At 45.9% G+C, this 126780-nt stretch overlaps 47 protein-coding genes across 47 annotated transcripts in view; 22 read left to right on the top strand and 25 right to left on the bottom strand.

Annotated features, from left to right (window-relative positions):
* Positions 1 to 1305, top strand: part of F4813DRAFT_377381 (uncharacterized protein) — a 1785-nt gene extending 480 nt beyond the window's left edge. Inside the window, exons 1-3 of the mRNA XM_049245229.1 lie at positions 1 to 577; positions 632 to 756; positions 814 to 1305. The exon at positions 1 to 577 is cut by the window's left edge and continues 480 nt beyond it. Coding sequence (XP_049094648.1) covers positions 1 to 577; positions 632 to 756; positions 814 to 1149 — 1038 coding nt within the window. The 3' untranslated portion in view covers positions 1150 to 1305. The remainder of the gene's footprint in view (positions 578 to 631; positions 757 to 813) is intronic.
* A 16-nt stretch (positions 1306 to 1321) lies between these two features.
* On the bottom strand, positions 1322 to 1967 carry F4813DRAFT_304155 (uncharacterized protein). The gene is made up of 2 exons (XM_049240802.1): positions 1753 to 1967; positions 1322 to 1663 (listed from the first exon to the last, which is right to left on the bottom strand). Exons 1-2 carry the CDS (start codon positions 1850 to 1852, stop codon positions 1494 to 1496), a joined length of 270 nt encoding a protein of 89 aa, XP_049094647.1. The 5' UTR covers positions 1853 to 1967; the 3' UTR covers positions 1322 to 1493.
* A 1239-nt stretch (positions 1968 to 3206) lies between these two features.
* Positions 3207 to 5014, top strand: F4813DRAFT_383859 (FabD/lysophospholipase-like protein; the record flags this gene model as incomplete). Its single annotated transcript, XM_049245989.1, has 5 exons — positions 3207 to 3342; positions 3415 to 3640; positions 3690 to 3959; positions 4043 to 4849; positions 4999 to 5014. 5 exons carry the CDS (start codon positions 3207 to 3209, stop codon positions 5012 to 5014), a joined length of 1455 nt encoding a protein of 484 aa, XP_049094646.1.
* Positions 5015 to 5469: 455 nt separating this feature from the next.
* On the bottom strand, positions 5470 to 6621 carry F4813DRAFT_377349 (uncharacterized protein). The gene is made up of 2 exons (XM_049245228.1): positions 5893 to 6621; positions 5470 to 5825 (listed from the first exon to the last, which is right to left on the bottom strand). Exons 1-2 carry the CDS (start codon positions 6034 to 6036, stop codon positions 5583 to 5585), a joined length of 387 nt encoding a protein of 128 aa, XP_049094645.1. The 5' UTR covers positions 6037 to 6621; the 3' UTR covers positions 5470 to 5582.
* A 737-nt stretch (positions 6622 to 7358) lies between these two features.
* On the top strand, positions 7359 to 8632 carry F4813DRAFT_377348 (putative integral membrane protein). The gene has a single exon (XM_049245227.1). It carries the CDS (start codon positions 8047 to 8049, stop codon positions 8545 to 8547), a length of 501 nt encoding a protein of 166 aa, XP_049094644.1. The 5' UTR covers positions 7359 to 8046; the 3' UTR covers positions 8548 to 8632.
* Positions 8633 to 9287: 655 nt separating this feature from the next.
* Positions 9288 to 11228, top strand: F4813DRAFT_377342 (putative lipase/esterase). The gene is made up of 4 exons (XM_049245226.1): positions 9288 to 9634; positions 9696 to 10054; positions 10179 to 10239; positions 10330 to 11228. The coding sequence occupies exons 1-4, from the start codon at positions 9572 to 9574 to the stop codon at positions 10924 to 10926; spliced, it is 1080 nt and encodes a 359-aa protein (XP_049094643.1). The 5' UTR covers positions 9288 to 9571; the 3' UTR covers positions 10927 to 11228.
* A 138-nt stretch (positions 11229 to 11366) lies between these two features.
* On the top strand, positions 11367 to 12609 carry F4813DRAFT_304071 (haloacid dehalogenase). The gene is made up of 2 exons (XM_049240801.1): positions 11367 to 11586; positions 11653 to 12609. The coding sequence occupies exons 1-2, from the start codon at positions 11537 to 11539 to the stop codon at positions 12404 to 12406; spliced, it is 804 nt and encodes a 267-aa protein (XP_049094642.1). The 5' UTR covers positions 11367 to 11536; the 3' UTR covers positions 12407 to 12609.
* F4813DRAFT_394485 (uncharacterized protein) lies at positions 12568 to 14845 on the bottom strand (the record flags this gene model as incomplete). The annotated part of the gene is made up of 2 exons (XM_049247573.1): positions 12568 to 14532; positions 14594 to 14845. 2 exons carry the CDS (start codon positions 14843 to 14845, stop codon positions 12568 to 12570), a joined length of 2217 nt encoding a protein of 738 aa, XP_049094641.1.
* A 135-nt stretch (positions 14846 to 14980) lies between these two features.
* F4813DRAFT_377337 (Pescadillo N-terminus-domain-containing protein) lies at positions 14981 to 17378 on the bottom strand. Its single transcript, XM_049245225.1, has 2 exons — positions 17164 to 17378; positions 14981 to 17092 (listed from the first exon to the last, which is right to left on the bottom strand). Exons 1-2 carry the CDS (start codon positions 17283 to 17285, stop codon positions 15178 to 15180), a joined length of 2037 nt encoding a protein of 678 aa, XP_049094640.1. The 5' UTR covers positions 17286 to 17378; the 3' UTR covers positions 14981 to 15177.
* Positions 17379 to 17620: 242 nt separating this feature from the next.
* Positions 17621 to 19572, top strand: F4813DRAFT_304062 (PIG-U-domain-containing protein). Its single transcript, XM_049240800.1, has 4 exons — positions 17621 to 17922; positions 17997 to 18264; positions 18336 to 19331; positions 19403 to 19572. Exons 1-3 carry the CDS (start codon positions 17769 to 17771, stop codon positions 19189 to 19191), a joined length of 1278 nt encoding a protein of 425 aa, XP_049094639.1. The 5' UTR covers positions 17621 to 17768; the 3' UTR covers positions 19192 to 19331; positions 19403 to 19572.
* Positions 19573 to 20427: 855 nt separating this feature from the next.
* F4813DRAFT_377335 (Tom37 C-terminal domain-containing protein) lies at positions 20428 to 22700 on the bottom strand. Its single transcript, XM_049245224.1, has 2 exons — positions 22011 to 22700; positions 20428 to 21901 (listed from the first exon to the last, which is right to left on the bottom strand). The coding sequence occupies exons 1-2, from the start codon at positions 22252 to 22254 to the stop codon at positions 20871 to 20873; spliced, it is 1275 nt and encodes a 424-aa protein (XP_049094638.1). The 5' UTR covers positions 22255 to 22700; the 3' UTR covers positions 20428 to 20870.
* A 2922-nt stretch (positions 22701 to 25622) lies between these two features.
* On the top strand, positions 25623 to 25921 carry F4813DRAFT_394481 (uncharacterized protein; the record flags this gene model as incomplete). Its single annotated transcript, XM_049247572.1, has 2 exons — positions 25623 to 25757; positions 25802 to 25921. 2 exons carry the CDS (start codon positions 25623 to 25625, stop codon positions 25919 to 25921), a joined length of 255 nt encoding a protein of 84 aa, XP_049094637.1.
* Positions 25922 to 35250: 9329 nt separating this feature from the next.
* Positions 35251 to 37325, bottom strand: F4813DRAFT_377320 (uncharacterized protein). Its single transcript, XM_049245223.1, has 2 exons — positions 36920 to 37325; positions 35251 to 36760 (listed from the first exon to the last, which is right to left on the bottom strand). The coding sequence occupies exons 1-2, from the start codon at positions 37152 to 37154 to the stop codon at positions 35997 to 35999; spliced, it is 999 nt and encodes a 332-aa protein (XP_049094636.1). The 5' UTR covers positions 37155 to 37325; the 3' UTR covers positions 35251 to 35996.
* Positions 37326 to 37477: 152 nt separating this feature from the next.
* On the top strand, positions 37478 to 40822 carry F4813DRAFT_377315 (isoleucyl-tRNA synthetase). Its single transcript, XM_049245222.1, has 4 exons — positions 37478 to 37650; positions 37709 to 37911; positions 37984 to 40144; positions 40199 to 40822. Exons 1-4 carry the CDS (start codon positions 37601 to 37603, stop codon positions 40656 to 40658), a joined length of 2874 nt encoding a protein of 957 aa, XP_049094635.1. The 5' UTR covers positions 37478 to 37600; the 3' UTR covers positions 40659 to 40822.
* Positions 40823 to 40901: 79 nt separating this feature from the next.
* Positions 40902 to 42500, bottom strand: F4813DRAFT_400872 (uncharacterized protein; the record flags this gene model as incomplete). Its single annotated transcript, XM_049248324.1, has 3 exons — positions 40902 to 41960; positions 42115 to 42182; positions 42470 to 42500. 3 exons carry the CDS (start codon positions 42498 to 42500, stop codon positions 40902 to 40904), a joined length of 1158 nt encoding a protein of 385 aa, XP_049094634.1.
* A 357-nt stretch (positions 42501 to 42857) lies between these two features.
* Positions 42858 to 47323, bottom strand: F4813DRAFT_377312 (kinesin-domain-containing protein). The gene is made up of 3 exons (XM_049245221.1): positions 46401 to 47323; positions 44194 to 46347; positions 42858 to 44140 (listed from the first exon to the last, which is right to left on the bottom strand). The coding sequence occupies exons 1-3, from the start codon at positions 46926 to 46928 to the stop codon at positions 43199 to 43201; spliced, it is 3624 nt and encodes a 1207-aa protein (XP_049094633.1). The 5' UTR covers positions 46929 to 47323; the 3' UTR covers positions 42858 to 43198.
* Positions 47324 to 47704: 381 nt separating this feature from the next.
* Positions 47705 to 49868, top strand: F4813DRAFT_303678 (uncharacterized protein). The gene is made up of 2 exons (XM_049240799.1): positions 47705 to 47921; positions 48001 to 49868. Exons 1-2 carry the CDS (start codon positions 47867 to 47869, stop codon positions 49521 to 49523), a joined length of 1578 nt encoding a protein of 525 aa, XP_049094632.1. The 5' UTR covers positions 47705 to 47866; the 3' UTR covers positions 49524 to 49868.
* Positions 49869 to 50023: 155 nt separating this feature from the next.
* On the bottom strand, positions 50024 to 51536 carry F4813DRAFT_400870 (thiolase-like protein; the record flags this gene model as incomplete). Its single annotated transcript, XM_049248323.1, has 4 exons — positions 50961 to 51536; positions 50736 to 50870; positions 50599 to 50615; positions 50024 to 50527 (listed from the first exon to the last, which is right to left on the bottom strand). Exons 1-4 carry the CDS (start codon positions 51181 to 51183, stop codon positions 50024 to 50026), a joined length of 879 nt encoding a protein of 292 aa, XP_049094631.1. The 5' UTR covers positions 51184 to 51536.
* A 143-nt stretch (positions 51537 to 51679) lies between these two features.
* F4813DRAFT_377306 (uncharacterized protein) lies at positions 51680 to 52590 on the top strand. The gene is made up of 2 exons (XM_049245220.1): positions 51680 to 52043; positions 52100 to 52590. The coding sequence occupies exon 2, from the start codon at positions 52366 to 52368 to the stop codon at positions 52540 to 52542; it is 177 nt and encodes a 58-aa protein (XP_049094630.1). The 5' UTR covers positions 51680 to 52043; positions 52100 to 52365; the 3' UTR covers positions 52543 to 52590.
* On the bottom strand, positions 52591 to 54841 carry F4813DRAFT_377302 (putative multidrug resistance protein fnx1). The gene is made up of 7 exons (XM_049245219.1): positions 54513 to 54841; positions 54331 to 54464; positions 54153 to 54276; positions 53871 to 54077; positions 53471 to 53818; positions 53045 to 53412; positions 52591 to 52986 (listed from the first exon to the last, which is right to left on the bottom strand). Exons 1-7 carry the CDS (start codon positions 54668 to 54670, stop codon positions 52679 to 52681), a joined length of 1647 nt encoding a protein of 548 aa, XP_049094629.1. The 5' UTR covers positions 54671 to 54841; the 3' UTR covers positions 52591 to 52678.
* Positions 54842 to 57624: 2783 nt separating this feature from the next.
* On the bottom strand, positions 57625 to 59312 carry F4813DRAFT_303643 (uncharacterized protein). The gene is made up of 5 exons (XM_049240798.1): positions 58887 to 59312; positions 58816 to 58835; positions 58653 to 58763; positions 58211 to 58596; positions 57625 to 58149 (listed from the first exon to the last, which is right to left on the bottom strand). Exons 1-5 carry the CDS (start codon positions 59113 to 59115, stop codon positions 57666 to 57668), a joined length of 1230 nt encoding a protein of 409 aa, XP_049094628.1. The 5' UTR covers positions 59116 to 59312; the 3' UTR covers positions 57625 to 57665.
* Positions 59313 to 63472: 4160 nt separating this feature from the next.
* F4813DRAFT_303622 (calcium-dependent phosphotriesterase) lies at positions 63473 to 65411 on the top strand. Its single transcript, XM_049240797.1, has 4 exons — positions 63473 to 63818; positions 63874 to 63986; positions 64041 to 64271; positions 64358 to 65411. The coding sequence occupies exons 2-4, from the start codon at positions 63966 to 63968 to the stop codon at positions 65318 to 65320; spliced, it is 1215 nt and encodes a 404-aa protein (XP_049094627.1). The 5' UTR covers positions 63473 to 63818; positions 63874 to 63965; the 3' UTR covers positions 65321 to 65411.
* Positions 65412 to 67899: 2488 nt separating this feature from the next.
* F4813DRAFT_377287 (uncharacterized protein) lies at positions 67900 to 70099 on the bottom strand. Its single transcript, XM_049245218.1, has 3 exons — positions 69846 to 70099; positions 69471 to 69778; positions 67900 to 69415 (listed from the first exon to the last, which is right to left on the bottom strand). The coding sequence occupies exons 1-3, from the start codon at positions 70011 to 70013 to the stop codon at positions 67972 to 67974; spliced, it is 1920 nt and encodes a 639-aa protein (XP_049094626.1). The 5' UTR covers positions 70014 to 70099; the 3' UTR covers positions 67900 to 67971.
* A 49-nt stretch (positions 70100 to 70148) lies between these two features.
* F4813DRAFT_377286 (NAD(P)-binding protein) lies at positions 70149 to 72001 on the bottom strand. Its single transcript, XM_049245217.1, has one exon. It carries the CDS (start codon positions 71312 to 71314, stop codon positions 70403 to 70405), a length of 912 nt encoding a protein of 303 aa, XP_049094625.1. The 5' UTR covers positions 71315 to 72001; the 3' UTR covers positions 70149 to 70402.
* Positions 72002 to 73732: 1731 nt separating this feature from the next.
* F4813DRAFT_303566 (uncharacterized protein) lies at positions 73733 to 75314 on the top strand. The gene is made up of 3 exons (XM_049240795.1): positions 73733 to 73867; positions 73917 to 74436; positions 74493 to 75314. Exons 2-3 carry the CDS (start codon positions 74040 to 74042, stop codon positions 75191 to 75193), a joined length of 1098 nt encoding a protein of 365 aa, XP_049094624.1. The 5' UTR covers positions 73733 to 73867; positions 73917 to 74039; the 3' UTR covers positions 75194 to 75314.
* Positions 75315 to 75328: 14 nt separating this feature from the next.
* F4813DRAFT_303570 (putative 1-aminocyclopropane-1-carboxylate deaminase) lies at positions 75329 to 76836 on the bottom strand. Its single transcript, XM_049240796.1, has 2 exons — positions 76479 to 76836; positions 75329 to 76346 (listed from the first exon to the last, which is right to left on the bottom strand). Exons 1-2 carry the CDS (start codon positions 76670 to 76672, stop codon positions 75464 to 75466), a joined length of 1077 nt encoding a protein of 358 aa, XP_049094623.1. The 5' UTR covers positions 76673 to 76836; the 3' UTR covers positions 75329 to 75463.
* A 1191-nt stretch (positions 76837 to 78027) lies between these two features.
* Positions 78028 to 80182, top strand: F4813DRAFT_394467 (uncharacterized protein; the record flags this gene model as incomplete). Its single annotated transcript, XM_049247571.1, has 5 exons — positions 78028 to 78039; positions 78109 to 78167; positions 78249 to 78942; positions 79021 to 79255; positions 79323 to 80182. 5 exons carry the CDS (start codon positions 78028 to 78030, stop codon positions 80180 to 80182), a joined length of 1860 nt encoding a protein of 619 aa, XP_049094622.1.
* A 1046-nt stretch (positions 80183 to 81228) lies between these two features.
* Positions 81229 to 82072, bottom strand: F4813DRAFT_377277 (uncharacterized protein). Its single transcript, XM_049245216.1, has 3 exons — positions 81913 to 82072; positions 81754 to 81824; positions 81229 to 81634 (listed from the first exon to the last, which is right to left on the bottom strand). Exons 1-3 carry the CDS (start codon positions 81958 to 81960, stop codon positions 81490 to 81492), a joined length of 264 nt encoding a protein of 87 aa, XP_049094621.1. The 5' UTR covers positions 81961 to 82072; the 3' UTR covers positions 81229 to 81489.
* Positions 82073 to 82582: 510 nt separating this feature from the next.
* Positions 82583 to 84440, bottom strand: F4813DRAFT_377273 (thioredoxin reductase). The gene is made up of 3 exons (XM_049245215.1): positions 83686 to 84440; positions 82907 to 83603; positions 82583 to 82840 (listed from the first exon to the last, which is right to left on the bottom strand). Exons 1-3 carry the CDS (start codon positions 83884 to 83886, stop codon positions 82746 to 82748), a joined length of 993 nt encoding a protein of 330 aa, XP_049094620.1. The 5' UTR covers positions 83887 to 84440; the 3' UTR covers positions 82583 to 82745.
* A 464-nt stretch (positions 84441 to 84904) lies between these two features.
* F4813DRAFT_400862 (PQ loop repeat-domain-containing protein) lies at positions 84905 to 86594 on the top strand (the record flags this gene model as incomplete). Its single annotated transcript, XM_049248322.1, has 8 exons — positions 84905 to 84949; positions 85012 to 85056; positions 85112 to 85178; positions 85238 to 85449; positions 85507 to 85654; positions 85749 to 85787; positions 85840 to 85888; positions 85971 to 86594. The coding sequence occupies 8 exons, from the start codon at positions 84905 to 84907 to the stop codon at positions 86296 to 86298; spliced, it is 933 nt and encodes a 310-aa protein (XP_049094619.1). The 3' UTR covers positions 86299 to 86594.
* Positions 86330 to 87692, bottom strand: F4813DRAFT_303163 (CRAL/TRIO domain-containing protein). The gene is made up of 2 exons (XM_049240794.1): positions 87023 to 87692; positions 86330 to 86937 (listed from the first exon to the last, which is right to left on the bottom strand). The coding sequence occupies exons 1-2, from the start codon at positions 87445 to 87447 to the stop codon at positions 86490 to 86492; spliced, it is 873 nt and encodes a 290-aa protein (XP_049094618.1). The 5' UTR covers positions 87448 to 87692; the 3' UTR covers positions 86330 to 86489.
* Positions 87693 to 87707: 15 nt separating this feature from the next.
* Positions 87708 to 90097, top strand: F4813DRAFT_377258 (nitrogen permease regulator 2). Its single transcript, XM_049245214.1, has 2 exons — positions 87708 to 88004; positions 88206 to 90097. The coding sequence occupies exons 1-2, from the start codon at positions 87962 to 87964 to the stop codon at positions 89516 to 89518; spliced, it is 1356 nt and encodes a 451-aa protein (XP_049094617.1). The 5' UTR covers positions 87708 to 87961; the 3' UTR covers positions 89519 to 90097.
* Positions 90098 to 90133: 36 nt separating this feature from the next.
* F4813DRAFT_377256 (uncharacterized protein) lies at positions 90134 to 92563 on the bottom strand. Its single transcript, XM_049245213.1, has one exon. The coding sequence runs from the start codon at positions 92357 to 92359 to the stop codon at positions 90269 to 90271; it is 2091 nt and encodes a 696-aa protein (XP_049094616.1). The 5' UTR covers positions 92360 to 92563; the 3' UTR covers positions 90134 to 90268.
* A 61-nt stretch (positions 92564 to 92624) lies between these two features.
* F4813DRAFT_303127 (CybS-domain-containing protein) lies at positions 92625 to 94084 on the top strand. The gene is made up of 3 exons (XM_049240793.1): positions 92625 to 93174; positions 93246 to 93263; positions 93399 to 94084. Exons 1-3 carry the CDS (start codon positions 92994 to 92996, stop codon positions 93755 to 93757), a joined length of 558 nt encoding a protein of 185 aa, XP_049094615.1. The 5' UTR covers positions 92625 to 92993; the 3' UTR covers positions 93758 to 94084.
* A 177-nt stretch (positions 94085 to 94261) lies between these two features.
* F4813DRAFT_394459 (Vps53-like protein) lies at positions 94262 to 96950 on the bottom strand (the record flags this gene model as incomplete). Its single annotated transcript, XM_049247570.1, has 2 exons — positions 94262 to 96816; positions 96911 to 96950. 2 exons carry the CDS (start codon positions 96948 to 96950, stop codon positions 94262 to 94264), a joined length of 2595 nt encoding a protein of 864 aa, XP_049094614.1.
* A 912-nt stretch (positions 96951 to 97862) lies between these two features.
* On the bottom strand, positions 97863 to 99526 carry F4813DRAFT_303048 (glycoside hydrolase family 18 protein). Its single transcript, XM_049240792.1, has 4 exons — positions 99074 to 99526; positions 98760 to 98991; positions 98104 to 98672; positions 97863 to 98022 (listed from the first exon to the last, which is right to left on the bottom strand). The coding sequence occupies exons 1-4, from the start codon at positions 99254 to 99256 to the stop codon at positions 97933 to 97935; spliced, it is 1074 nt and encodes a 357-aa protein (XP_049094613.1). The 5' UTR covers positions 99257 to 99526; the 3' UTR covers positions 97863 to 97932.
* A 6059-nt stretch (positions 99527 to 105585) lies between these two features.
* On the bottom strand, positions 105586 to 107814 carry F4813DRAFT_303007 (uncharacterized protein). The gene is made up of 2 exons (XM_049240791.1): positions 107060 to 107814; positions 105586 to 106995 (listed from the first exon to the last, which is right to left on the bottom strand). Exons 1-2 carry the CDS (start codon positions 107501 to 107503, stop codon positions 106048 to 106050), a joined length of 1392 nt encoding a protein of 463 aa, XP_049094612.1. The 5' UTR covers positions 107504 to 107814; the 3' UTR covers positions 105586 to 106047.
* Positions 107815 to 108420: 606 nt separating this feature from the next.
* Positions 108421 to 109488, top strand: F4813DRAFT_302990 (uncharacterized protein). Its single transcript, XM_049240790.1, has one exon. It carries the CDS (start codon positions 108586 to 108588, stop codon positions 109321 to 109323), a length of 738 nt encoding a protein of 245 aa, XP_049094611.1. The 5' UTR covers positions 108421 to 108585; the 3' UTR covers positions 109324 to 109488.
* Positions 109489 to 109627: 139 nt separating this feature from the next.
* On the top strand, positions 109628 to 111149 carry F4813DRAFT_302956 (NAD(P)-binding protein). The gene is made up of 3 exons (XM_049240789.1): positions 109628 to 109905; positions 109977 to 110112; positions 110178 to 111149. Exons 1-3 carry the CDS (start codon positions 109873 to 109875, stop codon positions 111017 to 111019), a joined length of 1011 nt encoding a protein of 336 aa, XP_049094610.1. The 5' UTR covers positions 109628 to 109872; the 3' UTR covers positions 111020 to 111149.
* Positions 111137 to 112541, bottom strand: F4813DRAFT_377241 (beta-lactamase-like protein). The gene has a single exon (XM_049245212.1). The coding sequence runs from the start codon at positions 112227 to 112229 to the stop codon at positions 111279 to 111281; it is 951 nt and encodes a 316-aa protein (XP_049094609.1). The 5' UTR covers positions 112230 to 112541; the 3' UTR covers positions 111137 to 111278.
* Positions 112542 to 112999: 458 nt separating this feature from the next.
* F4813DRAFT_394454 (amidase signature enzyme) lies at positions 113000 to 114842 on the top strand (the record flags this gene model as incomplete). The annotated part of the gene is made up of 3 exons (XM_049247569.1): positions 113000 to 113040; positions 113147 to 114530; positions 114582 to 114842. 3 exons carry the CDS (start codon positions 113000 to 113002, stop codon positions 114840 to 114842), a joined length of 1686 nt encoding a protein of 561 aa, XP_049094608.1.
* Positions 114843 to 115252: 410 nt separating this feature from the next.
* On the top strand, positions 115253 to 116322 carry F4813DRAFT_394453 (S-adenosyl-L-methionine-dependent methyltransferase; the record flags this gene model as incomplete). The annotated part of the gene is made up of 4 exons (XM_049247568.1): positions 115253 to 115285; positions 115361 to 115463; positions 115553 to 115693; positions 115754 to 116322. The coding sequence occupies 4 exons, from the start codon at positions 115253 to 115255 to the stop codon at positions 116320 to 116322; spliced, it is 846 nt and encodes a 281-aa protein (XP_049094607.1).
* Positions 116323 to 116938: 616 nt separating this feature from the next.
* Positions 116939 to 117430, top strand: F4813DRAFT_394452 (uncharacterized protein; the record flags this gene model as incomplete). The annotated part of the gene is made up of 1 exon (XM_049247567.1): positions 116939 to 117430. The coding sequence occupies one exon, from the start codon at positions 116939 to 116941 to the stop codon at positions 117428 to 117430; it is 492 nt and encodes a 163-aa protein (XP_049094606.1).
* An 89-nt stretch (positions 117431 to 117519) lies between these two features.
* F4813DRAFT_302902 (glycoside hydrolase family 31 protein) lies at positions 117520 to 121311 on the bottom strand. Its single transcript, XM_049240788.1, has 6 exons — positions 120165 to 121311; positions 119665 to 120114; positions 119328 to 119591; positions 118726 to 119278; positions 117924 to 118668; positions 117520 to 117862 (listed from the first exon to the last, which is right to left on the bottom strand). The coding sequence occupies exons 1-6, from the start codon at positions 121063 to 121065 to the stop codon at positions 117617 to 117619; spliced, it is 3159 nt and encodes a 1052-aa protein (XP_049094605.1). The 5' UTR covers positions 121066 to 121311; the 3' UTR covers positions 117520 to 117616.
* A 274-nt stretch (positions 121312 to 121585) lies between these two features.
* F4813DRAFT_377236 (uncharacterized protein) lies at positions 121586 to 122986 on the top strand. The gene has a single exon (XM_049245211.1). It carries the CDS (start codon positions 121762 to 121764, stop codon positions 122536 to 122538), a length of 777 nt encoding a protein of 258 aa, XP_049094604.1. The 5' UTR covers positions 121586 to 121761; the 3' UTR covers positions 122539 to 122986.
* On the bottom strand, positions 122884 to 124978 carry F4813DRAFT_302882 (DUF1776-domain-containing protein). The gene is made up of 3 exons (XM_049240787.1): positions 124854 to 124978; positions 124247 to 124759; positions 122884 to 124186 (listed from the first exon to the last, which is right to left on the bottom strand). The coding sequence occupies exons 1-3, from the start codon at positions 124884 to 124886 to the stop codon at positions 123230 to 123232; spliced, it is 1503 nt and encodes a 500-aa protein (XP_049094603.1). The 5' UTR covers positions 124887 to 124978; the 3' UTR covers positions 122884 to 123229.
* Positions 124979 to 125742: 764 nt separating this feature from the next.
* F4813DRAFT_377234 (uncharacterized protein) lies at positions 125743 to 126691 on the bottom strand. Its single transcript, XM_049245210.1, has one exon. It carries the CDS (start codon positions 126674 to 126676, stop codon positions 126194 to 126196), a length of 483 nt encoding a protein of 160 aa, XP_049094602.1. The 5' UTR covers positions 126677 to 126691; the 3' UTR covers positions 125743 to 126193.
* Positions 126692 to 126780: the final 89 nt, after the last annotated feature.

The following is a 126780-nucleotide window of genomic DNA, read 5'->3' as shown; positions in this document are numbered from 1 at the left end:
AGCCCATCCCCTGGGCACGAGATCCCAACTGATCTCTTCAGCCGCATCGACATCAATAATAACAAGGTTGGGATCAGCCGGCTAGGATGGGATAATGCTGTTTCGCGTCTTAAAGAATTGCGTAATTGCACCGCCGCTCTCGAGGACGTTAGATACTTAAATGTATACATTTTCGTACATACCGGCAAATTCTCTGATCCACTCGTTGACTCGGAAATGCCATCCGAACTACCGGGCTTGTTCGCAGAAGTTTTGACATCCATGCCGCATTTAGAGAGATTGAATTGGGGGCTTGACGCAGAACACACGGTAGCTTTCAGAGACGAGTTTTTACGGCGGAATTTAACGCTTCCTAGCGTTCGGCACCTAGTTCCTGGCGCACAGAGCCATTACCTTCTACCCATGTGTCCCGGCCTAGAGACGCTAGAAGCCGGTAGTTTCTTTCATCATGCGAGCTGGAATGAACCGTATCGCGAGGGCTGCGATTCGAGATTTGATCTAGTGCGCGCCGCCTCTTCCGTGAATGGTCTTAGAGAGTTCTTGATGCTAGATGAATGGACACCTGAGAGACTTGAAGGTAGTTAAACTCTCCTGGGGCATTTATATACGTATTTGGCTAATATAAACACAGAAGTCCTGGAGGCTATGCCTAACCTAGTTAAATTGACGATGGAGGGCCGGTTGAAATCCAGGAGACATTGGAGCGAGGATACAGGTGAAGAAGAAGAAACTAAGGAGAAAGGAAAACTTCTCAAGGTAAGGTTTAACGTTCCGCCGTTAACAAAAACGAACTATATTCTAACCATGTCACAGAAATGCTTATCCATAATCTCTAGATTTCCCAAGCTCGAGGAGTTACATCTACCCCATTCATCAGGTTTACATCTAGGCTTTGAAGGTGGGAATTGGTGTGGAAACGCCTATGACGGAAAACATGGAAGGCGTTACGGACGCTCCGTGGTGAAGCAGGTCGTCGATACTACTGAACTGGCTGGTGACATAGCCATGAAAGCCGTCCCACACCTCAAAACTCTAAGCATTGGTAGAACCCAAGCGAACTTCACCCGAAATGAGAATGGTGACTTCGAAATAGTGTGGCCCTGGACTGGAAGGAAGGAAGAGTATGCGTATGAGATCTACCCCCTGTGAATCATGATAATTAAATCATGAGGTACTTGGTATACTATTTCTTATGCGTTAACCTCGCGTTTCCCACTGTAATTCGTCAACTAAAAAGGGCATCTAAGTAACTAAGGTATAGGGGGAAGTATAGCCGCAGTGATGGCTCCGGCTTGGTGGAAGGCTCTGAGATATCGAAGATAATAACATTATCATTAGATTTGAAAGAATATAGGTATCTATATCTAATAACTCTACAGGGAGCCGCTACGGGAGGCAGTGAGCCATTTTCGGCTGTATTTTCAATTGTCTAGCTGAAAATTAAATCAACCAAACCATGTGCCCGCATGTTCTTCAAAAATCCCAGGATTTAATCAATCCCTTAGAACATATAACTGCTTGTTATTCCCGAGTAGCCTATCCATGTTATATTTTAGTCCAAGCCGCCAGAGGTGGACTGTCGCGATAGTCTCGTTTTGGGCTGGCCCTGACACAGGGACGTCGACGACGGGGTTTAACCGCGGAAGGTCAACACATTGCTCGGCTAGGAGAGTAAATGTTAGCCAATATACATCTTGCCGTTCTTAAGTCAGAGAGTAGGAAACCCCGTTTTGACACAGCGCTCAAGCTCACCTCCTGACGGACCTTTGTCTATAGCCGCAAATTTTTGACGATCCAGCGTCACAAGTCTATGTCGCTTCGGATCGAGAACAGCAACGTTACTCCTAACCATTATGTAATAGCAAGAATCTCAAGGTTGATTATAATATAGTTGGTGAATGTAAATATTGGAATATCAAGGATATCGTGTGGCCGCCGATGTGGGAGTCAGGGTAGTACTGAATAATTTGATGGTTGAGATGTTGGCATCCAAGTATTTGTAAGATTGTAATCATTTTGTAGGCTGAATAAGTGCTAGTCTTTGCTAGTCTTCGTGTTACCCACCTACTCTATTCGCGTCATATGAGCATTCAAATACCCGGAATCATAATGGCGTCCGAACAACGCCACGATAGCATCGATGGACACATACCTCCAATTTGTACTACTCGAAACCTCTTCGCTGACCATGTTCCAGTCCAATCATTCCTTCACACGTGTGCATCGAAATTTTCGATTTGCAGAGCACTCATCATTTGGGTTTCTACCGAATTAATGGTTCTTTCGAGTGCAAAAGAAAATAATAACTGACCGTGGTGATAATATATTACCATTAATAGGAGAACTATAACAAGCAAAAATCTTTCTTTCTGCTCCTATCCAGGCTCATCTTTCTATCAGGATTTATCTTGCTATCACCATTCATGTGCTGTACGTCTATTATCAGTACGCAGTCGTTATCTTCAGCTGAGCCTCCTTGACTTGTAAGGGAAGCACAAGCACACCAAGGCGCAGATCATTGTATAAAATGCCTATTGCGCTATGTCATCCCCCTAACCCAATCAAATCTCGCTAGGAGCACCTCAAATATTGGTGTGTTATACAGCCATTTTCTAGTGTCGATCTGCCTACCGCCATTTTACGAGGCTGAGCGAGCTTAGCGGACGTTAGTTCTCATAAGTCCTACCCGCCTATGTATGCAATATGCGGCTTACCTTGACGAAAATAAATCAGTGGTGATTCTAATCTATTTCCTTCGGGACCCATCAGGAAAATCAGTATACACCAAACCCCTACGAGTGATCCATGGGTTAATGTCGAGTCTACTTGTCAACCCAGTATTCTATATACCGACCCTAGGTACCTTTTATGGCGGGATTCCGTAGCGCTCCTATCAACGGACGACGAAAATAAACGAATAAAATGAGGATTTTTAACCGTATTCATCAACGTAAAATGTGCAGAGAGTAATATGTAGCAATTAAGATGGTGAGCGAGCCTCATGTAGTACTACCAGGCCAGGGGTAGTGTCAGGGGCTTCGTGGTTGGAGTTATCGGGGATATACCGAACAGAATCTTCAATACCCCGACGCAATGCACTGTTCTAATATAAGGCTGTAGGTGTTAGAAATCTTATTAGCCATTGTAGTTCTTGTTGTTTCATTTCCTGTAGTTTCTTTGCCCCTCCCTGTGCCATCTGGTGGCTGATGTCTGTCGAGATTGAGCCGGTGGGCCATACCCCCTCAGCCACAAACGAACCCATCAGGCCACTGCGAAGGTATCAGGATATTTCCGATGAAGTTCTGGATAGCCCGTGGGCTAAGAAGACGGTTTTGACATTTGGTAAGAGATCAAATTGAGAAATTATTTACAGTACTTAGTCGTCCCCGTATTGATACCTCTATTGTATTATAGACGGAGGAGGCGTGCGTGGTTACTCTAGCCTCCTGATCCTGAAGGCATTGATGTTAAAGATTAAGGAGCTTGAAATAGAGAGCCTTAATAGCAGAATATGCTCAAGTAGGGACTACCCATGGATGGAAGCCCATGCTTCTAGTACATCTACCTCTAACGAAAGCACTCTTGACGACTTCTTACCTTGCCATTATTTTGATTATATAGCAGGCACATCCACAGGAGGGTAAGTGGGGTTACTACAGGGCATCCCTATACTGATATAGTTCTTCTAGTTTATCAGCTATCATGCTCGGTAGGCTCCGTATGACCGTGGATGATGCTCTTCAGCAGTACAAGATGTTTGGGAACAACGTGTTTGGAAAAGCGAGGTGGTGGCACGCAAGGTCCGGTCTTTGGTTTCCCAGAGCCAAGTATCCATCGAAGAAGGCTAGAAATGCGTTCAAGCGGATTATTCATAACAAGATAACGGAGCATGACAAAACCATACCATACCATCAAGCAGAGATGGAATTATTCAAGTATCGCAAAGACCGGACCAGAACGTATGTACCCAATCTCTATCCAACCTTCTTACGAGCTGAATATAAATACGCCTATAAATCATACTAACTAACAAATCGTGTAGTATAGTATTTTCTTTTTCGGTCGATAAGAAAGCAGGCGTAGACATGGGATACCTATGGAGGACTTATAGTCATGAGTCCAGTACAAATTCGTCCGATGACACTTACCGGCCCCTAAATCCTTCAGTTGCTCACACGATACCAATATGGCAGGTTGCGCGCGCAACATCTGCTGCCCCATCGTACTTCGAACCTATCAAGATAGGTGATAAAGAGCATTTTGACGGTGGTGTTTTCGCCAACAATCCCTCTATCCGCGTTCTTGAAGAGGTCCGGGCTCTGCATGGCTATTCCCCTAGGATATTTATCAGTATAGGCTGTGGCTTAAAGACCAACGCAAGTGAGAGCCAAGAAACAGGAAATCCTCACCGCCAAAGCTTCAATGACGGGATTGTGGACTCTGGCAGGCGAAAAAGAGAAGCTTTGAAGAAATGGCTTGAACTCTTGCATGGAGTCCGGCGTTTTATGACTGACACAGAAGGCCCAAACGGTGTCCAAGGATGGAACAACGAATGTGTTACTCTACAGATTAAGTATCGATGGAGGCTCAACGTTGGGGGAGCACTTGCGAAAGTTGCTTTGGATGACTGGGTTCCGCCCAAGTCAGGTGAATCAACACTTGATAAAATTGAGAGAGAAACAGACGATTATCTATCCCAGCCCAGAACTAAAGAGAAAATCCTCGAAATGGCAAGGGAACTTGTTAACATCCGGCACGAACGAGCAGAAACTGAACGTTGGGAGCGATTTGCCTTGGACGTGGTGTATCGTTGTCCCGAATCTAGCTGTCAGGGACGACATTCCCGAGGGTATACAACTCGACATGAGTTCCGGGAGCACGTTATGTTCTGTGGCAGACACAATGATATGACTGATACTGAACTCGAGGAATATTTGAATAAATGCCGAGAACTACCTACTTTTAGCAGTAAATAGGGGCTAAAATATAGAAGAATAGAAAAAGACATTACTAATAACTAACGAATGATTCTACTGAGACTTGACAAATTTTCTAACGCCAAAATCCGACGCCTTCGTACACCTGAACACAAGTTACATAGTAATTAATGTTGCATAATCATCACAGAAGAGTCAGCCAGAACCGACTATATGCACTAATAGTATAATTCCATGTATAACACCCAATATTACTATAATACACGACTTATATACGTCCTCGATTACATAGTAGAACAAGACTTGTGATCAACCAAAACAGGCCCTAGAGTAATGTATACTTATTTCAGTCCTTATCTTACTAGAACTATATACCTCACACACACATATATATATATAAGGTATTCATTATAGGACGTCGTCAAGATCAGCGATGAATATAAATAATATCATTCAAATCGAAAAACACAAGATCTTTTTTACACTACTAAGATCCCATCACTCATAATAGTTCACATTGAGAACATAAGTAGCGGCAATCAATCTCTATATTTCTAGACATCATCCAAAGCAGCGCAGTGACATCTCATATACATCGTGACTAGATATCTGACATTTCTAAGCCCGATTCCATTCAACTCCGACTTAGTTCTCCAAGAAGACGGTCTCGTAGCCGATGTGGATGGTGGACCTGGACAGGTCGACGAAGTTGGCCTGGTCCTTGGCGGCCTTGCTTTCCCACTCGGGGTCGGCGAGGAGGTTCTGGATCAAGTAGATGTCGGGAAGGTAGTACTCGATAGTGATATCGGCGTCGCTGACCTCCCACTCAGGGCGGACCTTGTCCAGCTCAGCTCGGAATGCGGTGCTCAGCTGAGCGTCGCGGAAGTGCTATTACGTGCTTGTCAGTAAACTAGGAGGCGTGATTGGGTGGTAGGCGTATGCCGGGAAGACTTACAATGGCGTACTTGACGATGCCGTGCTTCTTGATCAAGGGAAGGCCGTTGGCAACTTGGACCTCCTTGAACCAGTTGACGAAGTCGGCGTCTGAGACACCAGCCTTCTTGTAGTGCTCGACGGTGTACTTGATGAGTCCGGACATCTTGAAGATTGTGTTTGTTGTAAATGGTTATGAGTGATGAGTGTTGAGTATTGAGTGTTAGGAGTAGATGAGGATGCTGTTCTGTAAAATATTACTGCTCCGAAGCAGCAGATATCTCTATCTTTATACTCGACGGCGACGTGATTGTTGTATACATAATCGCTAACATTATCCTTGGATATATCTCGTTTGTTACATCGTAGTTGCTCCTGTCGTCATCTTCATGCGCAATATCTGACAGTTCTCTCGAGCTTTCAGCCGACGACCGAACTCGGTCGAGATGCTTTGATTCATGCAATTTCTATGTTTGTGCTTACTTACATGGAAGTTGTAAGGGGAAAGAGAAAAGGGGATCTCAAAGCTTGTGAGACAAGACGAAGTTGATAGGTTGGACCACTGCGGCTATGAGAAATCCTCGTTCCACATTATCTAATGGGAGTCCTATAAGACGAATATATGTACCAGGTATCTACCTATTCATACGAAGACGCAGCAGCCCAAGTCTCCGTTCATTCCTTAGGCAATCTATAACGCAACTAGCGTATACTCTTTTCCAAGTCGGAAGGATTTGAACGTATCCATGCCGGTCTACCTACTCACCTGAGAACATGGCACCAATAGGCATGTCAAGATGTCGAAGCAGCCTAATTATACAACGAGATGTCACTTAATAGGCATAATTACCTAGGTGGTTTCTGACGTAAGACAGCCTTTGAGGGCTTCTTTTGGGGTATAACGTTAACTAACTATTAGTAAGATATACTATGTACATAACTTCATGCGTTCGTACTCGGGGCTAGTAGATATTACTATGTTATACTATAGATGGTTTCGAGGGAATGCTAGATTGAAACACAAATATTCACGAGTTTTGTATATCTAACTAGGTTACCTAAATGGATATTTTGAGCACCTAGGGTAGTGATGATCGTTAATTGATGATGTTGTCTATGGAGGTTTTCTACCCCGCGGGGCTAAAGCAACCCCTGAATCTGGTAAGTTGAACAGCCCTAACCTAGGGAACTTTCAGGCACCCCACGATGAGTGATCTGCAGCAGCCTGTAAGCATATCGTCTTATTGCCAGGCACAGTTGCATCCAACTACCGACGAGTTCCAAAAAGCTTAAAATGGAACTACATATCCTCCAACTTAGTAACACTTATTATGCATGTAATATGACAGTAGTCAAGTCTCAATGGGGGCTGATGACAGTTATGAGGTTCTGGGTTGTGGGGGCTTAAGGACGTGCACTGGCTACCATTAATGGCCTATCAAATAAGTGCCTCTTAACTTATAATGTGTCGTAAACACACTAGGTTACTATCATTGCCTCAATCCTAATTATATGCCGGTATTGCAGAGGATTCCATATTCACCCGTAACTTTAGCTTTCAGTTCAATTCTAGAGCTCGAGCCTCGTCATCGCAGGATCAGTGTTCATGCAACAGCTCAGCTCCGCCCATAAGACTCGAGTCAATACTACTGGACACAGGAGGCACTTCTACGGGAAATTAGACAATGAGAATATTTAGATGGATTGTTCGGTATCGTTTAAACATCTACACAAGTTGTACCAATCAAATCTTGTAAGCAAGTGCTTTACCGACCAAGTCGTGCCCAAGTCTCGCAATATCGCGATACGATCCTGTAGGATTGTTAGTTTGTTCAGCTTCTCTGAAATAGAACGACTACCTATTGGATGTAACTTGGGATGTGCTTAACGATCCCGAGCTTCATTCGAAGCGTAACTACCGTATCGAAAACACAGATTTTCCAAAGTTATAGCATAAAAGTATCGATGCAGCCCATCTAGTCCTCATCATTAAATTATATCGTAAGCTTATTTACTCTCCAAATCGGTAGCGTCTATAATAAACGAGACGTGCTGTGTTGGATTTCCGAATACCACACATACACCGCCTAAACTATACCCTTTTCACAAGACCGAAGCATCGGGCGGCTAAACACATTTCGAATATCACCAGCTAGAACGGAACGGGCTCACGAAAATGGCATCAGGCTTATTCTTCGATCCTATTGCGCTACTCCGCATCACCCCCGCCATTTCGGCTACCTGCTCGCTGTGGTTTGGCTGGGACCAGTACGAGTTTCTACAGCTATTTCTCGACCCAAGCAAACAGGACTTGGTTAATCAACTTTTACCGTCTTACTTCAGCACCTTCTTCAACCGGGCCGCGCCTCGGGTAGTCAGCCTAGTTTTCATCACCATCGTGTCATCGGCGGCCAACTTGTGGTACGCGCCGGGCAACCTCCTACAAGAACGCGGCTCGTTCATTTGGTACTCCGGTGGCATCGTGTTCGCAATTGGCCACCAAGTATACTTCCCTTTCGTTCTTCCTAAAATCCGAGCCATCGTCGGCGACGCCAAGGAGAAGAATGTGACTGAGCTTAGGAAGTGGCTCTATGTTCATAACTGGAGGACATTGACGGTGGATTTGGCTGGTTGGGTTTGCTGCGTTGCTGCCGCCGTCAAGACTTTCTCCGCATAAACACTATGCTAAACACTATCCCCTTAAGGTAGATGTGTCAATGTATTCTGTATTCACAATTAGTTACCATCTCGGAGAATATATGAATCATTCTCACACCGCTGTTACACGAATGAAATGGAGGGTTACAATCGAGTAGATATATACCGTTTAGAAACCTGGCCTTCCGACCTAGAGCTCAAGCCTTGGCTCTGCGGGAGAACGAGAACCTGGATGCCGCTCGCCGATCAAAAGGATGATACGGAGAATTAGTCTCGCGCCTGACTAAAAAGGTATTTGATGTAGTCGTCCGGGCTGAATAAGTTGTTCAACGACGACCAGGATATCGCTTTAGGAGACTCTTCCACACCGCATGAGCTACCACGCCGCTCATCAAGTACGAAGCTACCAACCATAGGTCCTGGACCCTTGGTTATATGTGTAAGGCCTATTCAGGAAGTTCCAATTCCTTTTTCATGCTACTTACTACCTGCTCCTTGATCCTCAGATGAAGCTCGTCAGCTTACCTGAAAGTCATCATGCGTAAAGCCTCAGTCCCGATCGATTGCGGGGGATTCGGCCGAAAAGTGTCGGTCGATACGGTCCAACCGCCAATGGCTCCGTGGACTGGCCTTTAATTGGTATTTTAAAAGTTATTTATGTAGTCTCACTGCCACTGTCACGTCGAAGTCTGTCGGTTGACATTAAAACAGACTTGTTGCCTATAGAATGAAGCATCTGTGAATCACGCCATATGATGATATATCAGTTTCGTAGATGTATCCGATAGAATGATAAATATCGATATCATAATATCGTCGTCTCCAAAATGATTCACCACCTATATCGCTATATGAGAGTAAAGCTCGGGAGAAGAGTGAAATGATGTCACTGTACGTTCGGCTGGGGTTTACTCCTCATTGCCTTGCATTCTACTCTCACCAGTTCTAACAGGTAGCATCGTAAGCGTAACTATTCTCGAGTCAGCCTTATTTCAGCCGTTACTTGTGTTTCTTCGCTTTAGCATATCCAGACGACATTAGCAATGGCACCTCGTACTAAAGAAGAGCTCCTCTCTTATGGGGTAATGGACCCAGCCATGGTAGACGTCAGTTTCTATCTGAGACCAGTATTTCATATTTTAAGAGGACTTGCCAACATGACAACAGGCACTAGCCCATAGTCCGGTCCGGGACCCGCTGCCTTCCGATCCGTATTACGGAGATGAGTCCCATTCGGCGCAGCGCACACACCGGGCCACCACTCTGCGTGAAAAACACCACCTCCGCTATGTTCCGGGGCCAATACCGGAGCAGGTTAGCGAGGAGGACCGCAAGATACCCGTGCGCGATGGCAGCGAGATCACGGTGCGCATTTATCGTCCTGTTGTGAAGCCGACGCAAGGAAGCCCCTTAGTCGTGATGTATCATGAGGGCGGGTGGAGCATGGGTGATTTGAGCGACGAAGAGACCAACTGTCGGCTTTTCAGTCGCGATCTAGGGGCGGTCTGCGTCAATGTTGACTATCGGTAAGTGAGTTAAGTGAGATGTTTTGGTAACAATGCGGATACTTCTTCATGTACAGGTAGAAGCTACAGAGTGTCTCAAGCACGAAAATAGTATTGGAAGTTAATAGAACATACACGATGATAGTCTAGGGCCGGAACACCTTTTCCCTACTTGGATTGATGATAGCTGGGATGCATTGAAATGGGTAGGCATTTCTTTCTATTTTTCTACTCTACCTTAGGTACTCATCGTTCATTTACGAGACCCTCCATATGCTTACCACTACCTTAAACAGGCAGCGCAAAACGCAACATCCCTCGGCGCAGACCCTTCTCTTGGCTTCATCATCGGCGGCGGCTCAGCCGGAGGAAACATCACGGCTGTTCTCGCGCACATCGCACGGGACGAGAAGCTCAACCCACCCTTAACAGGACAATACCTCTGCGTGCCAGCGATAATGTGTCTCACTCCTCCAGCATTGATCCCGCCACAATATCGATCAGAGTACCTTTCGCACCCAGACGTCACGCCTAACATAGATCCTGTGCTCAAGATCAAAGCCCCCGCCGAGTTCGCCGAGCAATTGGCCCAGACCCTCAAAGTATCATGGACCGACCCGCGCATGGTACCATTCCTATACGGTGGTCTTGAGGGCGGACACCGTGGGTTGCCACCTGCATACTTTCAGGTCTGCGGGTTAGATCCCCTGCGAGACGAGACTTTGATTTACGAGAGGATTTTGAGAGAGGAGGCAAACGTTAAGACACGGCTAGACTTATACAAGGGATTCGGCCATTACTTTTGGACTAATTGGCCGCAACTGGATAGAAGCCGCGAGTTCGTGGAAGACACCGTCAAGGGTGTGAAGTGGCTACTTGAGCAGAGGCAATAAACCCGCTTCGGATATCGCTCAGGGGTTAAAGCACCTCGAGCTGGCCTATTGCACAGATATAGGACATAGTAAATGTAGTATCTGTTCTACAGGTCTGCCAATTCATGATCACCCAAATCATGTGAATATCGTTAAATTGCTACGGTCTCATTTAGAATCATCGAATCTCAATCTTACCCTGATCTCCGCTTTCCGGCGATCATTCGCGCCCTTGTCATCATTTACCTCCCTAGAAACTTGGAGAACGTAACCTTAGTTGTACTCAATACGGCAATCAGCTATTGCACGTCGAGAGCTAGTGCGATGATTTGCTACTCCTCCGCACTTTAGAGAGCATCGTGCATATAGAGCTGGGAATTTTTGGAGACGGCCGTGAGGGGCCTGTACTATCAGGATATGTGATGTAATGATTTGTGCATAAAGGCGTGAGTGACGCCAGCAAAGCTTTCGAAGGGAAGAGGAACATATGAATGGATTTAAGACTTTTAAAAAGAAGTCATAACTAGGTACCTTACAAATAGATGTTTATTTAGCCATCTTCATAACATATGAAAACATCTAAAATACTTAGTTTTAATCGATCTCCTGATATACTTGGCAAGGAGAAAGAATGGCATCTGAAAGTAAATATCCCGATCTAACAGGCTTCAAAGCTCTAAGGTGAACATGCTCCTCCTTCGACCAATGTCTACATGTCGATAATATACTAAATCCTCCACCCCCCAGCTTCGACTGCTACGGCACACTCATCGACTGGGAGACCGGTTTCTCAAGTACCGTCCGAATACTCACATCGCAGCTCCCGCCCACACATCCCCTCAACACCGACCCGCCGATAGAAGCCATGCGGCGCCTCAACGCCATCACCAACGTCTACGAGCACAAGCAGCCCACATTCCCGTACAACGAGATCCTCGCCGAGTCCATCACCGCCTTCGCGCGCGACGAGCTCAAGCTCCCCGGGCTGCCGGACAGCATCGCCGAGCCCTTCGGCAACTCGCCCGGGTCTTGGGCACCATTCGCCGACACCATCCCCGCACTGCTAAAGCTACAAAAGCGCTACAAGCTCGCGATCCTGTCCAACGTCGACAACAACAACATCGCGGCAACGGTGGACCAGCGGTTGGCCCCCGCGCGCTTCGACGCGGTCTACACGGCGCAGGACATCGGGTCGTACAAGCCGTCGCACAGGAACTTCGAGTATCTGTTCGGGCGTCTGCGCGCGGATCTCGGCATCGACAGGGACCAGGGCGAGCTGCTGCATGTTGCGCGCAGCTTGACGGCCGATCATGTGCCGGCGAAGGAGCTGGGGCTGCCGAGCGTGTGGATATCGAGGGGTGGGGAGCGCGAGGACGCGCAGGGGGTCGGGGGCAGCTATACGGAGTTGAAGGATAAGGTGGCGTTTGGATGGCGGTTTGATACTTTGGGTGACTTCGCGGATGAAGTTGAGAGGCAGTTTGCTGCTAAAGAGAAGTCGTGATGAGATAGGGGAACATGGGGGTAACGGAGTAGGTTGTAGATGAAGAGAAAGAAATAAAGACCCTCGTGTAAGAACTACGGTGATAGTGACGCCGAAGTGTATAACTTATTTCTTACGACCGAATAAGATATCATCTCCCTTGATACCATACCTAGATATACTCAATCACTCCTCCCACCCATCCTCATATCCCCATCTCCGTCCTCACCACCACCCATTCCCCCTTCTCTATCTCTCCCCCGACTCCTCCCCCGTGACCCGTACCCGCTCCTCCTAGTCCTAGTCCTAGTCCTAGACCCCCCACTGACATCGTTCGTCCGCCACCCCCGACGAATCTTAACCGGGCGCAGGAACCAATCGACATGCACAGCGCCATGCATCTCATCCTCACTATCCACCTCCTCCCGCATGCCCGCCCCCATCGCCGTCGCCGTAGCTTCGTCTCCGCTCCCCGCTTCCGACGGCGCGTACCCGTGCACCAGCTTCATGTGTCTTAGCATGTTATACCGGCGTACGAACCCTTCCCCCTCCGCAGCCCGCGGACAGTCCGCGAACAAACACGTAAAGTGCCCCGGCGCCGCGGACGCAGACCGCGACCGCGATTGGGATCGCGAGCGGCTGCGCGCGCGGCGCCCAGACGGGCCGGCTTCGTCTCCGGATATTGCGCTAGGAGCCATGCTCGTAGAACGAGTATGCCGTTGCTCCTCCTCCTCCTCCTCCTCCTTCTCTTCCTCTTCTTCTAGCAAGGGCGGTCGCGGCATTCCGGGAACATATGTAGTTACCCTGCCCACGGGAGCTTTCCGGCCTGATGGTAAGATGGCTGGGCCCTCGGCGAGGGTGTGCAGCGTCATGCTCTGTCCGAAGAGGTCGGCGCAGCGTCTTGCTGCGCGGTCGACTGCGTCTGCTGGGAACCCGGCTAGTGCCGCAGCGCCGAGAACATCCCTCCAGTCTCGGAGGCCGAGACGAGTCCTCGAATGTCCGGGCCTCTGATTATTGTGGTGTTTTCCTCCGGAAGCAGATGAGGCCTGAGAAGGAGACCGGCTGTCCTTGTTTATCTTTCTCTTCCGCCGTGCTAATCTCCCGCGGCCCGTCTCGGTGGTGGTCTCTTCCCCATCACCGGAGTTACCGCTGTCTCCCGCCGGGTCTTCTGCACCAGAATCGGCCTTTGGGTCAGAGTCATCAGAAAATACGGGGATCGGTTTTTTCTGTAATCTTGCGATGCGGATGGCATACTCTCGGTCGGTCTCGCCCTCGAGACGAAGATATGCTTTCTTCGGTCTGCCCGGCTTCCTAGTAGGGTTTCCTTCTTCCTTATTCTGAGGTAGGTCTTCTGTCGGCGGTACTGTCACCTCCCTCACCTTTGACCGTCTGCGAGATCGACTTCGAGATAAAGATCCAAGTGGCCTGCCTTGGCGCTTTCTTCCATCAATTGGGATTTGCGAGCCCTGTCTAGATCGTGGCTTTCGGCTACTAGGATGCGAGGCGTCTGATGCTTCTGAGTCCGCTGAGTCGGACTGGTAATTTAGAGCCGATTCTTGTGTATTATGTAGAATAGTGAGTGTTGCATCCAGCTTGGTGAGGATATGCCGGACGGATGGGCGCAAGAGACTGTAGGATAGATCGTCATCTGTCGAGACTATTGGCCTCAGTCTGGGTTTCTTATCCGACTTGCTGAGAGGATCGATTTCAGGTTTGCTCTCGTCAACGTCCATCTTTTCATCACTCACGGCCTCGAGTTTAGCAGACTTAGACCTGGATCTAGATTTCTTACGTCTAGACGATGTAGAAGCCTCCGTCTCTCTACCCGAATCCTCATCGTCAATATCTTCTTGCAAGTCCGAATCTACTTCTTCGTCAGACACATCCGGCTTAACCCAGGGTCTGGCATTAAATTTGTCTTTGGCAGTTTTTAAGATCTCGCCGCCGATGATCTCTTCCAGGGCCGTGCTTGGCATATCACGAACGGCCTTTCTCAACGTAAATATCTCATCCCGACCATTCATGAGACTCCTGGCGTTGTCCTGCGGTGGTGGGACTTTATCTGCGCGCATAGGCCAAGCCGTCCATGCCCGTTGCGGCAGCCAGTCGTCGGGTTGAACTGGCTGTCCGGTCGCCTCATTGATATCCTTGTTTTTTTTTTAAGTCAGCACGCGTTCAGTCATTCGTTTGATGGTTAAGTGAACACACCTTATTAGGCACCGGTCCAGCTTGCGCCTTCTTATGCCCTTGCTTAAGCGCAAATGCATTATATAAATGAACTGATAAGTCCCTATCACGAATCTCCTTGAGCGCTGTTAACGTATCTATTTCCTCGTGGTTGAATCGCTGCCATGTGGACTTGGGACCGTGCCACCTATTAGCACGCACATCCTCGTCCGAAAAATCTTCAGAGTCGTCGCCTTGTAAATATTCATCCGACTCGTCTGCAGCTGATGCCATGTTGCTTGTGTTAGGCTTCTTAGAATAGAGTTAATTAAGCTGTGGTGAGAAGCAGTATCGACGTGTTAATCGACTGCGAGACTGAATTATAAGTTATAGTTGAATATGTTGATTTTGGATAGTTTTAGCCAAGATGGCATCCATCAATTAAAAACATAAAATTTTCTAACCAACTAGAACTACAAAACCCAAAAGAGAACCATGATACCATTCCCGCTCAAAGATTTATTTCAATGGTCACTTTTAATATAAGCGTGATTATAGTCATTCCGCAAGAAACACTTACGGTGGTATTATCAAAACAGCTACCCGATGTACCTTTATATAAAAATCTATGCCTTTTCCTTTGCCTTCTGCTTTTCCAGTTTTCTCCTCTTCTCCCTAAGCTTTTGGTCCTCTGCACTCTTCTTATTGTTAGTGTATTGCATCTGCTCAAACAGCTTTCTCTTCTTCTTGCTAAGCATTCCCTTCGCCCTCTCGAGCTCTTCGGCCTCTTCCTTGGCTTGCTTCGCGAGTCGCTTTCTCGCTTCCACCTTAGCCTTAGATTGGGGATTTGAAGGTGTCTGTTTAATCGGTTTGCCCGTTAATTCAGCTTCGAGCTCCCGCTGGTATTGCAATTCGGCAGCCTGCTCGTCGTCCTCCGACTCATTCGCTGCTCTCTCCTCATCTGAGAACCCACCAAAGGAATCCTTATCACCATCTTCCTCCTCATCACCATCATCTGATTGAGCAATATCCATGCTGTCAGCCGCGCTTTGTATTTTCTTAACCGCAAGACTGTCATCATTCTCATCGGCGTCTACTTCCTCATCTTCATCTATCTCTTCCTCGCTATCCTCCAATGCCTCGCCTTCGGTCTGTTGCTCTTCTAGCGGTATTGTCGGATCATAAGCTCCTTGAGTATTCTGCACAAATGGGCTCAAATGGGGTGGCAATTGAGCCCCAGGAGCGTAGAGGTCTGGTCGTTTTAATTCCCCGTCGTTGATACTATCCCAAACCCATTGTGGCTGGACGTAAATTCGGCCAGGCATCCTTTGGTTTGATGCAAGCTTCTGTGCTGTCTGGTTGTCCTCGCCATCGCCATCCTCTTCCGTAACAGCCTGTACGACTGGACGGTCGACTATTTGATGTGTAATAGATGGGTCCCGTTCGTTGGTTGTGTATGCACCCTCGCCTAGGACGGCATCCCAGCCAATACGCTTGCAGCCAAACGCACGAAGTATGAATTCTAGGGACTGTCTTGGTGTTTCTCGAGATAAATAGAACGTGCAGTTCTCAAAAAGCGACTCGGGTTCACTTCCCGAGTAGCTCGGCTGGGGCAGAATATCACCTCCGGGTGCGGCTGGCTCGAATTTGTCAATCGCGTTTGCCATAGCCTCATCTTTGTCTGCGTCAATCTCAACTCGATCCCCATCAACGTCTACTTCTCGCATTTCTTTAATAAGCTTGTTCACTTCGGCCTGAGTCTTAGGGTCCGGTCCCGCTTCCGCGTCGCCGTTCGTCAGCTGCGCCGGGATTTCGGTTGATACGGCTGTGGCAAGATTGCCTTCGAGCTGGAAAGCACCAAGTTCACCAGCTGCATCGTCTTTAGTCTGGTCAAACTTGGGCGGATATTTCAAGCCAACTGAAGTGTATAACCGGAAGTTGACAAAACCTAAGAGGGTCATGTAGAACTCGATAAAAGTGCCCATGATCCTGAAGTCGACATCTCCTACAACTCTCTGGTTGAACTTGTACGGCACAAGCCATAGGACGTCCTCGCCTTGGATGTTTGCCTGGTAGTAAATACCCTTGATCGATAAGAACGACTTGCGCAAGCTCTGCGATACGATCAAGTAATGCTCAAATTCGAGGCAAAGTCGTTCACAACGCGCGATCATCTTAGCCGGGACTGTGGACGTAGATGGGAGGTTCGCGAAAAGGAAGAGCATAGAGAGACAGTCGTCAAGGTCGCGTACCGCATCGACGAAAGTCGGGTATCGTTCTCGAATGACATGGTCGAGAGTATATCGTGGTTTGCCTGTCTTCTCAGGCCTTGAAGCATTGCGCTCGAGCCGGCCTGCGTCGCTAACATCGCCACGGCCAAGTGCCCTTGAGATCTTCTTCTCGAGAACTTTCTGCTCTCTAAACTTCTGTAGTAAAGGCTCGTGCAAGAGGTATTGGATGTCCTTGGCATAGTAGAAGGTAGTGGATGCTGTCGAACTTTTAGAAGCCTTCTTTCTGTTTCTCGGTTCTCGAGGGAATATTCTGAAGCCCAAGTTAGCATATATTCGACCATGTGAATTATTATTGCTCAATTGGTGCAAGAATTGCCTTACCCTTTCCAAATACATAGCTTTCGAAAATCCGGAAGACTGATCTGAAGCTTCTTCACAGCTTGTGTTCTCGTGATATAGTTTTTAGCATTTCCTGCCTCGCCCTTCTTCTTTATCCTTCCCATTTTGACGACTTGGATTTGATTAGTTGTCTTGTTCTGTGTCCTTTTTTCAGAGTAATTGAGCAGTCGACAAGCCAGACATGTATCGACTTATAGGCGAATTGGATTAGAAAAAAGTTCGGCGGGGCGCAACTTTTTTTCTTTTGCTAGCTCTGAAGATTAGATTTGCCGTTCCTGACCGCTTTCCGGGGTCCGGGGCTAATCCCAAGTTGCTCTAGTACGTATTATCGATAAGGATAGCTGCCACCAATGCAGTCCCGCAAAAGCAAACAGATCCCTGTCCTTGCCCTGAAATACGTCCAGCTGGAAAGAGCCAAGAAAGACACGGGATAGGTTGAGAAGTCGTGACTTCAAATTCCGAGAAACACGAACATCAACTTAGTAATCCCGGGTTCTCGAGTCCAACTTTGAGTCCAACTTTGAGTCCAACTCTAAGTGCGGATCCTTAATCACAACTAAACCCGTCGCCGACGATGGCATTGCATTATGAAACGCGATAAAATGAATTTCCAAGAGACAGCCGGTCTATATGCCGCCGCTGCTCTGCTACGATTAACACTATTCGCTTTCTTTCCTGGACTTCCCGATTTGCTGACGGCTCGCGTCGAGATCTCGACTCCCGTAACAAGCTTCAAGCGACGTAAGATCTATTCAATATTATCTAATGTTATTTCTCCCCAAAGATCATGGTTTATAAGCTTACCATTTTTACAGTACAAGAGGGCCTATTCCTGTATAATCACAATGTCTCTCCGTACGATGGCGGCGTCTACCACCAGGCGCCATTGCTCCTCCCGCTCTTCTCTCTCCTCCCAGACCCGTCGACATATCCCATATTCGCATATATCCTCTACATTGTAGTCGACCTGCTCAGCGCGGATGCGCTTTACAAGATCGCCGAGTCGGGCGAAGCCAGCGCATCGAGACTCTTTACCTCGGCCCGTAAGGAAAGGAGATGGAGTGGTTATATCGTCGCAGCCATGTATGTCATTATATTGCAACTATTGACTATTGACTATTATATGAATCTTGACTAATACGAATTCCGTACAGCTTCCTCTTTAACCCATTCACGATCGCGACATGCATGGGTCGACCTACCAATGTCTTTACCACATGCGCCATACTACATGCGATTGTAAAGGCAATAGCTGGCAACCCCTTCACCTCTATGCTAGCTCTCTCTTTCGCCACTTATCTCTCCATGTATCCCATCTTACTCCTCCCTCCGTTAATCCTCTTGGCATACGACCGGCAACATGCCTCAAGAAAGACCTCGTCGCTGTTACAATTTGCCGGAATCAATGTAGCGGCTATTAGTCTGTGTCTCTCGGTCCTATTCGTCAGCTCCTACCTCCTGACCGGGTCCTGGGAATTCCTTGCTTCGACCTACGGGATCCAGTTGACTCTAACCGACCTAACACCAAACGTCGGACTATGGTGGTACTTCTTCATCGAGATGTTCGACAGCTTCCGCGCCTTCTTCCTTGGCGTATTCTGGTTGCACCTATCATGTTACGTAGGGGGTCTCTCGATTCGCATCCGGTCACAACCACTCGCCGTGCTAACTATACTCCTCGGAATATTCGCCATCTTCAAGCCATATCCCAACATTGCCGATACGAGTTTATTCCTTGCCATGGTGCCGCTGTTCAGACACGTATTTCCGCTTCTACGATACAGTTTCTTAGCAGCCTCAACCATACTCTATTCCTCGTTCTTAGGCCCTTCCTTCTATTACCTATGGATCTATGCCGGCAGCGGAAACGCAAACTTCTTCTACGCCATTACTCTGGTTTGGAGTCTAGGTCAGAGTCTGCTAGTCAGCGATCTAACATTTGCAGTACTCCGAGATGAGTGGGAGATAGAACGGCCCGAGATGGTTGGGAAAGAAATCCGACAGGTTTAGTAGCCTTGTTGGTGTCGCTATTCTAATATCGGCGTAGTGTTATTGCTAAAAAGATCCTCAATATAGACCATAATCGAGCACCGTAAGGGGGCTAGAGTTTTTAGTATGAATATCATATAAATACAAAAGAAATTTCTCAGGTACTATAGCCATTCACCTTAAACCATACCGATTACTAGATTGCATTTTTACTAACACCAGATGCATAAAGGAAGAAGTGTTGTATTAGTTCAACAAGGTAACTAACTACCTGTTACCTTTCAACTATCCTCCGCCTCGAGTCCTATTTATTTTAGGGACTATACCCAAGGTACTCAACGTCCATAACATGTAATTAAGTATAACTAGGTAGATCTACAAACTTAAACAAATTTCAACCCGAATAGTAGTCAATAGTGTGAAAGGGGCCATTATCAAAGTAATGAGTTCCTGGAGCAACTCGCATTTACATTATTCACCTTATCCGTTGTATTACTATACGTTAGGTGCCTAACCTACCTAATAGGGCGAATAGAAGAGTCTAGTAAGAGAAACAATTATGAATAGTTACAATAGAATTAATAGACACTATCACAAATAAGCAACGACTCTCATTCAAAGGCAAGCAAAACGTGCTAAGGCTAGGTAGGTAGCTAACTGACTCAGCCAAGATTTCTACTTCATCAGTTAATAATTGACCATAACACATAGGCTACTTGAAGTCTATACTAAATTGCTATTCCGTAGTACACTAACTAAATACCCCCTAGCCACGTAACATTTAAATATATACATGCACTAACAACTTGATATGACACCAGATATTAAGTCTATACGCCATGCATCATGGATAAAAGCCAACGTACACGTCTACACATGATGAGAAGGAGCGGTTTAAGCCTTAGCTGCAAGTAGTAACATTTCCGTCCATACCAGAGAAACTCAGGTGATATTGCCCTCAATCCACCCAGCCAGCCAACCAACCACGATAGCTACGCCAACGCTTCTAGAAGCCTAATTAAGGAATCCCGCATCCGCGTCTGACATACTTACCCACACAAAAGTACTTTTGCGCCTCTGTGCATCTATAAAAATAGGAGTCGTGTAAGAGCAGCGCTCTGATTTAGCACTCCTACGGAACTTCGACATATATCTTACTAAGTTCGCAGTGCGTATGGGAAAATTAGACCTACACTACAAGACCCGGCAAGCAGCAGAGCCTCATCCATCAAGGATTACTTGCGCATAAGAACGAGATGTGGTTATAACATGGGATATATGCTTATGCTATTAGATTTAACATGATGCGGGTTGTGTACAGGAGCAAGCGTAATTTCTTTAAACGAGAGGGCACAGTTAACCTGGACGCTCAGGAGCAGCTGTTAGTCGCAAATTCTCTCAACTTAGTGGTATCTGATGCCTAAACGCCGAACAAACCTAGACTAACATCCAGTCGTTGCACACGAGTTCACACCATGAGCGTCTCGCAATTGTGTAATTACGCAAGCATGGTTCACTTTGACTGGTCATTAAACTCAAAGCCAGACTCAGCCACGGAATACATATCCCTTCTTGGGGATGCGCCGGGCTCAGAGTCAACGGCGACAGTTACATTCATATTAGTCCCTCCATATTAGTCCCTCCATATTAGTCCCTCCATATATGGTATCGCTTCTAGACGGAAAACTCCTGGGCTGTTCTCATATAGGTAACCCGTCTAATATCTCGCCTATCTCGCCAAATTGGTGTAGTCCGGCTTTCTCCTCCTTTGCTGCTTCGAAACGATGCGTATTGGCACCGAAGGGTGACAACGCGCGGAAGAGTGTCATAAAGCCTAGCGCGACCACGCTCGTGACAGCTCCCCCAACAGCAATTATCAGCTGAGTAGGATCTCTCACGTCATCGCTGTCCCGGGTGTCGACGCTGCCTTTATGCCACTTTCGCCAGCTGTCCCCGACGCCTGGGATGGCTTCGATTGATCCTTCAGCAAAGCGACCAATCAGACCCAACGCACCCCTCGCCTTGGGCTCCCTCCACGGCAATTCCTGATAGTTTCCATAGGAACGTAGCTCTGTCACGAATACGACTAAGCGATCATAGGATTTTTCTAGCGCGTTGTTAAGAATGGGATGCGGCGTTTGCACGCGCATTAACTGGAGGTATCCATAGGCTAAAAAATCGATGGATGACGGCTTGTCATCCCGCAGGAAGAACCTCTTGTCTCCGCGAAGTTCATCTAAGACGGAATAAAAGTCCTCTGCGAAATGCTGGAATCGGATAGCAACCGTATGCTCAGGTTGCATAGTCCTACGGGGACCAAGACGATCCCGGAGTCGGAGAAATCCAGTTGACGTTGTTTCAGCTGGACCATTAGATGAGGATTCCTCCGTATCTACTTCCGCCGCGAGGTAGCCAATGCCAAGATGTTCAGCCCTGTCAACAGCAGCGGCACGGATAGCTGGAGGGACAGTCCACGTGAGCGGAAATGGCAGCAGGGATGAATAGGCAGGTCGAGTCATCTCAATCCATGCCCTAGGCGAGACATAAAGCGACATAGCAAGCAGACCAGACCCACGAGTCGCTAGAAAAGAGGCACAGGCGAGGGAGTCAGCCCTCTGCGGCGGTGTGAGGTCATTGTCAAAATGTAGAATTCCGTATTTAGTAAGATACGAGACGATATCCGAGTATCCAGAAGTCCAACTACCTTTGTGATTCAAGGCAGGGAGGCGGTCTATCAATTGTTTGATCAGCTGCTAATCGTCGGCGACTAGGCGAAGAAATGTTTGAGGTGGATATCATAAGATTTGTTTAATTAGGGGAGGATCAAGATGGGGCCGTACAATCTGAGCTGACCGCAGCGTCATTGCTGGCGATCAGGGTCCAATCTTGGCGGGGGATGCAGCAGCGGAAGCATGCAACGGCGGCTAGACACTCGGGATCGATAGAATCAAGCCCGAATGCTGGACCCCAGATATGAAGTTCAAGAGCCATTTGGAACTTTTGGAACTTTTGGTACTTTTGGAACGTCGGTCGTATCCAAGGCTGGCAGAGAGGAACCGGGAATGATGCCCAACTCCCAACCATCCAATAGAAAGGGCCGAATGGGTGTGATATGAGCTTCGATACGCAGTCGTAATAACTGAGCGTAGTAACTGAGTGATTAAGTGATAATTACACTTAGTTCGATTTTAAAAGTTACCAAAATCGTAACCGAAGATCCAGTTAACGAGAGCGTCTGGCACGAGAGGCAGCCACCCCAGACCCCGGACTTCGTGTATGTGTGTGTGTGCGCGCACGGACTATCGGGTTACGAACGCAACATGAAGATTTAGTTATCATATCCTATCCTATTAGAGCTGGAGCTGCAGTCGATCGTCCCTTGTTAATTCCTTCTTAGTTGATTCTGAACCTGTAAACCTGTAAACCTGTAAACCTCGTGGTGTTGGGAATATGTTCGAAAATCACCCCCAGATTTAGTTATCGCCCCGTTTCAGGATCTAGTTGCACGTGTTGATAAGCGTGAATAATCCCTACAATATTTCTTTGACGTCATTATTACAATTTAGACGGCCGAAGATGAACTGCTATCGGCCGGTCATTTCCATTTTCTCTAAGTGCCCGTCCCGTGTTGTACATACGACGATACATACGACGATACATGTGCGATGTACCACGCAAGCTTGAGACTAGATGAGGTAAAACACCCGGCTTTTTTTTTTTTTTTTTTTTATTAAACTTGAGCATTTCTAACGCCGTTGTCACTTTAATATTTCAAAGTATCTTTTTCGCCTCCCCCTGATGATCCAGGGGGTGGCAAAAAGAAGTAGAAGTAGAAGAAGAAGAAACGAAGAACGGATGGAAAAAAAGAAACATTAATCTTATAAGCTACACTAACCAGAATCAGACGCGGTGCCGAACGCGCATTGGTGTGAAGGGTTGAAATAAGTGCAAAGCCGAGTTACCGCCCATTTACTTACACTAGGTAAGTCTCACAAAGAGCCGACGGGAAGAGATCGTCGAGTTAGCCTTGTCGCTCGTAGCCCGCCTCTCCGAATTACTAAAAAATGCTGCCTTGATATTAACTTATGTTTAACTTGGAACAGCTGATAGACATAACTATACATAGATTGAAACTGTTCATCGGCTCAAGTCAATCCCGTCTAGGCTAGGCTACCGGTACTCTTGCGTGAGGTATGTTAGGTATGTACAGTACTTTCTTCCCTTATCACGACGATCCGTGGCGGGGGAAAGGAGAAAAGGAAAGAAAGCCAACCACGTCTGTGAGAGACATGGCATCAGACTAACACTAAGGATTGGGTCACGCGGCCTGTTATTGTGTGTCCTAAGCTAATAAAGTCTTGTGTGATTTCTTGGAAAACTTGGGTATAAGAGACCATTTAAGGACGTATGTAACTCCATATGTATAAGAGAACCATGTAAGCCAGATATGGGCGGGCTTACGACGATTCCGCCCCACTCCGCTCACCCGCCGCGGCGCTGTGCTCCGTCTTCGTGACAGATGCGGTGTACTCGATCCTTCGAACGCAGCTTGTACATCATGTAGCTAGCCGCTGGTTCGGTTTTGATATCTGGGTTTTGTATGTAGTAGATTCTGTATGTAGTATACAGAGGCTAAGCTAAAGATTAAATGATTTAGGTAGTTTTCCTATATGGATCTGTAATGGATCTGGACTAATTCTACTAGGTTAATTATATGTATGTAATGGCGCCTGATGCCCAATATTTACTACTGATATAGCGCTTTTGTTCCACCTAAGGAAACGTAGGGTAGTCTACCTAAAGTAAAGTACGTTGTCAGTATGTAAGTCTAACGTGCTGCTGACCGCTTTGGTAATTAGTAACTTAAAGATGTGATATCTTCACGAGTCATACATTCATAGAGCTCAATACTGACCCACGTGAGAAGAACGTGAGAATAATGTAGTTATTTGAAATAGTGTACTGGATGACGAGTTGATCTCAATATACTCAGTCATGTTGCATACCCGCCGTGCTGGTTCACCGAATATGATCGCATTTTCATACTCGTCATCCCGCGGCATCTAGCATCAAGCTTAGGTCCCGGAGATCCAAGGAAATGACTCGAACTCTATTTCCTACTTTGATTATTAGGATCGTCAAGTCATGGTGACTATTTTCGAGACAATCATGTAAGGGATAGATATCCGATGGATTGCGAAAAGCCCCTCTTCTTCTCCCTAGCGGGCCGCGCGCGTGCCGTAGGCGTCTAGACCCGATTGCTGGGTTTGGAACTTTGCATATCGAATCCCAGATGGTGAGTAGATTAGCCTTGATTCACCGACTTTGCGTGGCTCTTACATCCCACCGCGATCAAAAACAATGACTCGCATCGGTTAGGTATGCAGAATAGCGTCAAAAAAGAACCCCATACTAGCCACTACAATATGGGGCATGTTTTTTGACGGCATTATGGTATTGTCAAGCGTGCAAGCTTGATGGCCCACTTATAGAATTATAGAATTACCCAAAGTAGGAAATCAATGCATGAAGTACATGATCAAGATCATAACCGAGAGACCAGGGATCAGACGAGACCAAGCACTTGAGATTAATCAATGGAGAAAATGTAGTTTGTTTGAAAAATAACTGCCGCGAGGACAGCTTTATTATAATTTGACTAGTCAAAATGCATTGCAGATGAGTGAAAATAGTCTTGTTCGTTTCATTCCAATGGGCCCGATTGCTTCAGCGCAGATCCCCCGGTATCATTCATGGTTATTCCGTTCACCAACCCCCCCAAATCCATGCCCGTATCGTGAAAGTCTGCCGTCATCCTCCCGCGAGGGTATCCAACGCACGCGAGGCCGTTCTTTGCAGAAGACACCCCGACGATGCTATCTCTATAGTACAGTGGACGACGTAAAAAAAGTGAAATGCCAAAACACCCCGTGGTCACTAGTATGACCCCGTATTCCCAATCAGAAATAACTGATATAACTTTCCATCCAATGCATGACGGCCGAAAGGCCCGATATTAAAAGTGTTATACCCCATGAAAATAGTACAGATCAACCCCCGGGGCGATGTTGAGAGAATGTATAACGGAGTTGATCCCATTGAGAGTCCAGCTCTAGAGATGCGGAGCAGGTGTTACGAGCGGAATGCAGAATTAGGAAGATCGCGATGCGTATTCGACGATGTGGTACGTTGGCGGCTTCATGATGGCATGGATGATTCTGCATTCAGCCGCTCATTAAATGTCGATGCAGGGTTCGTGCATGTGCCCGGGAGCGAACGATGCCGTAGCTGTGCCAGGGGTGCGGAAAGCAGGAGCGAATTTTTGAGGCGCGCATAAAAAATGCAACGCACCGCTTGCGATCACTTGCATACCCGAATGCACCTTTGTATGAAAGTCGAGAGCTGGAGAAGGGCAGAATGGAAGTGAGCGGAACCCTAAGAATTCCTCCCCGATGGCGCATCATCCGACGATGATTGCCTATGTCGTTCTGGTCGCCTCGATTCTATCCTTAACTGTTGCTTCTATCGAGGCTTTCTGTGTCCTCTTCGTCGATCTATGGTCGTCGACGGCCGGCACTTATCGGCGAGTCTGGAGGACTCGAGTGCAAATATTTCACTAAGAGCCACCCAGCTTAGCCACTCTTCGGCAGAGGAGGCAGAGGTCGGCTGGGCGGCGGTCCCGGGCAAGGCGGGAGCTGAGAAGGTCGCTGCGAGGACATATCGAATTCGGGAGTCATGCCGGCCATTTTGATATATAGGGGTGTTATAAGATAACTTGTGGATGAGTTAAGATAGCTAGGTTATGTAGTAGCTGAGGCGCAAGCGTCAAGAGATGTAAGATGAGCTTTTAGATGTAGTAGTAGAGATATATAGAATAGATATAGCTGCGTCAGTTATGATCTTGTTGGTCTGTTAGATGAATTCGAGATGGGTGAGAGATCTGGGGGAGATGGGAGCAGGCCGCCTTATGTATAATTATCGTCTTCTTACTAGAGATGAAGGAGATACCTAGCCATTCCAAGGCTTATTATAATAATTAATTAGTACCATAGTACAACAAGACATTACGAAGTACACCGCCAGATTTCAGGTACATTAGGTAGGTTAGCAAGTGTCAAATCTGTTAATCTCGCAGTAAGATTACCGTACGGAACCAGGTATGGGAGGTACATTGTCGAGCCATGTTGAGCCGTGCTGGCCGTGTCGCAAAGCTTCACGAGCGAACGACAAAAATAATCCCCCCAATACCCTGGTCCCTAGTAGGGCCACAGTGACGCAGCCCAAAATGGAGACAGGGAATAAGAAGGACTTGGCTAACATGGACGGGGGTGGCCTGTACATAGTATGTACCTTGGTCTGTAGATACATGAATACATAATACATAACTACATAGAATATATGCATGTTATGTATCCCACCCATAGAAGAAAATGAAACAAGCATAAGCCCCTTGACAACCCTGTCAAGTTCAGCATGTGCTACATACATCTGATCCCTGTCAAGACATTTTGTCCAATGTACTGTACATTTACATTTATGGCGCGCATAGTAGATTAATTGCACCTGAAATTGAGCACTACCCAAAATAGCAGGTTGCGCATTGCCAGACTAGGACAAGCCTAGTTAGTACTATCTTTTTTTTTGTCTTGCATTATTTATTTTGAATAGTGCTATTTTATTTGTTATGGAGAGACATGTTTTTTTTTTTCATCTCTCTCTCTCTCTCTTCAAGCGGTCAATATGGTGAAATCGTACTACATATCTAAAACCAGTCAAAGCGTCTTCGGAAGCATTACATCCATAGATCTAAGGACCTCAGACTAATAACTATCCACTTCATGGAAGACTCATAGAACACTTGAGGAGATTCCACTTGATTATCGTGGCTCCACAAACGTCACGAACAATCTTAACAGAATTTTCGCGTGTGGGATATTATGTTGGGATGAGATTTCGATCCGAGTCAAAGCTTTTTTCTTGAGACCAGGGGAAGTGGACCCTCTCATTACGGGCGAACTATGTACGTATGTATCGAACGACGGCGTTGCGGTGAATAGAGACCATAAAATTTTATCCATTAAAGGAAAAAAAAAAAAAAAAAGGCGTTCGGTCGTGTTCGAACATGTATTAACTTATTACGAACGATCCATTGGGAATTGAACCGGGCTAAACAAATAGCAGTTCCAAAGTTAAGAGTTAATTGGCATCGTCTTCATGCAAACTGATGTTGTTCGATAACCCTTCGATCCTACTCGTGTTATGTTATATTACAATACTGGATATACATAGGATGTAACATGTAAGTGTATGTACGTGAGGTACGGTATGTAAGTGATGTAAGTGTTAAGGCCAAGTGCTGCGCTGGAGATCGCTTCTTTCTAATTTGATGAATGCCGAGAGCCTGTAACTTGCGACGTCAAGTTGAATCTCGTTACTTATCAGCATGCAAGGAGTGGTCAGCTGGCCTCGAAACCCTGAACGACATCTGACAAAAGCTGGCCTAAAACCCCTGCATTCCAGCCCTAATCCCTCTGGTTCAACTGGTTCAACTAAATTTCTGTGCTAGACTTGCTCGGCTCGTTATAGCTTCTGTCCTCCATTAGGCAATTAATGGAGAAGAAGCAAAAGTCCAGTTATCATAACAGCAGCCAGCCACTGGCGATCTTCCTTAGGGGCGCCGCAAGGTCTAGATGGGGACAGATCTCGGCGATACAGGCCTGACATTTACAAATGTTACCTTTTTTTCAGTTTTTGTTTTTCCATCTTAGCCATGTGAAGGAATTTCTTCTCCGGGAACAGAAAGAAAAGGATAGTACGAGAGAGTAGCGCAAACGAAAACACCAATAGACCCCTGTCAGAGTCCCTGTCAGAGTTCGTCAAAATCCTTCTGCATCTTGCATATGTATGTATACTGGCTATATGATCGTTTAATATACAGTAAACTTGCGCTTGAAGACGGGGCCGAGATGCTGTCGTGCCCAAGTTGAAGAAGTTTGGGTCAAACCTGAGGAGATGACTCATGATGTGTTGGCCGTGGTTCGTTTTAGACACGGTAATCGGCAGGCTGTTCTTGAGGGGACTCGCTGACCGCCGAGCTACCTCGGGCACTCATCTGTGGATATCCCGTAGACTAAAATGTTAGGGACGATAACTTTAGGATCCATCTGCAGATGGGTTACTGGTATGTATTTCGACGCCACCAACTTTTACCCTTGACATCTCACAGGGCTGATGATGATGGTAATGTACAAGAGGTACCCCATATTCTTTCATTAATACATACACTACATACCTAAGTATACATACGTAATCCCCTGTTAGTATCATCCATGAACATCGAACTTCAGGGCCTTGTGTAGAATCTTCGAGTGTTGCTGACTTCTTAGTAAATTCAACAAATTCAGAACTGGAGGCCTGATGATCACAAGTCGATACACGCAGAGCTGCCGACATTCTATCAACGTGATTCTCATGCGATGAGGGAGTATCACAAGGTGTTACAGTTAACTTAACGCAGTAATACATACGTGATACAACCCACCCGTCAGGTTTTAATATATGCAACTCAGTAGCAATATCGTCGTTATTGATATGTAATTGCTATTATTGTATCTTAAAATAGACATCATTATGTAGAACTAGTAACGCGGGATAAACATACATAAGGCTTGAATAAGAAATATTCGGCATTCATAATACGAGCTAACAAGTCTTTAGTGAACGGGTATGTATGTATTAAGCATGCTGCATGCCGTGGTTATGAACGTTAGAATCCGTGAAGACACCCCTAAAGTGGAAAAGTCGTTGCTGAGGCTGTGATCTACTAGTTGATACATATACTAGAACTAGAAGCCTCGCTTTTTCGGTGAATAATTTCCCATCCCGATAAATTCCACTTTGTGGTCGGACGGACTTACCATTCCAAGGTGAGGCGAGTCCGATCCATAAGAGCCGGGGGTGGTTATCAGGGTTAGGGCCTTGATCTTCGAGGCCAAACTGGCTTTTGTTTGATTAAAGTGGAATCTAATCTACCAATTTCTTCTCACCGTCTTCTAGAAGAATTCCACGATCGTTTTGGCATTCCTCCTTTCTTTCGTGACCGTACTATGTATGTACAGTCCCACGTATCGGCTTTCACCGGTTCCACCATATCACCCTTCTGAATCTCACTCTTCTGAATCTTGGCGTAACTGTTTCACCAATTCCAAACAGAAAATTTGGGCGTATTAGCTGATTAGACAATTGGGCCAAGATGAAAAGTAGGTTAGTTAGTTTTAGGCAGTACGCGTTTTTTGAGGAATCAGAATTAAAATGCGACAAGGATATTACATAGTTGGACAGATGTGTTGTTTCTTCGTTTAGAATAATATCTCACTACTTTGTTAAGTACCTAACCTAATGCAGGATCAGTATACCTAGAAGTGGAAGATAAATCATATGCCTGCTTACGATAATATTGTCATCTGATGTACACTACCTATATACACATAGGTCCACATCTTAGCTTAATATGGTACTCGGCAGAGCAGAGCAGGTAAGGTAAGTTACCAGTGCATTGGGTCTAGAGATATCACTAAGAACCAACAAGCTGGAGTATGCATTCCTATGAACGCCACGATTCGGATCCTTCGCTCGTCGGGGCGTAAGGTACCTACGGAGGAGTCAGTTTGTCGATAACCGGCGACCTCGGGGTAATCCTCGAGAGACAAAGAGACTTCCGCTTAATGATATTCTATAGCATATGTATTCGCTTAAGACACGCTCTGCGTATATTCTCCCTTAAGAGGTATAGCTATGTAGGTACGGGAATCGCGAAAATCGCAGCAGATTTGTAATATAACAATTACATACACAGTTACATACCAGCCAGATCGGCAAGCACTCAGATATATCTCACTCATTAACTTCAATTATATGCATGGGTACATTGGTGTACCGCACACCTAAATCCTTCGAAGAACTCCTCTTATACATTCTCCAATCGAGTAACTAAGCCTATCGAAGCACAAGCCTAGTTACTATAGGTAGGTACAATACCACCACGTGAAATAGGGTATGACAGCCTTACCGAGTGAACAGGATTTGGGATAGTCTCATGTATGCGTATGTAGGACTTTCAACGTGGTGAGCCACGCCGCGCGGTGGTTCTACGCTATAGAAAGTATCACCAAGGTCCAAGGCTGAGATAGAGGTTAGCCGTCTTTCATGCACCGTAGATGTAGGTGTGTTGCAGACATGCATGCCGATTCTAGCTGCAGATGCTTGTTCCTCTTTGGGGTCTGAGCACAAGCTCTCATTATCAACGATTCCAGGCTATCGTATTTCATACTCGCAAATTCTTGGCAACACAGTTGCAAGGCCATTCCAGCGTATACAGAGACAATTAATGGCTAATACATTTCGTCATTCTAAGGCTCAGCTTATTCTCACCGCTACAATCACAAACACCGAAGGTCACCAGATATTAGGCTGGGGGTATTAGCTACTTGGCAGTGACCATCGGTACCTAATTCATAGCCACTGAGAAGGAAAAGAAGAGCGTAACAAGATGGGATTTGCCATTGCGGATGCTGCGGATCTTCAGGCGTAGGATCGATATGTACCTCATAGGTATGTCTACTTACACATAACCAGCTGAACTACTTGAGTTCGGGTTTACTGATCGGCCAATAGAGGAGTGTTGATCCCCCGGCTCTGAAACATCGACAGCTCATCAGATACATACGTGATTTACTTAAACCTGAGAACAGACCACCGTGCAGACATCTTCCCCCGCGATATCACTCATCTCCCACGTGGGAGACAGGGGGCTGTGAGATATCTCCCCTGAACATCTATCATTTCCTTATCCAATAGGTGGTCCGAGCATACGAGCAAGATACGTAAATAGCGACGAACGAGGTGGTCTGATCATCGGTCACGATGGGAATCGTACAAGTGCATGCTAACCACATATCGCACATACGGACAAGCGAGCAAGCCAGCCTTCCTCAACACGGGAAGTCGATACAACCGTGCATTGCCGAACCTGCTCTCACACGAAGCTGGGCATACCACTATAAAGCTGGGCGGCACATGATGGTCTCTTACACTTTAACTGTCGCAAGGAGGCTTAATAATTGTTTGTGCGTGACCCTAATGCATCTGCAACCCCGTCGTCGCCCGCGGTGATACATATTATTGCTTACCTATGTATGTATAATTTACCTATAATTCTACCTATAATTGTATTGATAGGTAGGCAGTTAGTAATTATGGAATTTATCCATGAAACTACTAGTCTCCTTCCAGAAATGCTCCCGCGTAACAGATAGAAAGGCATGCGCGTCCTTAAGCCATCACTCAGGTCTTATGGCTGCCAACTACTACCAGGCTCGAGAAACGAAAGAATAGGCAATCCGAGCACACCCTCTTTTCCCATGTCTCGGAGCTGGGGTACCGCGAAACCATTGATCTGCCCATGATATTACCGTATGGGGCCGGGATTGTGGGGGATATGCGAGGTATCGACTTGTCTTAGTGTTGGCGTCAACTTCGCTGAGGATTTCTATTACGTCTGACAGGTACAAGGACTCGAACCACAATCGTTAGCCCTTGTTAGCACAGACCATAAGATCTCTAGGTACATAACGATATTGGCGATATTGGCATTAAACAAAGCTCTAAACAAAACCCCGTCATACCTTTTTCTCGCACAAAATTACCCATTTCTTGCTTGACTATGCGCCAACCCCTTCTGTTTTGGTCACGCGGCCACTAAAAACTGACCAAGGACGGATAGACGGGAGTTTATAGCCCATCAGCTCCAACAACTCCATCATAAGAGTCGGTCTGACAGGTACGAACTAAATCAACGACGATCGACCCCTCGTCGAACCCCTCCATCACAAATCCAAAGTGGTGGGCAGCACTCTATTATCGCATCAACGGGAACATAACAGTAGCAGTGGGGGTTGTCTAGCCATAGTTACAATACATACGTAGTCACACATGGGTTACGGAGTAATAATGAGTAATAATAGTAGTTTGCGAGATGCTAAGTGGCTGAACAAGCCACCGTCGTATTTACAAGATCAATAACAAATACTATCCGGGTACATGATCGGCGCGGACCCCAAGGCTCGTTATCATACGACACGGAACGCAAGGCCGATGTAGGATCGCACCATGGTCTGTGATGAGGGGAGTAGAAGGGAATAAGGAGCCCGAAAGGCGAAGCCTGCCGAGGGAATCCGACGCTCTGGGTTGCCAAGCGTCTTGATCTGCAATCTCGCGACACACGTGTCCCTGGCGGCACAGTCCCAATGGTATGCGACTTGGGCTGGACAGGCTGGGCAGGCTGGACCTGAAATGCAGCGAGATAAGCTTGATGAGGAGATATCAGCCGTAATGACGGAGAGGGCTCGATATCCTCCCTCGACCAATCCCGTGTCTCGATCTAACCCCCCGATCCTCCAATAGCAAGCTCTCCCAAGGGACATCTCTCCCGCACTACCCACTACCCACACTGATGTGTGTCACACCAGTCAGGGCAGAGGGGCAGAGGGGCAAGATGATGATAATTGTATGTAAGACTGCGTAGAAGAGGGTGGGTAAAAGACGGTACGGCACGGCACCGTTGAGACTGATGTGGTGATACCTCTACTTCTCTCCACTTCCCTCCACGTTCTTCCTCTTTCCCTTACCTCCTCATATCCATACACGCGGAGTATAACCTACTGGGGATCGCGCAACTCAGCTAGTGAAACATAGACGGAGCCGAAGTTCCCTTAGATAAATTTCCCTATCGTCAGCTGATGAACACCACCTCGTAGCATCGGTGTTATTAGACCCTGTCCTGCTAATCCAAACCCCGGCTGCAATATCCGATAGCTGGGCAATAATGAGAATAATATGTCGTCAGAAAAGAAAAGAGAAAAATTCCCGTGGGTCCCGATGAATCCCTAAACTTAACAGACTTAATCCTAGCAACAACTCGGCGAGAAAAAAAAAAGAAAATCATAATGTACTGTACATACAGACATCTTACGTAGCAGTGCAGGCAGGCTGAGTAGAACCCAGGGGTTTGCCGCACACAAACGAAGGAGGCTGACGAATCAGTTGGTCTGTTCTGTTTCGATGTACCTGCCGACATATACACTACATACACTGGTGCTGGCCCAACACAGCTCGGCCCGTACGCATCTAAACGCCACTCCTAGACTAACTGCTTACAACATCATAAGTGCAATGCGCATAAACAATATGGCTTACGCGCGTTTGTCCTCTGGATGGGGATAACGGAGTAGCGGAGAGCCGAGCATATTAACGCGCGCAACCAGGTACAACCTATCTTCACGAGGTTGTTTGCTGACTCCGTTTACACCTACTAACTCAAAGCAGAAGAGCGCTTACGGGGGGTGGGGGGTGACTCAGAAATATCTCCAGTAGCCGCCTTCCGTATGCACTCCGCCGCAACCGGGATACGCGTATCCGATTCACGGGAGCCTAGGACCAGGTCCGTCCGGGATTCTGAGGCTGCGGCGAGGGATTCGTCTGGCGCTGGATACGAACAATACGATGGCACCCCCCTGCCTCCCTCTTCATCTTCATCCCCAACCTGGACTGTAGTCTAATCCCGCAAATACCTACCTACCTACCTAGGTACCCTCTCACGAATAACTCCTAGCCTATGTTTTTCGGACAAACACGGAAACCTGAGGCACGAGACAAACATCGACCGCCGAGACGACCGAACTGCGGGGATATCGTGGAGACCGGATGGGGTTGTAGGCCGTAAAAGCGACCGCCCTGTTTGCTGTCTACCTCCATATATACCTAACCTAACCCTGCTTCATGTAGGTATTTGCTAACCACGTCACGATTTAGGCGTTCATATGCGTACATACCCAGCGCTTGATTGACAAGCTTAAAATAGTCGTTCGTAAATCGATACCTCGCATACATAGTCCTGCATATTGTAGTTTGCACGTTGAGATGTTGAGAAATGAATAGCATTTTGGAAAGGCTTGGTTGTGTGCGTACATTATTGATACTTGCGTATACTATTGTCTAATTATTTGAAACTATGATTCATATTAGCCTAGGTAGGTATCTAACCTAGGTATTCATTACTAGCAAGATTAATTTGTACAATTCTCTCCTCAAGAATGTTCAAACATGAGTTCAGTGTGCTTTCATTTAATGTACGAATCCAATTATTCTTCACCGCATGTGTGTTGGTGCAAGCCTGCAATGCACTGCTTATATTACCACAATAGCCCCCCTTTAAGCCATTGGCGAATAGGATGTAAGTAAGGATAAACGTCTTAGTAAGTTCTAAAAACGAACAAACTTAATTCATGTCTGGTTGATTTTACACTACCCTTATATTCGTGAGTTTAGTTTGGCGTGGTGTTTGAAGTCAAAGTCAAACACCGAATAATGTAATCATTTTAGTTAGTTAACGATCTGGAGTTGCGGAAATAAGGAAATAATGTAAGTGCCAAACAGTTACCCTTTGCCTACGAGTTCAGGTAGATTGTTGACACTTTTACAGGTAGTTTCTTTTCGATGTAGCTATACAAATTAAATGAACATTGATCTGCAAGTAACTTAACTATTGGGTATAGTGTATAGTATCAAGGACTCCTTACGAAGACATGTTCAATGGTCTTTATTCTTACCTTGTAGTTCCAATTAGGGGTATATCCTAATCTACCTAAGGTACCTAAAGAATATTATTCTTCAACTATGGTAACTTGTACAGTGCTTCTCCGCAGGCCCGAGGCTGGAGTTGAACTCCGCCTGTAGGTATGTGGAAAACGGGAGCTTCTCCTATAAGCCATCAACTTCGATTTGAAGTTAAGGGTTTATGGTTCGGCCACTAGGAATCTTATCCTTCTCGAAATTTTGTAGTTAGACTAAATCTATCCCAGACTTCACATTACAAATTTCTTGTTATGTAGAGTACAATAGTCTAAAAATAATCCCCTTTTCAAATTTCAAATGCCGAGAAGTAAAAATTAGATCATGATGACTCTCTTCTCCCTTCTAAGAACAAATCATAGGACTATGGACTTTCGCCACCTTCAAGCGTATAAGGCCTACAGATCCCATATTTTACGTACGATAAAGCCGATCCAATAGAATTCAACGATGTTGTCTCTTAATAAGAGTTCCTAGTCAAAGAAACAGGGAAACCCTCACATTACGGCATATAGGGGTTGGGGGCTAGATAAGCGGTGTAGTTCAGCATTATAAGCTACCTGCAAAGTATTCTGCATCAGAATGCATAGTTCTCAAATCGGCGTCTTGATTGCTTAGTCTAAATCATCAAAAGGGGCTGGTGTAGTCTTGCATATACTACGTGGCAGAGAGAGGTATCTACATAGAGGCAACGTGTGAAGTCTATGAAGCCTTCATGCTTCCAGAGACGTAAGATGATGACGGGAATCCCACCCTTCGAGAGGGCGGATACCATGGTAAAATAAATTGTGCATGCCTTGCTCGCGTTGCACCGCAGAAGGATCTGAGTTTGTTTTTTTCTGAGGACCGGCAATCAATGGATGCTTTCTACAGCCTCTGTTTCAAGCCCACATACACACCGCATCGAGCGATCTGCCATCTCCAAAATGACATTGTATAGGTATCGAATAGATCGCTCTGGAACTACATGCGACCGTATGCATCTAGTAAGCCACTGCGTATATATGCTGGCAGATATTAGATATTCATTTAAATTACAGCGGTCGACTGGATCGTATAACCCACGTGGTCAAGTTTTAGGATTGGGGTGACGTGCATGAATGCTACCGCGACAGCCGCGAATCCGTTGTGGGCACCGTTCACGACATGTCTGCGCCCGCCGGTACTTGAGTAGATATTATGAAGTTCTCCATCATGGCCTGGCCTCCGCCCCCATGTTTCGTCGCATGGCTTCCGCCCGTACCCGACGTCCTGCCGCGTCCCGCAGGTTGGGGGCCGGCGCCGATGTTACCTTCGCGGCGCTTGACGACGAGGCACAGCACGCGTCCGTAAATAGAAAATCCCTCGTACGAGATGTCTATAGCCAGTTTTTTCTTATCATCGTCGTCTTCGGCATTGTCACCCTCCGGCGCTCCTCCTCCCCCTCTGCGTCTCTTGGCTGGTGGCGGCCGCGTGCTAGCGTTGTCATTTGGTTCATCGTTGACGAATAGGCTGTCGTCCTCACCGTCTTGGCTATCAGATACAATCTCCACATCGTTGTTTTGCTGATCGTTTACCTCGCGATCTGCGTCTGCTTTTGTTTCTGTATCTGTATCTATATCTGTATTCCTGCGGCCGCGCTTGGGTCGCCTGCTGCTGTTGGTACCCGTCGCGGTTTTGTCTACCACCGGAATAGCGGCCAAGGTAGCAGCAGCATCTTCATCATCGGTCTCTTCATGTCTAATGAGTGGACCGAATTCTGTTGTAGCATCGACGTCGACAGGTACCTCGTTCGTCTCACCAATCAGACGACCCGAGTTTGATGTAAGTTTTGTTTGCGTGGTGTCATGGAAATGCTTATGTTTTGTGAGGAGCGCGTGGCGGGTAGCTGTCTCGGTGAGGAATATGGATACCTCGAAATCATCTGCAATGTGTTACAAACTGCGGGAACGTGGTATATCTTTAGACGTAGAAGGACTGCGGAATGTCGTAAGGGATAACGTATGGCACTCTACATCTAATTCTACATCTACAAGTTTGTAGTGATGACATAGAATAACAGGTATTCATGTATGCGACTCACCTTCTATCACTACATCCTTAATCCCTTTCTTCTTGGTACTCCGCTTTCGACTTCGTTCTCGCTCCTCACGTAATTTAGGTAATACGAGCGGTCGCACGCTCTCGATTACTCTTGGCAGTACGGGGTTTCTCGGGTTAAGGAGCCAAGTATGGACGAGTGCAGGATTATCAAGGTATATGCGGCATTCAAGGACTGAGTATTTGGTTATGCGGAGATATCGGCGAATGGGCGCCATGGCGGGATAGATCGTGACGCATCTCGCGATATGAATTGGTGTCTTGGGAGGATTATTAGCTAAACATAAAGGTAAATTGTAAGATGCAGTGGTTACCTATGAGATCACTCCTGTTATCGATAATGATCCAGGTACCATAAATCTTGATAGCCTTGCATATGTGGCTGAGGCTCAAATAGGTAATCTAGGTAGGTACCTATGTACATGATGAGGTTCCATGGATTAATTGGATAAATCTGTTCAGCCTTGCTTGTTGAGTTACTATGTAGTGGCTTAAGCTTTATCGATATCGATAAGTGTTTGGTCTTAGCCCACCAATAATTCTTAGGAAAGCTTCCTAAGAAACAATAGTTGAATGCATTAAATTTTATGATACGATATACTCATGTATTGTTAATATACTACACTCTTAGTTTTTAAACTAAGACAATGAACTTGATATTACCATGCAGAAATCATGGTCTACAACCTTGAGATTACCGAACTCCAAGTTCCCGTATGTTAATTGTGTTAATTGTTCTGGAATTCTCATGCTCGAGCTGACCGTGGGCCAGTCCGAGACCTCTCCCTAAATTACGGGAGTTGTATATTCAACGATGCGCTGATGGTCTATATGAATGGCAGAGGCTTAATCGCCCTCCCGATAACACTTTTGTAATTCATGATGGCCCGCCTTATGCTAATGGTGATCTCCATGTTGGCCATGCCTTGAATAAGATCCTTAAAGATATGATTCTAAGGGTCAAAATACAACAAGGTCAGCAAGAGGATGAGCACAACGTATACCATACTTTTAAGTAACGTGGAACTTAACTTAGGATATATATAGGTCGAAGAGTGGAATATACTCCAGGATGGGATTGTCATGGACTCCCTATCGAGCTGAAAGCCCTCGAGAAATCTCAGGGGTCAGAGCTCGGGCCCGTTGAAGTTCGGAAGTCTGCCCGAAACCTAGCATCCAATACAGTTCTAAAGCAAATGAAGAGCTTTAGATCCTACGGGGTTATGGGCGATTGGGATCAACGATGGACTACGATGGATGCGACGTTCGAGATCCGGCAACTCCGCCTATTCCAGCAGATTGTTAAGAAGGGCTTGATTTACCGCAGATTCAAGCCAGTCTACTGGTCGCCCTCTTCAGGGACTGCCCTTGCCGAGGCAGAGTTGGAGTACCGTGACGACCATATTTCACATGCGGCTTGGGTTAGATTCCCTATAACGGAAGATTGGAAGACGCTTTCGCAATTTGAAAGTGTGCGAGACAACGTTGCGGGACAGCTATACGCCGTAATATGGACCACTACTCCATGGACATTACCCGCAAACAGAGCTATCGCTGTAGAGGATAAACTAGAATATTGTATTGTTCGCTATGGAAATGATGCTCTGCTGGTCGCCAAGAGTCGTCTTGATACTCTTGCGTCTAAGATTGGCGCCAAGGACGTCAAGGTACTTGGGACATTCGAAGGCGCGCAATTGACGACCTTAAAGTATATCAATCGACTTCGTGGAAAAGATGCCCCTCTTCAACCTCTTATACACGCAGATTTCGTATCAGCAGATTCGGGATCGGGACTCGTACATCTTGCACCCGGTCACGGGTTCGATGATTACGATGTCTGTCGGAAACTCGATATAGACGTGGCCGCTCCCATTGACGACCAAGGAAGATTTACTTCAGATGCTTTCCCCGACTCTCCTGAACTACTTCAGTCTGCCCCTTCTGTAAACGAGGGCGGGGGCCGAAACGTTCTCGATCTTCTTAAGCCTCATGGGGACGTTTTACGGGTAGAAAGGCACCAACATAAGTATCCATATGACTGGAGGACGAAGAAACCAGTGATTATTCGGGCTACTGAGCAATGGTTTGCTGATGTTGGATCCATTAAACAAGAAGCCCTTGCAGCTCTGGGTAACGTTCGATTTATTCCAGAATCTGGTAGAAAACGTCTTGAGAGCTTTGTTCAAGGTCGAAGTGAGTGGTGTATATCACGACAACGAGCCTGGGGTGTTCCGATCCCGTCTCTGTATGACGAAACGGGTTCGGCTGTGATGAATGAGGAAGTGGTCGAACACGTTATATCGGTTATTCATCAACGAGGAACTCAGGCTTGGTGGTCAGATGCCCCTGACGATGAAATTTGGATTCCTTCCTCTCTAAAGGGGAAAGGGAAATACCGACGTGGGACTGATACCATGGATGTATGGTTTGATAGTGGAAGTAGTTGGACGATGATGCCAGGTCGCGCAGATGTTTACCTCGAAGGGTCTGACCAGCATCGCGGTTGGTTCCAGTCTAGCCTCCTTACACGAATTGCCGCAGGAACCCAGGTAGACACCAACTTTGAGAAAGGCGCCCCTTTTAAACAGTTAATCACTCATGGATTTACGCTCGACCAAGCTGGAAAAAAGATGTCCAAGTCGCTAGGGAATATCATTGAACCTCAACAAGTTATGGACGGTACCCTCTTGCCGCCAATCAAACGGAAAAAGGGAAACACGGCACCTCAAGGGCAACCCGCCTACGACGCTATGGGTCCTGATGCTTTAAGATTGTGGGTTGCGAGTAGTGACTATACGCATGATGTTACTATCGGAACCCCCGTGCTAAGCGCCATCCATACTATGCTGATCAAATACCGCACTATCATAAAGATGCTCCTCGGCTCTGTGCACAAATCTTCTCGAACATCACCTCTAACGGCAATAGACCATATTGCAATCCTGCAACTACAAGATACGATGCAAGATGTGGGCAACGCGTTTGACAATTACGAATTTTATAAGGGATTCGCCGTCTTGAACAAGTGGGTAACAAACGACCTCTCCGCTTTCTATCTCGAATCTCTGAAAGATCGGCTATATTGTGGCGATGGCGGAGGTGTTATTGAGTCTTTACTCACCGGACTTTTGAGGATGCTGACACCAGTGACACCACTGCTCGTTGAAGAAGCGTGGGATCACCGTCCAGACTGGATGAAGGAAGACTCGTAGGTCCGGCCAAGTTCCCCGTAGCTGCACCATGCTAATAGTAAAATATAAAGGTCTTTGACTCATCCGCTCCACCAACTCTACAGCAATCCTGTTATTGAACCTACCCGCCTCACCCGCGACTTAACCACACTGCGAAAAGATATCCCAGTGCTCATGTCGGTCCATACCGCTGTCAAGTCAACCCTCGAAGCTGCCAGGAGCGACAAGGTCTTGGGTTCGTCTCTGCAGAGCAATGTTTTTGTTGAAGTTCCCGATATCCAGACACAGAAGGTACTGGAATCCTACGCGGATGAACTGGAAAGTATGTTCGTTGTTTCATCGGTTGCAGTTAACACCAAACCCCCATCGAAGATAGAGTGGACCTATACCCGGGAGTTCGAGGTTGGTGGGATTAAGGGGGCGGTAGTGGTATTGCCTCCAAAACACGCGAAATGTCCCCGATGCTGGCGGTATTTATCACCAAAAGAGGATAGCCTGTGTGGGCGGTGTGAAGATGTGGTGGCGGGTTAGTGTATTGTAAATTAGTTGTACGCCATCAAGTGTAATCAATATATACAGATCTCAAGTGCAGCTTGTCTTATAAGCTCTCTCTCTAGCTGTATAACCAAAAGAGGAATTCATGTTAAAGAGGGATATATATAATCGATGGTGTGGGTCAAAGTATACTGTAACGCGGTCGCTGATCTCTCATCAATCAATAAAAATAAAGTTGCTCATTGTGATGATGGAATTGATGTATAAGATGAGTCCACGTTAGAAAAGACGTCCTACTGGAAACCCGGATTCAAGGAGCGCATTGTCGAGAAGACACCAGATATGCCAGCGGTTCTCGAGCTCTTTCACCCCGAACAGGATGTCTCCCGGCTCGAACAAGCGTCTCTGGCCCAGCTGGCGGCAAAGCAGCTCCCAGTCCAAGTCATTATTAATATCGAAGTGCTCGCCGGGTCTTTCAGTTCTGAACCTCAGGTCTACTATGAACAGATAACTCTTGTCGATATCGAACAGCCACGGGATTAGTCTGCCGCTTAATAGCTCGTCCATCCACCACTCGGGCAACAACACGCGCGTGCAGGCGAGTTGTCTATGGCTGAGGTTGTGGAATGGCTCTAATTTGTCGAAGATCATCTCTTTAATCTCTCCGGGCAGATGGCTTTCCATCACATGCCGTAAAGTTCGATATTCTGGGCTCGGCATGCCAGAACGCTTGTCGAGGCGTACCAAGCGACTTAGGATGATTAGTGTCGTTCTCATTTTGTTGGCTGAGGGATCAGCTTCTTGAACGGGCGTCCCTAGCCTTCCATGGTCGATGTAAGCGTTATACACTTCCAGACGAGTTGCGAACATGACACCAAGGTAGCTCTTCCGCTCCCTAATGGGGGAGTGGAGGACCCCTTTGCTACCTGGCTCGGTCATCCGAGCACGCTGCATCCAGATTTCGTAGAAATGACCGATGCGAGAGGGGACCCTATATTGGTTGCTTCTCCGGGAGAACTTGATGAAGTTGAAGTCGCAGCTGGTCCGAAACTGACAAAACCTCTCAGCTAGGCCAAAGCAGGCGTAATGAATAGGGATGTACATCTCCACGTCGCTGGTATCGATCTTAACCGATTCTCCTCCTCTGAGATTGAAACCACCCCCCCCGCCGCGGAATTTCAAAACTTCAAAAAGTTTGATCGGGTCCGCCTCTTGACAACGAGAGGAACGCGCGTATTTAGCATCTCTACGCCGTTCTAAATAGCCTGTTTCTGCCTTGACGAGCCACGGGTGCATCCAATCTCGTCCTTGCACATCTCCTGAAAGCGCGCTTGGGACCTAGAGAACCACATTAGAGAAACCTTTCTTTCTTTTTCTTTCGTGAAAGGAAATATATTTAGATTGTTAGCATCTGATATGGCATTGAAGTGGTCTTATGAGAGTGTGCTTGTTGAATGTTTTGACCGGAATTCAAGAATTCAAGTCGACCTACCGTCGGGGTGCATATACCACCGCACACAACACAAACTGCGATATCATTATAGTTAGGATTTTCTATCTCTGGGTTCGGATAGTAAGGAGGAGTGGTTAAAAGGGATTCCAGGGTCTCGTCGGCATGTTAGCCGGCGGTGGGCTATAGGCCATTGCTGCTGGAGGAGTCGCCTAAGATAATCGCGTCGTTTGCGCTGTATTGTGTGGTAGAAAGGTACGGATAAGAAATGAAACGTATATGTTTCCATCAAGTCTGAACTGTAGCCGCAGTCTGATTGTAAATTGTTATGCCACATAAGGAACTGGATCTGAGATTAGTATCAATATGGGTATTTTGTATCAATACCCTTAGGTACCTAAGGCGGGTTGTTGGAGGATACTGTTCATGACTTTTCTGTAGAACGAAAGGGTACGGAGATAGGAGAGACTGTGCTCTCTAAACTCTGAAAATAGTTTGAAGATTGCTTGTGTTTCTGCCTCAAGTAGGAGGTAGTTATGAGTACCTAGGTTTAGGAGACAGTGACAGCAAGAATTAACAAGGGTAGTTAGTGGTCGGGTCTATTAGACTTGATGAATAGTCTGTCATTAATAGGTAGTCTCACGAATCCTATCTATGAGATGGTAAAAATTTAAATGTGCCAAGACGTATTCTTAACCAGAAGCCGTGACGGATCGAGGAGGCCATGGCGAAGAATAGGGTCATGAATAGTCGGGCGAGGCAAAAACTTCAACGTCAATGAAATAGTCGTAGGTAAGACAAGAGTATAGCACCTAAGGTAGTTGAAAAAATATACAATTCTTGTTCCTATTCTGAACAGGGGCAGTCAGGAGTCAGGAGTCAGGGGTATCTAGTATACTAGCCGTGTTGATGAACCAAGACAGGAGAGAAAGCTCCAATGAGAATGTATAAAGCCATGACCCTTTCCGTAACGCAGAAAACAGATGCGCACGCCCGTTTCGCTGCTGCTATCTAACTCCTATAATTCAAACGCCTATGACTTCCAAATTGCCGCCGCAATTTTTGCACTGACCATCCGTCACCCAATGATTAAATCCCAAGAGCACCTACTCATTCATCATGCTCTCTAGTTCAGCCTCGGGCTTTTTCTTCTTGAGATACTCTGCGCGAAGATCTCTCTACCACCTCCAGGCACCACTGATGAGAGGAGAGGTATATTTTCACGCCCTTCGGCAGGCATCGACTGCTTGCTCACTTTTGATGATCGTGTCGTCCTGCTCTTCTTAAATACGGGCATCGTGAAATCTCCGTCTGCGTTCGCGACCGTGTCCATCACCCCTGGGCCAACGTTAGCTCCGAACCTATGGACTGTGGCATTGGCGCGGGCATCAAGACTAATCGCGCCTGTCGCGTTAAGGTTAAGGTTTGGGTGCACCTCGCGTAAACTCATTGATAAAGGGTTTTGATCGCGTTCCGACAGTGGGAACGTGGTATCTGACGAGAAAGGTCTAGATGGAGATCGGTTTTCTGACAAACTCGGGTCTGAGTCGGAAAAGATCTTAGCTTTGCTGGGTGACGGCTCACCATTTAACTCTCTAAGTAGTGCTTCGTGCGGCTTAGTATATGGAAGCTCTGAGGGGTATTCGTAAGTCGTCTTCCGGGGTGTATCTCCAGTCGGTTGGTATTCTTGGAGCACTGTGCTGTTTATGTCTTCCCGAAGATCAGACAGAGGCTGGCAAAGGCTTTCCGAAAGGGGTTCCATGGAGTTTTGCGCATTGATAACATCAATCTCCATCTCCGAGCCAAGGGTTTGGACCCTGGAATAAGTACTCGTGAAATGGTCGGCGATATTTCCGTATGAGCTTTCGACAGTATTGGATAAGTTCTCCACCGAGTCCGCGTGATCATCGTGGTGTAGAGCGTTTTGCGAACGGGCGCGGGAAACGAAGTCGTCCAGGGACGTCATTTGCTCATGAAGATCTGTCATTTGTTCGTCGACAACTCGCACCGTCTCGGCATGCACTGACTTGGTTGTATCCTGTATCGAAGTGCTGTGCATGTTTGCAATCTGTTATACTGTTAGTAATGTTGAAAGTAGAAGAGCTTGAAGAGGTGCCTTACTGTCCAATCGTCCTTGAGCTTAGTTTTCAAGGTTTCCCGAGAATTGGCAACTTCATCAAGAAGTCTGATTTCTTTCTCGTTCCAATTATCCATCCCCTGCGAATATTGCGCCATGCTGCTTTCTAGCGCAGTGCTATTGCCTTGCACACTCTGCTGAATAGAAACAGCCTTGTTTGCTAGACGCGATTCCTGAATCTCAGCTTGGGAATTAATGAGGTTTGTGATCTGCGCTAGGAGATTCTGTCGTTCCTCAGCCGCTTGCCTCCGCTCTTCGTTGACGGCTTCTTGTAGCTGCGCCGAGATAGAAGTGTTCGTCTGGATGATAGTATTGCTCGCCTGGTGAAGTTGCTCCCGGAGACTGTCAGACTCCTTCTTTTGGGAAGTGATGTGTTTTAATAACTCTTCGAATATTGACTTAAAGTCCTTACCAAGCGAAGAATATGATGTGTGCAGCTGATTATGGAAAATACTTAGTTCGCTGAGGACATCCTGAGATATTCGTTCGGCTGCTGTCGCAATAGCCTGAAGGCTCTCGCCCACCTTTTCTTTGATGTGGTCCCGGACTACTTTGATCTCTTCGAGTATTTCATCCATCTCTTCTTTAGACTTTTCCTTCTGTTGAATCAACTCTCTCTTAGATTGGGCGAAGAGCTCTAGGTTCTGATCGAGGAATGATTGGGTAGTGGTCAACTTTTGTAGTTCGCCTTGTACGAATGAATGCATCCGCTCCGAAATACTCGATATATGTTGCTGTTGCTCATTACGAAATTCTTCCACACGGCCTTCTACCAATGAAGTCACGTCTGATACCTCGCCCTGAGCTGTCCTCCAATTCATCCGGTTTAAAGATTGGAGATCCGATTTTCTTTTATTCTTGGCATGTAGACTACTCACGTCTTTGATAGTCTTATGAATCGTAGTGATGAGTTCTCCACCGATCATCTGCATCTGCTCTTCGGTCCTCTGATGCGCCTTACGTAGGTGGGCTTCTTCGGCAAGACTCTTGCGGGCTGCCTTCAGCACCAACTCGGTTTGATCGAGAACACCCTTCGTCTCGTCAAGTTGGGCCTTAGTAGCTTCGTGGTCCTTCTTCAAGCCCATGAAACTGGAAGTCAAGGAGAGGAGTTCCTGGACTTTATTTCGTAGGTTGGATTCGAGGGTTTCAATCTTGGCCGCCTGTTCCTCATTTCGGATTCTACGAGATTCGCTCTCGGCAGTCATTCCTTCGTAATTCTCATTGGATAAATATACGCCGTTACGTTGACGGGTCACGATCAACTCGCTTCGTAGTCGCTCAATCTCATTTGTAAATTCTTTAAGAAGGGTTTCTTTGTTGATTCTCTGATTGGTCTGGGGCTTATTTCGAATGTTCTTTGCTCTAAAGGCATAGTCGAGAGTCGATATGGTCTCTTCAAGGTTGCTCTTCGCTGGTGAGATAGTGGCGATGATGCAGGTTTTCGTACGGCCACCTAGAGAATCTTGTAGTAGTCTGGTCAATTTGGATTCTCGATAGGGGATATGTGAACTGTGGTCAACCAGCGCGTTGATAACGCGCCCGAGAGTAAGCAAACTTTTGTTGATTAAACCAGCCTCCGCAGCTCTCTTATTCTCGGCCCCGGAACGCTGAATATTCTCGCTACCGGCAAGGTCCACGAGATTCAACTTTCCAGCACTGACGTACTCGGCACCATCTTCGGTTTCCTTGACACATGCTGTGATGGTAAACACTGTATGGCTTCGACTACTCAAATCGTTGCACTTAGTGGCCGCCACCTGTCGCTTCAGACTACCATCTTGCAAGAGTTTGATACCTTCTGCGGCATTTTTGATGTGTGTCTCCTGCATGCCCTGGACAACTGTAGTGGCGTGACCTCTTCGAGACGCGTCGTCAAATATTTTCAGTTTGGCAGTTTCTTCGACAGAGATCAAGTCCCGAAGTTCCTCGTTGTATAGCTCGATAAAGGAGCATTTGACAAAGCTATCGGTATTCTCTGCATCTAATTTGTGAAAGAGCGAGTGTAAGACTCGCGGGATGATTCCGGCATCGTCGGACAGAAGGCCCAAGGTAGTATTCATGTCTCCAGACATGGTGTATGTTTTGCCAGTACCAGTTTGGCCATAGGCAAATATAGTGCAATTGTATCCGCCAAGCATCTAGGTGGGAGTTAGTTGGGTGTTTGAACGGATTAGTAGCTCATGCGACATACCTCTTCGAGTATGGGTTTGACGACATCATCGTATAGCACGCTCTGATCAGCGGCTTGGGAGAAGACACGGTCAAAGTTATAGGTCTTATTGCTTAAGGCACTTGGACCCATAGATAATTCGACCAGTTTACCCTTCACGCCCTCGGTAGAGACTACGACGGCACTGTTCTCTCGTACTTCTCGATCATTACGTCCTCGGCATCTAACAACGACATCGATATTGGTCTCTGCGCCTGCCTCTATCTCGTAATCGCGCTCCTTACGTTTAGCGCCCAGGGTGGCAGCAGACGATAGCGAGTCGGCTGGCGAAGGTGCTGCATTCCTGGGAATTCTTCCAGCAATAGCAGCATGATGATGAAGGGCTTGGTTTCGAAGTGACGGAGTTCTATTCGTAGGTGGTCGAATACCGGAGCGGGCAGCAGAAGCAGAAGTGCCAGAACGGGCAGAGGCAGAGGCAGAGGCAGAGGTACTAGGGCGGGTGCTAGAAGCCGTAGGGGGCCTTTCGCTCCTATAAGAGCGGCCCTGCATCGCGGCTGTCTGTGGTAATTTGATTTAGTGGGATATTGGATATAAGCTGGTACTTTAAGCTAACAAATGAGGTTGAGCTGCGTTAACACAGAGCAAGGTGAGGTAGGAGATTTGACAAGGGGAAGAGAGGATAGCTCATGGGGGATATGTATTGAAGAATTGACTAATTTACTAGGTTGGCGAGATAGAACCTGTGTGACGGAATAAGATCATCAGCTTTGCAGGAGGATAAGGTGTACGGTGGGACGTATAGGGTTTGTACATATGTAGAAGTTAGGTTCGGTCAATATGTAATTGTGCAAGGAAGAGAGACGCGACACGATGTTGAGAGACCCGCTTAAAATATCAATACATTAGCCTAGAATGTACACCGTGTTGCTGGGACAACAATCAAGGCTCCACTGATAGAGCTTAGCTGCTTAGATAAGCTAGGTAGTGTTGGGCGGGGTAGGAAGAGAGAACCATGGCAATTTAGAATTTAAATGCCGGATAGAGCAAGCCCACCAACAGGTACCTAAGGTTCCATAACAGCTGAGGTAATGCAAGGCTAATGCTACCTCATACATTAGGTACCTCATAGGCGTACACATGTGCAGCGTGCCTGACCTGTGCATATTCCATGTACCATGTACATACAATTCCTATCAAATGACGTCCCCAGCGCATCTGATCCTTCTTCTACATCTTTTACATCTGGCAATTCTTTCCCCTTTGCGCTTGTAGCCTTTCGAGCCAAGCGGCTTGACTTGAGGCAATCATACATCTATCATACATGTAATCATCATTATATACGTCTTGACCATATCGACTCTGCTCTTTATGGATTTATCTAGAGCCGGGTTGACGTGCTCATTCACTTGACTTGAATCCAGTAGCTGATATCGCATCGGGTTCCCTGACACATTTTATCACCGAGCACCACTAGATTCGACTTCAACATGTCGTCGCTCTTTACCGCCGCTCTTCACCCTAGTGTTGGCCTGGGTTTTCTCGGTAAGTATCTAATTTAATTAATATCGTATATTGTCTGTCATTGATGAAGTAATGAAGGTGCTAATTATCTCTTCTTTAGTACTCGGTGCTTCGCTTCACGATATCCTCACGCGGTTAAAGGCCGAACCGCAGCGCTACCCCAAATTAGATCTTGCCTACTCTGCTACCAATCCTGTTGGCGAACCCGTCACCGTTAGCCTTCCCGCAAACGGTATACGATTGCGATTCGATGGTCCCGAGCAGCGGCTTCGCCTTATCGAGATTATCGACTTTACCAAAAATCGTATCACTTATCAGGACAAGGACATCGCTAAACCCGTAACCTCCCAAGGAGTGGGATCTCCTAGGTTAGGTGGAGATGCCACAGCCGGTCCGGCATTTAAGAACATCTACCACCGCCTATTTGGTCCAACATATGCTGGAGAATATATCCCCCCTGCGGACTCGAGTCACGGCAATGCTGTAGGCACCTATATACTGTCTTATCCTGGAGTAGCATTTAGCTTTCCCTTGCCGAAGTCGGCTTACTCTCCGAATAAAGACGTCGTCTCTTTGCTGTCTTCGCCTGTAAGCCAGACGGCTATTTCTGTTGCGATATTCAGTGGGAAGTCCTGGGCTCATGCTCGTGAGACTCTGTGGGACGAGATTCTCCCAAGCGTCAAGTCGGCGTTTGTGTTTAATAAGAGTAAAGAGGTCGTTCCTGATGAAGTCTCCCTAGTCAAGATACATGGAGGCGGTAGGCTTCAGTTGTTCAGGAAATGGACTAACATGTCAGTATGGATTAATTTGGGAGAGACCACACCTCAGGACTTGGTAGCGGAGCTGGGGCCACCCGATGCTATATATCGGAAGAATGACCAGAGGATGTATATCCATAAGACTCGCACCGCAAGTCATAGCCGGTCTAGATCGAACGGTGGTGAATATAGGCGTCCGGATGATCTTACCGATACTGATCAATCTTCGGCACACACCGGGTCGGATGACTCCGAAGACGAGGCCATCGAAGACGAGATCGTGGGTAACGTATCAGGCGAATGCTTTTACAATTATTTCTATCTAGGGTTTGATATCCTGGTATCGCCACCTCAACCCCCTTCGCGCACACCTCCATCCCAAGTCGCTGCGTTGAAAGGGAAGGAGATGCCCGGAGCGAACTCGTTCAAGAGTGCTACGGCGGATCGGTTAGTGGCTACCAAAATGGTACTCCACGCGAATGTGCCTGGATCGTACCCATTCAATAGACATCGCCGTTGCCGTTGGGAAATCCAATATCTCGCGACGGAGAATGCAGATGACGTTGTAGACTCCGAAACGCCGTTCGATGAGATCGAAGAGCGGCTAAGGAAAGAATGGAAGAGCACATACCCGTCCGAAGAGGATGCTAAGAGGCGTCAACGGGGTATGGTCCTAAATCGAGGATGGGGAGATAGCCCCGGGAGTAGCTGTGAGTTTCTAGGAGGTTGGGAAGATAGTAGTGGAGGAGTGGCAGCGAAGAAGTTCGACGGAAACGAAGATTCTACAACTACGCTGTACGGATTCCCTGGGATGGTCTTTGAGGTTTTGAAGAACGGATTTGTGAGCGCAGTTACGGTTTATTAGATTTATGGGCTTGAGCATTGGAGTTTATGGTTGTCCCTTCATTTTCTTCGGGTAACATTTAGAATATCCCTAAGAGATTGAACAGCGAGTTATCGCGTCTATCATGATATCGGCTAAACTACCTGATGTTTTGTTGTGGTTCTTGACTGACTATACTTATTGATTATGCCATCCGTTCGGATATTTTATGCTATATTGTGCAATAATAAGCCTATGGCGAGCGAGTTTGGGGTCGACTTCGTTCCCGTCGCTCCCACTATCTGTAGAAACCCGTAGAAATCTTCAAACAGGCGATTGCTATTAGAATTAAGCTGGCACTCCCCATGTTAAAATACCATGGCGGACACCTTAGAGTCTAATAGATAGTTTGTCAGATGAATATAGATCCTTGTTAGTAGGTACCTAATAAATACAATCTTTGCCTCTCTGATTTGTTATAGCGAATGAAACGTCGAGAAATAGTAGTTATTTGAACACCCTTCTTATTGCTACCTTACGGCTCAAGTCCATGATCGCATCTTCTCTGCCGCGGCTTGCCCTAACATCATCGCTGTAGCGCCGCCTAATATTTCAAAGACAGCCAGGTCGACTTTGAGCGTTTTGATGAACCAATTCCGTAGCTCTACAGCGATGAGGGAATCTACCCCGTAGTTATGCAGGGGTTGGCTCAGATCAAAGCTCTCCCGTGACATGGAGAAGATTGTTCCAAGTTTCATCGCCAGTCCATTTGCTAAAATATCTGCTGCTTCGTTTAGCGATTTTGAAGCAGCTACTTTCTCAGCTAACTTAGAACCGTTATCGATCATAGCATCGGCACTAGTAGAAATAGGGATAGCAGCGTCAATGGACTTTATGACCAGGACACCAAACCCTTCGCCTCGGCCGTATCCATTTGCTCGAGAATCAAAGCTGTGGCATACGCCATCCGGTGATAGGAAGCCGAGGTTAGAAAGACTTATGAAAAGATCAGTTGTCAATAGAAGGTTGCAGCCAGCTACAATACCCTGGATATTACCTGTTAGCAAGTACGAGGAAATTACCTAATATAAATAAACGATATTAACTGTATACGAACCATTTTTGATCGACCGTCTATTATAGATTGGCAGGCTATTAAATCTCAGGCTACGAGGCTACTTGAGCAGGCAGTATCGACAGTAATGCTGGGGCCTGTCAAGCCGAAAAACGTGCTGATCCTATTGGATAACATACTACCCGCCATTCCAGTAGCAGCATATTTGGGCAAGCTATCTGGGTCCTTTGCACAGTTCAGAGCATAGTCTGTAGTAAAGCAGCCGGTGTGCACAGACGTATCTGAGTCGTTGATCATTGCTATCGGAATCCCAGCTAAGAGGTACTTAATGTTGAAAATAGTATACAAAATGGGCTGGAACAGTTATATACTAGGTTAGAATATTATGTGTAGATGCATCATACCATTCTCGAGAGCACGGTAAGTAGTTTCTAGAAGTATTCTTTGCTGGGGGTCCATTGCTGCTGCTTCCTCGGACGTCATCATAAAGAATCGAGCATCGAATGAACTAATGTCTCTTCGTATAAAAGAGGCTTTCTGGGGCCGTATCTGTACGAGGGTTACTATGCCGAGAGTCCCTTGCATCATGTTATATTGGAGGTGAAATATGTGATCAGCACTGAACATGATAGGGCTGTGAAAATAACGCGCCACTTATGGTTCCTGTCCTATCATTGCCGCCATCGTGATGTCTAAAACTACAAAGACGTTTAGGAGGAAACTCGGAGGCTACACATTTACCAGACATCAAAAGGTCCCAGAACGATTCCGTAGAGTCGGCCTCTGGTAGTAGGAAGGAGAAGCCGATAATAGCAATGTCACCTCGTCCATGGCGGACAAACGAGCTTGGCGAGTGATAACTATGAGCCGTTGTACTATTGGTCCTAGAAGAACTGGATCGTCTGGATGTCGGACTCATTGGAATACCGGGGGTTTGGGATTCGGCTTGGAGTTGGGCAATGCCTACACTGTGCAGCGATTACCGAAGCAAGGGATTGAAGACGGGAAGGTGTTTACCGAAATGCGGACGTCGAGAAGCCGGCAGTGTATGTGATTGGCGTGGTCCGAACGGCGAGAAAAATCACATAATACCATACTATCTCATACACTGCCCACCATCACCATCACCATCACCATCTTCCAATGAATCGACCATGTCATATTACAACCGTAGCATTCCACATGCATGAATGATTGCAACTATATGTAAGATGGGGTCCGGCCCCGGGAGATCCACGATATTCCCACAGTATCCGATACCGTCTTTTCACTGTCCTTCCCGGCTCCAGGATCTAATACCAGACCAACCAAATTAAAACTTGGGCTCAGCTCACTCTTTGCAGCATCCTGGTCCCAACGTACCTAATCTTTCTCTAATAGGTAACGGTATGCCAACTCTTAAATTATTATACGCTGTTCCCATCAAGCTGGTTATTTAGCTAAAAACGCGCTTTCTATGTTTACACGGGTCGGGAACCAATTCGCAGGTGAGCCAGGACTTAATAGTATTATTTCGCGGCATGCTTGCTAAGCAGCTCTTTAGAGTTTTAAGACCCAGACTGGTGAGTCTTTAAGAGGTATACGAAGCTTTGAGATTGGGCTCCATAAAACTAATCTATTTATAAAGCTGCCCTTCGTTATGAATTGGGGAATCACCATACGTACGAGTTCGTGGAGGGCGCCTTACCAAGTATAGGGGCTCTCGAACTCGACGGAATGATTTCCTCGAATGAATAATTCTTTTCGTATATCGATCTAGATAATAAGGGGAGCTTCGTGTCAATACTTACGGATATCGACAATTATATCATGGCTTCTAATGTAAGCGGGATTCGCGTACCAGAGACAAGACAAGTTTATGTTCATTCTGGTAGCCAAGAAATCCCGGGGGCTAGGATGAGTACCACAGTCAAACTTAGTGTAAGGAAAATCCGCAGGGTTGTCTCGCTAGCTATGGAGATTGAGATTGATCACCAAGCAAAGTGATAGCAAAGCGAAATAGTTATACTATCAGTATTCAAAATACTACATAATCAGCACGAACAGAATGAATAGAATAACCAGATTCATGATCCGTGATACCTCAGGAAACTGACACTCGGATAGTTCAAAGAAATTGGGATCATTCAACCCTAATTGGATTCCTTCGCCACATCAATGCTATACTAAGCACGGATGCAACTGCGAATCCAAGCACAACATGCATTTCGAGATTAAATCCCCTGACAAATATACTTCTAATGCTAGGTTGTAACGGTTTTGGAAGTTCGTAGATAGATGCCGTCGATTGAAAGATTCGGTCGATTTGAGAGGATGTCAGCGAGCTGGATAGTTGATCTTTTACCCACCCATTACCCACCGCAGTGGTGATGGGGACTACAAAAGCGCTGCCGAGGAAGCGAAATTGAGTTCCAGCTGCAGATGCGACCGCTATTTTAATCGTTAGCTATATTATCGTGGTGAATAATCTAGGTTAGGAGATACTTACCTAAATCCCTTTTTTCTACCATATAAGGTGTTAGCAATGTTACTATCCCTATACCCATGCCCATCCCTAAACCAACTAGAACTTCGAGTCCATACAGAGGTGTCCAGTCTGGATTATCAACAGGGCCTTGGGAGATGAAAATAAGCCCCAACATCTGTAAGATTGAGGCGACGAGAGCTAAGTGTTGTGGGGGGACGCGTCGGTTCTTAGAGATAGACGCAGTAAGAATAGCACCGAGAGGTCCACATAATACAAATGGCAGTAACTTTATGCCAGCTTGGAGTGGATCAGCTCCTACTGTTGTCTGATACCGGATAGGAAGTTGGATAGTGCACGTTATACTGACCGATCCGGTCGTGAAAGAATTCCTTCCATAGCATTGTTAATGTTGTTATAGTAGTTGGAAGTGGGGATGCAATAGCTTACACCAGAAGGCCAATTATCCCTCGACTTTGACAGAACCTCCAAGGGAAGATGGGTTCTACCGGACTCGCGGGGCGGGTAAAGTACCACTGGCTGGCGAAGAATGCCATCCATATGACAACCGAAACACAAATCGGAATAATGACGGTAGCAGATGCCCAGAATAACAGCGAAGCAGCTTGTTCAAGCCCACTGATAAGCAGTATTAATGCTGTAAGCATGAGAAACGCCCCAGTGAAGTCAAGAGTCTTGAATTTGAGCTGTGGCTTCCTTCGCGGGAGACCCTGATATGGGTAATCTCTCGGCACTACGAAGAAAACCATGGCTGCTACGAGAATTCCTGACGGAACACTTCGTTGACGTTAATACCCTACGGGTTTCAGGTAGGACTGCATTAACTTACTTGAGGAGAAATACCCATCGCCATGTTGACCCCTGAGATATCAAGCCGCCAAAGATAGGCCCCAGGGCATTTCCAAGCGCGGCTGCACCAGCTGACACAGACGTTATTTGGGCGAGCTTATGAGGTGGCTTCAACTCGTAGAGCATAACTATGGCTACTGCATAGACACCTCCAGCTCCGAGGCCTTGGAACACGCGACAGACTATTCTATATGAGTGTTACATAAATAAGGCCACAAGGAGAGGAAGAAACCGGTAGGTGAATAATAAAAAGAATACAAACAGTTGAACCATAGTCTGAGCTGCACCACATCCTCCCGCAAACGCGCTGAAGATAATCAGAGAAGCAATGTAGGCCGGTTTGCGTCCTGTGTGGTCGCTGACTTTTGCCCATAGCACTAAGCCTGCTGATTGTTCAATTTAGCAACAGGAGACCAGAAAATTAGAATTGGAATTATTACATGTATATCTTATCAAATATGCGGTAACCACCCAGCTAGCCCTTGAGAAATCTTTGAGATCGTTGGTAATAGAAACGAGAGCAGTGCTGATAATGGTGAGTTCAAGATTGACGAGGAAGAGTGCAAAACCTAGCCTTTATCTGAGTTAGCGAATAGTTCCCTCAATGTTTTTAAGGACATACGCTGTCATTATAACGTGAGACTTCCATCCCGTTATATAATTAAATACATTCTCGCCCTGGCCCTGTATAGAGGCTTCGTTTCCGCTGTGTGGCTCGTCGGTCAATTCTTCCATTGCAAATTTATAACCAGGCTCAATAAAAATAGTACCAGAAGTCATTGTAAAATCTATGAAAGGGTATAGTAAGCTAAACGAAGTTGGTTATCTCACGCCCGGATTGAAACGTCTATATAAACATAAAGGTACTTTCAAGTCAGAGCAATAGAAAAGGTGATAAGGGAAGGCAGATATTGTCCTTTAAAAGGTCATCCATGGTCAGCTATATGAGTGATATAAATAGGTACATAACTGACAGTAGGTGGAAGATCCCCTTGTGTTGGTCAGTTGGCAGTGAACTAGTAACTAACAAGCAAGGGATCCAAAGCCCCGGTTACGATCCCACACCATCATGACGCTTCTACTATATGATATATAATATGTAATATAAGGTGTAGACTTTTAGTTCTAATATCATTTAAAAGCAACCATTGGATCAATATAAGGTGCATTCACATGTTAACCACCCATCTAAGATTTTGATGTACCTACTTGAGGCGCCAGACTATCTAGTGGCCCGAATAAAGCACTCTTAATATCACTTTCGTATCTAGGTGTAGTTTATCTTACCATTAGGTTCACTTACTTAGGCCTAGATACGGATCATGGTTTTAACAGGATGTCAAAAGTATGGAAGATCCCCATTAAGTCAAACCACCCTTACTCGGGCCACCCTAGTGAGGGCCACCCATTTCCCATACAAAATCAACGATTTCGCATATCTATATTTAATTCAAGAAAATGGATAAAAATATATGGTCTTTGATTTTGAATAGGGTATTATGTTCTTATTATATATAAAAATTAAAAGAATGTCAGGGCTAATATCTGTAGTAAAATAAATATAAGAATATATATTAACAGTTATTGTCACGGTTGGTAGTCACGGTTTTCATCCTTTGTATATATATACAGACCTTGCAGCAAAGCTGCAAGGGTCTGATGTTCTGGGTTCCCCAGAACATCATCGTCAATCAATGATACCTTTTGGTTTTAGCCTCGTGATAGTTATACATATAAACTTATATATAAAACTATTAAAGGCTATTAATGCTTATAAATATAAAATTAATATTATTAAATAAAGACCGTATTAATACAATTTTTAAATTAAATATAAAATATATAATTTATTTATTTAAAAAGTTTAATATTTAATTTTATATAAAATTTTATTAAATTATTATAAAACCTTATAAACATTTATAACTTTTTAAATAAATAGATTATATATTTAGTTTAAGATTTAAAAGTTATATCAAAATATTCCTTATTTAACGATATAAATTTGTATGTGTAATTGTTAGTGTATACTCTTGTACTCATTTCACCACAAATATTAAGCCTGCCATTTTTTCAAAATTTTATACCTGGTTAAAATCTAATGCCATACTCAAAATTAAAGACCGTATATTTTCATCTATTCTCTTGAATTAAATATAAATATGTGAAATCGTTGATTTTGTATGGAAAATGGGTGGCCCCCACTAGGGTGGCCCCAGTAAAGGTGTTTTGACTTACCTTTAAGTAATATCAGATTTTTTCTGGTGCACTAACGAGACTATGCTTTATATTTTTAAGTTAAAGACTCATCGTCCCGCATAATACGAAAAATTTGTTAGTTGCAGTAACAACGAGCTATTTTAATAAATAAGGTTGATATAAAAAGTTACGTTAGGTATATGTATCTAGTGAACTGGTGCTGGTGTATCAGGTGACCTTGATCCTGATCATGTGATTATATTCTTAGTATAAGTACCATTTATGGTCGCACACACCCATTTTACATAGTATCATCCACTTTTAATACAAGTCATTCCTTTTCATCATCAGTTTCATCATCTAAAAGTCCTTGATATCAGGTCTAATAGGGCTTGATCCAAGGCCAAGACGTCTAAGTCTTGTTCACTAGGTTACGTACCTAAGGCAGTTAACACCTCCACATATACGTCTTCTACGTTATTAGGTTTTAGTAAAGTAATTAGCTAAGGTGATTAATACATATTGAATTATTTAAATATTAACCTATTTTTATTTGTATTATGATCTCTCGTTTACTAGTAAAACAGATTGCTGTCAATGATTACTGCCTGGCATTTTTGAAAAGTGTTTAGGAGCATTTACATCAGGGAAAGCCTTTGCTGGGAGGCTATGACACATTAGTAATGAAATTTACTCCTTTCAGAATGTTACTTTAAAATACGCGCCTAAATTATACGTTTATCCCATGATCTATTATATTCAACAGCCATCGTGACGAGTTTTGCTGGGGAGGCTAATGGCACCATGAAACACATAATCGATAATTTACTATGGTTACAGGACTATTAAATCTACGATAGAGACTTCTGATGCACACAACTTTCAAATCTAAACTCAGTAAGATATGATATTAAGTTGCGGAGATACGATATGAATGCGATGAATATATCCTAAAAAGCTACTCAGTACAACTATAAAGGCTCCACTATCTGTAACGGAGATGCCCTAGAAACCACCAGACTTCAATATCTGGCAGAACCTATATCAACAAGAGGCCAGAACAGCAATCGACTATGCAGCAGAAGATGCAAAGATCAGATACGACCAAAAGCGAAATCCTAAATCTTTTGAAATAGGGGAAGAGGTACTCCTGTGCCTGCACAAAGGCTATCATCTTCCTGGGAAGCCAGAAAGAAAGTGGTCTCAGCAGAGAGCCGGACCTTTCACTGTATTGAGAAAGATTGGTGACCTAGCATACGAATTGAACTTCCCAAGGCACTGGAAAATACACCGAGTGGTATCGGTAGCTCACTTGATGCTAGCTCCTAAAGGTATAGACTTATTTGGCCGAAGAAAGCCAAAACCAGGCAGGGGATTCGTAGACGGAGACACTGACGATCTGCTCTCCTTCGAGATAGAATCATTGTTAAAACGAAGAATAAATAAAGCGGGTGGAAAGCCAGTTCTGGAGTATCTCGTCAGATGGGAAAGATAAGGTACATAAAGCCTATTAAATGTCAAAACCCTCCCTTTTCCCTTTGGAGTAACATGGATAATAGGATGCATTTTCTTATTATTATACTCGATTTTCTTGAATACTGGGAAGCCATGGATTCTGTTTATCCTGCTGGCTTGTTACAAAATCGTCACCACGACTTTCCGTTACCAGAATATCGGTGGTGCAGACGATTCCGTATTGCTGATCCGTAGGCCTGGCAGTCTCAAATCTGCCTAAAACCGTAGAGTTTGACTCGTCAATGTGACGGTATTGGCGGGGATCTGATCCGAGCCCTGCAGGCGTCCATATGTCGTCACGCCTTTTTGCAGAGCGCCTAACCCAGTAGGAGACAGGTGAGCTCACCCAAGAGTTAACTGTAGAAGCCCACTTGAGTTTAAGGCCCTTGAACAGCTTTGGTATCACGGGCGCGCAAAATATCATTGTACCGCATGTCGATTCGGCTATGGCCCAGAGCGCCACTGCGGAGTAATGATACGTTAAGTCATTTGACTTGACCCAATTAACCATGGACGTGAAAAGGCCTATAGCAGCAATACAGGCACTGTGTTGTTTTACTCTATTAGCATGCCTGACTTCGTGGGGCTCGAGTGCACCAAACCCACAAGATACCGACGGCGAAAACTGCAGATATGCCGATCTTTTTAGCATTCGACATCTTCAGTTTCCAGATAATCCTCTGCGGTAGTATCAAGATGGCGATGTCGAGTACGACGTTAGTGGCGGTGGCAGCAATATTGATGGCTTTTAGGTCGATGCAGGTTCCCGCCACAGTTTTATCCCAGATCCTTTCATAAGGGGTGCAAGATAAATTTAGTGCAATTATAAGGGAGGCGTAAAATAAAGGGGTAAATATGAGCAAGATTTTGCAACTCCGATGGAAAATGGTCCGTGTATTCGTGGGAGAGAATATGTGAATCCATTCAAGAAGGATAGCCGACTTCATCAGCGCGGTACTGGCAGCCCAGAAGCACATACCCATGAAGATGACCTAAGAGCTTTTAGTATGCCAGGGGATAGTTGCAAAATGCATCTGTCGAACCGTACCTTGATATATGCAGCTATATCCCTCCCGCGAAAATCCCACTCATGTATAAAGATTCCCGTAGCTCCAAAGATCCGTCGCAGGGACCCCACGGCTGTAATCACCCAGCATGGCTACAATCTAGTCAATTTCGCTCAGAAAATGGGGGGTTTGTTCTAGTCTCACGTATGCTAAAATCATTAAATCTATCGGTTCTTAATTAGCGTCGCCTAGCCCTACAAGTTAACGGGACTCACAGTCTGCAATATGTTGCTGTCTCATCTTGAAGAATATCATGTATATTCTAATCCCTAGAAAGGTTGATCCTACCACAAAGCAGAGAAATATTGAAACCAGCGATATCGTGTTCTTGTTCAATGGGTGTTCAAAGTTCGGCTTAACACCGTCTGGTGGCTTCAGGGCGGGACTATTCAGGGCAATCTCAAGATTGGCAGATGATAAACTAGAAAAGTCAAGGTCTGTCATCTTGAGCTTGTAAATAGGATGTACAATAAAATAGTATCTTCAAGCAAAGGTGAAAAGGAGAACATGCAAGAGATGAGTCTTGCTGAAGAGTGGCGTTTGATGATCGGGTACGGCCCGAAAATATAGACCCCGGGGCGTTGTACTGTGATTGGAGTGCTTAGTATATGTTAGATATTGGTTACCAACACATTCGTGCCATTAATGATGAGGGTGGCGGGACTTTTTTGATGTAGGGCTGCCTACCTGTAGGCTGAGTTGATCGGCAGCTGGTAATGCGTATTGGCGGTGCATATTGGTTAGTACAGATATAAACCTTGGGTTACATCCAAGTATTTGACACTGACTACCAAATTTACTAACCACCTACCTCAGTATGCTGACGCTCGATAAATCGTATCTTCCGCATACATATTATGTAGTACTTGAACGAGAACGGAATTAAAAAAATTTTAGATCGTTCGGCATTAATAACCTTATTTGATTCCATATCTTTGTTCTTTATGCATAGTTACGCTAAGTACCTAACCAAGTAAATTCAAAGAAGTATACCTACCTCTTAGGTAACATACATTCTGGCCAGTCAAATCAGCAATCTTTTGCCAAACAGTAAGTCCAAACATAGTAAACTGTTTAACAAGTTGGCTCTTTGCTCCAACATCTTAAATATACTGACTTTGGAAGTGGAGTTCGGAGTTTCTAATGGATACTACGTAGTTAGACGGTTGGTTAGTCCTGTTTACCGCCCAAATTCATTTAATGACCAATGTTGGTTACAGTACTGCTCACTATGCATAGACTCACATCTACCAACCAACCATTCAGAGAGCGTCTTTGATGCACTCTCTCCAAGGCATTGAGAATAAAAATTTCGCAGTGTTTCATTGCCTAGATTAACCGCGGGCCTGATCAAGTTTATTCGATATCCCTTTTAGATTTTATGAGACTTAGTGCACATACCATTTCTGATCTTTTCCTCATTAGTAAGAGGCTCAACTTACATCACGAAGAGGAAGCGCTAATGCTCCTCCTGTGACGCGTACGATATTCACAAATAACCACTCAAACGGCAAGATTAAACCTGGATTGAAAACTCTGGACCTGTAAATAGTTATATAGCTTCGCTTAGTTACCTATATTATGGTTTTGCGTAAGTTCTTAAGCTATGGTGCGCAGCCTGTAGGACTATGGGGTACCCCTCATATTGGCGGTTTGATAAGCCCTTGTTAGGATTAAGCACTTAAGTACCTACACTTGATCTTCTAAACTCTTTAACATAGGCACCTTAGGTATGTAGGTACTTCCTATGAATGTTTACCCTTTTCCCGAACTATTTTGTATAGTAACTAACTAATGTTCAAGATAAGTTTTAATATTCTGTTGTTTCAAATAGAAATACCCACAGCATATTTATTTACCTTATAAATTAAGTACTTAACGTTTATAAAAGATAAATACCTAATACAAGTGGATTAGTTGATTAGGGTTAATAAAGTACATTAATATCTTAACTCAGCTAAATTATGACTCTTGGAATTGATAGATATTTTTATGAGCAAAACTATTGGGGAGACTATATGTTGTATTTAAGAAAAGGTAGTATTTCATAGCAAGTGAAGGGGAACAATCTCTTGAACGACGCAGACGGGGATGTTTTATATTTAGTGATTTGAGATGGTACTTCGTACGCGGGCGTTACCTATAATGTGATAACTAAGATGTTAACCTTGCAACGCTATTTACAACACACCATTTGATAATATATCCTCGGAGGTGGCATTGTAAAGATACGGGCGTATGAATACTTAATTCGCCTTTTGAAACATGATAACCAAATACGGCAGGACTTTTACAATCCTTCCGGGCTTGGCCCCCACTTTCGGCCCCAACTCGACCCCGCCCCCGTGCTGCAGGCCCCGCATTCATCTTCTGTGCATTGAAGGCAGCAAGGATATACTGTTTAGTAAGCTTGGATATAGCCTTTACGCCGTGTTACCTTAATAACCCTTTATTTAGAAATTTTTCGTACACCGTGCCCTTTAAACTTTAAGTCTTAAAAGTCATACACCTATTTGGAGTCTTTGTAAATGATGACAGCTTTATCGAGGAGATCCTCCTTTCCTTTATCACTTACTCCTATATTAATTATATCTTCGTCATCTTCCAAGAATCCAATAGCATGTAATGTAGTGGTCGAACATACAAATCATGCTTTAGATCTTCGAAAGAGGCAAAATTAATTGTTAGTTCCAATAACTATCTTGTTAAGCTTCTGTCGTCCCTTGCATTATCTAAAGAGGGTAGGTTCGAAGAAATTCCTATTAAGCTAAAATGAAGCCTCCTTCATCTATACTATATTGTGAACTAAGTCAAACCACCCTTACTGGGGCCACCCTAGTGGGGGCCACCCATTTCCCATACAAAATCAACAACTTCGCATGTCTATAATTAATTCAAAAAAGTAGATAAAAATATATAATCTCTGATGTTTTAACTTTCGATTATTATAATAGCTTATGTATATTTTATCATATTTAAAATCTAATGTTTTGATAGTAAAATAGTAAAGTGTATTTTTAATGTTATTTTTAAAATTTTTAAAATTTTATCAAATTACCATAAAACCTTATAAACGCTTATAACTTCTTAGATAAATAAGTTATATAATTGGCCCTAGATTTAAAAGTTGTATTAAAACGTCCCTTATTTAACGATATAGATTTTATATTTATACTATATTAATTGGTAAAGTTATAAGCAATAATATACCTTAACAGCTTTACATATAAATTTGTATGTATAACTGTTAGTGTATACTCTTGTATTCATTTTACCACAGATATTAGCCCTGCTATTTTTCAAAATTCTATACTTGGTGAAAATCAAATACCGTACTCAAAACCAAAGATTGTATAATTTTATCTATTTTCTTAAATTAAATACAGATATGCGAAATCGTTGATTTTGTATGGGAAATGGGTGGCCCCCACTAGGGTGGCCCCAGTAAGGGTGGTTTGACTTAATTATATATCCCCAATGACAACTAAATGAAAAAGGTATTAAAGTGTTTTTAGCCCTGTGAATTCGCCCGTGTTTTCAAATCTTACATAGTCAAATTGAATTAATTAAGTCTCTGTCACGGTTGGTAGTCACGGCTTTCAGCCTTTATGTATATATACAGACCTTGCAGCTTCGCTGCAAGGATCTGATGTTTTGGGAACCCAGAACATCATCTTCAATCAATGACACCTTTTGGTTTCAGCCTCGTGATAGTCTCATTTAAACCTGAAGCGAGTATTATAAATTGTCTCGGCTTTCTAGAATTCAACTAATAGTTCTCATTAATGGTTAACAGGGTAATTATGTTGTAGTGGGAAGACATATCCCAGAGATAAATGCCAGGGCCAGGCCTTATGCTTAAACTTGTTTAGCTTCAATTATATCAAGGGTAACTATGCTATTTCCAACCCTCAAATAAGCCACAGACCACGAGGTAACCCAGAAGGCATGGAGACAACTTTATTATTACACGAGGAACTTTAATATAAGCTATGGAAGTCCGTGAATATGTATACTAAAAAACACTCTTCATTTTAAACACCTCGTCTTAAATCCCAACACAGTAGTTGGCTTAGATTATAGGTATAGTTATTGTAGGGAAACTCTTTAATGACTAAGATCTAAAAACATATTAATTTTGGCTTCTAATTATACCTATCATTTCTTGTAGACCTAATAGAAGATTGCTTACTTAAGGAGTTACTAATTTATTAAGTTGTAAAATGAGATATCTAGGTACCTTAGCATTTTAATATTTAAGTTATGAGCCAACGGAGTAGCTTTTTATATTGGACTTAATAGGCTCGCCGCTGTCTCTTAAGCTTCATTTGGAATTATGAGTCCATTTGGATCCGGGAGAAAGTGGGTCGCCATTGCAGATATGATGACTACCACTTTTACCGAGTCAACTTAAATTCATACCTGTTTATTACGCTACTTTTATCTAGGACACTTAAAATGCCTATTATATATAGAACATAACATTGCCATGTGGATTTAAATACCGTACGGAACCTATATATTGCGCGTTGGTTTAATTTTTTTGCGCTATGTAAGGAGAAAGACACCGGTCATATTCGTTTCACACAAAGACATTACGTCTTGCATTTAAATATAGATAATCAAAATACTAGGTAAGTATCTCTCATTTTATCATCCCAACATTGTTGAGTTGGAAAAGTTTTAAGTAATGAATCCTTTGTTTATTTGTTATGTATTATTGTAAGTACCCGTGATGATACATTGCTGAATAATTGACCATTTATCTACTAGTAGACTTTTCCGCTTGCAAACAACTCCCTGTCATTGTAGTACGTCCGGTATATGCGTCTCGGATGTTGTGATTGTGTAGTTTATCTTGTTGTTACACCGACTATATCTTCCCCCTTTTTCATATTGATCAGCATATGTATAGAGTATAATGCAACATTTTCCTGAGGAATTGGTTTTATTCAACTGTAAATATCTATTATTTGCATATGTACGTACCCATACACTCTGGCTGATATTTACCTAATATATGAATCATGAGTCATGTGAAGGATTCATAGGATTTCATGATCTGTAGGTGTTTACTGATCCCAATCATTATAGTTACATGGAAACTAAGTGCTGAAATGCCGGGATAGTAACCCAATCCCAGCTAGGTTAGTCTCTTACGTGCTGGCGCCTTTTTGCATGCAAGCTAATCCTCCACATAAGCGCGAGTTTAGTATTTAACCTTGCATCGTGTTCAAGCTAAACATTACATTTCCATACCTTCTACACCGCAGTTTCCCAGGCACCAAAGTATAATGGCTTTCAAGACTGCAATTGTATGTGAAGTATCTATTCTATGTTAGATTTACCCAGATGCTAATTTGTCCTAGTTGGTTATCGTTCTAGCGGCTCTTTCGCCAAGCCTCTATGACTTAGCACAGAAGTTATTGTTGATGTACAACAACGCGCCGGGGCGGTTTTTAAATATAAATAACCTCAAGTCCTCTGAGATAAAGTTTTCAGACACCATTAGAAGCTGTGAAGATGCCCTACTGGTCGAATCTAAAGGCCTTGCTATTGTTGCTTGCGACTCTGGGCGGGAGGTGTGGAATGCGGTAATGGTAAGTCTTGTTATTCAGTCTATGCATTGCCCGCTTCTTGATATGAATATTATATGAGAAAGCTCGCAAATTCTAAGCTTTAACAGGGAATCTTCATCCCCGGGCCAACAACCAATGCCGAGATCTATGCCTACAACTATGGCAGTCCTGGCATCCCTGACTCTGAATCATTGACTCGTTTTGAGATCCTGGGATACGAGCCTGGTGCAGATTTTCATACATTAGGTATGGCTTACGACGAAGACACTTCTACTCTCTTTGTTACAAACCATCGTAAAGAGGGCAGGACCATTGAGTTGTTCAACTTGGATCTTGATGCATTCACGGCTAGGCATTTTCGAACAATCCGGCATCCTCTTTTCCGCAATCCAAATTCGATAGCTCTGCTCAATAGCCAAGAGTTTCTCGTTACAAATGATCACCACTTCCTCATGGAAGATTCTCGCTTCCTTTCCACAGTGGAGACCCAGCTAGGTCTCCCTCTTGCTACTGTCTTACACGTCGACATATCACCCCTTTTAGAGGATCCCGCTACGCCTGCCAAGGCCAATATTGTTGCTCGTCTCCCTTTCCCCAACGGTATCGAGATCGTAAATGAAACCACTGTGGCCATAGCCTCAACTACCAGCACGGCAGTATATTTTTACACTATTACGAAATCCAAGTCAATTAACGCGACTTCGCCTACACTTACTTATAAATCCAAAGTCAAGTTCCCTTTTTGGGTTGACAATATTCAAATCTCGGAAAACGGGACCCTATTTGCTGCCGGTCATCCCCATCCCCCGACACTAAGTAAATATGCTTTTTCCCGCCACAATTGCGGCTCGCCTGAGATACTGGCTGCCGCCGATCCCTCATTCCAAGAGTACTGTAGAATGGCCCAGACATTTTCCGGAGTCTCTAAGTGGACTGAGTCAGGAGGTGTTGAGCATATCTATTTTAGCGACGAGTATCCTACTAGTTCTACAGCAGTGTTCGACTCTAAGAGGAAAGTCGGAATAATCACAGGTTTATATGCTAATGGGATACTCGTCTGGAGGGAATGAGGTGGCCTATACCATTTATTGTATCTTGACGAGATACTAAGTCTAGTTGAAAGGTTGGTTTATTCTTGAGTTCTGAGTTTTTAGGGAATATAATGGAGATATAGACCATAAGATACAGAACTATTTGTATTTATGCATTATATAATCCTATATACTACCTAGGTAGCTCTCTACGGGGCAATTAGGATGAACCAGGTTTAGCTGCACTATATTTGATGTACCTATGTTCTTTAGATACTATAGAATTATATACATTTTTTGAGGATCTATCCTCTATATTATAGTTGTATGGGTCGTAAAAATAAGGACAAGTTAATCTTAACGAGTTATAACATATTGTGAAGCTACCAAATGACGGGACTCTTTGTGAGATTCTAATTAGTTAGCTGGCAGACAATATAACATGATGGTAGGCTCAACTCAGATGAGTTGATACAGAGCTGATTCATTCAAGTTCTCCTAGGAGACGCTACCAACAAAGGAACAAAAACGTTCACGTCTTTTTGCAAAAGCGGTCGTACTTAATTGGTCTGCTACTCTATTCTTTATCCTCGTCGGAAGCTAGTTCCTTTGCTCTTTTAGCCAGCGATTTTAATACGTCTCCAGGGATGGTAGCCTTTCGAATTGGCATCTCTTTATTTGCTTTAAAGATGGATAGTCTGGCAGGATAGTCTGGCAGTTATCGCATATGCATCCTTCATCTTCCTGTCTCTTCCTAATTATTCTATATAAGTACCTAGGTACTCTGTGTTTCGCAGAGGTTTCCCAAACTCTCACTTCCTCTTTGTTGTTCTTTAGTTAAAGGGGACAAACGCAACTACAATATCCTTGTTGCTCCTTTAGCAGAATATAAACGCAATTATTCTTTGGTGAAGGCCATACTTTCCAGAAAATCGTATGCTCAAGGAGGAGGTCGTTCAAGCTTCCGATCTTTCTCCCAGGGTGCTGGGGGATGTTGTATTTTATCGTTGTAAGCTTTATTCGCTACTTTGATCTAGCAAATGTGGATGTCTACTCCGTAGCGGGGTGTGTGTTTAGTACGTCGTCGTCTGATGAATCTGGCGAGGTTTCGGCCTGTATGATTTCGGAAGGCTTCTGCTGTTATTCTATAGGATGCTTCATTGTAACTCTCCCTGCCACTAAGCTCTGTGTTCTTTCCGAAGACCAGACAGCAGGCGCCTGAATTTGGGGCGCTGTAGGTATTATCACTAGTGGAGCCTTCTTCTCGTTGTTTAACTTTAAGTAATGCAGTGGAGAATTTTTGTGTGGTATGTGACTTTTCGGTTGTGCTTTGTTTGGTCGATGCATTCTGTTCGGATTTATAGGTTGATATATGAAGCAGATATTTTTCGGAATTGTATGGTTACTCTTTTAACACTATGCGAACCTTCCCACACCAGTCATAATAAGCCTTCATGTTGTAATTGAGAACCCTGTGATGTGCGGCGAGCATGTGGCGGCTTGAGAGCCATAAATCCGGCAAGGGCATCATCGGAAACTGTGACGGCGACTTTCGTCTTTGTTATATATAGCTACCCAATCCCAATATAGAATTCGAGTGACCGAATTCCCTTTAAGAGTATTGAAAAGTTCCTTCGTTTTAAATTATGGTTTCCGAGCCATTACGTTAAGATTTTCGGTATATGAGGCGTGTAATGGTTAGATATTGCCCTTTTTTAACATAGGTAATTGCTTATTGGCAAAGTTATGATTCCCTTTTAAATAAGTCAGTAAACATATGCAAAACTTGCAAGAAAAAATAGAACTGTTCAGTCATAGCACGCAACGTTAATTTCTGTCTTTTAGAGGAGTACATAGGTACATAGGTATTGACTGAAAGTAGTTGAAATTTAGGTAGATAAGAGAGATTATACATACTTTTGACTTCACCACCAACGCGCCTATGGCACTGCTTTCTGTAGCCAATACCAGGTGTAGATAGTCAATGATCTAATGGAGCATTAGTTAATTCCCCAGCCCAGGACAGTGGTTCATAGAAATGCAGCTGTAGCAGTATACATACCTGTATTGGTTACTGTACCATTATGACGGCGGCAGCAGAAGTGCCGGTTCTATACTGTTGTTGTTGTTGAAAAGATAGGAGTAACGTGTAAAGAAAAGGGGATAATTAAAGTGGTTCTTTGTTTGTAGGTAGATAGGGAGGAAGAAAGGAGAAAAAGAAACTAGAACCTGTCACAACTATTTATTTGTGCGAATGCCTAGCCAATTATTTAGCTGATTGTCCCAGTGATTATTTGAACAAGTGGCCGTTTTGTTATTCAACTTTTATTTCAGGTGATAGCACGTGTTCTGTAGTTACCATGGGGAGTCAAAGGTACCTGATCTATTATCACGCGTCGCGTAGCATCTAGTTATGTCTAAGGACATGTGAATGATCCTATAACAAGAAGCTGCAACAGATTTCTGCCTTATAGGAAACATAAATTATCCATGCAAGTTAACAAGACATTATCTTGACAGTGCTAATTTGGTAGTATAACTAACTGCGAAAAACCAACTATTACCATAAAACAGCATTCAGGAACTCAAGTTATTATATACGATCACTGTATATAAGTTGTTGAAACTTTTGTTATTATCTGATACATGTTTACTCTAGTGCTACCTATGTGTATGATAATATGACTATGTTACGCCTCAGCTGCTTCATCAATCTTGTGAAATGACTGTTTCAAATTCTCCCTAGCAGCTTGAACAATCTTGGCATTCAGAGGTAACTCGTCTAAAGTTTGGGACAATATTGACGAAAGATAGGAATAGTTTTCATGCTTAATCTTGCCTTGTCGGTACTCACTGCTGATGACTTTGCTCATCAGCAGCGCAGAGTCGATAACGCGATTAGGGTACGGATCAAGAGCTATGAGCGACACTATTATTTGATCTTCGGGGAAGTTACCCCTACCAGGGCTTGCCTTGTCCGATTCATCGCTATATCGGGATATGGTATAGGTGTTCTGTAAGCCAAACTTAAGATTGTTGAAAGATTCGTGTTCGGCATCCCGTCTCAGTTCAGTTATTTGTGACAAGAGATCTAATCGATCCGCCAAAACAAGCGAATCGCAGAGTATCAATATACCCAAGTTATACTGTAGATTGACCTCATACCAGGCCAGTCGGCTCAGTTGGCTCAAGAAGTGAAGCTGCCTCTCAAGGCTATTGAGTAAGGGGCGAATTGAAGTTTTGAAGATGTTAGAAGCTTCTATAAGTGCATTCCATACAAATGAAACTTTTTCCTCTTCTACACCTTCTCTCAGTGCTTCCTTTAATGATGTGATATTCTTCCAGATATATAGCATACCAATATCAGCCGCAGCTATAATCTGAGAAGCTATCTCGTCGGATATATCAAAGCTACTGCTACGCCAGTGATCCGTTCTGGTATTGAAAGACCCCAGTAGGAACGTCCTGACTAGGCGCCACGCAGGCTCTGAACATGCTCCATTTAGTCCGGATGTTAACGATGTTCTAAGATTCAAGGTTAAGGAGTTTGATGTGTCCCAAACCACTGCTGTCCAATAAGCCCGGCTCTCAAAGTCCAGGTATGCTTCTGTAAAAGTGAGATTAGACGAGCCAGCTAATATATCAGCCCAAGCTGACACCTCTGACACATGGAATTGATGGCTTCGTTGTCGTCCCCTGAGCCTCTGTATCTGTAGTAGAGCGGTTTGGATACATACTAATCCGCTGATACCGTCTAGCTCTTCATCATCAGAGATTCCGACAGGTATAGGAGTCTGAGCAAAAAGATACAACGCGAGAGCAGACCGATAAGATATGCGGTTGACAACTTTGAGCATATCTTTTCTTGCTATGCGCCAACTTTCCTTGGTGAATTCTTCGATTTGGCTCGTGGTAAAGTGATTTTTACTTGATACCAGCGGGAGCCAATGTGCTGTAAAAGACCGAATCGCCTGTTTCAGGGACTGATCGATTTGAAAGTCCTTTTCCTGCTGCTGTCCCTGTGCCTCAAGCCCGGAATTGGGATTTTGGCGATCAGGCGCGTCGTCCGTGTCGGCGTCGAGCTTCCTAAAAAGCTCTGTCGGAGGAATACAAACTTCACTCGTCGGATTATTCCTATCATTGTCAGGGGATTGTTGACTTCTTCTAGGCGACTATCCATTAGACGTACACGAATGGACAGCCATTTCTACCAGCTATGAGACCGAAAAGGGGTTCAAACCCATTGAGAAAGATTTGGTCACACCAAGATGTTAGCAAGATGTCTACCGACTCTGCTTGTGGACCGAGGGGTTCAATTAAGTCTGCGCTTGGCTCATCCAGTGGCGTGATGTGGTCCGTGTCATATTGATCATAGAAACTGGCATTAGTACCACCCTGGGTATCTTGGGTAATGGCAGGATCCGTTTCAGTTGAAGAAGAGTGAGATGGCGCTTCTCTATATAGGTTTAAAGGTTTCCTCTTCGCAGCATTAATCCACTGTCTATAATTAGTCACGCGCCCTTATACATATGCGAAAGCACTGTAAGCTCATTTAACTAGGTACCTCAAATGTACATGGTCGTCTTCTAAGAGCGCATCTCGAACATGAGCCCGCCCAATTTACTTTACCGGGTTGATAACCCTGTTTTGAGGCGTCGCAAGCAACTCGTGAGCGACGGCAAGCATCGCAACTAGAAAACTGGGTTCTTTTTTGAGAACTAGTACTTGGCATCTTCTTTGCTACCGACCTACGTATAGTTAAGGTATACTGGTTGTCTCGAGGAGGCGTCGGAATTAAAGACTAAAAGGTGTAATAAGGGAATCATTGGTATTTCTCATCTTAGCACTATGAGATATCTGTATTGTTGCTAAGCAGGCTTGGCGCGAAATTAGGGGTCCGCTTATCGAGCTGTAACCCCCTAAGCCGATCTAGACGCAGTAGACATAATATCTTTTGACAGACTGAGGAGAACAATTCTCTTCCCACACATTAAATTTTGTTTGTATGCCTTCAATATTAGGTATCCACACTTCACCGAAGAATAAACGCTTTCTAAAAAACTACTCCGTTTTAATTTCTCTTGCCTACTACTCATCATCCCCTCTAAACTACTACGTATATCACAAGAAGCTCCCCACCAGCTTCCTTAGCTCATCTTCGTTCAGTTCCTTTATGCCTAACAATTTATTGTCCAAGTGACTCGAGAAATCACAGCCGTAGTCGGAATTGAACATGCCACATAGGGAAAACCCGAGTGCTGCAGCCTCCATACCTCCCTTGGAGCCTTCGGCTTGTGCCGCTAAGCTTTCTTGTCTGAGCTCTTCTGTATCCTTAACAATAGTGTCCCATTCTCTTCCATCTTGTTCTTTGGCGTACCGAATTAGCTGGTTTTGAGTAATAAGCGCCGAATGGATGTAGACCACGCGATTTGCCGTCTCGTCCTGATGTGCAATAACGCCCAAAACAGCCTTCGCGATATCGGACAGAAGCGAGGCGCTGAATTTCACATCGCCGCCGTTATATAGAGTTGCAGTATGCTTAGGTATGTCCAGGATAATGGTCTCCTCGAGGCACCAATCTAGGAATAGACCGTTGGCAATCGCCGTGTAAGTAAACCCGGGGTCGGATCTGGATTTCTCCCGGAGGCGCTGCTGCGTTTTTACCTTAGACACGCCGACGATAGGGAGCTGCATGCATAGAGGATTCTGTGAATCTATGCCGAACTCCGCTGGGATGAATCGCTTCACACCTGCCGCAGCTGCGGCGTCGATCAAGGGATTTTGGTCGCCCATCGCCATTGTCGCCACACAAGAGACGACAACTTGAACTCCCATCAGCGCGGGGGTTAGGGACTCAATGGAGCTGAAGTCGACCTCTTTGATGACAAGGTTAGGGTGGGGCTTCAACTTGGATGAGTTCCCACCTATACGTGAGAGGGCCGTTACATTGAAATCCGAGCCGAGGAGAGCTTCGAGAATGGGAGCTCCAATGTTTCCCGTGGCACCGGCGAGCGCAACCCGAATTGAAGGCATTTTCTTAGCTTGTTGGATACACTCGGATCTTTATTTAGAGGTTAAAAGAAGAGAATGGGTTAATTCGAAAGGGAGAGATGTCTTATGTCTTGAAAATACCCTGCAATACAAGGGCTGCTAAGTAAGCTGATGGCTTTCTTTTCATCGGGCGTTGATGATGATAAAAACGATTCATAAACTTCTAGGTATCCTATTCGTATATATATATATATAGATTTTAGATCAGCAGTACTGGCACCATCCAAGACGGAGAAGTATCGGTTCCGAAATATAGGGTCTGTGGTATCGGATCCGATCCGGAACCGTTAAGTGCTCTGACGATGTGCAAAGAACGTCAAATAAGGTGACGCACCTACTGTCAGGATTCTAGATGAGACATCTAGAACGACAGATATTTTAAGTACACATAGGTTCCTATAGTTAGGTTCGAGTCATGAGGTTGGTTGAAGGAGTTTAATGCCATTGTGACTGATGATGAGATTATGGATGAGATAAGTGTTTCGGAAATGGGTATATTAGTGGCGAACAGGACAGAAATTGAATTATAATGCACAGAATCCGTACGATAACAACTAGGACGTGCTATAGTATATTATTCAGTGGACGGATCGTCGGGGATATCAACTAACTTTGCATGGCTAACAGTGCTGGCAGCTATATTTACCACACTCACTTAGATTAGGTACCTACCTAGAATGACACTTCCAATTTTTCCCTTCCAATGGGTAGATTAATCATTATTATCTCAATGACTACTAAGAGTCCCTAACTTTGTTATCAAATTGACTACCTAGGTACCTAGATAGGCTGTAAGATGTCCCTGTCTATACCCTCCCCGGTCGATACTGGCGACGTTTCCGAGATTCGGTTCCTTCCCGATGGTTCTGACAATCGGATCCGAGACCCACATTTAAACCGGGCTTGTAATCTAATCCCGAATCCGTATGGAAATATTCTCCTAGAACTTGTTCCTACTGCTTCTCGGCTGCTTGAAAATAATATTTTAAGCAATGATTCTTCCAATTTTCATCGTACGCCCGCCTTCGAAAGAGTTTAGAGCAGTTATGCCGTTGTTACCCCGCTTTTCATATTACGCAACGGGTGCACACATATTAGAGGTCATCATTGCTTGCTCAGATGCCGTCAACCTTGGCATGCTTGTCAGATATCCGGCGACAAGTGCTTAATACAATCTTATGCTATATCTTCTGAACTGAAAAACAAAAATACTTCATCACAAAGAGGTGGCTAAGCATTTGCTTATTCGAGAAGTGCTTATTCGAGAAGCTGTCCAAAGATCCGGTATTGATTATTGGCGGAGATAACTCGGAGTGGAAGTTTGTTGTTCCCGACTTTGAATTATTTGCTCTTCCACAAGGGTGTTTGTCTGCCTGATATTACTGCTGTTCTGCAGAAGACAATATATTATCTATCTACCTAGTATTAATGGTCAACTCGAGTTATGACCTTTATTATTAACCTAGTCGCTCTCGGAAGCAAGAAGTTTCTATATGACTCAACTGTGAACTAGATTAAAAGACTGCCATGTAAATTAAGTCTCAAGAATGCTTATTTCTTATCACGTTAGAAATGATACTTCTGTACATGGACTTTGTCGTGGTTAATTATGGAATTATTATCTAGGTAATTATCTCCGCATTAGATGTGAGTCTCTAGAGAAAAGGGATAAGAGTTTCCCAGCAGGCAGCCATTTGTGCAACTTAATGACACATGTGAGGTAAAAGGGAAGGGGATAATGTCTAAGAAGGGGAGTTAGAAAGACATAAACAGGGGCAAGTCGGTTATCTTATCACAGCATTAAGGGGTTATATATCAAAGGATCGAGCTCCCTTCATTCTATCAAAACAGATAGTAATTGAGATAATTAACAGCATTCCATATTCTTGTTAGACTTCCCTGGCACTTTAAGAAATAGCTTCGAAGAAGTGTTAACCTGTTTGCCTGTGGAACATTACAATTGAAAGAAGTGGCATAAGATCAGAAGCGCGAATTAATCACCTGGAGAGCTACATGTATACATACAAGTCGAATACGGAGTACCTAAGTATATGGATAGCGTAACAGTGCATCGCGTTCCTGCATGACGCGCATCCATTTTTAATCTTGGCCGTCTCCGGTATGTGTTCGGCTTAAGCTACATGTAGTGTATTGTTTTGTATGTACATGAAATTCCCTAGCAAGGCACACTAGGAAGCAGGTACCGTACGCCACAAGTCTTATTTTTCAGTACTTTCAGGGGGTAGCTTCCATAGTCCGGGATTAGTTGGATCGGTGGACGCGATGGACCTATGGCGTGCCACATCTCCCCTAGCTTATCTGCTTACTTGATGTATGTACCCATTTTATTGTACCCATCTCCTTTAAGAAAGTCTCCATGTACATATTTCATGGATTGTCCGGGAATCCTCTTCTAAGTTGTTGACATTCGCCTTGAAATCTTCTTGTCTTCAACTGTCGATAGGAGGGACTACAGCCTTCAATTGCTTAGTTGTACTCGATTGAACTGTTTCGCCTTCTCTAGGATTCTATATGGTAAATAATTGAACGCCTTATAAATTGTTTACTTTGCTAATAACTACAGCTTTCTGCTTCAAGTAGTTAGGTGTTGATACGCGACCTCGAGGCTTTTTCTTCAACTTGTTCCGAGTCTTCCGTATCCCCCTTTCTACTTACAATCCGAAATTCAGCTACAGAAGACGTCACAATGTACGCGTCCAAGTCAGCCGTCGGGTCAGCATTGCTGTTCTCTTTGGCCTCTGCTATGCCGAATCTTCGTCCTAGACAGACAGATTCTGCCCTCGAGCCGTGGGTGACTGTTAACGAAGATGGCAACCCGAGTACTGTTACGCCCGTTCTTAGCACTATCAGCGGAACTCCTACCGTTATATCAGGCGCTCCTCATGATCTGACCGCAACTGTCTTTACCGAGACCAACTACGGAAAGGTTTCAACGAGTACTGGCACCGCTCCGATTCCTACTGCAACCGGTGGTTCAGCTGGAGCTGGCTCGTTCCCCGTCTGCCACAATAAGGATGGCGACTTTGCTCCGTGGTGTCAACCGACCAAGGAGACACCACTATATGTTGGGACTACATATTATTGTATGATACACTACTCGTATAAAAGGAGACATGCAACTGACTGATTCCTTCAACAGTTACTTGGGACACATCGTACTTCTCCATTCCAAACACGACAATCTTAGTCCAGGGTAACTATCTCAACGAGACAACAGGCGAAATCACCGACCAAGCTTTCGAGTCACCTAAGTGGTCCGCATCTTGGGGTTTCTGGAGCTACAAGATCGAAAGCAGTCTATTGAAACACCAGTCTGGCAAGAATATCACGCTGCAGCTTGCTACATTAACCGCGAAAGGCAATTCCAGCGATATCATCCCGGGTCCTACTATCCTAGTTACGGACCGCCCTGGACCTCAGCCGGAAACCGGCAAGATACCCGATATGCGCGCATTATTAATTGCTCTACCAACTGTGCTCGGTTTCGTTGCTCTATGTGTCATCGGAACTTGTCTATGGCACAGAAGGGATCGCCATATCGGCCTCGGAAACATCATGTCTCGCAGCAGACATGGATATGGTGTTGGCAAGAGCTCGCGATCTCGGATGGGCCTCGGCAAGAAGAACAAGGCCAACGAGCGCATTCAATTGATGCAGCGGGAGGTCGAGGCCGATGGTGGTGAGGTCTACCATGACGAGCCGGACCGCCCGCGGCGGGATTCGGATGCTCTAGGTAGCCTAGCCGGGACACCGACTGAGGATCGGCGCATGGACTTCCGGGAGCAGCAAGACCGAAACATGTTCCGGGAGGAGTTGAGAAGACAGGACGAGAGACCCTAGAGTGGACTCTTGAATCTTTTGCTTGGAAAATTACACTACAAGAAAATCAATGGTGGATAGTAATGACACGGGAAACCTCACCGTCACCATTGAACGAAGGGGCGTATATGTATATGATGATGAGTCTATTGCTGTACATATATACCGATCTTGCTCCAGCTACGACATGATTATTTCAGGGGGGGCTAGGGCTCGCAATGACTGGCTTATAGATCACGTTTAGTAATGAATTAAAACGAAATCAAGACGTTATTAATATCGAAACGATATTTACTGAAGACCGATAGAGGGATAAGCGTTTAATGCCAACTGTCCTCCGAGATGTGCATACAACACGTTAGTCCCTTCTCCTATCTCTCCCTTCCGAATCAAATCCATCATGCCTGCCAGACTCTTACCTTCGTACACGGGATCCGTAATGAAGGCCTCGGTCTTGGCACCAAACCGGATCGCGTCGAGCGTCTGCTCGTCCGCGATTCCGTACACGCCAGCATGATACCTATCATCCAGTTCGATGTCTTCCTCTGTGATATCGCCCTCCTCTAATCCGATCTTCACAGCAGTCGCCTTAGCTATCCGCAATACCTGGTCGAAAGTCTGCTTCACCGTGGCAGACGCATCAATCCCGATTACACGCCGTTTCTTAGAACCGAGTTTCTTTTGCGCAAGCTTGAACCCGGCTACCATGCCCGCGAATGTAGAGCCTGTCACCGCGCACACGATTACCGTGTCGAAGAATACACCCGTCGCGCGCTCCTGCGCCTCGACCTCAAAGGCCCAGCGTGCGAAGCCGAGGCCGCCTAGCGGGTGGTCCGAGGCGCCTGCGGGGATGTAGTAGGGCTTGCGACCAGCGGACGTAAGCTCGGTTTGCAACTGTGCGAGCGTGGGTTTATGCTCGATGCCAAAGACGGTTGCTGGCTCGAGACGCGCATCTGCTCCCATGAGCCGCGAGAGTTGGATGTTGCCGACGGAGCTGTAGAGGATTTCATCTGGGGATCCCGGAGGGAGATCTACCCAGTGCTCTTGCACCAGGGCACATTGGAGACCTAGTACAGCAGCTACGGCGGCTACTTGCCGAGTATGGTTTGACTGAACACCGCCGATAGAGACGAGGGTATCGGCGCCATTGGCTAGAGCCTCTGCGGCGAGGTACCTGCATGATTCATCAGTCTATATTTCCATCTTTCCAGGTGTATCTACGGTGTATGTGATATGTATCTACACGCATGGCGTATGTGGCACGTGTAGTTGTTGATTCAGCAATGAGCCATGAATAGGTACTCACTCGAGCTTCCGTGTCTTGTTCCCGCCATAGGCAAATCCGGAATTACAGTCATCGCGCTTGGCATAAACGTTTACTTTGCCACCTAGCGCTGCGGATATGCGCGGCAGGTGCTGGATAGGTGAGGGTCCGAACAGGAAGGATTCCCGCGGGATACTAGCGAAGGGCTCGGGCAAGCGGAGGTCGAGGTCAGCCATTTTAGAAACTGACTGGATAATGAGGTTGTTGAAGACCGAGTAATATTAAGTAAATGTAATACTTCAGAACCAAAAATAACTGCTCAGATTATGATTAATCCCATCCCAAATTCATGTCCTACCCGTCCTTGATATATAAGTAGGTACATATCTCGGTAGAGCTCATGACCGAAGTCGGATACTAGTAGTGGGTATAAGACGGAGCGGAGAGATGCCAATACACTCTCCACTCCTGATCAACTGTGGACATCCACTAACTAACCGCCATTGAGAAATCAACCTATTTTAGTAATGCTACTTGATATAGATCCTTTTATGTAATCATTTACTGCGTATCTATCTTGCGTGATTGTATTATCTAGATACGATCTAAGGAGATCGTGAATAACTAGGTACTTATTGTCAAAACGTAAAGGAGTTTAGTTAGCACTAATAAATGAATATTCAAGATATCTACGTCCAAAATAGACATCCAGAGGGATAGTGCGATGAGGGAGAAGAGCCTAAAAATGGATGGACATTGCCCCCTATTTGCTGTTAGTCATTGGGGCATTGGTCCTATGATTGACCTTGTTATACACATATCGTCTGAAAATATTACTTGTTGTGCAAACAAACGTGCTAGCTTTGATTGTTGAGGTTAGTCATATTAGCATTCCATCATATGCTACAGTGAATGTATTTGTGAGAGGTATATATCAATAGAGTGTTCACCATTTCTTGCTCACCGGACCAGTCATAGTCATAGCAAAGCTTTGAAATTTATTCGACAGAATATTCAGGTGCAAGTTGATTGGCGCAATGGAATAATAGAAGGGTGAAGTTGCCTAGCCATTGTTGAGTACTTAAAGTGACTTGACCCCCTAAATTCACATGTAGGCCACAGGGGATGACTTGCTGCCTTATATAGCCAACTTGCAAGAAAACATTCCTAAGAACCACTCAGAATCGAGGTATATAATGTAGCTACCTAATTAAGTAGTCGTATTAGCAGCAGTCGCTGTTGCTTGCATACGACTAGCGCCTAAAGTCCAATGATAAAGTCACAAAATACAATTACACCAGATCACGGATCAGTTCATGGAGGTTTTCATCCCATCCCAATTCACCAATACATATCATTAGCCCATCATTCGTCCTTACACTACCCTTTTTCAGTGTTCATATGATGAACACTTAATCACAAGTAACGAAGCGATTCCGGATCTGAATTTTATCTAGTTAATTCTTACTGATATCTATAAATATCACCTCGCAAGTTACAGATAATTGTGGTAATTTTGTCTCCTGCAGTCACTATCCATCCATGAGATTTCAACCAGCATCTTCATAACAAGCAACTGATATCAGGCATCATGGATTCAACTGTATGTGCACAAGCTGAGGGTTTCTGGCCTCTTCTTCCTGTTGCTGATCTCCACTAATTTATCATATAGAAGGCAACAGCATTAGATGTCCTAGTCCCCTCTACTCCAGGGAAACTGGTCACCCACGAGTAAGTTTCCTGTTAAAAAGCCTCCCCCTTTTCGTCTTTTGCCTATAGTTACAATAGATGGTGTCTGATGCAAAACCACAGAATCATCCTAGTACATGGCTTCAAATCCCGTTCGGACGACCAAAAACGCCTGGCGAAATTCAAAAGTTTGCTTGAGAACTGGGTTACGGTTGCTACCAATACTATTCGCAACCACATCAACGTTCGCACCTTTGCCTTTGATGGGGCTTATGTCCTACATAATGGACGACATGGTCTATCTGAGACTACTATTCAGCTATCACAAAAGTTCGCAGCGACAAGCGAAGACCCTTCCTCGCCCTTATTCTGCCCGGGATCAAAGGAGGGCAATCGCGACCGCGTACCCCGGGCCGCCGTATTTGTTGCTCACGGACTAGGCACCTGGGTCGTGAAAGATTTCTTAGTTCTGTTCCGCGAAGCATCTAACCGTGTTGATCCTACAGGGTTGGTATTCCTCGACGCACCAGAGATGCCTCCTAACATGACCCCTGTCGATGTACGATCTGAGTCTGCCGTATCTCAGTACCTCTACGAGCTTACAGAGATGTACAAGCTCCAAGCACTACCATTAAAGATATACGAACTCCAAGAAAAGCTGCGGATTATCGATATGAACTTCAGATTGCTAACGAACTCCCGCTATGGGGTTTGTGAAGAAATCAAAGACGCCTACGGGGATCGCGATATGTACACTATGAAAATGTGGTGCGATAATGTTTGGATGTGTTCTAATCCTCCTCTTACGACCGATTCTGTGAGTCTACTAACCCCATTTGTGTCCCTCTACTTTCCCTTGATCGTTCACCAAATATCATACTAATATATACTCTAGTCAGTTATCAAGACGATCCTTCGAGGAGCCCATAACATAATACGCTTCGAGAAAGTGACGAAGATGGAAGAACAGCTGAAGAAGCTTGAGCGACTCAAACTAGCACAAACCCTTCAAGAGGCAACCACTTGCCAAGGATTATACGATGCTCAACCTAATGATACCGAACTAACCACCAATCCTAATGCAAGCCCCAACGCAAGTCACCATTCCCCTGACAATGGGAAAGGGAAACGTAAGTCCAAGAGTCTCGATAAACTACTCCAATATTACTCCATTTACTAATAACAACCGCACTATAGAAAAAGCGGTTCCTTCTAACTCGCCTGGAAAACGTGGAGCCCTTACACCCTCGAACTCCATGAAGCCTCTTCCCAAAATCCCCGAGGAGGTGGAAGCTGAGCATCGTCCAGAGCAAGCCTTCGGTTTCCGTCTAGAAACCAAAGCTATTGAAAGCCATGGTGATAAATTCTACGATTTTGACGATGCCATAGACCAGCGAAACGAGGCAGTAGAAGCAGAAGACCCAGAGGCGCTATCAGCAGCGCAGTCCAGGCTACAACTTGTCAAGTGGCACCAAGGCCAGAATCTGGGCAAAAACCACCCTAAGGTCCTCGTTACGCAACGCGAGATCATTACCACAAGCCTTGCGTCCGGAATGTGGAACGGCAAGCCCATCGAAAATTGGACGAAGGAGGATTTCTGCGAGATAGAAGACGAAATGCGCCACGCCTTTGAAGCCTTGGAAGAATCTCTAGGTCCTCTCCACCGCGAAACCCTCGAAGCGCTTGCAGTGCTATTCAGCGTGCGGGCCTCACTAGTGAAGAAAAAGATGGTGTCCTGGGTGGCTGTTGCGGCAGTGCTGGACATGATAAAGGAGCGGCTAGACAACCGGATACCGCTGACACCGGAGACAATGCTCGAGACGTTGCGGATCAAGTACAAGGTTGCGCTAACCCTAGCCCAAATCTCAGATCGCGGAGATGCAATGCTGAGTAATATACTGAAGGATACTGAAGGCCTTCTAGTCACTGTGGATAGGGAGTATGTGGCGGACTTGACAGCGCTGCGGTTCAATATCCTAGCAAGAATTGCCGAGTTGCGGGATATGAGGAACGGAGCTAGGGAGGTAGGAGAGGCGGAAGGGTCATATCAGATATAGACGCAGACTGTTTTCTTTCAAGGCTCCAAAAGGGTGGAATTCATTGATACCCCATGAGGTTCACAGCTACCTACACAGCTAGGTTGAACCCGTATTTCTAGTTCAACTCGAATTTGATTTTATTTAATTTGCTTCATTGTCGTGTATTTGCTCTTGATGAATTAATGTGCTCCCCTCTCCGTGTGATAGAAGAGAGGGATCTGATGCCCCTGAATCCGGTAATGTATTATTGCAGTTATCCTCTAAGACATGCTGAGCCACGTTGTAGTCTCTATCCATTATAGCGCAGTGTTCTAAGCTTTCTTTATGCACCTTACCAGGCGTTGATTGAAAGGAATGAATATCTCCAGGTTTGCCCTTTTCACATGTTACATAGGTACCTAGGTAGCTAGTAATAAAGAGTAAAATGATGACCAGGTACAATTTCAACTAGGGACTACTGGTATGCATATAGGTGACCCCTTTTAGTCATTTAGATAGTCATAAGACAGATTTAATAGTAATAATAAGTATCACTAGTCGTGTGAACTAGCGGGCAACCAGGGTTATCTGAACCTTTACGTGCCTGACGATCATCTCCCAGCCTGACTACAGTGCCGGACTTCTCCCATTTCTTTGGCGCATAAAGACTATCTTTTAAAGCCCCGATCAATTGTTGATATGTAGTTCATTAAGTCCTTTTATATCCTTGTAAATGCATATATCAAAGCTTATGTGTACAGACCTAGCTTTTCGTGTTTTTATATGTTAATTCCCACATAGAAGAACGGTTACATCAATAGCCAGTTAGTAAAAATACTCCCAGGGTTCAGGACTAGATTGTAACATATAAATGAAGGTGTAATGGATGAGTAAATATCTTCTTAACATCCATTTCATGTTTAGCCCTATTATATATGAGGCCACAATCCACGTATATGGTGTCAACGTGGGTTTGGTCTTTAGTGTACCCATGAAACGACCACCTGTCTCACTCAAACATTCTGCATATACACTGAAGAACAAGGAGTCTGATCACCGGCGCAATTTGGAAATGTACGAAAGAATTAAAGCTTAAGAATCTTGAAGATGTGTCTTGTATGATTAAGACTACCTATGTACTATTTATGACTAAATAGATGAATAAAGTAGTCTCAAATAAAACCCCTTTAATGTTTTTTTTTGGTTTAATAGACTAGTTCACTCGGCCCACCAAAGCAAATTCCATATCGTTCATAAAGGAGACATAAATCACTCCTAAGGCTTAGGCCACTCAAGCTACCACGGCGAAGAGACATGGGTTCCTCCCCGGGTGCCGGACAAGACTCTTACTTCTTGCCACCGCTGCTGCTGCTACTACCTCCATATCCTGATGAGGACCTATAGCCCGACGAAGACGTGTAGGTTGAGCCACCCTGACCGTTGTTGTAGTAGGTTGAGCCGTTAGGATTGGAGTAGTAGTACGAGCCATCCCTACGTGAGTACGAGGCCTTGATTAGTATCGACAATCACGCGAGGCTTACTTGTACTACACTAGAATAACAGTGGCCATGTGGCAGATATAGAGGAACAGGAATAGAAATATGACATACTGATTGGAGTAATGATACGAGTTCGAGTTTGGAGCACTGCTACCGTAGTCACGGGCGCAGTAATGGTTACCCTAGATAGAGTTAGTTAGCTTGGACCAAAATTACCCAAGATCCGAGAAATGAAGATATATGAAGATGTCCGGATATGAGAATGCTTACCTGGCTGTTATAGCCGGAGCTCTTGTACTCGTAGCCTCTGTCGCTCATGGTGACGATGAATAATAATAAGTAGTAGCGTGAAGAAGTCTTAATGAAGCCTAGGGAGAGGTTTGATAATGGTAGAGTAGATGGCGCCCAAGATGGGTTCAAGCTGTTAGCAAGGGGAAAAGAAGAAAAAGAAGAATATGGGGGGGAAGAGGGAAGAGGGGTATATTAATAGATAACAAACTGATGAAGTGGGGAAAATGCTACGAGACCCCGAAGTCTATTGCGACTGAGACACGCACTGCGATATGGGGTCTAAGCGGGGGGATCCATACGGTGGATTCTTCGGACTGTATACAAAACCAAGGCTCAGGACAGAGCGGTGTGTGTTTGTCGTTGTGCTTGTAGTGAGTTGCCCTTGCAATCAAAGAATTAAGTACGGAAGCCGTATGTAGTAGAAAGATCAACGACCAATGAGCAATACATTCAATGTTTGGCTTTTTTTGGACGAAATATGAAAACGACATGTCACAGTGGGTTTAAAGAGAAAGAATACTTTCACGATTAAGACGCGGCCACCCAGTAGGAATAAAACACTCAACCATAAAAATACAGACTACCAGCCAGTCATAAAAGGTTACCTAGTCACATGGAAGGCTGCTCATTGGGTTCAGTTAAGGTAGCAAGAGGGTAAGTAATAATATCAAACAGAAACAAACGGCCAAACTTAAGTTGAGCTATTTTCAATTCTGTCTATCTGGTATCTGTCTAATGTATCGAGACTGTCAACGCACATGCTAATGTACAACTCTATGCGGTGATATCAATTACATCCTCGCAAGTATTAGTTACTCAGCTTTACCCTGAGCAGCTCCCTCTCGCTCGTCCGCTTCGTGTTCTGCAAGGAACTTCTCCGCATCCAGGGCAGCCATGCATCCGGAACCTGTCGATCATTGATATCAGCATGAAATCCACATCGTCTTGGGTGGAGGGGTAAATGGAAACGTACCTGCGCTAGTGATAGCCTGTCTATATCTCTTGTCTTGTACATCTCCAGCAGCGAATACACCGTCGATGCTTGTTGCCGGTGTTCCATTCTTGGTGATAATGTAACCGTCCTCATCGACATCTAGCTGCCCCTTGACCAAACTTGTGGCCGGGTCGTGACCAACGGCATAGAACAGACCATTGGCCTCTATTAGCTGTCGCTTTCCGGTAGCCGTATTTTCAATAACCATATGGGTCATCACCTTATCGTCTCCTCTGACCTCCACGCCCCTGGTGTTGAATTGAACAGTGACCTTGGGGTGATTCAACAACCGCTGCGCCATGATACTACTGGCACGTAGCTGATCTTTCCGTACCAGCACCGTCACGTGGCTACCGTACTTTGTAAGGAAAGTTGCCTCTTCGGCAGCGCTGTCTCCGCCACCAATAACCACTAGAGGCTTATTTCGGAATATCGGGACAGCACCATCGCAAACGGCACAAGCGCTGATACCGCTTTGCCAGTATTTCTCCTCTCCCGGAAGACCTAGCCTCCTCGCTGAAGCACCCGTGGCGAGGATGACGGAATCTGCGGTGTGCACCTCGCCAGGAGACCATTCCGTCTCGTACTTGAACGGTCTCGAGGAAAGGTCGAGTTTGGCTACTGTTTCGGTGATGATCTTGGTACCAAACCGTTCTGATTGTTGTCTCATAGCATCCTAAGTTGGGACCATTTACGTCAGTATATCTAGGTATCTAATGCGTGGAATACTCGTATAACTAGTGATATAAAACACGTACCATTAGCTCACTGCCCATAATACCCTTAGGGAACCCGGGGAAGTTCTCGATATCGGTAGTAGTTGTTAACTGACCACCGGCGGCAACACCGTTCGCCATGAAACCCTCGTAGAGAACTGGGTTCAATTCGGCACGGGCGAGATAGATGGCTGCCGTATGGGCAGCAGGCCCAGAGCCGATAATAACAACCTTGCTATGCATCTTCCTGGCTGCTGTTTGGGTTGCGAATTTGGTTGTCTGTCCCGTGTATTTCTGTAGCCCTACGGAAGCAAATGCTGCAATTGGTATTCCGGATGCGCCTGCGCAAAGAGTTCTTTTAATAGTCCAAGAAAACACTTTGTCGGTTTTACGCCGAATAACTGGGTTGGTATGTGGTAGGTTATAGGTTATAAGAGAAGACGACCAGACGGTTCAAGTATCAGTAGTCTCGGAGGACGTTCGGAAGAGGTAGGGAGGGCTAAGATTGTTGAGGCTTGGGCTGTCGTTACGCTGTACTATCTGTATTGTATATGTTGTAATGACATGGACCGAGTCACAAGTACTAGGCTGTAGTAAGACAGACTGAAGATTTGCAATTATTTCAAATGCGGCTCTACATGTAGTTCCGAAAATAGTTCAGATTTGGAATTAAGGTCTCTGGTACTTATTTATTGTATTTTTATTGTACGACGATGTCAATATTTTTTATTTCGGTTCGTCAGCTTCATGCGGTCCATCCGAGAAGGCGAGAAAAATTTTTTTTTTTATAAAAAAAACCCCCCCGCATTATTCAGCAAAAGACCCTTAGCTAAAAAGCACATGCGTGGGCAGTATCGATCCGGACCGGACCTGACTCGAGTCGCCCCACCATGGACCGATGTCCAAAATCATGCAATTGGCGGGGTAGGCTCAGGTACTCTATCTTATACTTGCATATTCTACCTAATCATTCATGCGTAACCTATAGTTAGGTAGGTAGTGGATTGATAAGACAAACTTTACGTAGTGTGCTATGTAACCAGTACATAATCCCCGGTCGGTGTTCGCAACGGTCAGTTCATTTGCCGCAGCATTCCGGTCTCTGGTGTGACAAAGCCCCCTCCTCCGCCACCGGAGGCGACCCAACGTTTCGATAGATAGATATGGTATTTATTTTTAGCTGTAACATTATCGTTAGTCTTAATATATGAGTCAATTTACTTATGATCGATACACACCAATTGGTGCTTTTGTATGAACTATGGCACCGCAGCAGGATATCCCGATTGCTGCTAACATCCTCGGCGTACGTCTTTATCATGTGACGGACCATTTGAAATATAACAGCTAAATACATCATCTGCGTAGACTATCGGTACGATTTTGTGGTGCGTGCAAACAATACCTCAGATAGTACGTATATTATATAGCAATTAATCGGGTTCCTGTAACTAATTTGACGTTTTAGTGGACGAATTGGCGAACGAAGAAGACCGATGGCCTCCCTGGCTCTATGATGTATCTATGGGCTTTATGTAAGAGATTCCTCATTCGCTAATAGGATGTCTCAAATATTGACTATGTTCTTAATTAGGTGGCGTGCCCTTCGGAGCTTATAACATTGCACAGAGGTTTAATTACCCCTTGCAGGTACAGCCGCAAGCTTTCATGGCGCTTTGCCTCGTGATCTGGTGCCAGATATTGCTATACAATAGCAAATGGTCTATGTGGAAGGTGGTTCTTATAGGTCTGGCTAATGCTGCGGCTTTTGCCGGTGTGCAAGCGGCCTTAATTATCACACTACGGGTATGTGAAATGAGTTGTCAAGTTAAGCACTGTATGGCATAAACTAAATTAATATAGCCACTATACGACGCTGGTAATAGCACTGGGGTCTTGGTAGTTGGTATAATCGCGAACATTCTCTTAGCAGTTGGCTTATTACCGCCGTACGGAGAACTGTGGAAGCGGAGAGGAAGAGTCATCGGGATCAACTTCGTCTTTCTGTCCAGTATGTATAATTAAAAATTCGTGATTATCTTCTTGCCCCTATCTAGGCTTCCTAGACTCTACTAAAGGAGATGATCACTAATCTTCATCGGCAGTGGACTGGCTAGGTGCATTTTTCTCTCTTATGTCACTTGGTAAAGTCCCTTGATATCCTTAGATACCCGTATGTTGCTTACCTTAGCTTAGCTGCCCAGAATAGTTTTGATATCTTGGGTGGTGTGTTGTATATCGTATGGTAGGTGGTACCTGACCTACTATTCGTCAAGGTTAAGAGCAGATCCTATGGAGATATCAAGCTGACCTGTACTGTATAATAGCATCCTTCTTGAATCCGGCATATTCCTTTCTCATTTGATTTGGCTCTTCCGCACTAGGAAACTGAGGAAAGACGCGGCATCGAGGGGGAAGACATTCGACGATATCGCGGCAGAGCATGAGCAGCAAGGCATACCATTCAAATTCGCCGAGCGAAAAATCCTCGAGAAAAATGATGTAGAAACGGGCAATGCTAGACATGGTGAAGATCCTGCTGATCAGACGCTGCAACACCCAATCACAACAACCATGCAGGACGGCAGCTCCGTAGGCGCTCAGCAAAATTTGAATTCGGAGTTAGAAAGAGAGACAGGTGAGAAAGTGGGATAACCCGTGTTTTTATAGCTAAAGCAGAACCATAGTAGTGTGATATCTTAGTCTAAAGTCAACGCAAAAGTCGTGCCTCATTATTATCATCCTCCAGTATTATTAGTCAACCACCTCACCAAACCACCTCCACGCATACCGACTACCAGAAACCGTGATCATGAACTAACTCAGTGTCGTCAGACGATGAGAGTTTACTCGACAGAAGGTCCCTTCCCCTGAGCATTCAGATCTCCACCCTTACCACCGTACTCGGCGGGAAGCTTCTCGCCAAGCGCGGGAACTTTGCTACCGGCGAATTCTTGGGCTAAGTTTCCGCCGTTCGACATCGGATGGAACTTCTTGATGGTCTTGGGGGCGACGAAGAGCTTCATAACACCGTACATGAAACCCATAATCGCAGGCACATTGACAAAGAATTTTTCCTTGAGAAGCTCGGGGTAGGCCAGTGAGAACACGCGGATAGTCTCGGTGCTGGCGGCCTTGACCTGGGGCGACTGGCGTAGGAAGCTGATGGACTTGTAGTCGTGTACCTGGAAGATCTTGTACGGATCCCACTCGGCTGTGATGGGCTTTGTGGCCGTGGAGAGAGATAGCTCCTGTATGGCGAGTTCCATGAGGGCGACGCGCCAGCTGATGAACCTAGTATGTATGTTAGAGTGTTGTTTCGCTCGTTTCACAGTGCGATAATAGATCCGAGATCTGCGATGAACGGAACATAACTTACTCGTCTAAAACGCCAAAGGTCTCATTGATCGACTTAACACCACCGTAGATGTTCCAGGTAAAGACCTCTCGAGACTCGGGGTCGTCATCGGTGGCCTTCTCCTCGCCGGCGACATACTTGGTGACGTATCCAAGACCCTCAAACTTAGTCTTCGAGAAAGTCTTTCCAAGGAGCTCCAAAGGCTTCATCTTAGCGCGCCATGCCAGAGTCTTTTCTAGCTGGTCCCGGGCCTTGACAATGTCGCCATCATTAGCGTTCAAGTACTTCTGCAGTACGATCTGACTGGGAACGTGGGTAGCCGGATCTGCTAGGGTGACGCCCCAGACTTCAGGATGAGGCTGGGCTTGAACGACTTTCCACAGCTCCTGAATTGGCGTAATAGGCTCGTCGGACTTAGGAACCTCGGTCTTCGGAGCTTCGGCCATGGTTGCAATATCGAGAGTACAGATGGAATAGTGCAATAAGTGAAAGGCTGATTTTTTACGGCTCAACTTTTGGGGTTTCGAGGTATTAAGGATATAGAATGTAGTTGTGAATGTAAAGACTTGCGAGGAAGCTCGTAACTCGGCGATCCGATGAAGGTAGGCGGACTATGGGTCCGTGCTTGTTCGAAGCTTCCCCGGTTGGGGCATAGGAGAATCAGATAATGCAGGGCAGCTGCAGCTTAGACTTGGCACTGTTGAGGAAGTCACTGCCGGCCTTTAGCCGATGTTGCCTTTACGGAACATTCCGTCACAAGCGTTGAACCTGCTTCTCAACCCGCCAACCATATTCTTAGGTCAAGGAAATTACAAGCAACGACGTACTCGGGCATTTAATTAAGACACAAGAAAAGACACAAGAAAACAACGAGTTAAACCCGAATTGGCACATGATACTTATTTTTGAAATGTGGCTATCATCAAGTGCGTGGCAGTTTGTATACGGCCGAACGTTCAGATGATCCAAGGAATCTTTTACGCAAGGTTCCTTCCTCAAGAAGGTATGTGAATATTTTGGGTATTTTTAACTGTCTATTTCAATCAATTATTTATGAGGTAATGTATGCATCTTAATTCATGTTATAACTAATGAAAGATATATAAACCTTACATCTCATAATTCACATCACGTCTCATCTCAATTTAGCTACTCTCACTTCAATCTCATCCCAACTGTTATGATTAACTCACTAGATATTTAGGAACCAAGATCGTAGCTCAATCCCCACCAGGATGTATCGTGGCAACTACATATACGCCGCATCTCAAGCCGCCCCTGGTCGACTTCGATATAATCCAGGAGTACATCATTCCGCGGAAAGCTTTCTTCAACCGGTTCATGACGGTAAACTCACCAGATAATAAATACAGCATCCTGCTATTTCCAGTCTCCATTCCTAATGAGAGATACCATCGTAACGAGTTCATATTCAACTTCGGGCTAGTCATAGAATCAGATGTAGACCATATCCCATACGAGAAGCTAGTGAGGCGTCTAGCAGTAACCTTCGCCGAGATGGAGCGTCAACACGGGTATCTAAGCTCAGAGGGGCGGGTAGACGATGGCAGACGGCCTATCGAGAGCTTACTAGAGATCGTAAAGGAAGACCTCAACAACTACGGGGAGTGCATGATTCCCGTCGACGACGCTAATACCCTCAATATGAAGCTTTTCCCCTACCACCCACCTCCCGCCCCTGTTCGCGGCTGGCATGTGCCCGTACCCAAGATGAAACTCACCGACATCGTCGACCCTACGTGGGACTTGACGCTACAGAAGATCATCCCTTACGTTGATGGTGTCAACGACGTGCGCCGCATCGCGTGGCTAGCTGACGTATCGTTACCGCTCACCCAGATCGCGCTACAGCACCTTTTATATTATGACACTATTCTCCTCTTAGACATGTTCTTCTTTGGCAGCTGTTATGCGCCAAGACCCGGCGTGCACGACTTTATCGTAAACAGGGACGGTATCGTCGATGAGTGCGCCGGGTATGTATGCGTTAGCAATCCCCTTACCGGTAGCAGTAGCACTGCCAAAGCGTCTTCTACTACTGGCACGACCGAGGACGGGAACGATACCGCAACAAATGCTGATGGAGGACGGCAACAGCAACAGCAACAGCCGGTATCCCACTACCAATTAGTGAAGCTGATGACCACGTTTTGCGCAGGGCGCAGTGTCATGGAGTGGATCAAGCTGCACCAGGATGCAGGATTCGACGTTCTTCGACACGTAGACGTGCGGCGGCTAGTTCAATTCGGGGTGATCAAGGGGCTATTATACCGGGTGCACAAGTACGTCGTGTCAAAGCAGTGTCTTGAGGCTCTGGCGACAGGGAGGCGCGTATTATCAAGAAGTGACGATGGTGAGGAGGACACATTGCTGCGGTACGCCGATGGCTGCCACTCCTTCGACCAGATCATCACCGAACAGAACATGACGGATGGCGAGATCATGAGGAAGCTGAGAAGTCTCGAACCGGGAGATCGCACCGTGTTCTACAGGTAGTGGATTTACGAAAGCAGAAGTGATTGTGAAGAAATAACTGAATGAATAATTTACGATGGGGGCAAATAGGTTATTCGACAGAGCACAGCTCCAAGACCGATTCTATACTTCTCTCTACTGGGCATATGGCTACTCGCTCACCAGAGCAACTAAGAAGCGAATCAAACAGACATATTTTGCTAGGCTGGCAGCATGATGGACAACCATGTTGGAATCGCATAGTAGCTACAGCATTTTTCTAATAAATTTGTCCATCTAGGCAAGTAGGGAATGTCCAAGGCTAATTCGGCATGAGCACCACAGTAACTGCCCCAAGCATTAAATATCTATTATCCCAGATCACGAAAGGCAATGAGACTTTAAGGGCCACCCCAGGAATACGGCCAATATACAATACAAGATGCTGGAAACAATAGAATAAGGGACGAGCTTTGATATTGGTATAAGCTACCAACTTTACAGAGGGTGAAAGACTACCACGACTCTTTGTAGGGAATAATTTAACAGAGTAGATTGTCAGTATATATGCCTACCCATCCCTGGTTAATGCTATTGAACTCTAGAATATTACCTATTTAGTCACCATTTTTCGAATTTTCTATTATACCATATAATCTCGCTTATGGAATCCTAACCCTTAGATACAGGCTATAGCATGCCTCTCCGCGTCGAGGCACCTGCTCTAGTAATGAATACAGAAGACCGGAATAATTTGAGGTGAATTCATTTGATTTTACGGCTAAATAGCAATTATTCTACAAAGTGGCGTGTTATAAGATCGCCTTGTTTAGAAGATGCACCAGCCGGCGTTTTCTTATATTCTGTCTTAGGCTTTTGCTTCTGGAGCTTCCTAGCTTCCTCCTGGTTGCGGATTTCTATCTCCTGGCGGGCCCTCTCCAGCACCTTGTCGATCACCGCCGTCTTTGTCTTGGTATTCGTCGCCTCGCTAGAGGAGCGGATGCGTATGAAAGACTCTGAGAGGATCTGCCTCGCGCGGTTGCTATCGACCTGGAGCGACTCGGGTAGGAAATCATCCAGTAGGCCTTTTCTGTCCTGGTACAGGTTTGTCGCTCCGTCCAGAAGCTTCTGCTTTGTCTCGGGGTCATCTACGGCGAGATTCTGATTTGCAGCGGCCTTCTTCAGCATGTCTCTCAATAGTCGCACCCGACCCGTACCCGGTTCGCCCGGGTACATCAAGCCACTATCTGCCCATTCCTTATCGCTAACCATCTTGACTACTCGGACAAAGTGCTTTCCTCGCCGCAATATTAAGAGTTCGCCATCGATGAGGAAATTCTTGGTATCCTGGGGAAACCAGTTCTTGATTGGCGTGTAGGTTAGCTCGCCGTAAGACATCCCCTTGTTAGTAGCCGAAGGTTGGCCGGGAGAACCGCCTATATAGGCGCCCTGGTGTTGTGTTAAGCGATTTCCATCAGTGACACTGTCTGCGAGGCCGGCAGCATATAGAATTCGACTTATAGACTTGCCCAAAATCAGCGACTCGGGGAGTTTCATATCGACTTGAAAGCCCGATGCCATATTCGACGAGGCTGGCCGATCCGTCGGGTATGAAGATATTTGGGTATCGCTTGACTTAGAGAATAGCCCCTTGTGCCGATTCTGTACATCTTTTGCTTCTTTTATTCCATAAATAAGCGCAACTACTTCGTGCGCAAGAGCATGCTGGGCATGACGCTTGGAGGGGTCTTGGTTGTGCTTCTCCATAGTCTTACTAATTTCCTGCAAGGGAAGAAAGGTAAACAGCTTCAGCAGTCTCTCAACATCAGCATCAGGCCGTCGTATAAAGTAGCCATACAAATCGAAAGTGCTCGTCATGAATTGGTCGAGCCAGACGGCGTTGCCCGCGCTCTTCCCAAACTTAACACCAGAAGAATCAGTCAAGAGGGGAACAGTAAAGCCAATAGGCGTATGAAGAAAATCATTAGGGATTTTCGTAGCCGGGTTGGGATCGTTATCTCTGATGTGTTTGACTGCGTCGATACCGGAGATGATATTCCCGTATTGGTCAGACCCTCCTATTTGCAGTTGAACACCTCGTTTGTTATACAAATGCCACCAGTCCCAACCCTGCATCAGTGGATATACGAATTCATCCAATGACATGCCATCACCCTCTTCCATCTTGCGCTTGACGGTCTCGCGCGAGAGCATAGGTCCTACTCGTATTCCCTTGAACAGCCGAGCTACGACCTCGATGAAGGGCAGGTTGTTATACCACATGCTGTTATTTACCAGCGCCCGACTCCATATCCTAGGTTCTTTCTTGTAGCCGAAGCGGTCCGCTTGGGTCTCGACGTTGACCCATATACGTTTCAACTGGTAATGTATCTTGGTAATATTCATAGCTATGTCCGCTCTGGAAATGGGATCGCGGCTCTTTAAACGACCGGTAGGATCGCCGATCTTGACTGTGGCGCCTCCGACTAAGCTAACAGCTCGGTAGCCATGTATATACATCCAGAAAAGAGGCATTAGAGGCAATAAGTGGCCGACGTGAAGAGAGGGTGCGGTAGGGTCGATTCCGACGTAAGCGCCTATTCTTTTCACCCTCATAAGCTCTCTAATCTGTTTATCGGTGCCGGCAATATCTTTGACGTATCCACGCTCCTTGAACATATCCCAGAGATGCGGTAGCTTTCCCTCTTGAATTAACTGGGCTCTCTCGTCCCACATCTTCTTCGCCTCTGCCTGCTTATCAAGATACGAGGTGGATATCGATCTAGTTTGTTGTCGTCCGGCAGCTAATGATTTAAGGAGGCATCTTCGGCAGAGATTTAAGGGAGAACCCCGTACAGAGGAAATGGCAGCACTGGACAACATATTCCTTTGGGATGGCGCAGGCCGCAGTTAGGAATAGTAGGAGTCGCGAAGGTCGGAATTTGAATTGGGGTATAAGGGACGCCCCCACGACTCTAAGAAATGAAATGCATATAGTAGAGGTTCAGGTATTGGGGTTTCCTGAATTGGGGGTCCTGTTTACTCTCGAGTTGAGAATATATAATAGAGTCCAGGTATCTGCGCATGTAAAAATGTTCTTGGACTTGGAAAATTCAAAGCTTTAAAAATTTAGTGGGTCTGAGATTACGTGCATATCTTATCGATTATCTATACCTCCATAGGTACCTAACCTAGGTAGGTACCTATGTACATGGGCATTATGTAATTCCTAGGAGGTACCTAGATACCTACATACTAAGGTACAAGGTAGCCAGGCTTTTCCCGGGCAAGTTCAACCAATCAGAATTAACTTATTTCATTCGGTCCTCGGCAATGAACATGTGGGAATTTCGCATTCCTTTGATTCGAACGCATCATCGTCGGCCTCAAATTCCACTCTACCGTTAATACCGTTAATCTATACTTCCTCTCTTCTCCCACCCTCGATACGTATCAGGGACCTAGAGACTAGTTGAGCGAAGACAGATAACCTCAAACTATCTTCTCGTCTCTCTCAATGGCTTCCCTCGTTCGTCCCGTGCTGCTCCGGCAGACTGCTTTAGCCGCCTCGACCCGACGAGCCGCAACCACCACATTCTCCAAACAGCAGCTGATCCGACCAACGGTTTCGAAGGATGTCGCGCGTGTTGCTGCCTTCCACGCTTCTAGCAGAAGAAACCTATTACCTCCGGGACCTCGTACGTTATTACCGGTCGCATTGCGATCTTGGCCATATTAATATGTCCTTGCTAACTCAATGCGCTCTTAGAGGTTATCAAGGGATCTGGTATGCGATTCTTTGTTTTCCCATTACCAATCGTTATATTCAAAATACCCCATCGTCTATAAGGGGGATGTGAATATGCAAGACTAGGAAGAGCGAAAAGAAAAGAAAAATTATCGCTAACCCTCCGGACAACAGTCAACGACCCAGCGCCGGTCCCCGAGACTAGCCCCTCCCATGGCTCATACCACTGGACCTTCGAGCGTCTCGTAGCCGCTGGTATCATCCCGCTTACCATTGCGCCTTTCGCCGGAGGTTCGCTAAACCCCGGCCTCGACGCAATTCTATGCTCTCTATTGCTAGTCCACAGCCACCTTGGCTTCCAATCCGTCCTTGTCGACTATATTCCTACCAGCCGCTACCCCAAGTCCCGCAAGGCCGCCATGTGGCTCCTCAACGCTGCCACCGCCCTCGTCGGTGTCGGCCTATACGAATTCGAGACAAACGATGTCGGTCTAACCGAAGCCGTCAAGAGAGTCTGGAAGGCTCAAGCTTAAATCAAAATTTGGAAACAGATAAATGAGTAGGAATTGCCTCGACTAGGTCAAGTTGAAGTCAGTGTTCTATGAGCGATGAAGATACGAGGATGAAGCATTGCCTGAAGGCTCAAAGAAGAGGAAACAGGTGGGATTGTGTGGAGCTATGTGACATACCGTCACGAATTCCTTTGTATTGGATCATGCTTATCTGTTGGAACAGCTGGGCTCGGAATAGGCGTGGTAGGATGGCAGAATTGCTCGTCCGTGTATCCAGTTCAACTAGTATATATAGAACTGTTCTTTGCCTACGCATATATGCACCAAGTTCAATCTCTATATTAAGGCAGCCGGTAGAAATAAGTGCTTTACTGTTGAATTAACCAGGCTCGGATTTTGACCAGACAGGAACCTTATCAAGTATTCACATAAACATTATCTACTCGAAGTCAACGAGTACATATGTACACCCTTCTCATAAAGGTAAGATTTATCCTATTTCATCCCTTTATTTAACCCCTTCACTCATCGTCCTCCCTGATGCTCATCCGCGCTCCCGTCCCTCTTCCCGAACCTAACGCCTAGGCCGCCGATATCCCTACGGAAGAACTTGCCAAAATTCTTCAGGTTCTCGTTGATGCTGGCCGCATTATTCTGCGCCGAGCCGCTGCTACCATTAGCGCCCCCTGGTTGTCCCTGCTCGGCAGGGTTACCCATCCTCTCAACACCGTCGCGCGCTGCATTAAGCAACTTCTCTCCTAAGGAGGCTGCGTCGAAGCGCGAAGCGGCGCCTTGTGCTGCTGTTGACAGAGGTCCGGAGGCTAGACGGTCAATGCCTAGACCTAAGTTCAAGTTATTGGCACTGCCGCCGCCCGCGCCCACCCCACTACTGCCGAACCCAGTTGCGTTCAGGAGCGGCGTCAATAGCGGGCTCTGCGCAACCAACTTACCGCCGCCGCTGTTAGCGGGTCCGTCACGGTGAATGGCGAATAACTCGATCAAGTGCACCTGCTCCTGTTTGCGGATACCCTTAAGTTCGAGGATCTTGCGGAAGTTGGTATCGGAGCGATCGCCCACGTGGATCAAGTAAGCCTGCACGAGCCCCTCCGGCGGACTTGGGCGAACCTGGAGCGTCTTCAGGAGCGGGTCTATGCGCGTCATCGTTGCATTGACGCGCTTGACAAAGCCTGCTGGCGGCACGTGCGGTGTCTGCGACGAGGAAGACGGGTTGTGGTGCGAGAGCAGGGTTTCCAGGGCTTTAGTTAGGACGTACTTATCCAACAGCATCTGTTCGGCGCCTACTTCGGATATAGGCCTGCACTGGACGATGGCATGAATGTACGAGTTTGCTAGTTGTTCCACTAGCTTGTCGGCGAATGCGCGCGCGTACTGCTGCTTAACCACAACAGCTAGAATTTCCTCTACCTTTGCATTAATATGACTGACCAGTTCACCTACGTAGGAACTCTGGTCTCCAACACTTTCCATCTTGCTCCAGTTCGTGTTCTTCATCTCACGCCAAGCGCCCTCGCAATCTGACTCGACTTTGTTGACAAGCGCTATAACTGCAGCACTGGCGACTCCCAAGAATGCGTCAGCTTGCGACGATAGATCAACCTTTGGCACAAGGTCATGGTCTATACGTTTTTTGATATTTTCTTCGAGCTGTCCCGTGTTCGCATGCCAGAAATCTGCGGTGTTCAGGACAAGGATAATGTCATGGAGAGGCGTCCCTGCCGGCCCCGATCTCTGTAAAATCGTGAGCAACACTTGTTGTGCATATTCATCGAGATATTTAGCCAATGTCTTCGTCAAGTCTAATAACCGCTCACTCGTCGAAAGCTTAGCGCATTGCGATAAAGTGAGCTTGTAGAAATGGAAGAGCTCGATAGCAGAGCTGATGACAGCTTGCGGTGAAAACTCTTCGTCGGCTGGCAATAAAGGTTGGGCTTTGTATTTAGGGATCATAGCCGCCAACGCCTTGTCCTGGGACTCTACCCATAGACTTAGGTAAGGTTCGAAGGCCACAGATATCGACCCATTGAAGCTCTGGGTTCTTTCGTCCGCGGAGCTAAGTGTATCAATACTTGCCCGTGGCTCGTTTGAAAACCTCCGTTCCAGGGTCTGCTCGAAGTCCATCGTCTCCTGCAGACAACTCAGGAGAAGGTTAACATCAATCTTGGCACCGTCCACCCTCCTCATGCTCTTTTCCAAGATACCCTTATAGTCATCTCTTGTACCGTCGCAGAAAGCCATAGCCAGAGTCTCGCCAACTCTCCAGTGCGGTGGGAATATGCCAGCATGTTCCTCCTCGTAGCTCTTGACCATCCTCTTGAACCAAGCGTACCGTCTTCCAATATTATCCAAACTTCCAGCTTCATCATTCCCTCTGAAGACCTGGCGGTATTCCCGCAACTCGGTGTTGATGTACCACGTTATTAGTCTCGCCCTCGCATTATCCCCGAGCGCATCCATGACCCCGCAAGCCTCGACCAGTGTCGCCTTCCTTGACCCGACCTCACTCTTAGCGAACGCTATCTCGAAGTCCTCGCATACTTGCTCCAGCAGTTCCCTCTGTAACTCGCCCACACCTCGGCTGAGTGTAGCGATCTGGTCTATACTTCTGTAACTATTGAAGTGGCGCATAAGTTGTAGTACCGCTTGCAGAAGACTCGCGCATTCTCTGTATTGTCTCGTCTTAGCTAGTCCTCTCAGCTGTTCATACGCCGTAGTCAACATCTGTAGCCGCTTAAGGGCCGTCATAGATAAAGTCAAGTTTCGTTTCGTGCCATCGAGTCTCTTAATATCGGCAGTCATGGAGGTAATATTCTGCTCAGTCTGAATAGCACGTGAGCGCACCGTTTCGATCTTCTTGAAGAGACCAGCGAGTTCGGCCTGGGCGGATTGCATGCGTTCGAGGGAAGAGTTAGGTCCGTAAGCCTGGGCCGTCTGGAGGCTTGATATTTCGGCTGAGAGGTCATTGTGGTGGGATTGGAGGGTTGACGACACTCGGGATATAGATGATACGGTAGAAGGATGAGAGAAAAGTAGGTTGAGGTTCTGAATTGGATCATAGTCGGCTAGTCTTAGGTGTTAGCTAGTCAGCGAGCCCCTTTCTCGTATATCTCCATGGAGAAGTCAAGGACCATAAGAACTGATGAGAAGAGAACTGACCTGCGTCTAATGACGGAGGCTCAGATGTGATGCCGTTCATCTTAAGCAGCAGAAGCTAATTATGGTGAGTCGCATTGGGTCATACGTGGTAGTTTGGAAGTACGAAGTACGAAGTATTCCACAAGTATTCCACAAGTCTTGGATATTGTTGTAGCTTCAATGTCTTAGCTTATACAATGACGCCGCTAACGCATAAGGTTAGGTACCTAGGTATCTAGGTATGCATTAAAGCTGAATCCAGTATTATACATACCTAATCACGTGTCGTTTGGTTTATCGATAAACCTGGCCGGCCCTCACCTTATGTATTTGTTTTGGTTCACCTTTGTTCACTTTAGCTCACCTTAGCTCACCTCCCCCACTCTGCATAGGCGGGATGATCCGGTCCAATCAGAGATGAATGCACTATAACTTCACTTACTCTTTTTGGAAAGGTGCCTAATTGGTTCCTCTCACCGAAGGTCCACGGAATTCAAGTCCAACAATTTTGTAGGTTAGATTTATTGCAATTAAGCATATGTTTATTTGGTGAGAATATTTAGAAATCTTTCTTTCCTAGCCTATCGAGTCTCAGCCATCTCCCAACAGAATCTGCCCTAATCCCCCTTAATGCATCATGCAATCCTCCTTTATGCCTCCGTCTATTCGCAATGATCTTGTAACCTCAAGGAAGCGCTTCTGGTATCTGTGGTATCTGTGGTATCTTCAATATATCTTCAATATAAACCCCGCACCCGTCTTTGCCCGTTTCTGTCAAATGTTGTATACCTGCTTGTTACTTAGGCACTTAGGTATAATGATATCGCCAGGTCCAAAATGCAGAAGGCCATCAGTGTATCTCCTTAAACAACTCCAACTCTTGAGTGATGCAATCCAAGCATGATACGCTGTCTCCAGGAAAGCCAAATCTTGATGAATCTGCCCTATAAATAGGAATTTAACGCCTTGAAAATGCAAACAGTCATGATGACCGCCTCAACTCCGTTCACCAGGTGTGATAAAAGCCCAAAATATTGATTCGTTTACGAACTATGCAACGCTCGGAATCCGGCCGCGATCAAGCTTCGAGATTTTTCTCGGGAGTCAGCGGGTCCGGACCAATAGAACAAGCCCTACATTATCCAAATTAGAACCATTCTGTTTTGGTAGCATTGGCAATTAAAGGGTTTAAGAAAGGAACAACAGAAACTTACCCCGAGTCCTTTCTGTTTGCAGTATGCTGCCTTCATCTTGACGGTATCCGGGTTATCGTAGGTGACAAATCCTCCATCCCCTCCGACGCAGCTCGCGGCCCCTATCCGTTTATCCACAGATTCTTTGGCATGTTTTCTTGGCAATGTGCTGTATTCGAATATGCCGTCTTCGCCTCCTGCGCCCTTGTTTCGATGTCCCGGTCCGCTAACCCCGAGAAAGCTCCGTCCGTATAGGGGAATGCCCAGCAAGATTTTTCTAGTTGGACAGCCGTGGCCTACAAGGTATGAGACACCAGACGATCCTGATGTCTCGTCCTTGCTCATCGAGTACAATTGGGCCTGGTGCCCGCTTCGCTGTGACCACGAACCGCAGAAGTCATACGCCATCAGGTTTACGTAGTCGAGATAGGACGCAGCTTGCGCAATATCGATATTATGCAGAACTGAGCGGCTTGCTGGGAGAGCTGCCGTGACGAAGAACTGTTCCTCCGGAAGTTGGACCCGCACGGCGGCCAAGAGCGCAACGAAGTCGGCCCCTTGTTGGGGGTCCATGGGGTATTCCCAGTTTACTAATTACGGGAGATCAGTAAATTTGCAATGTAACATGATGTAACCTTCCGGTGAGATGTGGGGGGAGGGGAAAGGAGAAGTCATACTGTCAATACCATCCATACCAGAGGCCTCCACTAAACCTCGCGCTGATCGCGCAAAGTTATCTCGCAGCAGAGCGTTCGAGGCAACGACTGGGAATGTCTCACTTGAAGTGCCGCCACCGATCGATATGGTGACTTGCAGATGCGGATGCTTCTGCTTAAGATGCATCAAAGATCCAAGCCCGCCTTGGACACCGTCGCAAGGGGCTTGAGTATCTGCCCACTCGTCGCTCAGCTAGACCAGATATTAACGTCAAGATTCCTGCCGTGTGTAACTTTGGAGTATGTAGCTTGAAGCAAATAAACTTGAAACTTACAAACACGGAACCGTCCGCCGCTACGTTAGCGAAGGCGTAGTACACGTGGTTAATGCAGCTATAGTTCATCATACCCGGTGAGGCGCCGTTATAGATCTTGTGATTTGGAAAATAGGCGGCGTTCGTGAGCATGACATTGGACGCGCCAGCAGTCTTCCGCCGTCGAGATGATGAAGAGCTCATATTGAGTAACTATTTCTGGCGACGAAGAATTCTAACTGTGAAGATGAATTATCGAGGCCGCTGTGTCTGTTTGGGAGGCTTTCTAAAGAAATATTCGAAGGAGTCAAAGAGGAATAGTCCCGGTTTTAAGTCGAGGAGCAACAGCCGGAATACCAATAACTACCAATAACTAAGAGGATAAAAGAACTTAAGATGGCGCATATTGAAATTACCTTCGTGGTATAAATGGGTACCTGTCTTCGGCGAGTTATGAAGTGTTATAGCTTGTATTTATTGTCTCAGAGCCACTATTAGATTAGAGCCCGAAACCACCAACCTTGCGTGTGAAACTTTTATACATGAGAGGCTTGGGAGAGACCTGATCAGCTCCCAAGCGCGGAAGCGGTGGAGAAAAGCGCAACATCATCAACTTTTTTTTCGCCTCAAGGGGGACCATCTAGGTACATATGTATTCGGATACCTTACGGAGATCGTTCACTGAGCTATCCATGCATGACACAATTGCGACGGGGATCAGTACATATATAGGGCCGCTATATGGTCAGCTCAGGCGGAGGAGGGCGGGCCAGTAGTAAACAATCGCCAGCCTGACATAGCCCGAATGAAAGGACGGGGTGGGATTGGCGGTCGAAATTCCATCAGCTCGAAAGATAAATGGTGAAGGAGACTGGCTGTAGTTACTTAGTTGGGACATAATATGATTAGGCATGCAAGTAGGTAGGGGGAGAAGAAGATGGACCGGCGTGTCGCGGGCTGGCTATAGGGAAGGGGTTAGGCCATCTGCTAAACTAGTAACGGCGCATAGTACAGTAATGAGGAATGAGGCCTTCCGGGTTTGATTACCTGCCTCGAAGGGGAGGAATTGGCCGCCTGTCTTCGGGCTGATGATTCCAATGGGCTTCTGATAGAGAGTGGGGTTCGGGAACGGCGTTGTCAAAGAGGGACAGGACCCTGAGCGACGCTATCTTTTAGGGTTGGCAATGTCGTAATGTTGCCTGTCACAAATATAGATATGATATGTCTGCATATCTTGTACGTACAGCACAAACAAGCAACAAACGCGGATGCTTCTCCTTGGCGGGAGTCAGCCGATCATGACCTCGCCGGGCACGTAGAGGGACATCGGTCACTGCGGTGGAAAGGTGCCACGACTTCAAATTGACCCATGGGCTGGCAAATCTCCTGCGAGCCGGATTCCGCTCTTTGATTACTTTTTGGTGGCCTTAAGTCGTCCGTTTGGGATTAAAACTACCCAATCAGCCTAGCTTTCCAGTCGGGGCATTGATGACTTGTGGAGCGTGGGATGAATACAAACGAAGCTTCTACAACGTAGTATGTAACATTAGGCGAGCCCTAACCTAGTGAGGATCACAGATGTACCGAGGCGAGATGTGTATGGAAAAGGGAAATGCTATAAGAAGCTTGATAAACGACCTGGCTGCCAAGACGTATAAGGATGCAGTTAACGAAGCGGCACGTAGTATACCAAGCCTGTCGCTGCGTTGTCTCGACAAAAGTCCCCCTCTCTATCACCAGTCGAACAGAAACTGATGGATATAAGCGGACCGGGATGCCGGAGAAATTTCACCAAACCCTTGTCCTACGTTAGACATCTAGTATCGATTTAAGAGATGGGAGCTAGCCAAGAGTGATTCAGGATATGACTCCTGGATATAGAAAAAGAGGCGTTCTAGCTCTATGATCTTCATATACGGGGATTATACCGAAGCCCTCAAACTTAAACGTCATCAATTAGCTTAGGGGTCCTGACCACGGAGAAAAAATTACCTAGCTGAGGAGGTTAGTTCTTCTAGTAGACTAGCTGCTGCCATGGATAAATACTAGGATGTAATTTGCGGAGGATTTGGTTCAGCCTCCTTGAATATCTCACCTGGGATCTTGAGCGAACTAGCGAATACAATTGTCTCTATAGACATATAAAACTCAATGTTAGTTATTGTCAGATGCCATCACGCCTTCTTCAAATGCGAATCTCGCAGATACGCATGGAAGCAAGATCAGTTGACCGGCGTATAACAGTCCCGCTATAAAGACAACAGTGGAAGTATCGAGAATCCGGGTACGTAAAGGAATCAAATGGAGACCTTTCGTATGCAACGGTAAGACAGTAACTCCGACTTGCCTATTCAGGTTGATTTCCAATATTTTAGTCTTGTCGCCAACCTAGACCTAGCATCTTGGGATGTGCATATTCGCTATGTGGAAAGCTTCTCGAAGGTCGCCCCGCTCGCCCAGGGATAGTTATACGGATATGGGTAGTATGGGAGGAGTCGACTATGTAGGTTAAGGAAGAACCTTGGACAAACTGCCCTTGCCTCGGTCTGTGAGTATACGACGGCTCTGATTGGCGATATATCTGTAGCCTTCGACTCCTTTAGGCAAGCTAACTAAGTAGGCTAGCTGTAACTGATTATAATGACGCATCTGGGGTGCAGGGAACCAAGTCGGTACGACCGAGATGAGGGATTCCGACTTCTCCTCGACCTTTGACCGAGCTGATAATGCGAGCTGCAGAGCCTGCAGATGCTAGCATAAGAGCTCCAAAATATATATCATTTTATTATTATTATTTTCGTGGAGGTGGCATATCTACCTGTTATAAGAAGAGGATCATTACATCAACTCCGCTTTTTACTCCTGTGATCCTGTGGGGGAACCATACAACCTGCAGCTGAGGTGAAAATCATTTCCAATAGAAACACAACTTCCTCACCTAACTTTGTACCACGAAGAGACTCGCGATATTGGTCCTAGGAGAAACATTTCAGAGAAATATGATGTAGGATCGTAGTATAAGAAGTAGCTAGAGCGTCCGCAATATCGCCGTCAGCTTCCCGGCGAACCAGATCCGAATCCGCTTGGCACTATTTAGCTCTTTATCCAGAACGCTGGGACGTCTCAGCACCACGCTAACTAGAAACTGTCTGCTCCAGATGTCACATATATGACAGGTCGGATGGTTGTTGGATCAGATTACAGGTCATAGCTCCATAGATCTCACCGAAAAGCCAAAGAGGTTTTCGGTTTACTTGATATAAGTTGACTGTCTCCTCTCAAGAGACAAGCATGGGTCCACTTACCGAACAAATACAGGCATAACCTGGGTAGTCAGGTCGAGAATGTCCAAAGCCAGGCCTCTTCTCCGTGGTAATACCCCGTCAAGTTTAATTGTTAATACGTCTTATAGACTCTTGCATAGTACGGTAGCATCGCAGCACGGCGCGGACTAGATACTTGAATTATGCTAGACCATTCAAGTTAATTAATCGAGGTCTACAGCGTAATGTTCACCAGTCAACCCCGAGAATTGTTAATATTGTCCCACCCCGGACTAAATTTTGGATATGGCTAGACATGGCTGCTGCATGGCGTCAAAAGTGTAGGATGTACATACCCCTTATCTCTTTGGTATACCTACCTAGGTACCTACTAGGTATGCATACCTCTTAGCGTGCCCGAGCATCATTAGAGCGAGCTTACACTTCTCGATGTTTTCCAATAGCTGCGTGTTGTGATGGGGATTTCCTTGGTGAAAATTTTTAACCAACATACATAGAGGCTAAGGATGGAGGAGTCGAAGATCCCTTGACCCGGAGGTATTACGGACGACAATCATCGACTACCAATGGAAAAGAGAGGCGCTAACGCAAGCAATGGGATAGACACGATTCGGGCCTAGCCGTATTTTGTTGAGCCTCCACACGGGAAATGCTACCCAGGCGACTATTGGCTAGACGTGATAAGAAATTACCATGGTTTAATACTGCCGTGAACTGATGTACTTGTGTCAGTCGATAAATATGGCCTGTTGCCTCATAATTTGGAGTTCAATATTGTCTAAAATACATGTGTAGTATGCTTAATGTATGTATATCCATAGCCAGCGTCGTACATCCACGAATCACTCGTATTCGCCGGTTGCTTCTCCTGTTACAACGATCGTTTCCCGAGCTTCCGGATATAGGCTGGTCGTACAAAGCATTACTACGTCTTGTCTCTTGATGGATGTACCCAGGTAGTCTGGTCTCGCATCACGCTGCATGAGCCAGTCCAGCAGCGCTTATTTCGAGTTACCTCGCAGGGAAAGGGAAGGTCCCGAGTGGAAGAAAATAATGAAAAGGATTACTGGAAGAAGGAGAGTTTTGCAGAATATTTACCGAGATATTCGTTTATACCGATGCGCATGTGCCGCATGCATTCCAGGCCGGTCCAAGTGAGTTGTATCCAGCGGTCTTCGGCAGCTAGGTCGGTACTGCGTAAGTAAATGTGTTCTGCGTATAAGCATGTACACGCATACTAGTTTGCTCGTCGTACACAATATGTGGTTGCGATCGATGTTGATTCGCATACTACCGCGCGATAATCCCTGGACCTGATCAACAGCGCGTCTAGTGAGGCTATAGTGAGGCGAGCCAAAGTGACATCAAGTAATAGTGATCGTCGGATCGGCTAGCCAGGCGAACGTGACAGTTAGCCGCCGCCCGCCAGCGAGGCTTCGATGGCCGAAGGATTTATTGGTGCATATATGCTGCCGTGTAAGTGGGCCTCGGCAACGAAATGGAAGCGGGAGGGATCCGCAGGTGATAAAGTGCTATCGCCGAATGATACGCGGCCGGAGGTTTAAACGACGACGTCAACAATTATGTAAATTATAATAATAACCATGGTAAATCGTACCACCATACATAGATTGTGTTTGGTTTACGTTGATTTTCGATGCCGTTCATACCGGGTTTACGAACTTTATGATAATAATGGTACGGAATTATACAGCCACTTCCACTCCATTTAGCCCTACATAACAAAGCCGTAGGAGCACGTGCTTGTCCTGAAATTCCTATTAGTGATGTCAGCCAGGTCGCTGTAGCTAAGTATTCAAGAGATGATAAGGCTTACGTACCATTGTTATGCATTGTCTGTGTTCTAGAAGTTATTCTAAGATACCTATTGGCATGCGTGTACGTAGAGAAGTGAAGCAGCGTGGTTGGGCATTCATAGGGAATACATACAAACCTATAATCCAGAAGGTCACAAAACATGCATATACAGCACTGTATGCAAATGCAGCCTAATAGTAACACCCTGGATATCATAATCCCGATATCAGGTTGATGATTTGCCACAACACGTAGCTCCTCTTATACGCCAACCCTGTTCTCACACGTATAAATACCAACCTTCTCATGCCACCTCGTTGCGTAATACAGAACTTGGAATCCCGAATTCTAGAAGTTGATACCTTACGACACGGTAAGTTCTAGGATCTTACTTCGAGTTGGGCGGTATTATAGTTCTAACACTTTGTCATATTAGGCATTTACGCTTTTTGACAAAGTCGGTGTAGAGTTGAGAAGGCTAATTGAGAGACACGTCGAGAAAAAGCTTCTACGAACCGACAATCATGCTCATATTCGCCATACGCCAAGGCACTATTATGTACGACTCTTTCGCGGTACAAGGAATTGGGCATGAATACCAGAGGACGATGGAAATAGACTAACAACGAAAGAAAAACAGGGAATATCTCTAATAATAAGAGCAAGCTCAAGTGAGTAGATACACATTTACTAAGTTTATTCAAGGTAATGATAAGTCTCCTTCATGAATAAGAGCTGATATATTGACTAAGATCTAATACTTAACTCTGAAGTCCTACTAACCTGGAAGTTATGAATTTCGGCAATAGTAATACCAACAAATCGTCGAACAGCTACCTAAGTCAGAACAGAAAACTACCTACTCGGAATACAACAACAATCTGACAATCCCGACCCTGTCTGTTGACATACTACGGAATCACTGAGCTACCTAGACAAAGTAAACCAACTTAATCAGGTTGTGGTTCGCGCAACCAGGCTGCTTTGTCACTATTTGCTTACACCTTGACAAATACCAAGATCTACCTAATTTGGTAAGAATTCTTTCACCCATCGTTGGAAGCCGAGAACGGACGATCTTATATTTAATTTGTACTCAGGTTGCAAAGCATCCGTTTATGCGCCGAACGTGTAGAGTGAGCCCGGTAACCACCGCGGCTAAGTGTCTGACAGTAGTGAGAAGACATCATGTGAATGGCAGGTGAGGTAACCTAATCGACTAACTAAGCTTCTTCATGTGTGAAGGGTAAAATCTCACCTAAAGACAAATCCTTACTGATGCCTCGTACCGTCCCTGGTAGAAGGCCCTTAACCATCCCCCCCTGATATCAGTTACCTGTTCCTAGTCTCTAAAATCATGTGCACTAGGTTGATCTGAAGGCCATATATACGGCCATGGCGCCTACCATTAGTCGCTCTTAAGAATGAAGAACATAAAGGTTAAGGATACAAGCGATAACTTTTATAGAGAAAGTTGTCTCTCGCAACTTAATTCACGGCATTAACAGGTACCTAGGTATTATAATCCAGCTGGGCTGATGACATATATCCCACTAATCCTCTAATCTATGAATGTAATGAATATACCTAAGGCGTTGCACCGTAAAATAGAAGCTCTTGGTGAATTGTGTTGCTTCTTTTCTCGCTATTATAAGACGTTACAAAGGTAAACCACTACCCTCCAGTCGCAGCAACTCATGCCCAAGCAAGATTTCCGGTCGGGCTTGCTTAGAAATGATATTTATCAAGCCATGGGCTTCAATCCAACCGCTGGTCTCTAGCTAAGTACCTACTACCGCCCCCTTCCACACGAGGGGTTCATCGCCCATACCCATCCCAACGTTTACATTAAGGATACGATGAAGTAACGAGACACTAATGATTTATCTTTCGTTAAGAGTTTAATAGATGCTCAATGGCGCCTTGTACGCTCCCGCCGCTTCGTCGCAGGGCGGCTACGTTTCTGTCGAAATCATAGAAACCCATGTCGTTCAGTTGTCTCAATTGTTCCGCGTAGCGTTCCTCAGGAGGTCGGTTGTCTGGTGGAGCGGGCGATCCTGATGGCGACCCCATACCTAGAACTTGGACCATCTGCTGTAAAAGCTCGGGGGTCACGGGGGGCAAGTTGCCCAAAGGGTTTGCGCCCGCGCCTGCACCGGTTCCAGCACCGACACCGGCGCCGACACCCGGAAAGGCACCACTTCCACCAAAGAGACTAGCAAAGGGGTTAGGAGGCTGACTTGACGGATTTTCCGTACTGGTTCCTTGACCTCGGTTAGTACTGGTATTGCCGCTTTCGGTTTGTGCGCTACCTGTCGCCTGGGTTGCCCCTGGGCTAGTTGCGCCTTGAGCTGGCTGAGCTGCCCCGAACGGGTTAAAGAAAGCACCAAAGGGATTAGCGGCGGCACCGCCACCACCGGCACCTGGAACTTGAATATTGCTCCAGGTGGTTGGGTCGAACGGGTTGTACTGGCCACCGGCGTTCTGGTTGCTACTAGGATTGCTGTTGGCATTATCCTGTGCACTACTAGAAGATAGATCACCAGGAGTAGTGTCAGTCACACCAGGCATGGGAAAGGCATTCTGAGCAGCTTGGCGACCTCCCATTGCCCGCTGTAATCGTGCGGCTCCTCGTAAGGCGTCAGGGTTGGTCATCATATGGCGGAAAAGCGGCGACCGCACAATTTCGCGGGCGTTGGGGTTGTTTCGTAACATAGGATTCGACTGAATCATCATGTCGATGAAGGCATCGTTGTTCATCATCTCATTCATCTGTTGAGCGACGTTCGGGTTGCTGAGCATATTGGCTAGCTGCTCCTCGTCCATCATGGAACCGACCATCTGAGCAAGGCTTATATCAGTCTTCGGCTCTAGTAATAAAGAATATCTACGGTGAAAAACTCACTCCGCCGTCAGGACCGAACATATCTGCGGATGGTAGATTGGTTAAGCCGGCGTATCTTGCACCAGTCAGACCTGCTAAGGGGTTGTTTGCCGTGCCCGCAGCCATATTGGTGGGAATTTGGGGCGCTGTAGGCGTAGAAGAGGATGTCGATGACGAGGCTGGGGCGGGTGTCGGGTTGCTCGCAGCGCTTTTGACTAGGTGAACGGTATTACCGTTCTTAATCCTATACGTGCTCAAGGGCTCCTCGTTCTTCATGACACGGCCAGAGTAGATCAAACGTTGTCGGTCAACAGGGATATCCTCGAATTCGACACCGGCAAGCTTCTTTTTCAAATCGGATACGGTAGCGGTCTCGGCCATGGTGATGGTATGTTGCTTATCGCCCGACGTCTTCACCTTGAAGGTGACTTGAGGGTCAGAGCCGCCCTCGGTTGGTTCAGCCATTTTTGGGATCGATCGTCAATTGAAATGTTGAGAAGACACAACAGTGATGTTAACCGAAATGTCCTAGGAGCGATTCTGATTTTAATAGCAAAGCAAATAAGATAGTTGTTCTGCTGTAGCTACCTAGGAAGCCAGGAGATCGGATAGTAAGAAAGCCTAACGAGTCGATGGAGGCGGCAATGGTTTAGATCAGGCGAGGTGTGATTGGGTGATGAGGTGTTGGTTGGCGATGGTTGATGATTGTAAGAGGTAGGTACCTAACTTAAGGTACCCTGATGAGTACATACTGAGGTTCTGGTCTAGGTCTTAACGTGGGGCAGTCGGCATTGACCGATTATCTAAGGTACTAGATAAAGCCTTATACTTGCCCAACTTTAATATATAATTTTTGTAATCGCCTTGTACCTGCTGATAGTGTATAGTAAAGTACGCCATCAGCCTCGCGGACCGCCCCTCCATTGGTGACTTATGCGACACTAGCTCTTTCATCGTTCTTTTAACATCCATAGCCTTCCTTCCACTAGAAGCTTAGGTAAAGAGTTTACCGCATTAGGTACATCATGATACGGTTGCCTATCGGACGGAGTCGCGCATCCAGGCTCCAACCATCCCGATGTCTTTATTAAGCGGCGCCAAGTTAAAAACCGAGTTCGATATTACATACCTAACCTACACATATTATCACATAATATTACGAAGTGTCAATTATCCTATGCGCGACTTTTCTATCTGCTATTCTGTTGCATGCTGAGACTTGATTGTCAATTATAGAATTGCTCATTTAGCCCCAACCTTTGCTTCCAATTAGTCATATGGTTTGATAGTTATAATGTAAATAAGAGTCAGTTAATATGACTTAGTTGAGTATGATTGAGCATAGCTATTCTCATGACTTTAAGTTACAAATGTTGAAATAGTTTGTGTTGCTTGGGGAGTAAAGACAACCAACATATATGACATGCCACCTTTCTTAAATCCAAACATTATTAAAGTACGAAATGACAAGCATATAAGTAGAGGAACTGATTTTAACTACTTACCTAATCTAATATGGAAAATTCGTTGTGATCTCAAATGTCACGATGGCGCTTCAAACTAACAGGAAAATTCAGCATCTGGCAACTCTTAATAACCAATTTCGCCTTCTAATCGACGACAACCATGTAGTATACGTAACCGTTGAACCAGGTATCTTACCAAGGGGTGATTGGTCATTCATAGATTTTCTCTCATTTCCCCCTGGTGACTGGAATCGGGGTCACATTTCAAAGAACCGACGCACAGGGAGTTTAGGTTTCTCATCCATCTCATATGATAGTGTTCCAGGAGTCGAGAATATATGGCACCATACATATATCGATCATTTAGAATTTGAGCGGATTGGTTCTCTGGGTCGGAACGTCTGCATAGTCACGCATCCCTTCTTCCACTATCCGGTAATCATCAAATTTGCTTCGTTTCCCTGTGAAATAGACTACATCGAGACTGAAACAACGATGTACCATCGACTTCATGGCACTGGAATTAGCCCTGGATTCCTAGGCCACGTAACGGAAAATAATAGGGGGGTTATCGGGTTTGTCTTACAGATTATCACGGACAGCAGGCCAGCAGAACCTCGAGATCTAACCATCTGCCAAGATGTCTTAGCAAGATTACATACTCAAGGCATAATGCATGGAAACATTCACAAGGATAGTTTCCTCGTCCAAGAGGGGAAGGCATTTCTGATCGACTTCGGGATATCATATTTGTGCGATGAAGGGAAGGAACATGAAATTGAATGTGAACATCTTGAACAGCTGCTGGCGGGTGCATAAGGAATAACTAGAGGATGAGCACATATAAACCAACCAGAATGGGTTGACATTAGATACAGGATAAAACTAATCTGATCAAAATTTGAAGCTGCTCCTCTTAGAGATGCTATGGTTGAAGTAAATTGTTGTTTATTGGGCACTTTTTAAGATTTCGATGGAGAAACAAGTCCGGATGCATTATGTAGTACCTCAAAAGATCTACATACCACGTACGGAATATTATTGCATTATTACATAATCGGCCGGCCAAGGATTTCCAACGTGGACCTCGGCATCTCCAGACTACAATTGCCGATTTCCCCATGGGGTGAGCTACAAGCTGCTAATCCTCATTATTCATCTATTCATTCAAAGCGCTACTTAGACATTTCATATATCTACCTGATACACAAGCGTCTCGTATATTAAATTGTACTTAAGCATATCTCTTTTTGCTTGTAACTAATTATTAAAACGTTGTATAATATCATTGGCTCGTCGCTTTAAGTCTATCTATCTGGCCCAGTGAATCCCTCAGAGTCGAGACCTCTGCAACGAATTATATACACTATGCGGGGAATCCAAGTCGGCCAATATGTCAAGGTGAGAAGAGATAAATATTCTCAAGTAAATTGGACAGGTTTCGGCTTCGAATATCACTAACACCCTCACAGGGCCCCAAAGAGCTCAAGATAACCGAGCTCCCAGACCCAACACCAAAACCAGACCAGTACCTCATCGAGGTGCACGCCGCGGCTACCAACTTCTTCGACATCTTACAGATACAGGGGAAGTATCAAAACCAGCCTCGTAAGCTCACACCAAAAACCAAAATCTAGGTAGTTTTATCATTGAATTCTAACACAGCGCCAAAGCATTCCCCTGGGTCGCCGGCGTCGAGTTCTCAGGCATCGTCCTCGCCACACCATCTACCTCTAAATCGCCCAAATTCCCAGTCGGCAGCCGCGTCTTCGGTGCCAGCCAAGGCGCCTACGCGACGCGCGTATGCGCTGCGGAGCACGAGCTGCTAGCCGTGCCGCAGGGATGGTCGTTTGCCGACGCAGCGGGCTTGTTCATCACAGCACCCACGAGCTATAGCGCACTAGTCCTACGTGCAGATGTAAAGGCCGGCGACTGGGTACTCGTGCACGCAGCGGCGGGAGGTGTTGGGTTGGCTGCTGTGCAGGTCGCTAAGGCGTTCGGAGCAACTGTCATTGCGACGGCGGGAACGCCGCATAAGCTGGAGGTTGCGCGCCGTTTTGGTGCTGACCATGTGGTGGATTATCGCGATCCGAACTGGCCTGATCAAGTGAAGAAGTTGACGCCGAAGGGTCGTGGCGTGGATATCGTGTACGACCCCGTGGGCCTAGTGGACAAGAGCACCAAGTGCGTCGCGTGGAATGGGCGCATTCTGGTGGTTGGGTTTGCGGCTGGGTCGATTGAGAAGGTAGCTATGAATAAGGTGCTGCTTAAAAACATCAGTTTGGTCGGTATTCACTGGGGTGCGTGGACAAAGTTTCAGAAGGAGGGGATTCCCGTGGTGTGGGATGGGATCAACAAGTTGGTTGAGCAGGGCAAGTTCAAGGGTACAGTATTCTCGGATAAGGAGTTCATTGGACTTGAGAGCATTCCTGACGCTTTGGTTGCGTTAGGAGGGAGGGAGACGTGGGGTAAGGTTGTCGTGAAAATTCCACAAGAGGGTGGGAGCAAGCTGTAAATTTCGAGAATTACATTGGTTGGGATTTATTGGCTCTGACATCGCAAACAATGCGGACATCTTGATGGACAGGTAGTGGGGTATTATATAGGCGCTCTATTTGTTCATTTAGAAGGCATTCATTTGCGTATTCTGAATTTTGGACGTTTATATTCGTCGATAACTGGGATATTCTGCTTAATGCTCACTAAACTCTCCGTGTCTGATTACAAGCCGAAGTCCAGACTAACCCAAGCTGCTTCTCCCCCTTTCCTTTCCTTTATGATATAGTTTCCTTTAGAAACGCATGGTTGCCATAACCCATATACTTAATCTGGATCTGCATGCTCTCCAGCACCCGACGCTTCATCTCTGGCACGGTCTTCATAATATCCATCTTGAGGAACGCCCCGTGTGTAGAGCTGAAGTCGTATTTCTTAAGTATACTCCACATCCGCTGCAGCTCATCCGGGGCCAAGGGGATCATGTTCGGAATACTCCACATGAACGAATAGCTATTCAGACCAGCGGGTCGGACCCGCGCAGCTCCTATAGCATCCGTATCCCAGCTGCCTAGCCCCGAAGGTGTTGTAACTAGCGTGTCGGCGATGAGTAGGTGTTCCTCGTACAGTGCCACAAAAGATCCTGGGAAATGACCGCCAAGCTTGATAGCTTTGACCCCGGAAGACTTGCCATCGATCTGTAAGTCAAGCTCTGTTCCTTCCACAAAGACCTGGTACGATGAGCTCTGCGTTGTCCATTGCTTATCCTCGGCAGCTAGGTAGATGGGACAGTCGAAAGCGCGGGCCCATTCTACGTGCGTCGAGTAATAGTGCGGATGAGAGATGACGATGGCTTTGAGACCACCTAAACCTTTAATCTTGTTGATAGTCTCGCCATCAACGAGAGTGAGACAATCCCAAAGGACGTTACCATTTACAGTTTTGATGAGGATGGCTCGCTGACCGATGCCTATCTTGGGCTCCGTATGAATAGATGTGAACCTGTCGTCATTTTCGAAGGGTGTCCATACGTTTTTTGCAGCCGCACGAATATCGTGAAGGTTGGTGAAAGCCTGACCAGTCGGTAACGTGAATTGACGAGGGTCGTCACAGATGAAGCACGTTTTCAACTCTTGCCTGTTCGCGGTAGGAAATTGTGTCCCGCAAGCTGTGCAGATGAGCCATGATTCTGTCCTCTTAGGATCATATGCGGGTTCACTGGATGCCATGTCTAGATGTGTTTGCTGTTCAGCCGAACCCGGGATCTATTTCCAATACTTGACACACTGATACAGATTATCGTTCATTTCGAATTTGATAATTCCCCTTTAAAGGCTTACGTTATGTCTATCCAAGAGGCAGACTTTGATGTGTCTTTGTAGATTATATAGAATAGTAACATTATTTGGGAGCTCTGCGGGGTGCATAGATGGGGAGGAGATTTGGAGAAGTGGGGGAAGAGTTCAAATTGATAGCTTGTATCTACATGAGCTGAAGTGACTAATAGAATTACATGTGTTTGTGCATTTGTATATTTCCATGTATATTCACTTTTAGTTGATGTGTAACACACTTCTACTACCATTGATTATATATATGTACCTAACGTACCTAGGTAACTAACGTGTCTTATCGGATATCGGATGCAAGTAGTACATATATTCTATTCCGTGTGCGGAAGTTGTAGCCGGTTATCAGCGGCCGGTGAAGAAGGTGAGCTGAGAAATGCGGGGGGATATCGAGCTCTATCTGGTTCGCGTAGGAGGGCGCGAATGAGCTGACCTTATCTTTCACTCCTGCTCCGGCATTCCAATCGCAACGTAGGTAGGTACATAAGACATGAGGTACATTAATAATAACTCAAATTCCCATCCTAAAGTTTTTTTTCTTCAGCTTCCATGCTTCAATGTTCTTCCCAATTAATATCTTGTCTTTTTGACGTCACATCTAAGTCGTCGTTAAAAAACAGGTGTCTAGGTATTCAGGTTCAACTAACAAGATGGTCTTCTTCCTCGACTACATCCAACATAAAAAAGACTGGTGAGCATTTCATCCCCGCCATTCTTAATTTCCTACCAATAATCCGTCACGAAATAACCGATTTCGGATACTCAAAATAAGAAGTCTGTTTCTCACAGTAAAATAGCAAGTTTAAGCAGGATGAGCGTGCAGAGAGACTTCGGGCCTTGACCAACTATCGTGGCCCCTTTACCCCTCTAGACCGGGATATTATCAATAAGCCCATCGAGGAATTAGTTGAAGATGTACATAAGGGCGAGCTTAAGCCCATTGACCTACTTCACACGTATGGCAAGGTTGCGCTCAAGGCGCATGAGAAGACGAATTGCGTAACTGAGGTTATGATATCTGATGCTGAACGTTGGATTGCGGACGGCTCTATCAACACTAAGGGTCCACTGGCCGGTATTCCGATCAGTTTGAAAGATACAATTAATGTTGGCGGGTTTGATTCGACTGTCGGCTATAGCAGCTTCGTCGGTAACAAGCAGCCACAAGATGGTGCTACTGTTAGACTACTCAAAGACGCCGGTGCTGTTCCCTACGTCAAAACCAACTTACCTATTACATTGCTCAGTTTCGAATCCACAAATGACGTCTGGGGACGATGTACCAATCCACACAACAGCAAATACTCTCCTGGAGGATCAACTGGTGGTGAAGCAGCCCTATTAGCGTTGGGCGGACGAATTGGAATTGGAAGCGATGTTGCTGGCAGTGTCCGAGCCCCAGCCCATTTCTCCGGTATCTACAGCCTGCGATGCTCAACTGGACGATGGCCGAAAGCAGGCTTTGCGACAAGTATGCCTGGCCAAGAAGGCGTGCCAAGTGTATACAGCCCTATGACCAGAACCTTGAATGACCTGACGTATTTTACCCGTGCTGTAATTGGTATGCAACCATGGAAGTACGATCACTCTGTTCATCCTATACCATGGAGACCCGACGTAGAAGAAGAGTATGCGACAAAAAGCAAATTCCGCGTAGGCGTGATGAGGACCGATGGTGTGGTTGATCCGAGTCCTGCATGCGTGCGAGCACTTGAAAAGGTGGAAATTGCCTTGAAGGAGGCTGGCCACGAGATTGTTGAGGTTGACGTACCATCGCCATACGAAGCACTTCGAATTGGTGCTCTCCTATTGAACGCCGACGGCTGTAAGGTATTCAAGTCCTTTTTCCGCTCTGGTGAATGGAACGACCCGGGAGCTCACCAGATGGATTGGCTTATACGGCTTCCGCGCCCTTTCAAATTTATCTATTACCTATGGGTCAAGTACGTCCGAGGGGATGATATCTGGGCTGGTCTTGTCAAGGATTGGCATGAAAAGAGCGCGTATGAACAGTGGCAATTGGTTGCTCAGCGTGAGGCATACAAGGGCAAGTTCTTTGAATGGTGGAATAATGCGGATATCGATTTCTTGATCACACCTCCTAATGCGACACCAGCCGTGCCCCACGACGGTATGAAGGAAGCTGTGAGCAGTTGTGGCTACACATTCCTCTTCAACATTGTAAGCGAATTCCTAGACCCACGTTTACTTTGGCCATACTAAACAACATAGGTCGATTATACTTGCGGCATCATTCCAGTGACACATGTTGATAAGACTCTCGACAAGCTACCGCCTACCTTCAACATCAAGAAACTGAATGGTGTTGCTCAAGGTGCATACAAACTTTATGACGCCGAGGCGATGCACGGATTACCAGTGGGCGTCCAAGTTGTTGGACGAAGGTTAGAAGAGGAGAAAGTACTTGCCATTATGAAAAGAGTCGAGGATGCACTCGGAGACGACAAGTATCAGCTGCTCGATATAGATTGATGGTTTCCGACTGGGACATTGTTGTAGATCCGACGATTTTATAAGATACCCTGCTTGCAGCGGTTCCACGGCAACTATATTATTAGACAAGCCACTCAAGCAAGACCAGAATTCAACGAATTGCTACTTGTTTCCAAAGCTTTCGTGGAATCATGTGCACATCATCCCTGGATATGTTGGAGATGGTGCATTGTTATGAGGTAGGGAGGACTCCGATCTCGGGCGACCTTACGGCTGGTTGGTACGGGTCCCTTATATAAAAGCTCCCTAGATTCCGAATAGACTTGAACTAAATATACTATGAAGTCAATTGAGGAATATTAACCCATAAACGGTATATATTATAATAACAATAATAAAAAGTCACCCACGAAGCGACCGATTCCTATCCTCAGAACCTCACCCCCATAATGGCGGAAAAGAAAGACCATTGGTCCACCGAGGTAGGTCGAGCGAGAGCTACTAGTTAGATATAAGATATTCTTGTATATATATTCTAACAAGACTACACAACCAAGGCGTATCAACACTCGGCCTCCTTCGTGCCGAAGCTCGCCACAAAGATTTTACAGTGGCTCGATCCGCAGAAGGACGATGTGATCCTGGATATCGGTTGTGGTGGTAGGTTTCCTGTTATAAACATACTTACCTATACTAGTACTTCTTCTTAAGACTAGTTGGCTCCAATGCTTACCGCAACCATTATTTAGACGGCGTGATCAACATCCAGTTGCAAGACATCCTGGCCCAGGGTAACGGCAGCATTCACGGCACGGACGCATCGCCGGCTATGATCGAGGCAGCGACACAAGCAGCTAGCAAGGCCGGTGCATCGAAGTGTACCTTCGAAGGTAAGCATAGAAGCCCATATTTGCATGAGTAGCAAACTTACACGACTAACACAAACCTAGTCGTCGACGCCCTTGAGCTAGCGCGGGTGCAACACCTACAGCGCGGGCACTTCACCAAGATCTTCTCCAACGCAGCGCTCCACTGGGTCTTCGGGTCCTCCAGAGGCGACGCAGAGCGCCAAGCCTCAGTATTCCGCGCAGCACGAGACGCCCTAGCTCCTGGCGGCATCTTCGCATTCGAGATGGGCGGCCTCGGCAACGTAGCCGAGATCCGGGCCGCGCTGCTGGGGGCCGTAACGCGACGCGTCGGGTTGTCTAAGGCGATCGAGCACGACCCGTGGTTCTTCCCCGATGAGGCGTGGGCCACGGATATGCTAGAGGACAAAGTCGGGGGGTGGAAGGTCGAGAGGGCGGAGCGTGAGTATCGTCCTACGCAGGCTGGTGCGGGTGGTGTGGAGGGGTGGGTGAGGTTATTCGGGGCGCAGTTTTTTGAGGCGCTGAGCGAGGGGAAGGAGAGGGAAGAGTGTATTAAGGAGGTGGTGGATGTTCTGGAGTTTGTGTGTAAGAATCCGAGCGGTGGGTTTCATCTAGGGTATGTGAGGTTGAGGGTTTTGGCGAGGAAGTTATAAATGTGGTTTTTTTCCCCTACAGCCTGTAGATGTTTGCGGTAGGGGAATCGTATGCTATCCGGTAACATTTTTCGCAGAAATCTGAATACGAAGACAAGTAGGGTCAGTAAAGACAAGAATACCTAGGTAGCTTCACGACCTCTACATATTGAACTACTCTTCAACCGAAAGTGTCAAGTAGCTCAGAAGAGACAAGCAAAATATTACTGGCTTAGTAGCTTATACAAACGAAACAATGAAGACATCGTCATGTTTCCTGATACATAGTATCAACTAAATGATTTATACATAAATGGGTATTTAACATGACCGCTTCATTCTCATACAACAAGTGAGAAAAAGTCAAAACAATAACAGCTTAGATTTAACTTCTAATATGAAATACGTGACGTCATCATCTGATTTGTCTCGTGGGATATTCATCTGATCTCCTCTAACTCATGACCTAAATACCTAACCTAGGTTAAATATATATACCTATCTTCCTTAGAATCATACAAAATACCATGTAACATCTTCACCAGGTAAAATAGTATTCACCACATTTCTAATTACCTCATTGAATCTTCCTGTCACTAAGAATATATTCACAACGTACAACGTACAACGTTTAATCATGTCTAATTCATCTAATACGATGCTAACCCCAACACCCAATTCCATCCGCGCCCTCCAAGCCATCAGCATAGCGCTCCTTACCACCACCGCCGGGGCCAGCGCAAGCCTCTCCGTCTTCCTAGTCCCGCGGCTCATGGAATCCCCCACACCCCTCATGGTGGGGCAGTTCCTGCGCGCCATGTCTTCCGCTCGTCGACGATTGACGATCCCGCTAATACTTCCGGGCGTCCTGCACGCGTATCTCGCGTATCTGGTACCCGGAAAGGCGCGCGTGTACGCCATTGCGGCTGCCCTGACGCTCAGCACGTTGCCGTGGACGCATTTCGCGATTACCCCGCTGAGCCATGAGATGGAGGAGCGGGTTATGACTCTGGATGCGGAGTCCGAGACTGCACACCAGTTGGTAGATTCGTGGGCTACGCGGAATTTGTATAAACCTGTTGTGAATCTTGCAGCTGGTATTATTGGGTTGTATGCCGCCATGTGGTAAGGAGTGATAACGTAGCTTTGGCTTTGGCACAAGACTCCGAGAAAATTAAGAATAGGGGCGACAAATTTGTCGGTTTTATTGACTCGAGGCGACGCTGACCTATTTGAGCAGAAGGACTATCACGGATTTAAGTATGACATTACTAGGATACTACTGCAATTAAATAAGATGCCACTATCATTATATTCAAGACCAAGTCAAAGTCCATTTATCTGACCAAGCACCACCTACCGTTAACTTGTCGAGATCCGTAATCGTTAGGACTTTGCTCGAGTCCTGTAAGGTCCACGCGCTAGTAGAAACCTCTTTTCCGTTTAACTCTACTTTAGATACGGGATCTTGAGCTCCTAGGATCGTCACATTGCCCAGCATATTCTTGTCTTCGAAATTTCCGCGAGGCGTGGCCTTCAGTGACGAGTTTTCAACAGTGAACTAGTTAACAGAAGTTAGCAGTTTTACCCACTTGTGAACAACGGAAAATTAGGAATCTTACATCAATCCATGTAGTAGCATTGGGCACAAGGCTCTCTCCATCATCAAGGTACAGTCCTCCATTGGCACGTCCGTTACCATCTAATGCAACAAGGAGACTCCAGGGACTAGCTCTCACGGCTGCGGTGGTTAGACCTGGTTCTTGCAACGGTATGACTTTTCCTCCTCGCACGTAAACCGGGATATGACCTAGCGGCGCATCAATAGTGACGTTTTGCCCAGGCGCAACTCCTGCGATTGACGTTTTGTTGTACCAATCATACCAGACGGTACCAGAACCTACGCCAGGGAAAACACCGTCGACGGTCGTAGCACCCTGGACTAGGCAAGGAGTAACTAAGACCGCATCACCGAGAAGGAACTGCCTATCGGCGTTAGCTAACCATGGCTCATCCGGAAACTCCCAGGCCAGAGCGCGGAGGGTCGTTGAACCAGTAGAATGGCTGAGATAGAAAGTCGTGTATATGTATGGTAGCAACGCGTATCGGATCTTCATGGCCACTCTAGAAGCTTCCGCTACAGATGGCCAAAGGTACGGCTCCTGACTAGCAGCCCCTTGCGTATTGTGATTCCGGTAGAACGGGAAGAAAGCAGACAATTGCATCCAGCGGGAACACAACTCTTCGTCAACATCGTCGGCAAACCCGCACGTGTCGACGCCGAACATAGGGATACCGAAAAGGGAGTAAGATAGGCCTTGTGGGATGGAGAAAAACAAGAACGCCCAGAGAGAATAGTTATCGCCCCTATTTTCACGGTGAGCTATGTTTTAAGAGTTGGCAAATTAAATAGAGTTATCTTACCCCCAGTGACCAGCCCATTTTCCAGAGCCTGCAAACTGAGATCGTCCGATAATGAATGGCCGCTTCTCAGGGAAGACATTCAAGAGGGCATGATAGGTAGCGTTCAGAATTTGATGTCCGAATAGGTTATGGACGTCGTACTCCATGATCCCACCGTGGTGTGTCGCATTGGGGCTAACGGCATGGACGGCAAGATCCCCGTGGAAATTGTTAACAGCGTACGGGGGCCAGTTGACGTTCCGAACACCCGGCGTCGGGGTACTACGAAGATATGAGATCGGAGTAGGATCTTCTCGGACTTCAATAGCTGCTTTCCTAATGTTGGTTGGATCGACACTCTCAGGGAACTGGCGGATCTCATTTCTGGTCTCGCTTGGAAGGGCCATGTTCCGTTCATCGCTGCCACAACTTCCCACGCAGAATGACGAGACTTCCGACATGTCGATCCAGATACCGTCGAATTTGATCTTACTATAGTACTCGGTGACCTCGGATATCCACCACTGGTTGGCTCCAGTACCATTGAATAAAGCACCAATCCAGTCAGGGAAAACTAGATACATTAGCACAGCTATGGGAGAAGAGTGTTTGAAGACACATACCAGTGAAACCGGGCCAAACCTCTCCCACGTAGATAGACCCGTCAGGGTTAAGTAGAAAGGCATCTTGCTCAACACCTCGATTAAAAGGGGCATATGCATCGCTGGAATTAGTGGGATCCGGCACATATATAGCCGAGTCGATGATAGGCACGTAATGTTGATCATTTTGATGCAGGCGTGACAGAAATTCGGCCCCTTCATTATAGCTAAAGCGATCTAGGTCGTTTTCAAAATCTCTGTACCCTTTCATGTAGTCGATATCGGCTACGAAGTGTTAATGATAAACTTTTCATAGCTACCAAAGGATTCTAGTTAAAAAAACGGTACAATGACTTACACCAGATTGTCTCGAGAGGGATTTCGGATTTGGCAAAGTTGTCAATAACGTTTTGGAGTTCAGTCCAGTTATTATAACCCCATCTGCACTGGTGGTAACCAAAGGTCCAGTACTGCTGCATCGCAGGTAATCCAATCGCACTCTTTTGGTACGACTTGGTAATTTTATCCTGAGTAGGGCCTTCGTAGAAGTAGAGATCGATACTGCCACCGAGCGCTCTCCACGTAATGTTGGTTTCTCGTAGCAAGACTTCCTGAATATGGGCGCTGCGTTGAAAAACACCGTGGGTATACGACTTATACTGAGTCGACTTATCTGTAGCATCCGGAGCATATGATAGAGCCCCTGTAGATTTGTCTACCTCAAAATAACGAGTATCAAGATAAATAGGATGATTTCCATAGATATTGGCATCGATGTTATCGCCTACGTCAGCTGCGAAGAAGGTTCCTGATATTAGTTAGCATATGCTAGAGTCTAAGAAAACAGGAATGATATACGAGTAAGGTTGTTTCCAAGCCTGAAGCCATGAATTACCTCGCCAAGGCCATACAAGTTGTAATTCTCAGGCAAAGACGAGCCGAATTCAATGAACTGGTTTTCATAAACCAATCGGGAACCTTCCGTAGTAAACAAGACATCGTTGGTGCTTCTTCTAGTGACTTTAAATGAGAATGTAGGCTCGTTGCTCCAAGTGAAGTCAAGATCGCTATCCGAGGAGTCAAAGTCTTCTTCGACCTGAGGTTTTGGAATCAATTCTTCAGGGAGGATAAACCAAGTATAATTCTCAGTGCCGATGTAGTGGGGCAGTATCTCGACGTGCAGTCGATCCACCGCTTGATACTCAACGGTTAAGCTCAGAGCTTCGATGTCGGTGCCATAAACATTGCAAGCTTCTCCAGCCAACGTGAGTTCTGCCGTAAAGCCATTACTCGTGTTTTTCACATTAGAAGCTACATAGCCTGGACAGACAGTTTGGGGGTTGATGGCTTGGGGATCAACGATATTGGGGATGATGGGTTGACCAACGTCTGGATTGGGATCGGGGTCATCTTCAGAGGTGAGGGCATATCTTGTGATTGGCGATGTCGGCTGTCCTGGAACGAGGCTCGACAGTGACAGTAGAGTTGCTAACAGCAGCATGATATATCGAATTATTGCTCCTCTATTCAATCTTCCAGAACACCAACTCCATGTGATTACGAAGGATGAAGCAAGACTCGAAAATAGGAGCAGACGAGAGGCGATATTTAATTGTTCATACCAGGAATCAAGCCGGATTATAAATGACATAAGAAATGTATCAAGACTGAGAGAGTCGGCAGACTGTTCGGCGATGGTATACGTGGTACCACTCTGACTGGGCGGAAGCCACCGACTTATAGAGCTGAGTATCTTCATGTTGAGTCTGTTAGTATGATTAACTGCCCAGGTACCCAGCTATGATGTATCTCCAAACAAATAGTTTCTACGCAGGGTGTAATGAAGTCATAATGTAGGTAGGTAGGCAGTGGTACTAAAACGCTATCTCTTTATGAGGATGACATGAATTGCTGTTGTAACGTGTTGCATCACTAGAATAATTGTAAAGACAATTGCAGTCGGTGAACAAGACGTAGAATAACTCAAAAAATGGTTACGATCTCCAAATCCCTGCATTCTTATGCAATGTCGATCCATCCGGGGACGCATCCAAACTTTATGTAAAAAAGCTCTTTTTATCTGCGGAATACCACCGATAAATACGACCGATGTTGCTTCTTGAAGTCCGCGGGCGGACAAAATGTATATAGTTACATATCCCGCGGTTTATCTATACTTATGTGTTTATAGCATATAGTCTAGTATCAGAAGCGACTTAATTTTGCCCCACATAAGCTTTTACATAGGTACCTACTGTTAGCTCATCGTAATTCGCATTTCCCGACATTCCAGTCTTGTACTAAAACATCACCTCTAAATAATTCGATTACAGCTTATTATTACCGGTGGTTCGACGTCACCCAAGAATACCTAGGTATATTGTTGTAAACAGTGCCAATCCACAAAGGAAAGCGATTGAGTATAGCCAAACACAATCAGTTACTACCTCCCGCCATGGCTTCGCCAATGGCACCTCCGCCGCCTTCCGAACTCGCGAAGCAGATCCTCGAGCACAAGGCGCCCAGCTACACCTTCAGTTTCTCGCCATTCCTACGTTCTAACTACGGCCACGGATTCCCGCCAAATAGACCTGTATGCAAAGCGTTTATAGCAGGACACTGTCCATTAGGCACGTCATGTCCCGACCGTCACGTCGCGCCCAACGCGGCCAGCAGCACCAACGCCAGCTACAACTCCCTGGTATGTAAGCATTGGCTGCGAGCTCTGTGCAAGAAGGGCGAGAGTTGCGAGTTCCTTCACGAGTACAACCTACGTAAGATGCCCGAGTGTAACTTCTTTGTGCGCAACGGGTACTGTTCCAACGGCGACGAGTGCCTTTACCTACACATCGACCCCCAATCTAAACTACCCCCCTGCCCACACTACGACCGCGGCTTCTGTCCGCTGGGCCCTAACTGTTCCAAAAAGCACGTCCGCCGCAAATTATGTCCCTACTACCTAGCCGGCTTCTGCCCCGACGGAAAGACCTGTAAGGAGGGTGCTCACCCGAGGTGGGATAAGAATCTCGAGAAACCCATCGCCAAGGCCGACGTCATACCCGAAGAGCCTATCAGAAGAGATGACGGTTTTATGGATGAGGACCAAAGAGACTTCGGAAGACAGGATAGGGATAACAGGGGGGGTCGGGGCGACAGATTCGGTGGCGGGCGTGGCGGTCGGTGGAGAGGGAGAGGCGATAGGAAATTCGGGCGTGGAAGAGGCCATCACTAGAGATGATGCGTCTTGGCATACATATATACGGGCAGGCAGACGGAACGGTTGCTATGCCGTAACACGTCTCGATATACCGCCTAGGCTCGAACGAACAGGTGGGGTTTGCTGCTACCAATTTCCGCCCGTATGCAAACATTTTGCTCGCCTCGGTTGACTCGTTTCTAAGACAAGGCTCATAACCCTTGAGGCATTCGATATAATCGAGCTAGTTGCCGTAGGCGGATGCTTGCAAACCCAATACATTCGAGCATGAAATAATCCTAAATTGAAATTTTAGGATTATCGTCAACGACGAGGGTAGCAGTGGCCAGCCACTGTAAAAAAGACCCAAGGAAAAGGCGATAGGGGAGGACCTAGGATACCCCCAAGATATACTACTAATATAGCAATCAAGCAGTCGTTACCAATGACATCAATCAATCAAGACTGCCAGTTTGTTATAAACCATCTATGCATTCGTGTGAACTAAACAAGTTATATAAGCCACTATCCACTTAAAAGAGAAGCGAGATATATCCAAGCATTTGAAGGGGGCCATGCCATCCAGTCTCATCACCTGCCATATGTACAGCCTTTGTAAATCCCGTCGTCCTATTCATCAATCATCACGACGCGACGCCAGCCAAAAAGCAAACCGCCTAACCCTTCCCTTAACCTAACCTTGACCCTTGTAGATTTCTCAATATTGCTATGATTTCCAGACGTTATGCCCATCATGATCCTTCGCAACGGCAATAAACTCGCTGCCCTCGCCAATCTCGCTCCCAGCGCTCTTCTCGCTGCCACTGCTACCGCTAGCACTATCCGGGCGCGCGCCTCCCTCCCAAGCGCTGAGCTCATCCACCTTGCGAATTCCCATCATCCACGCCACTAGACTACGAGGAGCCCAGCGGCCGACGAACCCATAGAGACCGGCACCGAGGCCTACACGCACCACGTCGCTCTGATTCGAACCGTCGATCACGTCGAACACAGTGTTATGCAGTTCCCGCAGGGAGCTGCCGCGTAGTCCGCGGATGCGGCCGGCTGAGATGGCGGACGACGACTGCGACATGAAGTTACGACCGTATGCGTTGCGTGCGGACTCCGGCCACTGCAGCGTCTCGACCGGCGACGGCGGTAACAGCGGGTGTAGACCTGTCGTCGGAAGAGTTGATGCGTTTGCTCCAGCGGGGCCTGCACGGACCGGCGTGAACCCCACGAAGTCGAAGGTGCCGAGTTGCATGTGCGTTACGGGGATAGCGAGGGGGCTCAGTTCCGCCGTTAGAACCTCCGTAAAGGCGGAGAGGGCGGAGCACACGGTTGCTTCGGGGGCGTGGAACGGAGGGTTAATCGAGGAGATGATAGAAGGTGTGAAGACGAGGACTCGGGGTGTTCCAGTGGTCTCTCCTTGGGGCGTTATTCTAGATGTGAGAAGAGGTAGGAAGGACTGGATCGTGAGGATAGGATGGAGGAGATGGGTGTTGAAGAGATCGGCAAAACTCGAGGGAGGAATCGTAGCGATAGGGGAGGTCTGGTAGTTGAGCGAGGGGATCAGGATAACCGCCTTCAACACTAGATAGGTCGGCTTCGCTCGCGGGACCGCGGCATGCGGGGTTTGGAGATAGGCGGCGAACCGTTCGATAGCATGACCAGCATTCGGAGGCTATACCAACATGTTAGACACAAGATACGTCGAGGTGCTATTTCGGCTTAGAATACTTACATCAGTTATATCGATACCCAAGGGTCTAATGTCGGATCGTGAGAGGCTCTGCACAGTGACTTCGTCTTCGATAGTACTGCAAACAATATATACGATGAAGCCCCTCCTCTCTAAATCCAAGGATAAAGCCTTGGTCAGCGGTAACGTTGGCGATCCGGCGATGACGACGACCTCGAGTCTTCCACCATTTCGAGCACGCCTCGCCCGACGAGGTTTACGGAGCTGCTTAGTATATCGTATTGTTCTGTATGTTATATATCCAGCAGTAACCACCACTACGCCGCAAAGTATCTTATGGCGAGAGATCCAATTTTGTATACTCTCGTATGTGGTCATCGGTATGATCTCGGCGGGCGGTGGTCGAGCAGTAGGTTTTGGTCGCACGTATTCGGGCACCCATTCCGCTGACGATAGAGTATCCCTGATCTCATCCGCAACTTTGTCTACTGTCTTGTCGACATAGTCGGCAACCTCTCCGGAGTATCGCCGGATCTGGTTGGGGATGGACGAGAGCTGTCACATGTTTCCTCTGTTAGCCTTTTCTTTTCTATTCATTTCGATGTGCAACAAAGTGCCAGGCGAGGATATTGAACTATAGGGCACTAACCAAGTCCAAGAACTGCTGGTCGTCGGCAGACATGACCGGATATCAGTTGTTGATATTTCCAGGGTTAAATGGTGGATTGAGGATTGGGTATTGATGAAGTTCGGCGAAGACGGGCAATGTTGATTTTTTGAAAGACAGCCCGCCTCGTATGGACCTATCGATTTATCTTATCAAGTTTCTTAGGTAACTTTAGCACGTACCACATGGCAAATGCGGGATGATGCCATCCCCGCATGCACTTAAAATAAACCTAGACTCGGAGAGTACCGAGGTACTTAGACATAGCGTTGAGAACTTAGATACATCCCCCCTTTTCAACAACCAGATAGGTACATGTTCAATGCAATTTAAACTCTTTCAAGTTCTATTTGACGAGAAGAATCAAGATGATCATTGCGGAAGAAACGCAAGCTTCTTATGTAAGTTGATTAATAATCACCTTCTAGTGTTGATATTGAATAACGAAATGCATACCTACCTACCTACCTATGTATATTAGTTATTATAAAGAATTAAAATAAAAGGTTGTAAACTAAGCTCCTGCGACATAATGGTAGCAATTCATGATTCCATACTTAGCGAGAAGAGTATACGTTGCGCTTAGTCCCTATACGCCATGGCATACATATTGTCGCTTGTCAAGTCACTATTAAACCTAAATGCAACTTACGCATTTGATAATGACTAGGTAGGTTTTAAGTTGCAAACCGGACACCTTTTGTTCAAGAGTACCTATTAGAAAGTGTAAAATCATAAACTCCTCAGACTTACATTCATCATCCACTAGAAATATAAGGTGCCAAAGTCCAATCCTAATAGCTGTGAACTCCCATATTTACCTAACCAGCCAAGCTTCTATATCAGAAATTCTTTTATGATAAACTAGATACCTAACTGTATTTTTAAACATGTACTAAACTTCCTAGTATTATTTACCTGTGTCTCAACGCCAATAGAACTCGGCGTTCACCATATACGAGATAAAGGAATGTTATTATACTAGAAGATACAAAGACGTTAAGGAAACAATCATGACAGACACAATAGATTGTATAATACAAAGGGGTTCATGGTATACGTTTTATTACAGTAGAGAAGAGAACCCTGAAATAGAACCTAATAACCCCCTTATCCTGTATCACAATTTGGTAACAGGCAATAAGCATCCCCCCAAACCACTTAATGACCTCGCATTGGTCCTAGGACATATGATCGTAGTCCATCCCGCCTAATCCACGGCGCTCCACAACAAGCCCCTCCATGAAATTTCCGCATGTTTCCTCGTTCACTATCTGTCCATGGTATCCGGCACTAAAAGCCGAACCTCTGCGAGCTTTCCTTCACCAGGTTGCTTCGGGCCATGGCTCCTTTATCACATCATAGATGCCCTTAGACTTTTTGATACAATCCTTTAGGTCGACAGAACGGCGGATAAATTCCGGATTGAATAGCGTCATTCGCTGGTCGCCGTTACGTTTAAGGATGAAGCCGAGACGTTTACGTAAGGTATGTGCCCATTGAGGATTGAATGTGCCACGCAGTTCTATCTTCCAGGCTTGCCAAAAGCACCGAATCATACCCTTGACGAACCATGTGTCTTCGTAAACTTGGCAGCGGCGGTATTGAAAACCGTCCACCGACATGTTGTCTTCTGTTCTGAGGTAGTCGTGGCAAGGATCGAAATAAACCGTGACTATTTTAGGCTTGACTTGTCCCTGAAAAAGATTATAAAATATTCCATTCCATTTGCTGAAGTCTTTGTGGTCACCCCGTCCCCGACAGTCCCAGGCACCTCCCCACATCGAACACTTGTAGTCGATCATGATTTCTTGGATAAGTCGAAACACCCTTACTGGGGCCACCCTAGTGGGGGCCACCCATTTCCCATACAAAATCAACGATTTCGCATATTTATATTTAATTCAAG

Source organism: Daldinia decipiens (genome assembly GCF_022478715.1).
Source record: "Daldinia decipiens strain CBS 113046 unplaced genomic scaffold F4813scaffold_62, whole genome shotgun sequence".
NCBI classification, from domain to species: domain Eukaryota; kingdom Fungi; phylum Ascomycota; class Sordariomycetes; order Xylariales; family Hypoxylaceae; genus Daldinia; species Daldinia decipiens.
This window is presented reverse-complemented; position numbering and strand designations above follow the sequence as displayed.

What these genes read in the sequence shown, in the direction of transcription:
- F4813DRAFT_377256 (XM_049245213.1), bottom strand. Translation starts at nt 92,359, where the DNA reads ATGTTGTCCAGTGCTGCCATTTCCTCTGTACGGGGTTCTCCCTTAAAT.
- F4813DRAFT_304062 (XM_049240800.1), top strand. Translation starts at nt 17,769, where the DNA reads ATGAAACGCGATAAAATGAATTTCCAAGAGACAGCCGGTCTATATGCC. An exon ending in CGTAACAAGCTTCAAGCGAC is followed by an intron (nt 17,923 to 17,996) that starts GTAAGATCTATT and finishes CCATTTTTACAG; the next exon opens with TACAAGAGGGCCTATTCCTG. An exon ending in GGTTATATCGTCGCAGCCAT is followed by an intron (nt 18,265 to 18,335) that starts GTATGTCATTAT and finishes AATTCCGTACAG; the next exon opens with CTTCCTCTTTAACCCATTCA.
- F4813DRAFT_303163 (XM_049240794.1), bottom strand. Translation starts at nt 87,447, where the DNA reads ATGGCCGAAGCTCCGAAGACCGAGGTTCCTAAGTCCGACGAGCCTATT. An exon ending in ACCTTTGGCGTTTTAGACGA is followed by an intron (nt 86,938 to 87,022) that starts GTAAGTTATGTT and finishes CATACATACTAG; the next exon opens with GTTCATCAGCTGGCGCGTCG.
- F4813DRAFT_377273 (XM_049245215.1), bottom strand. Translation starts at nt 83,886, where the DNA reads ATGCATAGCAAGGTTGTTATTATCGGCTCTGGGCCTGCTGCCCATACG. An exon ending in TTATGGGCAGTGAGCTAATG is followed by an intron (nt 83,604 to 83,685) that starts GTACGTGTTTTA and finishes GTCCCAACTTAG; the next exon opens with GATGCTATGAGACAACAATC. An exon ending in ACAGGCTATCACTAGCGCAG is followed by an intron (nt 82,841 to 82,906) that starts GTACGTTTCCAT and finishes AATGATCGACAG; the next exon opens with GTTCCGGATGCATGGCTGCC.
- F4813DRAFT_303127 (XM_049240793.1), top strand. Translation starts at nt 92,994, where the DNA reads ATGGCTTCCCTCGTTCGTCCCGTGCTGCTCCGGCAGACTGCTTTAGCC.
- F4813DRAFT_303048 (XM_049240792.1), bottom strand. Translation starts at nt 99,256, where the DNA reads ATGAGCTCTTCATCATCTCGACGGCGGAAGACTGCTGGCGCGTCCAAT. An exon ending in CGGCGGACGGTTCCGTGTTT is followed by an intron (nt 98,992 to 99,073) that starts GTAAGTTTCAAG and finishes TATCTGGTCTAG; the next exon opens with CTGAGCGACGAGTGGGCAGA. An exon ending in GCAAACAGAAAGGACTCGGG is followed by an intron (nt 98,023 to 98,103) that starts GTAAGTTTCTGT and finishes TGGATAATGTAG; the next exon opens with GGCTTGTTCTATTGGTCCGG.
- F4813DRAFT_302956 (XM_049240789.1), top strand. Translation starts at nt 109,873, where the DNA reads ATGCGGGGAATCCAAGTCGGCCAATATGTCAAG. An exon ending in AAGTCGGCCAATATGTCAAG is followed by an intron (nt 109,906 to 109,976) that starts GTGAGAAGAGAT and finishes ACACCCTCACAG; the next exon opens with GGCCCCAAAGAGCTCAAGAT. An exon ending in GAAGTATCAAAACCAGCCTC is followed by an intron (nt 110,113 to 110,177) that starts GTAAGCTCACAC and finishes ACAGCGCCAAAG; the next exon opens with CATTCCCCTGGGTCGCCGGC.
- F4813DRAFT_303566 (XM_049240795.1), top strand. Translation starts at nt 74,040, where the DNA reads ATGTACGCGTCCAAGTCAGCCGTCGGGTCAGCATTGCTGTTCTCTTTG. An exon ending in TGTTGGGACTACATATTATT is followed by an intron (nt 74,437 to 74,492) that starts GTATGATACACT and finishes TTCCTTCAACAG; the next exon opens with TTACTTGGGACACATCGTAC.
- F4813DRAFT_377258 (XM_049245214.1), top strand. Translation starts at nt 87,962, where the DNA reads ATGATCCAAGGAATCTTTTACGCAAGGTTCCTTCCTCAAGAAG. An exon ending in AAGGTTCCTTCCTCAAGAAG is followed by an intron (nt 88,005 to 88,205) that starts GTATGTGAATAT and finishes CTAGATATTTAG; the next exon opens with GAACCAAGATCGTAGCTCAA.
- F4813DRAFT_377335 (XM_049245224.1), bottom strand. Translation starts at nt 22,254, where the DNA reads ATGGTTGGGAGTTGGGCATCATTCCCGGTTCCTCTCTGCCAGCCTTGG. An exon ending in CGCTGCGGTCAGCTCAGATT is followed by an intron (nt 21,902 to 22,010) that starts GTACGGCCCCAT and finishes AACAATTGATAG; the next exon opens with ACCGCCTCCCTGCCTTGAAT.
- F4813DRAFT_302990 (XM_049240790.1), top strand. Translation starts at nt 108,586, where the DNA reads ATGGCGCTTCAAACTAACAGGAAAATTCAGCATCTGGCAACTCTTAAT.
- F4813DRAFT_302882 (XM_049240787.1), bottom strand. Translation starts at nt 124,886, where the DNA reads ATGTCTGCCGACGACCAGCAGTTCTTGGACTTG. An exon ending in ACCAGCAGTTCTTGGACTTG is followed by an intron (nt 124,760 to 124,853) that starts GTTAGTGCCCTA and finishes AACATGTGACAG; the next exon opens with CTCTCGTCCATCCCCAACCA. An exon ending in TGGGTATCGATATAACTGAT is followed by an intron (nt 124,187 to 124,246) that starts GTAAGTATTCTA and finishes ATGTTGGTATAG; the next exon opens with CCTCCGAATGCTGGTCATGC.
- F4813DRAFT_377236 (XM_049245211.1), top strand. Translation starts at nt 121,762, where the DNA reads ATGGCTTCGCCAATGGCACCTCCGCCGCCTTCCGAACTCGCGAAGCAG.
- F4813DRAFT_377241 (XM_049245212.1), bottom strand. Translation starts at nt 112,229, where the DNA reads ATGGCATCCAGTGAACCCGCATATGATCCTAAGAGGACAGAATCATGG.
- F4813DRAFT_377320 (XM_049245223.1), bottom strand. Translation starts at nt 37,154, where the DNA reads ATGGCGCCCATTCGCCGATATCTCCGCATAACCAAATACTCAGTCCTT. An exon ending in TAAGGATGTAGTGATAGAAG is followed by an intron (nt 36,761 to 36,919) that starts GTGAGTCGCATA and finishes AACACATTGCAG; the next exon opens with ATGATTTCGAGGTATCCATA.
- F4813DRAFT_377337 (XM_049245225.1), bottom strand. Translation starts at nt 17,285, where the DNA reads ATGGGAAGGATAAAGAAGAAGGGCGAGGCAGGAAATGCTAAAAACTAT. An exon ending in AAGCTATGTATTTGGAAAGG is followed by an intron (nt 17,093 to 17,163) that starts GTAAGGCAATTC and finishes CTTGGGCTTCAG; the next exon opens with AATATTCCCTCGAGAACCGA.
- F4813DRAFT_304155 (XM_049240802.1), bottom strand. Translation starts at nt 1,852, where the DNA reads ATGGTTAGGAGTAACGTTGCTGTTCTCGATCCGAAGCGACATAGACTT. An exon ending in AGACAAAGGTCCGTCAGGAG is followed by an intron (nt 1,664 to 1,752) that starts GTGAGCTTGAGC and finishes TTACTCTCCTAG; the next exon opens with CCGAGCAATGTGTTGACCTT.
- F4813DRAFT_303678 (XM_049240799.1), top strand. Translation starts at nt 47,867, where the DNA reads ATGTCGTCGCTCTTTACCGCCGCTCTTCACCCTAGTGTTGGCCTGGGT. An exon ending in TGTTGGCCTGGGTTTTCTCG is followed by an intron (nt 47,922 to 48,000) that starts GTAAGTATCTAA and finishes TCTCTTCTTTAG; the next exon opens with TACTCGGTGCTTCGCTTCAC.
- F4813DRAFT_377306 (XM_049245220.1), top strand. Translation starts at nt 52,366, where the DNA reads ATGGCTTCTAATGTAAGCGGGATTCGCGTACCAGAGACAAGACAAGTT.
- F4813DRAFT_302902 (XM_049240788.1), bottom strand. Translation starts at nt 121,065, where the DNA reads ATGAAGATACTCAGCTCTATAAGTCGGTGGCTTCCGCCCAGTCAGAGT. An exon ending in GGTTTGGCCCGGTTTCACTG is followed by an intron (nt 119,279 to 119,327) that starts GTATGTGTCTTC and finishes TAATGTATCTAG; the next exon opens with TTTTCCCTGACTGGATTGGT. An exon ending in ATGCTACTACATGGATTGAT is followed by an intron (nt 117,863 to 117,923) that starts GTAAGATTCCTA and finishes TCTGTTAACTAG; the next exon opens with TTCACTGTTGAAAACTCGTC.
- F4813DRAFT_377312 (XM_049245221.1), bottom strand. Translation starts at nt 46,928, where the DNA reads ATGCAGGGCCGCTCTTATAGGAGCGAAAGGCCCCCTACGGCTTCTAGC. An exon ending in TCAAACCCATACTCGAAGAG is followed by an intron (nt 46,348 to 46,400) that starts GTATGTCGCATG and finishes ACTCCCACCTAG; the next exon opens with ATGCTTGGCGGATACAATTG. An exon ending in AGCTCAAGGACGATTGGACA is followed by an intron (nt 44,141 to 44,193) that starts GTAAGGCACCTC and finishes ACAGTATAACAG; the next exon opens with ATTGCAAACATGCACAGCAC.
- F4813DRAFT_377348 (XM_049245227.1), top strand. Translation starts at nt 8,047, where the DNA reads ATGGCATCAGGCTTATTCTTCGATCCTATTGCGCTACTCCGCATCACC.
- F4813DRAFT_377277 (XM_049245216.1), bottom strand. Translation starts at nt 81,960, where the DNA reads ATGAGCGACAGAGGCTACGAGTACAAGAGCTCCGGCTATAACAGCCAG. An exon ending in GCTCCGGCTATAACAGCCAG is followed by an intron (nt 81,825 to 81,912) that starts GTAAGCATTCTC and finishes AACTCTATCTAG; the next exon opens with GGTAACCATTACTGCGCCCG. An exon ending in TCGTATCATTACTCCAATCA is followed by an intron (nt 81,635 to 81,753) that starts GTATGTCATATT and finishes GTACTCACGTAG; the next exon opens with GGATGGCTCGTACTACTACT.
- F4813DRAFT_303622 (XM_049240797.1), top strand. Translation starts at nt 63,966, where the DNA reads ATGGCTTTCAAGACTGCAATT. An exon ending in TGGCTTTCAAGACTGCAATT is followed by an intron (nt 63,987 to 64,040) that starts GTATGTGAAGTA and finishes AATTTGTCCTAG; the next exon opens with TTGGTTATCGTTCTAGCGGC. An exon ending in AGGTGTGGAATGCGGTAATG is followed by an intron (nt 64,272 to 64,357) that starts GTAAGTCTTGTT and finishes AAGCTTTAACAG; the next exon opens with GGAATCTTCATCCCCGGGCC.
- F4813DRAFT_304071 (XM_049240801.1), top strand. Translation starts at nt 11,537, where the DNA reads ATGGCATCTGAAAGTAAATATCCCGATCTAACAGGCTTCAAAGCTCTA. An exon ending in ACAGGCTTCAAAGCTCTAAG is followed by an intron (nt 11,587 to 11,652) that starts GTGAACATGCTC and finishes TCCACCCCCCAG; the next exon opens with CTTCGACTGCTACGGCACAC.
- F4813DRAFT_377234 (XM_049245210.1), bottom strand. Translation starts at nt 126,676, where the DNA reads ATGATCGACTACAAGTGTTCGATGTGGGGAGGTGCCTGGGACTGTCGG.
- F4813DRAFT_377315 (XM_049245222.1), top strand. Translation starts at nt 37,601, where the DNA reads ATGCAGAAATCATGGTCTACAACCTTGAGATTACCGAACTCCAAGTTC. An exon ending in AAGGGTCAAAATACAACAAG is followed by an intron (nt 37,912 to 37,983) that starts GTCAGCAAGAGG and finishes GGATATATATAG; the next exon opens with GTCGAAGAGTGGAATATACT. An exon ending in GACTGGATGAAGGAAGACTC is followed by an intron (nt 40,145 to 40,198) that starts GTAGGTCCGGCC and finishes TAAAATATAAAG; the next exon opens with GTCTTTGACTCATCCGCTCC.
- F4813DRAFT_377287 (XM_049245218.1), bottom strand. Translation starts at nt 70,013, where the DNA reads ATGCCAAGTACTAGTTCTCAAAAAAGAACCCAGTTTTCTAGTTGCGAT. An exon ending in GACGACCATGTACATTTGAG is followed by an intron (nt 69,779 to 69,845) that starts GTACCTAGTTAA and finishes AATTATAGACAG; the next exon opens with TGGATTAATGCTGCGAAGAG. An exon ending in AGAAATGGCTGTCCATTCGT is followed by an intron (nt 69,416 to 69,470) that starts GTACGTCTAATG and finishes TGACAATGATAG; the next exon opens with GAATAATCCGACGAGTGAAG.
- F4813DRAFT_303007 (XM_049240791.1), bottom strand. Translation starts at nt 107,503, where the DNA reads ATGGCTGAACCAACCGAGGGCGGCTCTGACCCTCAAGTCACCTTCAAG. An exon ending in TGTTCGGTCCTGACGGCGGA is followed by an intron (nt 106,996 to 107,059) that starts GTGAGTTTTTCA and finishes AGCCTTGCTCAG; the next exon opens with ATGGTCGGTTCCATGATGGA.
- F4813DRAFT_377349 (XM_049245228.1), bottom strand. Translation starts at nt 6,036, where the DNA reads ATGTCCGGACTCATCAAGTACACCGTCGAGCACTACAAGAAGGCTGGT. An exon ending in GCATCGTCAAGTACGCCATT is followed by an intron (nt 5,826 to 5,892) that starts GTAAGTCTTCCC and finishes AGCACGTAATAG; the next exon opens with CACTTCCGCGACGCTCAGCT.
- F4813DRAFT_377302 (XM_049245219.1), bottom strand. Translation starts at nt 54,670, where the DNA reads ATGACTTCTGGTACTATTTTTATTGAGCCTGGTTATAAATTTGCAATG. An exon ending in TCTCACGTTATAATGACAGC is followed by an intron (nt 54,465 to 54,512) that starts GTATGTCCTTAA and finishes ACTCAGATAAAG; the next exon opens with GCTAGGTTTTGCACTCTTCC. An exon ending in GGTAGAAAAAAGGGATTTAG is followed by an intron (nt 52,987 to 53,044) that starts GTAAGTATCTCC and finishes CGATTAAAATAG; the next exon opens with CGGTCGCATCTGCAGCTGGA.
- F4813DRAFT_377342 (XM_049245226.1), top strand. Translation starts at nt 9,572, where the DNA reads ATGGCACCTCGTACTAAAGAAGAGCTCCTCTCTTATGGGGTAATGGAC. An exon ending in TGGACCCAGCCATGGTAGAC is followed by an intron (nt 9,635 to 9,695) that starts GTCAGTTTCTAT and finishes ACATGACAACAG; the next exon opens with GCACTAGCCCATAGTCCGGT. An exon ending in GCTGGGATGCATTGAAATGG is followed by an intron (nt 10,240 to 10,329) that starts GTAGGCATTTCT and finishes TACCTTAAACAG; the next exon opens with GCAGCGCAAAACGCAACATC.
- F4813DRAFT_303643 (XM_049240798.1), bottom strand. Translation starts at nt 59,115, where the DNA reads ATGACAGACCTTGACTTTTCTAGTTTATCATCTGCCAATCTTGAGATT. An exon ending in ACAGCAACATATTGCAGACT is followed by an intron (nt 58,836 to 58,886) that starts GTGAGTCCCGTT and finishes AAGAACCGATAG; the next exon opens with ATTTAATGATTTTAGCATAC. An exon ending in ATTTAATGATTTTAGCATAC is followed by an intron (nt 58,764 to 58,815) that starts GTGAGACTAGAA and finishes ACTAGATTGTAG; the next exon opens with CCATGCTGGGTGATTACAGC.
- F4813DRAFT_377286 (XM_049245217.1), bottom strand. Translation starts at nt 71,314, where the DNA reads ATGCCTTCAATTCGGGTTGCGCTCGCCGGTGCCACGGGAAACATTGGA.
- F4813DRAFT_303570 (XM_049240796.1), bottom strand. Translation starts at nt 76,672, where the DNA reads ATGGCTGACCTCGACCTCCGCTTGCCCGAGCCCTTCGCTAGTATCCCG. An exon ending in AACAAGACACGGAAGCTCGA is followed by an intron (nt 76,347 to 76,478) that starts GTGAGTACCTAT and finishes TGAATCATGCAG; the next exon opens with GTACCTCGCCGCAGAGGCTC.